This window comes from Coffea arabica, chromosome 2c (genome assembly GCF_036785885.1).
Source record: "Coffea arabica cultivar ET-39 chromosome 2c, Coffea Arabica ET-39 HiFi, whole genome shotgun sequence".
NCBI classification, from domain to species: domain Eukaryota; kingdom Viridiplantae; phylum Streptophyta; class Magnoliopsida; order Gentianales; family Rubiaceae; genus Coffea; species Coffea arabica.
This window is the reverse complement of record NC_092312.1, coordinates 71,565,133-71,695,930: the sequence shown is the minus strand read 5'-3', so window position 1 is coordinate 71,695,930 and position 130,798 is coordinate 71,565,133. Positions and strand designations below refer to the sequence as shown.

General features: G+C 35.0%; 10 protein-coding genes, 1 long non-coding RNA gene, 2 other non-coding genes and 1 pseudogene across 20 annotated transcripts; 9 read left to right on the top strand and 5 right to left on the bottom strand.

Annotated features, from left to right (window-relative positions):
- The first annotated feature begins 20,654 nt into the window (after nucleotides 1-20,654).
- LOC113727748 (probable protein phosphatase 2C 34) lies at nucleotides 20,655-24,119 on the top strand. 2 transcript variants are annotated; one of them, XM_027252072.2, is made up of 6 exons: nucleotides 20,655-20,773; nucleotides 21,784-22,057; nucleotides 22,240-22,548; nucleotides 23,153-23,270; nucleotides 23,359-23,582; nucleotides 23,863-24,119. In XM_027252072.2, the coding sequence occupies exons 2-6, from the start codon at nucleotides 21,812-21,814 to the stop codon at nucleotides 24,073-24,075; spliced, it is 1,110 nt and encodes a 369-aa protein (XP_027107873.1). In that variant the 5' UTR covers nucleotides 20,655-20,773; nucleotides 21,784-21,811; the 3' UTR covers nucleotides 24,076-24,119. The 2 variants fall into 2 exon arrangements, with proteins under 2 accessions (XP_027107873.1, XP_027107871.1); XM_027252070.2 differs by having other exon boundaries at nucleotides 20,700-21,043.
- A 9,916-nt stretch (nucleotides 24,120-34,035) lies between these two features.
- Nucleotides 34,036-48,206, bottom strand: LOC113727747 (phospholipase D zeta 1-like; annotated as a pseudogene).
- A 2,966-nt stretch (nucleotides 48,207-51,172) lies between these two features.
- Nucleotides 51,173-55,342, bottom strand: LOC113727745 (uncharacterized). Of its 5 annotated transcripts, XM_072076335.1 has the most exons (10): nucleotides 54,243-55,342; nucleotides 54,074-54,140; nucleotides 53,623-53,662; nucleotides 53,403-53,535; nucleotides 53,173-53,259; nucleotides 52,937-53,008; nucleotides 52,583-52,663; nucleotides 51,894-51,970; nucleotides 51,702-51,790; nucleotides 51,173-51,622 (listed from the first exon to the last, which is right to left on the bottom strand). In XM_072076335.1, exons 1-9 carry the CDS (start codon nucleotides 54,522-54,524, stop codon nucleotides 51,724-51,726), a joined length of 906 nt encoding a protein of 301 aa, XP_071932436.1. In that variant the 5' UTR covers nucleotides 54,525-55,342; the 3' UTR covers nucleotides 51,173-51,622; nucleotides 51,702-51,723. The 5 variants fall into 5 exon arrangements, with proteins under 5 accessions (XP_071932436.1, XP_071932435.1, XP_027107868.2 ...); XM_072076334.1 differs by having other exon boundaries at nucleotides 51,173-51,790; XM_027252067.2 differs by having other exon boundaries at nucleotides 51,173-51,790; nucleotides 51,894-51,955.
- A 126-nt stretch (nucleotides 55,343-55,468) lies between these two features.
- LOC113727744 (large ribosomal subunit protein eL19z) lies at nucleotides 55,469-58,231 on the bottom strand. The gene is made up of 5 exons (XM_027252066.2): nucleotides 58,049-58,231; nucleotides 56,663-56,785; nucleotides 56,159-56,472; nucleotides 55,800-55,846; nucleotides 55,469-55,714 (listed from the first exon to the last, which is right to left on the bottom strand). The coding sequence occupies exons 1-5, from the start codon at nucleotides 58,158-58,160 to the stop codon at nucleotides 55,690-55,692; spliced, it is 621 nt and encodes a 206-aa protein (XP_027107867.2). The 5' UTR covers nucleotides 58,161-58,231; the 3' UTR covers nucleotides 55,469-55,689.
- Nucleotides 58,232-59,576: 1,345 nt separating this feature from the next.
- On the top strand, nucleotides 59,577-63,201 carry LOC113727743 (protein PALE CRESS, chloroplastic-like). Its single transcript, XM_027252065.2, has 8 exons — nucleotides 59,577-59,937; nucleotides 60,098-60,253; nucleotides 60,366-60,433; nucleotides 60,690-60,884; nucleotides 61,099-61,185; nucleotides 61,597-61,647; nucleotides 62,226-62,405; nucleotides 62,828-63,201. Exons 2-8 carry the CDS (start codon nucleotides 60,109-60,111, stop codon nucleotides 63,065-63,067), a joined length of 966 nt encoding a protein of 321 aa, XP_027107866.1. The 5' UTR covers nucleotides 59,577-59,937; nucleotides 60,098-60,108; the 3' UTR covers nucleotides 63,068-63,201.
- Nucleotides 63,202-70,936: 7,735 nt separating this feature from the next.
- Nucleotides 70,937-72,696, top strand: LOC113727740 (F-box protein VBF-like). Its single transcript, XM_027252063.2, has 3 exons — nucleotides 70,937-71,310; nucleotides 71,763-71,881; nucleotides 72,027-72,696. Exons 1-3 carry the CDS (start codon nucleotides 71,047-71,049, stop codon nucleotides 72,484-72,486), a joined length of 843 nt encoding a protein of 280 aa, XP_027107864.1. The 5' UTR covers nucleotides 70,937-71,046; the 3' UTR covers nucleotides 72,487-72,696.
- A 3,870-nt stretch (nucleotides 72,697-76,566) lies between these two features.
- On the top strand, nucleotides 76,567-78,423 carry LOC113727741 (F-box protein PP2-B15). Its single transcript, XM_027252064.2, has 3 exons — nucleotides 76,567-76,996; nucleotides 77,614-77,732; nucleotides 77,844-78,423. Exons 1-3 carry the CDS (start codon nucleotides 76,733-76,735, stop codon nucleotides 78,286-78,288), a joined length of 828 nt encoding a protein of 275 aa, XP_027107865.1. The 5' UTR covers nucleotides 76,567-76,732; the 3' UTR covers nucleotides 78,289-78,423.
- Nucleotides 78,424-85,970: 7,547 nt separating this feature from the next.
- Nucleotides 85,971-89,970, bottom strand: LOC113727742 (uncharacterized). 2 transcript variants are annotated; one of them, XR_003457883.2, is made up of 7 exons: nucleotides 89,670-89,970; nucleotides 89,426-89,450; nucleotides 89,068-89,208; nucleotides 88,468-88,543; nucleotides 87,877-88,007; nucleotides 86,973-87,104; nucleotides 85,971-86,358 (listed from the first exon to the last, which is right to left on the bottom strand). It is a non-coding gene; the product is annotated as an uncharacterized lncRNA (long non-coding RNA). The 2 variants fall into 2 exon arrangements; XR_011839610.1 differs by having other exon boundaries at nucleotides 89,426-89,951.
- Nucleotides 89,971-90,073: 103 nt separating this feature from the next.
- LOC113727737 (uncharacterized) lies at nucleotides 90,074-92,533 on the top strand. The gene is made up of 2 exons (XM_027252060.2): nucleotides 90,074-92,188; nucleotides 92,303-92,533. Exon 1 carries the CDS (start codon nucleotides 90,074-90,076, stop codon nucleotides 92,177-92,179), a length of 2,106 nt encoding a protein of 701 aa, XP_027107861.1. The 3' UTR covers nucleotides 92,180-92,188; nucleotides 92,303-92,533.
- Nucleotides 92,534-95,423: 2,890 nt separating this feature from the next.
- LOC113727739 (uncharacterized) lies at nucleotides 95,424-98,908 on the top strand. The gene has a single exon (XM_072076332.1). The coding sequence runs from the start codon at nucleotides 95,717-95,719 to the stop codon at nucleotides 97,418-97,420; it is 1,704 nt and encodes a 567-aa protein (XP_071932433.1). The 5' UTR covers nucleotides 95,424-95,716; the 3' UTR covers nucleotides 97,421-98,908.
- Nucleotides 98,909-108,577: 9,669 nt separating this feature from the next.
- Nucleotides 108,578-110,401, bottom strand: LOC113724631 (uncharacterized). Its single transcript, XM_027247513.1, has one exon. It carries the CDS (start codon nucleotides 110,399-110,401, stop codon nucleotides 108,578-108,580), a length of 1,824 nt encoding a protein of 607 aa, XP_027103314.1.
- A 1,305-nt stretch (nucleotides 110,402-111,706) lies between these two features.
- LOC113728314 (small nucleolar RNA snoR69Y) lies at nucleotides 111,707-111,816 on the top strand. Its single transcript, XR_003458042.1, has one exon. It is a non-coding gene; the product is annotated as a small nucleolar RNA snoR69Y (small nucleolar RNA).
- A 100-nt stretch (nucleotides 111,817-111,916) lies between these two features.
- LOC113728317 (small nucleolar RNA snoR53Y) lies at nucleotides 111,917-112,003 on the top strand. Its single transcript, XR_003458045.1, has one exon. It is a non-coding gene; the product is annotated as a small nucleolar RNA snoR53Y (small nucleolar RNA).
- Nucleotides 112,004-115,856: 3,853 nt separating this feature from the next.
- On the top strand, nucleotides 115,857-122,136 carry LOC113727736 (uncharacterized). 2 transcript variants are annotated; one of them, XM_027252058.2, is made up of 8 exons: nucleotides 115,857-116,517; nucleotides 116,629-116,743; nucleotides 117,024-117,404; nucleotides 118,388-118,600; nucleotides 120,382-120,902; nucleotides 120,985-121,109; nucleotides 121,225-121,385; nucleotides 121,486-122,136. In XM_027252058.2, the coding sequence occupies exons 1-8, from the start codon at nucleotides 116,339-116,341 to the stop codon at nucleotides 122,059-122,061; spliced, it is 2,271 nt and encodes a 756-aa protein (XP_027107859.1). In that variant the 5' UTR covers nucleotides 115,857-116,338; the 3' UTR covers nucleotides 122,062-122,136. The 2 variants fall into 2 exon arrangements, with proteins under 2 accessions (XP_027107859.1, XP_027107858.1); XM_027252057.2 differs by having other exon boundaries at nucleotides 115,862-116,517; nucleotides 118,331-118,600.
- Nucleotides 122,137-130,798: the final 8,662 nt, after the last annotated feature.

The following is a 130,798-nucleotide window of genomic DNA, read 5'->3' as shown; positions in this document are numbered from 1 at the left end:
ATCCAGGTCACCATGGCTTGAACTTTCAAGTCTCAAACTCTAAAGTGAAACTAAGATTATTAAGTTCACGGACAAATGATTTTTCTAATGGACGCTTTATGATGGATACGCGTTAATACATCTAATATTCACCTAACTCCTATCATCTATATACACGTACTAACAATTATTATTATCCCTTGAATTTATATGTTTTTCTTATTTAATTTTACCTATTCTTCCTGAAATTTATTTACTTTTTCTAATTAATTCGATATTATTAAAAATATGACATATGCAATATATTTTAACGTTAGATAGACCCATAATCAAACGGTAAAAGATACTATCGAAGCATTAATATTCATGCATGTAAAGGTCATAAGTTTTTTAATCTTTGGCCAAGTCAGCCATTACACACGTTTCTGAGTTTCGCAAACTCAAGTACTTCGATAAGCGGAGGGATGAATTAAATGGTACAAGGAGAGAGCGAGTTTAAGCGAGAGATTCGGAATCGAGACCTGCAACATGCACTCTCTCTATATATATATATATAAAGAAGCACTTCGATGAGAGCTGGCGGAGTGGTGCCCTTTATTTGAATGGTTCTAGTAATTCGGAGCTTGAATCGGAGAAATGCTGTGAAAGAAAGAAAACTCAAAAAAGTTTGGAGTGACTTTTTGGTTGAAGTTAGTTGATTTTGTGTTGTCATACAATTGCCGTCCCCAGCTTTGTTCAAAAGTCACCATTTTTTGATAATGATACCACGTCAATGGAGAACCTATCATGGCTCAAGTAGAATGAATTAAAGCATACCATTTGCCAAGTTGTTGTGGCTGAATTGGTAAGGACTTGACCTTTGTGTTGGGATCGCCAGACTTGAACTTCACCGCTGTTGATAAAAACAATTCTTAGTCCTTGTTTGATAATTCAATTCAATATTTAAATTTAATATATTTTAAATTTTAACATGTTCAGATGCGTTTGATAATTATAAATTGAACATTTGAACTAATCAAGTGATACTGAATTTTTTAGATAAAAATTGTTCCTAATAATAAGTGATATACTATTCACTCATTATTTAATGTGATATATATTTAAATGTGTTAGATTTAATACTTAACAATGTAATAACTTAATGAATTCAAATTTCAAATTTCACATTTCATACTTCAATTTTATCGAACTCACCCTAAGTCATAATAGTCATCATGTGCGTTGATAGTATTATATTTGGACCTTATAATGAAGTGAGTCATCCCCTTTTTAACATTTTCTTATGAAAATATATAGTACTATGTATATGTAGTATTCTATATGTGACTCTATTTGAATAGCCGGTGCATGACAAATCAAGCATGCATTGCACCCCAACTTTGACTATTTGCATTTATCAAAAAGTAATTGCATTTTAATAAAACTTTCCAATATCCTGTCACCATTTGTGGAAATTCATTCACTGAAGTCGGTTTTCGGTACCTTCACATAAATGGGACGGAATCGAAAATGCCAAAAGCTTATTTTGGTCATATTGAGATATTAAACGTGACAAGTGGGTACAACGACATAACTCTATATGAATATGAATAAGGATAATAACTAGATTATCCTAGGTATGACGTACCAAATGAAACGTTCTAATTAGAAATATAGAATATTTACACACTAAAAATGAAAAAGACCACATACATATATATATATATATATATATATATATATATATATATATGTATGTGGTCTTTTTCATTTTTAGTGTGTAAATATTATATCTCTTTTAAAAATCAAATTAACTAATAGAATTGCTTTGACATGTTTTTGAACATTTTCTTTAATTTGTTTTACTTTTTCTTGATACCCTCTTGAACGTCAACCTCTCACTACAAGACAGAAAAAGTGATTAGCAATAGACTTTGCACCCCAGTATAAAATTTTGCATCAAGCTTGACAAAGATATTTTGGAAAAGGTCTCATTGGCAAATGAATTTGTTGGATATTCGTGTAAAATTTTATCATAGCATTCTTTAAATTTTGTAGAAAAAAATTTTGAGGTATGTAAAAACTTTCTTTTTCTTTCTTTTTTCTCCTCATCTTCTTCTTCCGCCCTCTCCACTGCCAATCATCGTCGCTAGCACCTTTTTTCTCTCTCTCTCCCTCCCTCTCCTCTCCTCTCCTTCCCTTCTCTATCTTCCTCCCCCCTTCTCATCCCTCCTCCCTTCCTCTCCCCTTCCCCTCCCTTCTCCCTCTCTCCCCGCCACTTTCTCCCTCTCCCTAATGCACGACTTGGTTTTTGCACGACCAAATCACGCTTGGGGGAAGGGGAGGGTGGCAGGGAAGAGTGGGGAGAAGGGGAGAGGAGAGGGAGGAAAGGAGGAAGGTGGAGAGGGAGAGTGAGGAGAGAAAGAAAAGAAAAAAAAAAGATGACTGGTGGTCGGCAATGACAAAGTTGCTGGTCGACATTAGCTGGTGGTTAAGATTGTTGTGGGTTATGGTGCAGGAGGAAAAAGAAAAATAGAAACAATGAATTATTTTTGTCTTTTTGGCTATTGTAAAGTGTGTATTTTAAAAATTTTGGAGAGTTTTTTAAGATTATTGTAATTAAAGTTGTTAAAAAAATTTGTAAGAAAAAAATTTAGTAATAAATTCATTTGCCAAACAGGGCCTTTACAATATGATGAACAGCTTCTGAAAGTTTCAAATTTAGGCCTTGTTCAACAGATATGGGCCTTTTGGTCACTTTTTTTTTTTGGTGATTTTGTTTCAATAGTAATTTTTAGGATTGTTGTTCCAACCATTCATCTAGTTTTAATGAAGTCTAGGTGTTTTCTCAAAGTAAGTTAATTGTCGAATGCATATAAATTTATCCAATTTGCAACTTGTTATTGCTTTTCAGGTAATTTCCAATTCCAGCTTTGCTTTTATGGTGTCCTGGATACATTAGAGATGATTTTGTAAATTTTGCCAAACACTTAGATTTCCTGAAATATGCTTTTATGATAAGATTGCAATCTTCAGCACTATATATGAAGTTTCAATTATCTCATCGAGACCTTACAACTTGACAATCTGGATTACACAATTCAGGTCAATTTCAATGCCAAATTTCATGTATTTCTTTTAAGAATGGGTTAAATCTGCATCCCTATGGTCTAAATTCACACATAGTATAACTTCTAATACTAATAGTATAAGTTATCAATTAATGCATTAGGGTGTATAACTTTCAATACTAATGGTACAAATTATCAATGTTCGTAGTACAAGTTATTAATGCGTTAGAAGTGTGGATTTAGTATCACCATTTTTTTAAATCACTTTGTAGACATTTCCCAATATTTTAAAACTTAATGCATTAGGGGTGTGAACTTAGTATCACCCTTTTTTAATCACTTTGTAGACATTTCCCAATATTTCAAAACTTTTTTTTATCGAGTCCGTTTGATAAAATTAAACTTTAAAATATGAAAACTGAAGTCAAATCCATTAAGTTGTTGAATTGTTAAGTATTAAATCTCTACATATCACATTCAGTGATATGTGAATAGTTTATCACTTAATTTTGGGAGCAAGTTTTGCCTAGGAAATTCAGTGTTACTTAATTAATTCAGATGTTCAATTTTTGGTTATCAAACGATCTGAATATGTTGAAATTTAAATCCATTAAGTTTAAGTACTGAATTAAATTATCAAATAGGGTCTCAGTGACTTTTTTTTTTTTTGAAAGCCGCACGACTTAACAACCAGTTTTATTCGAATTCCAGATTATTTTAGCTGTCGAAAGGGCTCTCACCCTTTGATTGTGATGCTGCATCTATCTATAGTTGTCTAATCCCTGAAATTGCATGTCTGATGGACCCATTTTTAAAGCTTACCAGAGCAATTTTGAATTCCAGCTATGCTCACCAAACACTTGAGAATTCTTAGTGATTTATGTCCCAACTGATTTAGTTCGCCAGATTGCAGAAGTGGTACGGAAAGGATCAAAGGAATTAAGTTAATGTATGATAATTCAATTCAACATTTAAATTCAACGAGTTCAAATATTAATATATTCAGGCGTGTTTGATAAGCATGAATAGAACATCTGAATTAATTACGTAGTACTCAATTTTTTAGACAAAACTTAGCTCCTAAAAACAAGTAATAAATTATTCACTTATCACTGATTTATCATTTAATATGGCATACACTGAAATTTATCAGATTTAGTACTTAACAGTTGAATAATTTAATAAATTCAGATTTCAAATTTCAGTTTTCTCAAATGTATTCTAAATCATTAGATTGTTGCTATATATTGGAATAGAAGAGGGGGCTACATTCCATCTGCCTCAATTATAGAAACAAACAATGACAGGCTGCCAAACCTTTCTATCTTATCATACTGAGCTCTTAATTGTATAAATTTTTTTTTTTAAGAATTACTTCAAACTTTGCAAAAGGGAAGAGAAAATGGAAGGACTTGAGAGAACATATAATTTTTTTTTGCCCCCCAAAAATTGTTCTAGAAACATTAGGCTAAAGATAATTCTAGCTTCCAACTCTTTATAGATTACTACACACAATTTGATGATTAAAAGTTCTTTGTCAACACATATTTTATATATCTTTTTCATGGGCCTTGTCAAGCTTGTTTTCCACAAAATGTACAATTTCTTGCACCATTACTCGATTTGACTCGATCGTAGAACTGGTTTAATAGATGTGCACCTTTGACTATGTGCCTTGAGGGGCAAGGAATTCTATTTGTTTGCTTCAAAGGATAAATGAAGGAAGTGAGAAAATTTTTCGTTTCGATTGTGTTTTTTCTTTTTCCTGGAAGAGAATTCGAAAAAAATATAACTTTAGCATTTTTTTGAAAAGAGTATATGTATGAGTAAAAGGTCAAAGATAAATGTTTGAAAAGAATCTTTTGAAAAAAAATCAAACCAGAAAAAATGTAAATCAAGAAGAAAAGTCACGAAAATGCACATCAAAAGCTTCCACAATTTTGTACTACTATTTTTCAACAATGGTCTGACAGTTTCTTCCTCAATAATCAGCTGGGCCTATATCTCATGATTTGATTTAACTCATTGTTGATAAGTTGGGCCTATGCTCTTTTGACTATATAGAACTAATTGTCAATATGGGTTGGGCTTCAGCGTTACTCGTAACGTTTCATTTCTCGCTTAGATCTTTTGAATTTTATTAATTCAGTTGGATTGGATTGGGTTAGCCCCCAAGATATTGAGGGCTTCCAAAAATTGACGGGCAAGTCCACCAAAGTAGGGCGGACTCACTCGCCTCTAGGTAAGAGTGTGTTCATTACTGGGTTGTCGGCACGACCCGCCGTCACTAAACGATCATTGACGGGTCGATCCTCAACCCCGACAGGACGGGTTAACGTGGTTTTTTGGCCCGACTTATCCATAAATAGAAGAACCAAGCGGCCAAGGTCTGGAGAAGTTTCCGATGTGGGATATCAGCATTGGAAAACAAATACTCAAACCTGCAACTTCTTGGCAGTCTGCTAGTCAAGTCACTTCCGGGTTGTAAAGATATCCTACAGATTACCTGTATGAACTACAGACATCTTCTCACTTGACCAAAATAAAATTAATGTTAAAAATCGTTTTATATATTCAAGTTTAGATCTTAATTTTTTTTTTCCAAAGTTTAGATCTTAATTCTGAGTAAATCAAGAATAGAAATAATCACACAGTGCACATATACTATTAAGCACTACATACTCAAGCTAGAGCTGTTTCGAATTGTTTCTACAACTCCTTATTTAGGAGTGTAAATGATACTAATCAAATTAAATATTAATGTTCAAAATTTATTTGATTATTTTAATAAACTTGAAATTTTATTCAAATATGGATTGTTTATTTGTCGAATTATGTTTGAATGAACTTATAATCAAGTTTCAATGTTATTGAATATAAAACGTTGTTGAAGGTTGACTTAACTAATCAACAAATTAAGTTTGAACGAATTCTTATCCACTTGAATCTAATTCAAGTATCGAATAATTTGGTTCATCTTTCAATCCTAATCTCATTTGTAGGTCGATTCATGGCAACAATGAATTGAGTAAATGTTAGGGTAGTAATCCAAAAATTGGCCCTTCAATTTCTCCCTCATTCCTTGTAAATTAGAACCTGCTGGTAACCATTTTGTCATCCGGTGCTCAATTGAAATTAAAAAGGATTGATTATATTTAGACGTCCCAATAGTGGCCCAAGGCTAGGAGCCAGCATGCCAGGTGCAGAAGCAAAGGTCCTACAAACTTGGCAATTCGCATAAACAAAAATGAACTACTTGGAGTTTTTTTTTTTTTTAAAATCCAGATTAATACTTTAGACCAACAACTAATCACTCAACAGTCTGGTCTTTGCACGTGTCGAAACTTGATTTTATCCTAATCCAGAAACAGATTAAATTTATTCCTACTGATTTGATTGTCTCTGTTTATATCTCCAATACATATTAAGATAATCAATTATGCTCCTCTTCTATTATCTAATCTCCCATCTGGAAGAACTCCATCAACAATGAATCAAATAATTGAGTACTGGTATATTTACAAGTTTAATGCCGTGATATAGTTGTCTATATTTAGCCAACAAAGGCTGGCTTGACCTGGAAAATATCTTGGCCCGTGCAATCGTAGAAATTTTTATCATCAAAGCATGAGGCACCATAAGATATTCCGTTGTTGCATTCATTGTTTTTCTTCCAAAGGGTTGTTGCATTTATTGATCTAGTGCATTTTTTTGCACATAATGTTAGAAACTTAGAACATCAAGGTTTAATGAAGAACATCAAGGTTTCTCACATATCTGCTCTTTTTTTTTTTTTTTTTTTTTTTTTAATTTTTGGTTCTCTAAACTAGACTTTTTTGCGAAGATGCATGTACATTTCCATTATAATACTTGCAGATCAACAAACGCATCGATATATTGCTTTGGATGCAATGCAATATTTGAATGCATGCTATGCTTTCTTGAGCTTAATTTTACTTCTCTCTGCCATATTCATCAGCCAAAGAGGTTAGCGTTATCTTATCACCTTTTCTTTCTTATTCTATAGAGTACAAAATTTCCCCGAAACTATAGAGATTAATTTCTCCTCCTCATCTTGACTACATGATTTAGACATGTTATATATCATTCTCTTCTTGGTTGTCTTTCAGGAAAACTATCAAGAATATAAAGCATATATCACTGTGCTATAAGGCAACTTTCAGAAGCCAATCAAGCAAAAGAAGAAGAACAATTGCAGAACCCTTCATTTTTTGGTTGTGAGAATAGAGAGCTGATCAGCAGAACCTGAAAAGACAACGAGGTTAGTAGCCTTCAACAATCAAATTACCAATTGTTTAGGAACAGATTTCATTCATTGCAATTGTGATAATGCTAACAATGATAAGGATGGATAAGAATCTTGTGTTCTGGCAACATCTGTTCAATGCCTGCTAAATACCATTCCGTTTATACCTTTGTGCTTCGATCTTTGTTCATCTCCTTAGTATTATGCCGTCTCCATAAATGGGTTTTTGTGCATTTACGATTCTATGTTTTGTTTTTGAACACTTGGCATTAAATCTTTGATCACCATTGTCGTTGTCTCTGAATTATTGTGTTTTACTGTTTGTTTCGTGTCATTGCTGCCATTGCTTTCTTTCTTGAATTTAAGTCTTTCATGTCTGTTAGGATTTCTTTGTCTCGATAATTAACTTTTTGACTAATTATATATATATATATATATACACACACACACACTAGGGAGGGACAGCCCGCGCGACGCACAAGAATTTGGTGGTTGTAATTCAAGATAATTAATAATTATTGTTTAATACTTTGTAATATAGGAACTGAAGTATGATGATTTTATCATGTGATTTTAATAAAAAAAACATAAGTTACATAGTGAGTCAATAAAATAATGTGCAATGAAACATCCTTATCGTTATACTATGTAAGAATCCATTGTAATCAAAGGTTATGTTTGAATTTCAACTGCAAAGATAAGGATAGTTTGAAAAGGTAAAAATGTTTAAAGTGCAATTGAAAATTATCCAAAAGTCTCTTCTAAAATTTATCCAAGATGATAAAACATTTTAAAGTATCAATTGGACCCCTCATCTCTCGAATCTATATATGTTCGTGAAAGATCCCTTAAGCAATGCTTCTGATTTCTCCCTCGACTTAAGTTCAATATGAATTATCAAGTCAAATTTATCCATCAATCAAATATAAAATAATTTTAATTTAGACTAACTATTTATATAATTTAGTGAACATAATACGACTTAATCACATGTTTCTTACAGAGATAATAATGCCCAAAAATGATAGATAGATAAGAAACTTAAATGATCTTTTTCAAAATTTTGTAGAAACTATTCAGGTTTGGTGTTTTTTGCTAGGGGCATTTCTTAATAATCTCATAAATAAGTTCAAATCTGCATAATTGTTAAAGATCTGAATTCAAACTATCTTGATTATAAAAAATTGGTGCAAATAATATTTTCTTAATTTGAAATCATAGAAAATGGTAACTAAAATCAGAAGAAATTTCTCATATGAATTCGAATTGCAAACTATAGGTAGAAACTGCTTAATGATATTTTCCAATATTTACTTGTATGAGTATCCAATATAGCAACTCTACTTAATTAACTTGTTTGAACTATGGATAATAGTTGCTTCAATCAAATCAAGAAACATTATTTATCATTGTACATCATACAATTATGAGTAAATGAATTCATATAATGCAATCAAAATGGTGCTATAGTTAAAGCATTTAAACTCATCAAGTTCCATTGCGAATTCTTTTAGATAGTATAAAAAGTAATTTTTTTTGTATTTGAAACTATATAAACAGTAGAATACAAGAACGAGATCATAACAAGGAAAGCAAATAGAGTGCATATGACATTTTAGTACTATGTAGCATGATTAATTTTCTTTTTTAGTTTCAATGAAGTACAAAATTCTAAGTTAATAAATTTTACAATCATAAAATTTTCAATTAAAATAAACACAAGTTGAATTCCAAATCATATTACATGAAAAAATAACTACTCGAACCATACTATATCCATAATATACAATGTCATAATAATTCTGTTCAACCATCAAAAAATTTGTCAAGAATTAAACTATTAGCAGAATCATCAGGTCTCAACTCCATCCCTTCTTGCTATGCTTATTGCAACACCCACACCCATATGCCTATTGCCTCAAACCCTCAAGTTTCAATCGCTTTCATCGATTTTTCATACCTTAGTTTAACAATATTGATTAGCGTTTTCAAGCAATCTGAGACCTTAGAAGAAGATGTCAAGATTGGAGCTTCTTCATGGTAATTGTCGGATCATACCCTTTTCTTTTTTCTTTTTTTTTTCACTTGGAAATTTGGATTCCGAGCTACTTGGTAGCAACAAGACATCGGGAATTTTGGAAATTCAAACTCCTTTTTTTCGAGAATTGTCGTATGTGACGGTATGTGTAGGTGGTGAATCACGACATATAAGAAAATCTTTTTTTTTTTTTGGCAAAATAAAGATGCATTACAATAACGTCAAAGTCTATAGAGTAATAGTTAAAGTAAAGCCATCCGTGTGTTGATGACACCCTTTGAGGTCTTGCAAAAGTAAGGGAATGACAAAATCATGATAGGATTAAAAAAAAGGTGGAGTCTTCATTGATGCTTCTTCCTCAATTCGCTAGCATGTCTGCACATTTGTTTGCTTTGCGGTAGTTATGGTAAAAACATAACTGTTGGAATGTAGTCAACAGATCCCTGGAGTCAAGAACAATAGGAGAAAGTTCATGAGAAATAAGGTTATTTGACTTAAATAAAGAGATAATACCTTGATTGAGGAGGAGAAGATGATAAAATTACTTTTTTGATTATTTTAGAAAGTGACAACATTATCTCAAATCAGAGACAAAATATTTAGGATCTACTAAGGAAAATAATACAGTTAGTCAGTTTTTGGAATTAGAAGTATCAAAAAGCAAACTATATGGAGTTCTTGAATAAACCACTCATCAGAAAAAAAAAACTACATTCAAAGAAGACAAACCCAAAGAACTCACATCAATTTAAAAGCAAAGCTACGCCTTCCACCAAATATTTAATAACTATAATAAAATCAAAGAGGTGAAACCGAAAAAAGAAGAAAGGGTATCGGCTTAACATGGGGGCATAAATATGATAATGATTGTTCAAATAATAATTAAGTTAATTAATTGTAATTAAAATCCAATTACGTAAACATCCAATTAATTTCTTAACGGATGAGAAAGGTTTGCAGGAAATTGGAAGGCTTGGATGTTAGTATAATAAATGATTAAAAGGGTTTTTATGTAATTCTATCAAAACACAAGCTTAATTCAGTTGTACTTGATACTCAATTTGGCACCAAACATTGTAACATACCAAACCTGCTCTTAACCTTAAATGTCTGAAAGGTTATATAAGTAATTATAGCGAAATTAAAGTTGTAATGACTTGTACTCAATGCTCCAATTACACTTCAAACACTCTAACATTTCCAAAATAGCCCTACACTTGCGGTTGAAATCTAAAAACCGTCTTTGTTCTAAACTCATTCTTATATAGTATAAGGATACATATATATATATATATATATATATATATATATATATATATATATATATATATTAGTACACCAAGCAAATTTACCCTATTTTGGATTTTGGAGACTGAAAAATGGCCAAACAAGCGATGAATACTCCTTAAAGGGGAAAAAATGCCTCTAATTAATATGTTTATTAAGTCAATTTAATGCAGATATTTAACTGTATAGTATCAACTCATGTGGTGGAAAAATTGATGTGATGTAAAGTTATTAGATGAGGTGTTTTGACATTTTCTTTTGGAGTAGTTTTCAATTTGGTACTTTAACAAGTACTAGATATGTACAAAAAAAATTATAACAAAATCATTTAAATCAGATAGAAAAAAAATGCACAATAAATTAATATAAAATGCAGGCTTCCACGAGGGAAAGCTGACGTGCCTAGAAAATCTCTTGAACTTAAAAACTTTCTTTCCAAATCTTTCGTTTTCTTCCACTTTCCCTCCATTATAGAAACAGCTGGAATTCTTGAACAAAGAGCCCTTCGAGTCGATTAATGATAGGTTGAAGATGAAAGTTTTGACTCTGAAGTTCACTTTATGCACGAGCAATGAAAATGATTCTAGCTTCCATTTCCCGTTATGAAATCTTTGGTCTTGCATTGGTTGGTAAATGTGGGGAACATTTGATGTCCCATCGAAATGATTTTCTTTTATCACAGCCAAGAATTTAATCAAAAAGGTAAACAACTCCAATATACTTAAAAAAGAAGATGCAGATTCCGTCAAGCATTCTTTTCATCAAGTTAATTTGATCGAATGGACTGCCATGTAATTTTCACTTAGTCTTTTCCCCAGCTTCACCATTACCTGGTGGAAACAATTTGAGGTGGACAACAAAGATGAAATTTAACTCTGATACGGTCTTTGATGATCAAATGAGACACGGTACAATGATCAATTGGGACGGGAGTAATTCTACTTTGCCAAAACCTATTTTTTTGCTTTACACTTTAAATTTTAGGGATCATTTAAGAAATCTCCCTCGAGATTTTTGACAATTTCATCTAATACCCTTAAGGTTTTTAATATTATACCTACTTCTCTTGGCCCCAAAAATGATCATAATAGTCTTAACATGTTAATATTTTTCATCCAATTAAATAATCTACACCAAATCTTGTTCATATGAATGCATCACACAATTAGATATTTATTTAAAACAAAAATAAAATTCACTCGTTGAATAATCGATTATGTTCTAAACACAATTATAACATATTACAAATTAATTTTAGCTTTGCTTAGAGCATCTGGAGATGAATAAAAGAAGATATATATTAGGTTTAAAAAGGATAGAGTTGATATTGGTACTTCAATTTTTTAGAAATACGATGGTGGATTAATGCAGAATAGAGGATCATGCAGTAAATTGACGTACACATTGCGTGCATAATGTGTACATGATCCTTTGTTCCGTGAATTTTGCTAACGCTGTTATGCGCACTAGTTAAACGGGACGAATATGAAAAGTTAAGGTATAAAATGTCTGAAATTAAAATCGAAAGTGGAACGTCCATGGAGGTCTAAGGCTTCTCGAAATCTAAAGCACTTTTTTTTTATCAATAATTGGAGGTTCCTAAGGGGTAGACTTTGTAAGCCGACTTCCTGCTCCTGCCGGGTCCAATCCACTTATATATAGTGCTGCTTTTCAGTTTTTCTGAAACTCAATTGAGCAAATGAGTGAACCAGCTGGTGGCCACTAGCCACCACTAAGGTTTTGATGGGATGGGAGGTAAGGTTTAAGCAAAATGCTATTAAAATGCCATTTTTGTGACTTTGCTTCAAATTCAGACGGATGCGTAGTGTACCTGTCTGGTCCAGTAGTGATTCTATCCTCATCGATTTTCAGTAGGTTCAGTTGAGTCTCTCCGTAATTAAAGTAGGAATAGGAGTAGGGATGATAATTGACAAAAAAAAATAAAAAAATAAAAAAATTGAGCAATTGAGTGCCATGTTTCAGTACAGTAGTCTATTCCTAGCCCCATCTTCATCATTACTGGCCGACTAATTTGAGTTGGATAATGAATGCTACTACCATAAAACACCATGCCAACAATAAAAAACATAACCCCCTGTGGGGTTTTCTATCCCACATCGGTATTGGGGGGTTGGGGTTTAGGTTTATAAGTCCCTCACAGGACTCCACAAGTTACCGGCTTTTGGAGTTTCTGTGGGGAGTTAGGTTTATTAACCAAAAATTCTTACTTTCGTAAGAAAATGTCAGAAAAAAAAAAAAAACAATAAAAAACATAACAGGAATCCATTTAGGGTATGGTCTTTGATCGGATGAAGACCAAGTATTTTGTGAGTCATATCTTAGTTATTGCATGTCGGAAACTTGGAGGTATACTTCTCCAAATCCACCTAAGAGCATTTTGCATCAACAATTTTGGAGCATCCTGATGGCTTTTTCTAATTTGGCCGACTGATTTAAGTAATTCTACTACATGTTTCGTTGAACCCACTTTTGGTATTACTCCAGAAAAAAATTATTTAACAATAATGTTTCCAAGATATTGATAGTTTTTTTTTTTTTAAAAAATTGATTCTGTTTGATAATCCAATTTAGCACTTAAACTTAAAAAATTCAGATCTTAATATTTTCAGACACGTTTGATAACCAAAATTAAACATTTGAATTAATTAAGTGACACTAAATTTCTTAAGTAAAGCTTGCTCTCAAACATAAGTGATAAGTTATTCACTTATCATTGAATGTGATATATACTCAAATATATTTGATTTAATATTTAGCAATTCAATAACTTAATGGTTTTAGACTTTAGATTTCATATTTCAGTTTTCAAACTTCAGTTTTATCAAACGCGTGCTTAGATTTAAGTCTGGCTATTACTCGACATCTACCGCTAGATTAATTTTGCATGAACTGGATGGTCTGGTAATTAAAATCGCGATATAAAATCGATTTTTTACTATTCATTTATGGTATACATTTGCACCCTTCATAAAACCTCGTACTAGGTGAATCGGAAAATATTTGTCCATTTTCAAGCTAACAAAATGAATGAAGGTATTCAGAAAAATATTAGATGATTGTCCACTTTTAGGATAAACTAGTCAATAAACACATACAAAGGAAAAAAGAAAAGAGAAAAAGAGAAAAAGGTTTGTCTGCTATTAATTCCTTTTGGGATAAAAGTAATTGATTTGAAATTAGATTGATTGCATCCACATGTAAGATTACTTCTACCATTGTTACAAGAAACAAGTCTAGACCTAATTTTAGACCAGACACCTCCATCCTTTGACGTACATAATTTACAAGTGTTAATTAAGAAGATTTCATCGGCAAGATGAAGGATAAAAATTGACAGGTTATTCCACTTTTGTTGCTCACCTGTATACCCAGGATTGGCCTGGAATAAGAGTTTTAGGTCAACCCACCTTATTTCAGTGTACATGCACAGAACAGTGCTATACTGTACACAAATTCATACACGTTTTGCCCTAGTTCACACATCCCTGAATTTCACAACCACATGAATAGAGAATATCAAAAGTATGGCAAGATGGTAGTCATTTTCTATCAGAGGAGAAATGTTTTTGGCTCAAGTAACTCCCACATCACATGCATCTCTAGAGTTGATTATTGACTCAAAACTCTTGAGTATTAATGCCACTTCAAAGGAGAGAAATCCCACATGCTCAATGGAAATGTGAGCATGATGATGACTTTCAATTTCCACTTTCTCTGAACAGAATAATAGTCGTAGAAGTCACTCTTTACCTAACCCGGCACGATTAAGCACCAACATTGACTAATGAGCCCAAAAAATCTATCACTAATAGTAAATCATGGAATTAATTCACGTCCTGAATTGAGAGAACTGAGGCTAGGGGTGCAATCGAATCGAGTCGAATTCGAGTAATGTACTACTTGAGTCTTGAGCTCGACTTACGTTAAAAAAACTTGAACTCGAATTCAAACTCGTCGAATTTTTGAAAATCAATCTCGAATTCGAGATTGATTTTATTTTACATTACTCGATCTCATGCTCATCAAGACCAATCGATCTTATTTCGAGTTCAATCAAGCCTAATGAAACTTAAAAAAAAATACAAATATATATAATTTGGTACGTTTCGTAACTAGAAACATCCCAAATCGAGTCATCTTCATTTAGCTCTGTGCTTGTCCCTGCAACCCTAGTTCAAGCCCCATATTTATATATTGTTAGCAGAGGCCCCAAATTTATAGTAGTATTACTGTTAGTAGAAGTTATTTCCGGAGAGTCTCGATAGAGGGCAGCGGTGCAATGCATCAAAATTCACGATTCAAACCCTACCAAATTGGAAATGAGAAAAGAAACTCCTCTCGTGGAAAAGTGCTCGCCGGAGAATGGAGAAACTCCCAAGAAGTGATGTCGTTTTCCAATTTCTCAGTACTGCAGCTGCAGCCGCCCCACATGCGATTGTTTGGTGATACGTGTCACCTATTAGAGAAATGTGAATTGTGGACCAGAGGATCCCCAGGCAAAATGGGTCCGCACCGTTTTTATTGATTCTTCTCCCGACCGACGTCTTTAGAATTAGCAGCTCATTATGGGTCGGATCTAATGTATTTCACGAGTATATCTTACCCTTCCTGCATAGGGTCCTACCTCCCCTTTTCATTCGAGTCAAATGATTTGACCCTTATTAGTTGGACCCTTTTGACCAATTATTCTAAGTGTCTTACCCTTAATCTAGGTAAGGGTACATTCCTTTCATTGCACCATTTTTTTTTTTTTTGCCTTTTCTTTTACTATCAAGATAGATGGCATGGTCATAAATTAGTTGGCAGCCTTTTCTTTTTAGGTAAGGGATTTGATTGAGCTAAATTTCGAATGTTGAAAATTATGCTATTGAAACAATTATCTGACATAGTTATTTGGAATATTGATAACACTTTTTGTGATGTCATATATGTAAGATAAAAGAATAGTTGAAAAAGTAAGCAAAATGATGTTTACAAGTAATGACTATTGAAGTACGTCCAATGTTGTGCGAATTATCGTCATATTATTCCTATAAAGTTCACAAATTTTATGTATTTTCTCTTTTGAATACCTCTTTTTTTTTTATGGGGCAAAATAGTCAAGTGTTCTAGGATAGATTCTAAACCTTGATCCTAGGATAGATTATTGAGGTCTTTCTTTGAATTGATGTTGAGGTTGGGAGAGAGTTTGAATACCGTTACGGTAACCTTCACATTGTTAACGGAGTAAAGATATTGAAGAAATGTATTTATAAACAACTAATAATACTCGTTAACATAAAAAGCAAATCTTTACCGGATTGTTTGTTTGTATGGTCTGTATTAGAATAGATTTTGTTTTTTTCATAATTTACAAACACAAATGAATGTGATTTGGTACATAATCATTCGTCAGACCACTTCCAAGTTCCTGTAACTCGATCTACTAATTGCAATACTAGAATAGAAAACATAGGAATAAGGAAACTACAACAAACATCTATATGCCAAAGACAAATTCATGTTTGTCCTCATTGGAAACATCGAAGGAGTTGTGTTATATGACAATCATCATTCTCCTTCTGCGCATTGCCATAATAGTTGAAACACATGCCCATTAGGAAATCTCCATGGAAAATATGAGTGTGTATTATTACTATCAAAAGGGCTTTTATAGTACATAGTTTTGGAAAGCACTATGTGGTAAACCTTTTACTTTCATTATTAATTACTTATTGCATTAGATGATATTTTAGGGAGATGTTATTGACTGACACCTCTTAAAAAAACTTCTGACGTCCATCTTTTTTCCTCTATGCTTTTAAAGGAAGAATGGAGTGTTAGAGACATTTTAAGACGTGCCAATATTATTCTTCTTATTTTAAACACTAAAAATCACAAAAATCCTGAAGTCGGTTAAATGAATTTGAGATGAAATCATACAATTAATATGCCAACTTGTCCTTAAGTTTTCCCACAGTATTAAACCATATAATGATTAAACTAATGTCTGTCATGTCACCTAATTTTGACATTAATAGGTTCGTCACTCTTTTTTTTTAACTAATAAAGCAATGGATGACTTGTGAATGAGTTAATTTTGCCCCGTGACTAGTCGTACATTTTGTTTGAGTGCCTCTTTAAATTGATTTGATCAACTAAACAACTCTCTAATTAAGCTCCTTGTTTTATGCATGGACGAATACAAGGATCAATACTGTAATTTATTTTTGTTTTTCAAAAAAAAAATTGTAATTTTTATTGGCACCGCCTGTAATCACCAATATAGCTGTAGGGTCAATAAACTGACTTTTGATAGGTTTCCACCTTCCATAAAATGAAAACAAGTTTTTGACAGGACCAATTGCTGTCTTGTCTTGCCTTTCTTTTCATAATCATTGTCTATATTTTTGTTGGAATGACTTTACCATATATAAGTATTCACTAATCATCACAGTTTCTAAGAGCAAATTTGTTGTGCTGAGCTGTGATCATGGAATCAAAAAACTACAATGGTCACTGTTATATATCATCACCGACCATATAAATGTAGGACCAATTAATTAAGATGGTGTAAAGTCCACTAAGGGAATAAATCTATGACTGGTAATTAATGTTGTATAGGTGAGAAATGAGAAGAGCAGCAATGATTTTAATGGTGGTGGTGGTCAAGGGCATAATGTCACTTTTCTGGCCATTGCTGGGATGTATCTGCCGGCCTTTCTATTTGCTCCACACAAATCTTCATCAAGACATGGTAAGAATTACTAGTCTACAACAATTGTCTATTTCTTTATTGTCTCTCTTCTTCCTACATTTTGTATCCATTTCTTCCTTGGTCATCTGTGAGTCAATTACACTTAAAACTTCTACGCATAGAATTAGGATAAAAAGTGGTGCTTGCCTAGTGCGTCGTCTTACCTTTCGTGTGGTTGGCGGACTATTGCACGAGACGGGATTATTCAGTGCACACTTTTGAATAGTGGCTGCAGGTTCTCTTGTCAAAAAAAAAAAAAAAAAAACGCTTAGTACGACTGTTTCATGGATAAAAATCATAATATATATATATTTGCAGATTGATTCTGTTTCGTTTTTCATTTTTTTGGTTGGAAAGTTTTAATATAAACCTTATCAGGTTATGTGTCAAATATTTCTTTATAAAATGTTATAATGTGTTTATTTCGCATTTCAGGGTTGGTGTTTGATTATTTATTTTTTTTAAAGATAGTTGGGAGTTTGATTTATAATTTTAATAAATGCTTGACACAATTTTTAGTTGATTAGGACTTGCAGTTTAATGGATATCAAATTTCTTGATCATCACTTAACTTGAAAACAATTAGTCTATATATAGGTTAACATAATTCCATCGGGGCCTGTCAAATGTAGGTGACAAATTCATCCTTTTGTGACATCTTCATCATACACTATTATCATGTCTTTGCTTGTGGTCCTAACCACACCTTGCTTATAAACGACGAATTCCAAATGATGATATTCATGGGATTCTCCTTTTAATCAATAATGTGTTGGAAGTTAGAACCACCCAAAGTTATTGCAGAAAATGAAGTGTCACTTTCTTTTCACATACGAGAAAAGATAGAGCAAAAGAAAATAATTAAAATACAACTGATATTTTATTTTATTGCATGATTAAGCCTCGGCGCGTATTTTGATTTTTTTCCTTTGCTAAAAAAAAATACAGGTAAACTCTTAATTAATACAAATTTAAAAAGAGTTGAGTCTTGAATCTGCTGTATTTATATAATGTTATATTTTAGTCATTTTACTCGCAGAATATGTTAATTTTGATTCAAGATAAAAAAAAAAAAAAAGTTAGGATGGTCAAATATAATATATGAAAGAATATATAGAATAATATTGCTAGGGGAAGCAGGAGACTACCCTAGTTGTTTAATATAAAGGAGATGTTGAAAGTGGCTTTCTATATATAAGATTATAGAAGTAGTTGGCTTGAATTAACTTAAAACTAATATTCTAACCAAATGGTGGTGTTACTGAATTCTACTGATGTAAACATATAAAAAAAATTATAGCATCCATAAGTAGGAATCTTTTACCAAGCAAGAGGGTGAGTGCAACAGGAAAGCTCTGTATAACCTTTTAAATTCAAGATTCAACCCTTCTGATTCACATAATTTGTTATATGTCAATATTTTGACACTTTCGGTCTTCTTTTAATTGGTTCCTAACCACCACCCAAAATAAATAAATAAATAAATAAATCAAGAATAGATTTTGTATAAAAGCAGGGTGCCTAATTGATATGGATTAATATACTTAATTTAAAATCAATGTATTATTTGAATACACATCCTCACATTTATTATGCCCTTCATCAAAATACTTTTCTTGAACTAAATTGATTTTCTGAAATTTTTAGACCTGAAACTCCTTTTAATGAGTGTCCATCGGGTACCCCGTGAATCCTTTCTTTTTTCACTGTTAAGGTTTAAAATGAAATGCTGCTTTTGGTCTATTGGACAAAAATTGCAAATTTTCAAACAGATAATAAGATATTCAATTCCAAGAAAACAGGGAAGATGCAAAAATAATCGTTTATTTATGTTTGTGACTTTGTGCTGTGAAAGAGACCATGTATTCAGTTTATATCTCCTTATCTCTATCAACCCCGAATTTTTTTTTATACTAATATTTAGGTAATTAAGCGAATGGTGCAAGCTTATTAGCGTAATAATTATATCTCTCATTATAAAACAAAGTAAATTATAGACTAAACAAAGAAATTCATGTTTGACCAACCAAGTTTATCTCTTTAATTTAAAAAATCTTCTCAATCATTTGATAATCGAGTTTTTTGAAACTCATTTGATAATCCCTTTTCCTTTGTGTTCATCTTCTTTTCTTATTAAGGAGAAAACAAAACTCTCACAAATTAAATAAACCAAAATTTAGAAAGATGAATTGCTTACCATAATAGAAATTTTAACATGTAGACCTCAAACAAACAAATTTTTTTTTTCACTTAGAAGTATTCCAACCTTTCGGCCAGACTAATCCTTTAAAATTGTATAGAGTCTTGCCCTAAAGGTACACAGCAGTAGCACACGAAGGACAATTACAAGACCTGCTGGTAACTACCAAATTACGGAACCAGTCGAATTACCAGCGAGGAGCATTCCCAAACAAGTGATAAAAGCCATTTTAATTGCAAAAAGTATTTTGAATTAAAACACTAATTCTATAATGCTTAGAGAATATGATTGGTCAGTAATACAAAATTAATACCATGAATAGCCGTACCTATCGGAGAAAGAAGGTACTCCCTAGATTAACTATTCTAAATATGCAAGTCTGTCTGATTAAGCATCTGATGACAGTGCTTGAATTTATAATAAAGAAATCACAATGATATGTAAGCATTATATACAAAAAATCTTCATTTCCAGTTGTTAGTCTGGCATTTGGGTCAAAACCTCAACTCAAGAGCCAAATTAAGGTCTTTATTTGCCCTCTCGTTAAACTAGAAGGCCTGTCCATTTATACTTTTCATTAATCATTTATTGCCAACCTTTAATGCAAAAACATTTTTCTTGACTATTTTTCTACAAGAAACAATTATAGCTACTCAAACTACATTAATAAAGGCATTAGCAGCTCATATAATGAAACTTTTGAAGTTTCCACCAATTTGACAATCTATTTGTTTTGGCAACCCAAGTCCTAAAGCATTTCTTCTCGTTTCCTTGAACAATACAAATCAAACTCTTTATCTTTCCAAATTCTTTTTAATATACAAAAATAAACTTCTAATTTTCACCAACGAATTTTATACTAATTTAGACTCAAGATGCTGAAAAGTCATCTCATCTTATGTTGCAAAAATCAAAAGTGTGTTCCTCAATTATTGTACATAGGATGATCAACGATGAGAACCATATATTTGGTCAAGTTGCAATAGAGCACAAACACTATTTCAAAGTACCCCAGCAACAAAAATCCAAAAAATTTGAAGGGCAAAAATGTACTAACATAAACGATTAAGCATACTTTGTGAATCGCAACGGTTATAAAACAACTAGTGGTAGGCAGTGGCTGGATTTGCATTCCTCACCACAAAGCATTATTACACGTATTAGTAGTAGTTATTACTACTATTATTCTCTCAAGGTAATGCGACTTTTGTATTACGAGTACTACACAGCTCCATACAAATTCTTCTTTGTTAACTTCTCCTTACCATAAAACCATCTTTTAGCTAAGCTCCAAATTATGGAACTCGATCCTCATCTAACTCAAGTCTCTCGATATCTCGGATCATCCTGTCGGAATCTCACCCCATTCCGGCAACAGGGTTCATCTTTCAGGCTTGTTTTTCACTTTATTCCAGCCTAGCTACTCTCCATTTCCACCCCACCAACTCTTACTTGAAATTTACAGGTTCTTATAGCTCTGTTTCCGCTTTGTTTGCTCTTATGATTTCTGGGGTTCTCTGGTTTGGTCTTGTTTTGTTGTCCTGGATCATGTTCGGCCATTGAAATTTCTGGGATTCTTGGTTTGGATGGCCTTTTTTTTTTTTTTTTGTCTTTGATCAGATTTCATTCGAGCTTTCTGTGCTTTGTTGAGAAAAGATTTAGATTCTTCAGCGTATGTCATCGGACTTTGGTTTTCATCGCAACTAGAGCGTTGCTTAGGTTGTGCGTTTATGAGGAAATGAAAGTAATCTAAGAAGTGAAGAAAAGGTTACTTTATTTTTAAACTGTTTTAATGTTGTCTTAGCATGGTTGGTTGGATTGAGAAAGAATTTTCTAGAGTGAATGTTGTGGTGCATCTTCTTTCCATCTGACATTTCCTGAAGAAACAAATTCAGTAATAATAGTGGACATCTATTGTTGGAAATCCAAGTGAGATTTTGAATATTCACTGCTTTTCTCGTACGGTCAAGAATTTCTTTAATCTCTATCCAGATGCATCCTTTTTGTATAGTATCTGCAATTTTTTTAAACTTGATTCATAACTTTCTGAGTCAGATTACATCTTTATTCTCTGACAACCACCTCCCAGTTCTAGTACATGCTTGATGTGGAAATTTGCATGCGTAAACAATATTTATCTATATATGGTAGCTTTGCGATGTTAGATCCATGTAGATCAAGAATTCCGCTTTGTATATATTTCAGAAAATTCGAACTGTGAAGTCAGGGTTCTATGGGGCAGTTGTCAACCATGTTCAACGGATTGGCAAGGTCCTTATCTATCAAGCAAAGGAGGAGTTATTTTGGCAGTTGTCGTGGAAGAGAGGCTATGGAAGCCATGACTGAGGAAGCAAAGAAGGAGGGCTTGATATTAAGGACCTCGGGTACTGTTAACGTTGATGTATCCAAGAATTTTGCAGCTGTTTTCTCCAAGAGAGGAGAAAAAGGTGTGAATCAAGATTGTTGCATTGTTTGGGAGGTATGGTTTTGTTAGTAACATGCATTTTTCTTTGTAATTTACTTAGGACTCGATCCTACAGAATTGACCTTTTCCTGGCCGTTTACCCACTCGTTAATTAATGTATGTGGCAGCGAAGATAAATCTTGATTCCACTTCTATACTCTTAAGACTGATGGATGTTTGTTGCACTTGTTTTCTAGGAGTTTGGAGGCCAAAAAGACATGGTGTTCTGTGGCGTATTTGATGGACATGGTCAATGGGGTCATTTTGTTGCAAAGAGTGTTAGGGAATCAATGCCGTCTTCTCTACTCTGCAATTGGCAGGAGACATTGGCTGAAGCCTCGCTTGACCCAAGTTTTGATTTGGCATCAGAGAAAAAGCTTAACACATTTAATAAATGGAAGCAATCCTATATAAAAACTTGTGCGGCTGTGGACCAGCAGCTCAAGCGTCAGCGTAAATTTGATACATTCAACAGCGGCACTACTGCTTTGACCATCGTTAGGCAGGTAACCAGACTGATATAACTGCTGCTGCTGTACTATCACCAATGTTTGCTTTATTCTGGATTGGCCACACTGTAATGGGAATGGACAAACAGGAATGTCTTTTCCACTTGATCATCAGCCCTTAATTTGTAGAATGATTTACTTTTGTCTAAATGAGGAGGCCTGTTGCAGGCTCCATGTACTAAAAAGTCATTGTTTGTCATGAAGAATTTGGCAGCTAAATCTTCTTGTTGCATTAATGCAACTCCACACTATAGTACATTGGTTGTGTTTTAAAATGGCCTATGGAAATTCTTCAGCCTAATATGTATTGGCAAATAACTCTTAATCTGTTTCAAATTAAGGTCAGTAGAATGATACATAAAAGATCTTATCTCAACCTCAATCTTTATATTAACCCCAGTGATGGATATCTAGGAGAGAGCAAAAACGGTAATTACTCAGTATGAGCTTCATATGCTTATTTCCCTTCTTTTCTTTTCCCAGCTCTCTCCTTTAGCGCAGCATCTTAGGGCATATTTTCTAGTGTAATAAGCCCATGCTACTTTATATATATAAGATCATAGCTATCTGCTTATTTTCCTCAATCTTGTGGTATCTCCAGGGTGACCTTATTTACGTAGCAAATGTGGGCGACTCACGTGCAGTATTGGCTACAACTTCTGATGATGGCAACTTAGTACCAGTGCAGCTGACGATTGATTTCAAGCCCAACCTACCCGGCAAGTCTCTTTTCTTCTGCTTTCTCTTATTCTACACCATATCGGACGTCTTTGTAACTCATTATGGCCTTCCTAACCATTTGAACAGAGGAGGCTGAGAGAATCTCGAAATGCAGAGGTCGTGTGATCTGTCTAGAGGATGAGCCTGGGGTACACCGATTGTGGCTTCCGGATGAAGAGTCACCTGGACTGGCAATGTCTAGAGCCTTTGGGGACTACTGTGTTAAGGATTTTGGATTGATATCCGTTCCTGAAGTTACACAGAGGCACATAAGTGGCAATGACCAATTTGTTGTGCTAGCAACGGATGGGGTATGCATAATCCTGCCCTTTATTTTTTTCTCTTCAAAATGTCTCTGCTGGAAGAACCAAACTATAAAACCAAGACTGGTTTAAACTACTGATGATAATTGGGCTGACAGAATTGATGTCTAATGACAATGAACAAAATTCACCTGCAGATACGTATATGCATATATGAATGCACTCCATACCCTTTTTTTTAAGTCCTTGTACTCGTTTTTCATCTTCAATCTTTGATATGAAAGACTTTGAATAGATACTAACAAGTAAAGTTTGCATTTGTGTGAAGGTATGGGATGTGGTTTCCAACCAAGAAGCAGTGCAAATTGTAGCATCAACTCCAGACAGGGCAAAATCAGCCAAACGTCTAGTTGAATGTGCTGCCCATGCATGGAGACGCAAGAGAAGGGGTATTGCCATGGATGATATTTCTGCTATAGTTCTCTACTTCCATAATTCTGATCTTTGTCAGCAAATCTATCCTGTATATTCATCCAAATAGCATTCGAGAAGAGTGAAAATATTGCTCGTTTATCTTTCTTTGTACTTTTGGCCTCTCTCACTCTCTCTGGCTGAAAATCCATAGATGATTAATGATGCAGCAGCCTAATTAAACAAGAAAGAAGAAGGAGAAAAGGGAGAACTTTAGAACTAAATTGAGATCTGCTGATTTGATTTCAGACCTATCTTTATTGGTCGACATGAACCACACGCAGGCAAATATTAATCTCTCTTTTGGACAAGATGTGTTTACAAGTGGAGAGAGGATGAACTAGGTTGATTATCTTAATTATTTGGCACCTCAATTACAAGTTATGACAAAGGTAAAAGAAATCATTTCAGTTTTTGTTACCATTTTCACAGATTATACCCAAGAATATGGCATCTCTGAAATTGGCAAAAGCTTTCCTTTCTTGTAGGCTTTTTAAAACTCAATTCGAGTAAGGGCCGTAAATTGAATCAAACAATTTGGTACTTGACTTGAACTCGGTTCGAACCAAGTTCATTCAAGCTTGTTTATTTAGGTATCAATCCAAGTTTGAACATGATTTCAAGTTCGAAAATATTAACAAACTAATCACGATCTTCATATTATTTGGCTCGATATTTTTAAGAATGTGTAAGGCTGGTAAATTTCATAAAAATATACCTATAGTTTCCTTCCTTAATTTCACTTCTTTCCTTCCCATATATTGCTTATCTTCTACAATAGCAAGCATATAATACTCTTGTCTCTTGAATAGGCATAATTGACTTTAATTACATCTCTAATTCATCATAATAGATTTCTTGAATATCACAGAGCAAAAATTAAGGGGAAAAAACCATAAATTAGGGTGAAAATTTCTATATTATACAATATGAAATTTCAAGTCAAGCCAAACTTTGATTGTATGTACTTGAATTCGATATTTTGACAAGTCAAACCAAATTTTCTATGAATATACGTCTGAAATTTCAAACCAAACTCGATCAGTTTCTTTCAAAAAATTTTCAAACAAAAGCCAAGTTCAAACATTTCTTTTAATCTTCAAGCCAATCTTGAACATACTTCTGTCTGACTCATTGAGCCTTGTTTTTTGCCCTAATTCGAGTAGAAAAATTTGGGAAAAAAAAAGCATAAAGTAGTCACGTGATTAGCTAATGAAACAAAAGTGCAATTCCACTCTCACTCTGCCAAAGGACACAGTTACGTACTTGTGCTTGCCGACAATTTTACGACTGATTTAACGTTCAGACTTCAGATGCTAATAAGCAGGAAATTCTGTATTTTAACATTCCACCATAGGACCTCTCCGTCCATATTGCTAGTATACTTTCTGATAATTAATACTTCATTTTATCTCGCAGGGATGCATTACTCAATTATCAGATAAAGATCCCTGGATAATCACATAAAGACGTATGGGTTCAGTGAGGAAATAAATATTTCAAAGGGAAGATGTATGATGGTTAGGGCAATCATGGGCCTGTTTGGAAGTGAGTTTTTTGGCCAAGTTTTTTAGCTACAAGTTTTTTAACAACTTTACTACCCAAAAAAACTTATCAAATTTTTTAACCTGCACACTTCAAAATATCTAATACACAAAAAACTTCTATCTTTCTTCTTCTTTTTCCCCCACCCCATCCACCATACCTTCATCGCCGGCCACCACCTCCGCTGCCGTTTCTGGCGCCGGCGTTCCCAAATTTTTTTTCCTTCCTTTCTCCCTCCCTCTCTCCTTCCCTCACCTCTCCCCCTCCCCCTCCTGGCCAAACTCCTACGACCTATGCAGCAACAGCAGTTACTTTATTCTTGCTCTGATTTTTCTTTCTCCCTCCAGTCACGCCAATGCTACGGCTGACGGGGGAACAGGGGAACAGGGAATGGGGGTGGCGGAGTAGAGGGGGTGGCAGGAAACGGAAAACAGGGGAGGGGGGGAAACAGGAGGGGGTGGCGGGACAGCGGGAGAAGGGGAAGGGGCAGGGCAGAGGGGCTAGCGGGGTAGCGGGGGAAGGGCTGGCGAGGGGAGGGAGTGGCAGGGCAGAGGGGGGTGGCATGCAGAGGGGAGGAGGAAGGGGCAGAGGGGCTGGCGGAAGAAGGGGGTGGCGGGGGAAATGCAGAGGGGAGGAGAAGGGGAAAGGGAGGAGAGGGATGGCGGGAAGGGGAAGGAAGAAGAAGAAGAAGAAAGAGAGGAAAGAAAAGAAAAAGAAAAAAAACAGAAAGAAAAAAAGAAAGAAAGAAAAAAAAAGAAAAGGAAAAAAAATTCACTTTACAAAAACTTCTCCAAAAAAATTTTTCACCTTACAAAAACTTCTACAATGCACTGCAGTAAAGTTTTAGACAAACTCCCAAAAAACTCAGGTTCCAAACAGGTAACATAGTATTCTCACAAAAAGACAAAATGTTTCATTGCAGATATGTTGAATGGTTTTACAAACGGAAAAAAATTGTCTTCCTTTCCCACTAGTAAGTGAATCCTCCGTTTGGCTCCTTAGAGACCTCGCTCCGGTGCAAGTTTTAGGTTCGAATCTTGAGTCTAGTAGTTAGAGGTAAGAATGATGAGGATGGAAAAGAAAACATGGTAAAAGCAAAAGTGAATCCTTGAGTCCTTCGCTGTGTGGCCTTAGTTTTGGTCGACCTAATCCATAGCTGAACTAACTTAGCAGCTAGCAGTGGTGGAGTCAAACTAGGGTCAGGGAGTTCAATTTTCGACACTGCATCAAATATAATCATAGGAAATTTGCAATCAAAAGACAATTATGTTAAGCATACTTTTTTCCATTTCGACAATTGTATTTTGACATCTTGTGTTATAATATAGTAATAGCTTAGAAAATTTAAAAGAGTTTCTTCTTGGATTTACATCAATAACTAATCTTAATTAGATGCAACACTATTGCGAAGTGTAAGGATTAAGAATTTTTAATTTATTAAGGAGGTCGATGTAAATAAAAAAAAAGAGATTAAAAAACTTTTAGAGTGGACAATATAGATAAGAAAGAGAATTTCAAAAACATTAAGGCAAAATTGATGAGAATGAGAAATTTAAATATCCTCAGGGCAAATATATGAGTAACTTAAAATTTTCAAGCTATATGCCTAAAATAAAACTTTCTTAAATTTGAGGTGGAAGGAGATAATTGCCTACCCTCACCTGCATTTGACTTCGCACGTGGCAACTGGGGATGGTAAATATAAGTTGCTCCGCACTGTATAACTTTTTCATCGATTCACTGAATCTTCGAGATTTCACTAGAAAACACAAAACATTTACTTCCCACTTATCTCATTTTCATCAAGAGGAAGTACACGGGAGTAGTTCAATGGAAATACCAAGTATCTCAAATGGCTGCTTAATTTCGTAGCTAATTTAGAGGCATTATGCACTGAGGGTGTTCGATCATATTCATGCTTTCTGTAATACAACTACAAGCACAATATCCAAGTGCGAAGTAAATCGCACATCCTAATAGATTATAACTCAATTCTAAATGATGATTATCTGAAATATGGATGCATTCGGTCATTCGGCCGGAGCATATCCTCATCTGACAAATCAGAGGATTTGTGTGTCACTGCACTTGTCAGGGAACATAGGGGAATACAATTAGGGTTATCAATGTATGGGCCACTTATACTCAAGCCTAACATATTCTTAATTTCTTGATCAGATGGATCAATTAAATGTTAACTGGACCTCGCATTAGACCCAATCGATTATTCTCTGAAATATTCTCAATTTATTGATTAAATGAGTCATTTCAAACGTAACTGGACCTCGCATCAGGTTCAATCAATTATTATAAAAAATGTTATAATTTCTATTTCGTGATTTTTCATTTTAAGTACATGACAATTGGGCTAATTAGTACGCATCAGACCCAATCCATTATCGTCTAAAATATTATCAACTTATTAATCCAATGGGTCATTTAAATTGTAATTGGGTCTCACACTAGACCCAATATCATAATAACAAATAGACCAACTACATTGGTCCTCAATTCTAAATATCCTTAATTTTTTCAATTGTGCTCTACAATTCTTGTCCCAATTCCTCCTATCGTGAATATTTAAATGCACCACATTGTAATGATCTCCTCATCTAGACAAATTAGAATGTCGCATTCTCCTTTATCCAAGGGCCCCTCTTCGTCCCCAGTAATCAAGATCAGGTATTACCTGTCCAAGAAGAAGCGAACTACCAGAATTAGATTTGCATGTGGTTGTTGCCTACTACACAGCAATGGATGCAATAAGAGACACCACGTTCTCAGCATTGATGCAACAAGAAAGTTATTCTTAGGAGTTCAGGATGGATCCCCTCCATTTCACCACATTCTAGGTCAGTCTGATAATTTGGTCGGTGTCAATTCGAACAAACTACAACCTCTGTAGGAGGTTCCGTATCACCAAAATGTGGGTAAGCCTCCTCATTAGGATTTCCTGAACATTGAAGGACGTAGATTTCAATAGGATCAATAGCAGGGTCGGGGTTCTTATCATGAGCCAATTATCTAATTACGGTGTAATAAGTTCAATTAATCTAGAATTAGCGTGTAATTCCTTGCCACGTGTCTGGATTAACTGCAAGGAGACAGATTTCAAATATATACGCATTTTATTCCAAGATGAAATGAATTAACGTATTTTTATTTCACTTCTACATATAAATTACACGTGGCACTGCTACATTAAATTCCTATATACATACGCATACATGACTACTATACTGTATCCTATATTGTATGTCTACATATGTGTGGGGTCCACTTCTTGTAGGGGTGGCAATTCCTGACACGATCCGAAAACACGACACGAACCTAACACGAAATTAATGGATTTGGGTTGAGGTTTCGGAAGTTCGGGTCAGAATCGGGTCGAACCCGATGAACCCGAAAAGAAAACAGGTCAATTTCGGGTCAACCCGTGGTAACCTGATATGATCCGATGTGACCCGTTTACGAATTAAAACTAATTTAATAAACATTAAAATTATTTTATCTAACTAAACTAAATCATTCTTTTTTTCCAAAGGCATTAATTACTTAATCCTAAATGAATTTATTTAACTTGTGTGAAGTTAAAATTATTATATTTGGACAAATAATATATTATGTTATTTTTTACTTTTATGCTGTTTTAATTTATTTTATATTTGGTTTGGGATAAAACACTTTTATGGTGTTTAATTTATTTTAGATTTGGTTTGAAATTATTTATTTAAATTTTTATTACTTGATGATGTAATTAATTTTGTGAAAAATTGATTTTATTAGAAATTACAGTGATAAATTAATAAATTAAAATTAAGTTTCGGGTCATTTCGGGTCGACCCGCCAACCCGAAATTTTCGGGTTCGTGTCAGGTACCTTGACCCGTTTCGGGTTGGCGGGTCGGGTTCGGGTCAGCAGGTTCCTTGTTATACTTAAGCCTCAACCCGACCCGCCAACCCGAACTTGACTCGACTGCCACCCCTAACTTCTTGTACCGAATCACGTCCACGTGTCACCAACAGGTTCAATTGTTATCAGAAGAGTTGCCATCATTCGAGCATCCCCTGACTCCGTCAGGGTCCCATTCATCTCCTCCACTACCCTGAACATTCAGTCCAATTCGTGGATGAATCGAAAACTCTCCATGCGAAGTGCAAAGTACATTCTCAGGAACACAACGTGCTCCATATCACAATCCCTTACGATCCTGACGAATCCTGCATGTCTCTCATGTTTGTCATTTCTTTTATGTTCAAAATACAACATATCGAGCAATCTTCTACAAAACGGGCGAGTTCATCAAGTTAGGCTCAAAGTCTCTGATCTTAGTTGAATTTATCGACCCTTTTGTCATGCATCATGATCCTCGCCATTCAAAATGGAAACACGTGTCAGCAATTCGAAACCCAGGCGGGATAATTTTCGATTTGAATTTCGAATTCAAATATCAACAGTGATCTGTCAACAGTGTTCTCTAGACACTGTTGAACTCTACCCAATTGAACTGTTCATCATCGTGGGATCGTTTCAATATGAACGGTCAGTGGCCTTCGGCCGCGCGGCAAAAAATAGGCACATGGAGAACAGGGAGGGCCCGTCAAGCAATTTGAAGTGAATTCAAATTCTAGGGTTTACCACTGTTAATCCTCTACAGATCCAATCCAGATTGTCTATTTTTTGGATGGAGAACACGTGGAGGTCTTTCGACCATTCACATGTCGTCCCGAACGTCTTTAGTGATATTATAAGATGTTCGGGAGGACAAGGGGCCAATACGGGCCAATGTAGTAGTGCCCTATGTACTCAATCTAGTTTACCCAATACAGCAGATACTTTACAATAGGGTAAGTGACGTCATTAGATTGGGTTGGGTGACGTCATCTAGGTTGGTTACTAAACAGGTCCAACACGACATCATTCTATATATACGGCACTGTTTCATCAATTACACACAAACACTTCCTTCCTCATCATCTCGTCTTCTTCAAGTACAAGAACACAGTAGTACTTCAATGGAAATACCAACAGACCAATCCATCGCCGGTTACTACAAGTCAAATGTATCCAAAGCACGTGCATCATCTGATGCTTAGACTATAAGGATATCATTCTCTGGATTTACATCGCAGATTGTCCAAAGGGTACGCAGGCTATCTTTGCTCATCGACCACTGCGAAATTCGATATACTCTCCAAATTTCGATCAGCAGTACCGGAAAGGTGCGAGTGCTTATTTTCGACACAAGACTCGAAGGGCAAGATCAGTTGCAGGCCGAATACATCTTTCCGATGATCTATCCAATCATCCTTCATTATTACGACACCTCCTATTCATTACTGAATGATGAGAAGTATCTGTGGATAGCCAAGTACGAATTTGAAGATTCCAACATCAAGACTGTAATCAATTTTTGTAAGATAAGGGCACACATGAAACTGGCCATCGCTAAAGTACCAGACAAGATCCAATTTCGATCACCGAGAGTGTAGATACTCTCAGATCAGTTCACTGAACAAAACGTGGACATGTGGTACTGCAACTATACTCCGAAGCAGCCTGCACTTTATCAATCCACATCCGCACTTGTTAGGTCTAATACCAATCAACTACTAATTGGGCCAGAAACATCTCTGGCCCAAGCCCGAGTATCAAAATCTGAAACTGAATTTGACCATCAGGATGACGGGTCAGATCGTGGATCCTATCCAGGTCCATTGGCATCTCAAATGAGTTATAATATTTTTGCGGAGCAATTAGGCCATGTTGTGGTCTAATCCATATCAACAGTTATGTCAACCTTTAAAACTCAAAATCAGTCCAGTTTTAAATTTGTGGTCAAGCCCCTAATTTAATTAAATCAATGGGCTTCACAACAGCCCAATCATGTATCTCTTTACGTTCCGTTGCGCTTGCCAATATAGTATGGGGTTCCCTTTTCGTGTAATAAAATAATTGTGTTCCATTATATTGAATATTTCTTATTTTACAACACAATCAAACAATTTCCTTTCATAATAAATAAGCACGCTTATTTAAATAACAAGTCATACTTTATTAATGATTGTACATCATCCAACTGTTAACATTAACAGCCATAGGATAATTGCACAGACTCTTCCATATTATGTACAACATTAGTGCATATTTCTTTACATTACTATAACGCCCATCAGTCTAGCTTCCGTAATTCTTAAATTTAGTGATGAATATATTCTTTTCGAAGAATGCAATGTATCCATCAACGGATATCCTGCTCCCATCATTACAACTCTTCATAATGATCTTCTCCCTCATTAACAAACGAAATGGCTTAGCATGTCATTGTGAACGTGAAGGTCCACTTTCGATCCATGATTTTTCGTAACCTCACCGAACACGTCTTGGAAGGTGGGCTTTTTTTATCACTAGGCTCACGGTTCAAAACAATAAATAGGCCCAATATGCCATCTATGGGTCCACTTTTATGAGCCTTATGTCCGTTATCCATCAAAGCCGTATCACTGTCAATCAACACGCTTCCGTCAATGTTAATGGAAGAAACCCTGCACTTATTTTCATATCTATGCCCAGGTCCGTAACCTAGTTTCAGAAGTTTCATGTAATCATACTATACGGTCGTGAGGGACTACGGCATGGAGCACGTCGTATTCCTGGAAATGTACTTTGAATTTTGCATGGAGAGTTTTCGATTCATCCGTGAACTGCACCGACTGTTCAGGGCAGTAGAGGAGATGAAGGAGATCCTAACGGAGTCAGGAAATGCTGCGAATGATAGCAACTCTTTTGGTAGCAATTGAATCTAGTGGTAACACGTAGATGTGATTCGGTAGAAGAAATGGACCCTACACAGATATGAAATACGGAGACGTGCAATGTAGGATATGGCATAGTAGTCACGTATTCGTATGTATGTATGAATTTAATGTAGGAGTGTCACGTGTAATTTATACGTAGAAGTGAAATAAAAATATGTCAATTCATTTCATCTTGAAATAAAATGCGTACATATTCGAAATCTGTTTCCTTGCAATTAATCCAGACATGTGACAAGAAATTACACGTTAATTCTAGATTAATTGAACTTATTACACCGTAATTAGATAATTGGCCCATGATAAGAGTTCTGACCCTGCTATTGATCCTATTGGAATCCATGTTCTTCAATGTCCAGGGAGTCATGATGAGCAGACTTGCCCACATTTTAGTGATGCGGAGCCTCCTACGGAGATTATAGTTTGTCCGAATTAATATCGACCAAGTGGTCGGATTGACCTAGAATGTAGTAAAGTGGAGGGGATCCTTCTTGATAACTTTCTTGTTGTATCAATGTTGAAAACGTGGTGTCTCTTATTGCATTTATTGCTATACAACAGGCAACAGCCACACACAAACCCAATTTTGATGGTTCGCTTCTTTTTCTTAGACAAATGATGCCTGATCTTGATTACTGGGGGCGAAGAGGGGCTCTTGGATGAAGGAGAATGCAGTATTCTGATTTGTCTAGATGAGGAGATCATTGGGATGCGGTATATTTAAGTATTCATAATAGGAGGAATTGAAACAAGAATTGCAGAGCATGATTGAAAAAATTAAGAATATTTAGAATTGAGAACCAATGTAGTTGGTCTATTTGTTATTATGGTATTGGGCCTAGTACGAGGCCCAATTACAATTTAAATGGCCCATTCGATTAATAAGTTGATAATATTTTAGACGATAATGGATTCGGTCTGGTGCGCACTAATTAGCCCAATTGTCATGTGCTTAAAATGAAAAATCATGAAGTAGAAATTATAACATTTTCGATAATAATTGATTGGGCCTGATGCAAGACCCAATTACGTTTGAAATGACTCATTTAATCAATAAATTGAGAATATTTCTGAGAATAATTGATTGGGTCTGATGCGAGACCCAGTCAACATTTGATTAACCATATTTCTCCTATTTACATACGAGTTGTTTAAGAAACACACAAAGATGAGTTTCCTCATCTGCATTGTCTCATTCAATTCACAGGTAAATTTCATACTGAATCTGCAAGATTCTTCGATATCAAATCACCCAATTCAAGTTCAAGATGATAATCGAAGAGAGGAGGGAGGGATGTAGGTGGAATAATTGGGTGGTGGATTGAGGGTCCAAACCAAGGAAATTCTCTTTCCATTGTAGAGAAGGCAAGGGAAGGGAGGATGCCCCCTCCCTTAGTCCCCCACCACTAAAATAAATTCAAAAATGTAAATATTTATATTTAATTATATATATATGTACACACATTATAATTACATGTCAATATTATATGCATCTATACTATAGTTTGACAACTAAAGATATCATTTGTATAATAAAATGATAATTTGGTCATTTTAAGTTTACTTGAATTTTTTATTCACATATTCTAAGTTGTTTACCCAAAAAATAAAAAACCTTATCAATTTAGATTTGCCATTAAATGTGAAGAAATGAATTAGAAAGATCAAAATGATTTTAACCTTGATTTCACATCGAATATTTATTTAAAAGTGTCAAAGAATGATTTACAATGTTGCTATTGATGTTACATATGTAGACAAATAATATCAAAATAAAAAAAATCATAATCAACCAGCCGCAGGCAGCCGTAGGGCCAAGGGGCGGGAGTAAAGGAAGCAGGGGACGGGGAAGATTTTAGAATCCCTCCTCCCCTACCCCAAATCCCCCCAGGTGCCTTGGTGCCAGCAGCCCCCATCCCAGAGAAAATCCAACCCTGACTTGAACAAAATCACACATCTAACTGTCCTCATTTCTGCATAATATACACTTCCTGCACAATGCGTTTTTCTTCTTTTATGATGCTATCTCAATAAAAGACCTGAGGGGATGTATAAAACTCGCTCTCAATAAACATTGGTCTCAAATCTTTTTCTTGACACATGAACTCCAAGGGAAACGAAACCAGAAATCCTCTTACTGACCCCAACTTTCTAGTTGGATCCACAAGAATTACTTCCCCATTCTCAAAATGTTCTACCTTCTCAGGGGCTACTCCTAAATCTATGGTAGTATGCCCAACTTTCTCCCTTGAGTTACTCATAGCTTGTCTAAAAGCAGACCTGCAATTTGGACCATGTCACTTGTATATGTGAGAAACCATCCAAGCGAGTGAAGACAACAAAACAAAGGAAAAAGAGAAAAGCAAGAATATAGACACGGAACCCTATTTTACCTTGAGTGGATAACGTCATTTGGGATGCAAGCGAATACATCTTGGTAGATCCTGGCATTTGACTGTTAAAAAGAACATCATTAGTTGCTTCTTTGGAAGGTGAAGAGAAATCAAGTTTCTATTTAAAAGGGAAAGGCATAACTTAAGAATTCTGTGGCTTAAAATATCAAAAGTTATCAAGCTTCTACAATCTGCTTCTGTACCCAAGGATCTTTTCATTTTTTTCCCCTAAACTTTGTGGAATAAAATTCTGAAGGATCACCACACCTTACATTTTTTGTGTGATGCTCAATCTGTTGAATCCTCTCCCTAGTTGGTCTGGGACATCAACATTTTTTGGCAAATAGATTTAGGCATTGAAATTTAACTCAATGTTTGTGATTCATATTTGAGATATGATCTTGTCAAAGATTTCAAAGCTCCAAGATCACGTAGTGGATAGGATGATTATTGGCCAGTTGAGAAAACTAAACCGTGTGACATGCAGATTATAACCTCTTCCATGACCATATAGCTATATGAAGCTTTGTGGACTGCTTTTCCTCTCAATGCTAAGGAAAAAGCAGGATATTGACACAAAATTTTGATACTAGTGTGTAGAATTATGTTACCATGCTTTCAATTGTTCTAAACCCCATATTCAGCAGGGACTCAAAAGTTTGTAAGACAGAGAATCATTATACTGTAGGTTCAACTGTTCAGCACCACATATTCAGAAGGGACAAAAACACTTTTACTATCAAGTAGACAATGTACGAGCAATTGACACCAAAAAGTAATCATTTAATGGCAAAATATTCTCACCCTTGCAGTTGCCCTCCACAAATCCTTGTATGTACTGTCAAGTATAGGATCTCTGATTTTATCAATCTGGCAAACATCAAAAGATGGATGATGCATGTAAATATCTTTTGGTAAACTTGATTTAAGTTTATGGAACAGCCGTAAGAATTATCGCAAGGTTTTTAAAAAGAAAAATTCTAAAATCTGAACTAGTGTGCAAAGTTTAATTATCAACAGTCGATAGCACTAACCTCCCCAGAGCACAGGCCTAGATGCTCCGCCCACAAAGAGATCCGTAGGTTGAAAGAAAATTCTCCCGCCTTCCATGAATTCCCATTCATTGATGATTCCACAAAAGTTTTATCTTCAATGAGCATGCCAATCTAAGAAAAGAATGTCAGTGTGAAAATTATCTTTTTTACTTGCACTAAGTATAGGCAAAGGAGTTCAGCAAGTGGACTTGTAGAGATGATTGGGTTCAGGAGAATCCTGATAGATAAGCTGCAGTTTCTTTATCCAGTGAAACTTATGGACAACCTAGACCAAAGAAAATATCATACATTTTGCATTTTTGAGTTCTGGCAGAGATAGGGAGTCTACAGGGTAAGGTGAAAATCCAACCACACAAGATACATTCAAATTGAAAAAATTAAGCACTGGTTTGATATCATAGAAGATTGTTTGGTGCTAAAGCAATTTCTTAAACATGCATAAACGTTATCTATCACCAGCACAATCACTTATTTGGAATCTTTATCTGTAATATTATCTTAGAGACATATTACCAAACCAATGAACTGATCAAATCAACTGATTTCATGTCTCAAGGCAACTGAATATAAAACTAAAATTAGTATGCAGTAGCATGTCAAAACTAGCTGTTTAGCTTTCAATCTTAACAGCATTTACAGAAGAACTTTGTTGTTGTGAGTATTCATGTCCAACTGTCAGAAACTTGCCAAAAGTAATTTCACATTATCTTGCACATGCCCATATAAATTTCATTAATGCAGGAAGAATAATTTCATTCATAAGAAGTAGCAGAATTTTATGGTATCTATGACACATGAAATGATAGAACTTTCATTCTGCAAGTCTGTCCAAAACAGAATGTGCTCACCTCAGAGTCTCTTGACCCAAGTAGACTTCTGTCATTAATGTTTGCTGATCCAATCAGGGCTATGCAATCATCTATAATCATCAATTTACTGTGGACATACACCTAGAAGGAAAATGATATAGAGTTGATTAAAGAGAATAAATTAATAGCCAACAATCCAGTGTTAAACCATTAATTTCATCTGGGAATAATCTGGACAAGCAATTTTTGACACAAACAATTTTTCACTCCTAGTGTAATATTTCATCCCTTATGAAGACTTCACCAGTGGAGTACCGGAAGTAATTTGTGCTAGAGTATGTTGCAAGTCTGAATGTGTTGATGGACTAACTTCCTAGATTAGTTGTTTTGTTAAGTACTAGATCAAGGACTGACGTTATTAAAGTAAGAGAACCAGAAGAGTACTGTGCTAGGATTATCTAGGGCACTCCTAAACTGTGGATCAAGGCAGTTTACTTAATGTCCTGGGAGTGTGCAAGACACCGAGAAAGGAAAAAGATACCACTAACATAGAGAATTACTAAGAAGACAGACAGGAATACCAATAGTTGAGTGTATTTGCTTGGCATGGTGTGGCTGTGGTGCTGAAGGATCAAAAGCAAGGTATTCCGTCAGGATGTGATGAAATGCTAAAGTATGTAGATCTTTAAGCATGCAATCCCACTCAAGGAAGCAAAATACATTAATCAGTTGAAAATCTGTATGCAAGATATTACCTGACTTGTGACCACTGGACCACCTTCAGAAAGCTTGCCATGGTTCCTTAAACCATAAAAAGATAGATAGTTATCTGTTTCATCACCCAGCAAAGAATAAAGGTTGTCTAATATCGAGTTTTTTGGTCTGGAAATTGTTCGATACTGCCAATGAATGATGGCTCGTACGGTTGCAGCACCACCATCATCCAGACCCCCCTGATACATGACAAATAGCTGTAAGAGGCAACAGTACAGAGTTATGTTATCTTGTGGAATGAAAATCGGCCCTACCTGGAAGCCCGGTAAGAGAGGAATAACAACTATAACCCTGAAACACTGACGTTCTTTGTGTGCTTGGAGTATACGCTTGTACAGAGCATCCAATACACGGTTCTGAATGGTATCATCACCCGAAAGACCTGATATGAAAAACTGATTCTAAAAGCAGAATCCCACAAATGAAAGACATAATTAGATACGTTTACATTTTTTCTTTCCACCACTCGTGTAAATGATAAGAAATTAAAAAATTAATGACCAATCTAGGCAAGGAAACTAGCACAAGCCAAGCTACATGCTTATGAATTAACTAACAAGATTATATTACTTTCTTGGGTCCTCTGGTTAGTTTGTCTTCTTTCTCAAGGACCAATATGCTTGTTTTACTGACTCAATACAAATTTCTCTCTACTGATTTAAAGAACTGGTCCTTTAGAGATTTTGGCCACTGAAGGTTTTCACTTCTGGAGAGTTTTAGCCATAAAAACATTTAACTGCCTGCACTCACTTTCTTACTGTCACGACATGCTATATTTTCTTAAACAAATAAAGCAAAAATATCTGCAGAGATGCACCTGTTTCTGACACCACCTTTAAGTACTTGTGCTGAATGAGAATTTGAAAAGATCTAATTCATTAAAAAACTCTAAAGGTGCATTTTCAGGATAGATTTCAAGTTGAAAGTTCCCTTGACATTCTCAGAAAACATATACAATTAGCCTTCTTTAAGAAGCCTCAGAAATCTGAATGGGATGAACGGACCCTGTATCAGCTAACAACATACAAACTTTGCACACTGCAAGTATTTCCATAATCTCACTTATCTATGCACCTTCTTGACAAGTATACATGGTTTCTAATTGCCAGAAGCTTTTATGAAGAAAGAGTTAACCATAAAGAGAAGACATCACATCTGAGTTCAAAAATATTTCATTACAAATCAGTGTGCTAATTTCCGAACCTAAGATGAATCCCTGTGCTAGATCAATCTAAATTTATCCAGTGTCCCAGAGGATTTCTTGATCACAAAGGTCATATTACTGATCTCTGCATTTGACACAATGAGGATTTTGCCTCATGAAGTTAATCAATATTTAGTTGCTTTTGGACAGTTCATTAACTCCAATGCCCAATATTTAAAACATCAAACTTTTTTTCTGTAACTCCTAATCCAAGAAAACTGTGTAATAGGAAGACATGGAAGGCGCTTTTGCAAAGAATTAAAAAACTTAAAAGTGGATATTGCTGCTATTTTTGCCATTGATATGTTAATGATTGAAGCCAGACCAAGACATGTTGGTCATTTCTCCAAAACTGATTCAGATACAGCAGCATATAACCACTTTTATAGTAATTCAGATAGTTGATTTCACCTCTATGTAAATGAAGTGTTCTGCCTTCTCTATCATAGAACAATAAGCTCTGTGAATGCTGTCTTCAGTTCTACTTATTCCAGCAGACCAATTGCTTACGCTTCTAATGATCTACAATTTATCAGACATGAAAACCAAGAGTGAGCTCAAATTCAGCACATAACATACCAGAAAGCAAAAGTGTAACAAGACTAGAAACAGTTATAGGACAAGATGTTAAACTTTTTGATATAGGAGCCATTTCCTGAAGTTGGAAAGAAACAGCATTGTGTTAGGTGAAACCAGAAGAGATGTCATGCCCAATTTCTCATTCTGTAAAATATTCCTCTACCCTGTAGTTTACTTTCTCTTCTCACAAGGCTTTCAGATCTGAAATGGTGGTTCAATTCAGAATCTGAACACAAAAATGGTTAAACAGTTGAAATTTGAAAATTAAGAGCAACTTGTTTCTGATACAGAACCTTATTCTTAGTCAAGAACTCTGTTTCTGAAACCACTAATTCTTTTACATATTTTATAAAGAGTTTCTTTTCTTACATATTGTAAGTTTAAAAATAATTAATTCAAACTATACTATACAAATCTGGAAGATAAAAGGAAAAGGAGATCAATTTTGCGGTTAATACAGTAAAAGAAACATGTAATTGAATTTTAATGGGGACTACATCTAACCTGACAGTAACATGAAGTACGAGGACCCACTTGAGTTGCTTCATCAGGTGAAACAACCTGACAAACTCGCTCTTGTCTTTCCCACCAGTCATCTGAATTTTCCAAGTCAGATGCTCCAGCTTCATCCTTTTCTGTTTCAGGTTAAAAGTATGTGATCAAAATTCGTCTCAAACAACTTTCAATTTAAGGTCTGATACAGAAGATCCAACTGTGAATTTATGGAAGGCGAATATAAAACCTTCATTGGCCTCATGCTGATTCAGTTGGTATTGATCGGAAGCTGGTACACTTAATCTGTCATCTAAGCTGGAAAAGTCAGGGCCATTAGCTTCCTGGGGCAATAGCAATGGGACATCTTCTAAAGGGGACTGTGAAGAAAATGAATCCTGTCTGTCTAAGTAATTATTATTCACTGGAGTAGCCTTATCTTTTATCTCTATCTCCTCACTCCTTCCCATGTAATGTGGAAGAACCATATGTTGCTGAGGCATAAGAAGTGGTATTTGTTGTTCATCTGGAGCTGTGTTCCTCTGGATGGATAATCAATGCATGAGCAATTGAAATTTTTTACATAGAATGCATAGTAGATGTAGATGTAAACCTTAGCATGGTTCCAACGCTGAACAAAGTGCCTGGCTACATCTCGACATGGTGGTCCCCATAGAGCACAATGGACATCATGCCAAGGCATTCGAGGGTACTTTCTTCTCTCAAGCTCGTCTTTCATGGTGTCTTCCCAAGAATTTGGTTCAGATTCCCTGAATGAATAGTAATTGTTAAAAAGGAAGCTGATAGCAAACCTTAGAACTGATAGACAAGGTTCATATGAAATTTGTGAAGAATTAAGAGGTCAAAAGTACACTTGAATGCATAAATACTGAAAACAGCACACTAGCTTTCAAGAGTTTGTGACAATGGAATCTAAGTTAGTGACGAGTAATATTGCACACTTCTACAACATATTTTGAAAAAGTGGCCATTCCAAGAAGAAGTCATTGTTTTTGTTTTTTAACTAAATTAAATTAAGTCATCCTAGGTAATATTATGAACAAACTGATGTAACGTGAGAGTACACAATTCCATTCCTGACACATTTTGGCATCAAGAGATCAAGGTAAGTATGTTGCCAAGTGCTTTGCTATAATAAGTAATATCATAGTTCAACCATTTCTAGACATTTCGCTAGGTTGACTCAATCATATATATATATATATATATATATATGCATCAATATGATTCCTGATTCCTGATAATCAGTCAACCATATGCCATAAATGCATAACTATTGCTCAAATGCATCCATTCAGCTGATAATAAATCATCTATGAGCTACTGATCAACGTCCAGCTCTACGTCAATCTCTTCTAAAATAGAAGTCCACATGAATCTCATCTGTCACTAACTACCATCAATTGACAAGTTAAAAGGTTCGCATGCTCACAGAAATTCTAGAGTACCAGTTGGCTGAGTAAAGAAGTACAAGATTTTTACCTGGGATTGTAGTAGTCCTTTCCAGGCCATACAAAAGGGGGGTAGTCTCCCACTTTATGTTCATTCGTATCATAACGCCCAAAGCATAAATCCAGTCCTCCAAGAAAACAAATATAGTGATCTACAATAACCAGCTTTTCATGGTGTGACCTGATTATTTACGAGGCATTGAATGAGTTCACATGAAAAAGGGGAAAAGGATAATACTGGAAAGCTTTAATGACAAAAAAAAAATCTGCAACAGCTGCAATATGGACATTTGAAGTCAAATCACATGAAAATTTTCAGTTTACTGCTCAAGTAGTTGCATACCATAAGTAAACACCAGTTGGAAAACGGTTAGGGTAGCGGAGAACTTTGATATTCTCATGGATACTGAGAAGCTTCCTTTTACTATACGAGCTGTTAATTTTTAAAGCTACAGAAACCTCCTTGTAGAGAAGAATGTAAATCTGCAAAAGCACAAAATATGCAAATTCATGAATACCAAGTCCTTGTGGCCATTGATGGTATATGTGTTAAAAATACAAAAAAATAAAAAGATACATCTTTCATATCTCCTCACCCAAGGAGAAAGGCTTCTAGATAATTTCATTTTAATGCAGCTCTCAAACTTGAGGATGACATCATTACAAGTATCAAAAGTTGAGCTGCTTGACATGTTGATGGATGAGCTATAGAGTAGTAAGAAGGTGAAAGACTAAATAGTCATTGAGAAGAAAAAGGTGCTCCTGACTTAAGACAAGAGCATGGCTGTTGCTAAATTTGATTGTTTAAAAGGATCCACATAGCATATCTCATGGAGGCTCGGATGAATGCTATGTTACATTTATCTGACTTATTCAAAGTCAAGAGAATACAAAATAACATGCAAATATAGTCCAATTGGTAAATTTCCTTTGTTTAGTGTAGCTATCAAGATACACATTTAGTTGAACTTAGGAGTAATGGGTCCACAATCATTGTTATTAGATTTCAATCCCTAAAGGAAAAAAGGACTTTTAATTCTCTGAATCACAGATGCATGACCATATATATTGAGGAGGGCTACCTATTCTGCAACTACAGAGAACTAAGGCAAGTAGTGAAACTAGATACTGAAAACTCTTACTTCATCAACTTCTTCTCTAAGTATTTTTCATAAGAATACTAAAGATTATTTACCCAGATAGTTTACAATTAGGTCTGCAGGATGATGTCATCAGTATTTAAAAGAACCTGCAGTTGTATAAGCTCGTACCACAGCACTCAGATACTTCTTATGCTCTAACAAAAACCTCACGCCTCTAAACTACAAAGCTACCCTTCATATGAAGAACTTCCTTTAGTTGCAATCTTAAATTTTTCAAATGCATAGTTCATCATGTAAATAGAGAAAGTAAAAGCATGCAGTGGTAAAAGTTGGTCTTCTATTTTCACCTGAACCCCTTCCTTTGCTTTGACTTCAAGCAGCTTGTCAAGGCGAGAAGAGCAGTGTTTGTGGAAGGGACGTCTCAAGTACAGTTCAGGGCAAAGCCACCATCCAGTAATATATATCTGTAGGCAACTTCACGTCACTTTAGGTCTTAGCGGTTAAAATTGGCACAAATTGAAGCCAGAATGTCATATAGCAAGATGAATATTAAACCTCAGATTTTGCTTTCTCTATGGATGAAGCAATTGCTTCAAATGCAGCTTTTCCATCTATAAACCATTGAGCTTGAGTCCCATCCTCAGTCAAGCCCCTTTGAGGAGCAAACGAATCAAAACGGTGATAATGGCACCAACCTTCAGGAGGACTAAGACCAGCATTATTTATTGCTGAAACCCAATTTCTGACTTTAGCATAACTCGTGCTTCTTAAGTCAACTCTACGACTTCCACAGGAAACCTTTGTCCATTACAATGATGATAAAAAGTTAAAAGCCTGTAAGTAAAGTTGACATAGCCATGAAAACTATTTGCAAAACCTTAAGGAGGCCCTTTCTAATGTCATGATTTACACAATAAAATTGACGCATAAGAGATCCAAAAAAAAAAAATCTAAGTTAGTGTATATTGTGTGGCAAAGAATAATAAATAGTTTCTTATTATATAATTGCAATTAAAAAATGCATGATTATCTTATACCAAGCACATCAAGAGCATAGCAAGAGCAATCGATTCTAACATACTTCGAATATAAAGAAGGCTAGTTAGCATGATGACAGAACAAGCTAGAGTATAAGTTCACAGAATATTTCATGTCTTGAAACTAAACCATCATTTGTACCTTAAATGTGTAATGCAGTGGGTTTCGTTTCTTTATCTCTTCAGCCAAACATGATCCATCCTTTCCATCTAAGCTTGAAGCTGGAAGTACATCAAAGACAACTATATCCAATGGGCTCGTGTCAAAGGGATCCTTCAGTAAAGCCAAGAATCCAGGCTTTAAGACAGCCCAAACCTGTAAGTAGATTGTCTTTTGTCATGCAATAAAATAAACAATCTGAAAATTAAAGCCCAGGAAGTAGGAGACATTATTGAAACAAAATTCATAGGCACTTAATTGAAGATTCGTTGATCCATTCAGCCAACAGTAAATTCAATAATGACATGATCAAATCCAAAACCTGAAAATTACCTTCAAATGCCTATGTTTTCAAACCCAATCCTGCTCATATGTATATCCATCCACCACAGAGTGAAATAAAAAAGAATCATGACAGAACACAAAAATCTGAATTTTAGCGAGATACTATCAGCTTTACAAATAATAGTGAGCATAGAATAATGGCAGCATAAGTAACTGTGACCAACAGATGAATAAGATGAAAAAGTTATGAGCACGGACAAATATTTCCATCATAAAAATCTAAAGTCACAAATTAACATATTCTGTCTTTGTTTATCAACCATAAGAAAAATATCTCCATATGGTATTTCCTTTTAGAGAAGAGCATAGTTAATACACTATCTGAATATCAGCTACAGGTCATTGAATCTGAAATGAGAGGACATCACTCAAGTATATTAGTCTTTGAACATAAACCAGTAGCCGCAACAAGAATTACAAATAAAAACATCCATACCCTTGGAAACAATGTAATTCGACAATACTATTTGGCTTTCCAAAACAAATTTTCAAATTTTGTTTTGTTGAGGAAACCACGTGATTCAGCAAATATCTCATAGCCTGAATTGATTTGAACCTCCAGTTTTGATAACCACTAGGTAAAAACTGGGAAAAGATTCTTTCTTTGGAAAAATATCACAGACAGAGGACTACTAGCAGCAGAAAGGGTCACAGCAACAGATGAATGTTTCACCAAGATTATATAACACTAACTGAATCAATTTAACTTAAAAAAGATCCACTGTTAGCTCATTAACTTTGTAGAAGACTAATTGAGTACTCTTTGAACCTCCACTGCTACAAAAACTATGCCTAACCAGTTTACACATATTCATGCTTATACCAATACTAGCAAGAGCATTTACCTTCTGCCACTTGCTATTACAGCAGCCAGTCCAATGACACAAGCAACACCTCGCATATGCTTCCTCCTTTGGCGTCCTTGACAAATGCTTAGCCATTACATAATCTTCTCTTAGCTTAGGACCAAATTCTTGTGAAAATGATAATTTAGAAACTTCCAAAAACTTGCAAACCTAGAATTAAGAAGATAAGTTGAATGATTATCAAAATATATCAGTAATAAAACACAAAGAACTGCTAAAATGAAAATGAAATAAGAATATCTTCAAAATATATCCTTGGGGAAAAAGAGATTAAAATACCATAAAATCTCTGTCACTATGATGTATAAGTGGAAATTTCAGGTACGTTCAGGTTTACTATTGGAGCACAAACTATTTATCTTAGTTTTGGATCTTCTTTATTTTATTCAGATATTTGAAAAACTGCAAAAAGAGAAGCTTTCATGATTTGTAGCTTGAATATATCGCAGATAAAGAAATGGGCAAGATAACATACAAAGTTTAATTTCCTACTCCTGGTAACGTTAGTGAGAACAGCCATACTTTAACCAAAAGCTTTCAGTCCTAAAGTGAAATTTCACACTACGTCTTGTACATATAATTGTGAAGAGAAAGTTTAACAAAAACTATACATATAGCTGAATCTATCTCATAAATAAAGAGGAAATAACAAATAATTCAGAGATTAAGAACTTCAACTGTTTACTTCATATATAGACCAAAACAAGGACATTCTCTATGCACCTCTCTAGTATTGACAATGTCCAAGTTACCGAAAAAATGGTCTAGATAGCCTTGCATTGCAACTTTTGCTTTTTCTGAGACAGTCTGCTGTCTGCTCAATGCAGGACGAATGATTGACAAAGCAGCTCTGGATGGAACATTTCTGCAGGAAACCAAGTCTAGGAGTTAAAACATCCCAAATTACTCAGGTGTAACATTCTACTTGAAAAGCTAAAGGATTATACCCTTGCAATCACCTGTTTTTCACACTTTCATCGGAGAACATAGGCACAGCTCCATCATCAGCTTCATCATCATCATGCATTACAGCTGTATGATCTCCAATTCCAAAGTATTGAAGCCATTCCTTAACCTTTTTGTGCAAAATTTATATACAAACCTTAGCATATTTTAGGCATCATCCACAAAGGGAAATTATATAATACGTACCATCACTGTAAGAGATTAAGAACAATAAATAGTTATCTGTTTGCAACTGTGCTTAGATTTAATAAATACGTACCATCACTGTAAGAGATTAAGAACAATAAATAGTTATCTGTTTGCAACTGTGCTTAGATTTAATGCAGAGAGAGAGAGAGAGAACCTGCTCTTGCTTCTCATGAAACTCTTCAATAATGGCACGCTTCTTCAGTGCAAAGTGTAGATAAAAAACTTCTGAGGCCTTCTTCAATAGTGACCACTTAAACTGTCAATTGAAGTACATTTAATCAGCATGCAATTTGAACTCTATTGAAATCAGTAAAACCCAAACAGACAGACTTTAAAGTCTTCCTTCCGCCAAAACAAACAGACAACAGAGATGGACACACAGTACACATACAGAGAGAGAGAGAGAGAGAGAGAGAGAGAGAGAGAAGGCAAGGAAAGAAGGAAATGAGAGAAGTTCATTGCTAAAGCAACTAAGGTTAAGAAGCATATGAAAAACATCCTTCAAATAAAAGCTATCACAGGATAGAAGCATATACTGAGTAAAGAAATTTGACGATAACATGTTTAACACCAAAAGCATTATTCAGAAATTATACCAAGTGGTTAAAAGCAGTAAAACATTCTTCAGCAAGGAGTGTGTTGTTAAATGTTAACTCATGAAAGACAAAGATCTGACATTAGCATGATCAGTTTCTGGTTCTTCTAAACTATAACATACACTAGCAAAACACTAACCAATCAGCTTAGTTTGGAACATCTGAAGTGGGGATAGCCCAGCTCAAAAGCTCCAGTAAGGATTAAAGAATGAGTTATCTAGCCTCTACAGGCAGATAAGCCTCTACAGGCAGATAACAGTTTAAGATTCAATGGTCTGGAGAAGAGAGACTGTGCTAGTGTTTTCTATCACATGAGTTGCAGTCATGATTTCCTTTACTTGCTCAAAAAAGGAAAAAGAAAGAAAATATAAATTCCTGTTCCTGCTTGTACATTTTTTTTTTCTGGTCCTGAATCTTCTCATACATTTCCGAACACTCATGCTTCCACCTGCCTTTCTGTCTCTAATATTCAATTCCAGGCATTCACCATGACCTTAATGCATTAATGGAATTTTTTAAAAAAAAATTATCAATTCCTTCTCAAAACAAAGCTATTTTTCCATTAAATCCTAAAAATCTACAAACTGAAGTTCCCTCACAAGCATGATGTGCTGACGGGATTGAAAAAGCCCACCTTGTCACTGTTAACCAACTCATTTGAAAGATTCATTTTTTATCTCAAAAAACTTAAAACATCTTCAGGTTTAAAAGGAACTCTATCACAATTTCCAAAAGTACCTTCAGCATCATTTAAATTCAGAATGTACCTTCTGCATCGTGACAAAAGCTCCACAATCAAAAGAACTTGAGAATTTTCATATTGCTATGATTTATTATACTAATCATATCCTCCATGTATACCTCCCCCAATAATAACAGCAACAACCGAAGAATGCATGGAATATCCATATTCATAATTGTACATGAACATTAAGTAATTATCGAAAAATTTTGGAATGCATCAAACAAGCAATTAGCAGCGCAATTTCCGATAAATAATTATTAGTGTATAAGAAATAAATATAGATTCAATTCAAGTATAAATTCCACCAAGCTGCTTATACATAACCAAGTAAAGTATCGACCAACCAAATATTTGCATTTGAACAAAGGTGTAAAAAAAGAAGAAGAGAAAAAACTCAAATTCTCTCCATTAACAACACAAAAAAAAAAAAGATAAAGATAAAACAGCATTTCTTCTTATATCCTTTGCAAACTTATTCAATACCAACAAGAAGAGCAATAAAAAAAATTGCCCCTCGCATAAATATAGTAAAAATAGCCCAAAAGAAAAAAAAGAGACCCCGCCACATGCGTATTAAATTCTAAAAAAAAATGAAATGCTGTTCGCGCCAAGCGTACATAGCTACTTCCTCAAATACATATGCCACATACAAACATGCACATAAATGCATCACATTTATTATATTCTGATTGAAGAAAACGTAAAAACCAAAAAAAAAAAAAGAAAAAACAGGAAGAGAAACGAAAAAAGAGTCTGGACCTGTTTGTACTGGACTTCAATGGTGTATGATAAAAGCAATGGGCTAATTTCCCCTGCCTCCGGTCTCGACAACGAGACAATTGTCGCCATCGGCAGCTCTTCAAAAATTCTCGTCGTCGTTTCCCCGTGGCACCGGAGCGAGTGACTCGATGACATCGCCGACGACGACGGAAGCTTCTCGGGGATAAGTTTCTCCTTCAACATTTCTCTTTTTCTGAATTATCCAGCAAAAATAAATAAGTAAACGGACAAATAAATTCAGAGGAAAACCAAAAGAGCTCCAAGAGCAAAAAGGAAAAAAAGATGAAGCGTAATATTAGTTGGAGAAGAAAGACAGAAAAGGTGACGTAAGGTTTTAGCCTTTGGGCGACCTGCGGGTGCACGGGATTTCTGGGAAGACAGGTTTAGATGGTGCCACGTATGATCGAAAAGTCTTGATCAGGTTGTTTTATACACGTGGCGCAAGGAGGATGGCGGTCATGGAAAGCTAAAGGTTTGGTGGGGGGGGCTTTAGTGGTTGGCGAGCATTTGAATTGGGGAGATTAAGGAGTAATCCTGTGATTAAATGGGAAATGAGTTGTTTTAAATCCCTTCTTTGAATGGAACAGTGAGAGTTTGATGGAAAACTGTCTTAACTGATATAGGTGAAATGACGATTATGTCCTTGTGTTCTTTTCGCATATTCTTTTAGGGTACTGATTCGCTTGGGAGGAAATTATTAATGAGTTTGGCAAGTTGCTTTTTCAATTTTCTTTTGATAAAATTGAGATTTTTCTGTATTCATTTGGCTTTTGTAGCATATATGATTTATTGCCAAATCAGGTCTTAGCTCAAAAAAAAAAAAAAGCAAAAAGAAGAAGAAAAAAAGGTTAACCAAGTTTGACACGAATTAACATATAGATAGTAGAAAGCAAGATATAAAATTCACAAGGAAAATCGAAAAGATTTTTATCATTCGATTTTGTTGAACTAACTAGGTTGCAGATTATCCATTCCTTTAGTATGGCACAAATTTGCATGATATATTATCACTCATACGATATTTGGGGCCATATTTGCGCTTGATATTGTACGTCTTTTATATAATTTAATTTAATATTTTGAGTTAGCTATATATATATATATACATATATATGAAAAAAGTGATTATATAAAAGAAATGACAACAATACAGAAAGGTTACTAGTTTTTTATTGCAACGATAACATTTATATAATCTATTCCTGTCTAACATAAGGAAAGTGGGAGTCTAATCCACGTCCAACAAAATCACTTAAAAGTAACCGTCATGATTAAATGACAAGCATAATCTTGACCTCCTACCCCATCATGACAAACAGCATGGCATAGAAGGTCACTTAGAGTTAAGTAATGGCATTGGAATTGTGATTTGGAATATTCTCATATGTTGAAGGGATCTAGCATGTCTGCTGAATCAGATTTCGGCTAGTTCCAATCACTCAAAAAAAGAAAAGGTCAAATTTCTTGAAAGTGGGGGCTGGGACTGAAAGTCTAAACTCTCAAGGCTACAATGAATCAATTGTAGTATTGGCAGGCTAACTTTGTCATTTCAAGAACGAATTGTCGAATACGGAACGTGCCGAGTAGAATCCAGTACAGAATATCCAATATTTTTGTGCTTACAAGCGAGAATATGCTGTAAAGGTTATATATTGCTTATCATGGTAAGATACCCTTTTATGCCTTTAGTATTTTAGTAATAATCTTTGGATCCAATCATTAGCTAACTGATTCCTGTGTTTTCCACCCGCAAGTAACAGCATCTCCCACCAAACACTAAAGGGATTCTATAATATTGCGTGCTGAGAGGGAAATTTGGTGTATATATGTTAATGGAGATGGGCAGGATAATCATCAGAATGGATATGATACACAAACTTTTCTATTGCCATCAACTATTTAGATTGGTGTTGTGTGTACACAGCAAGAATTCCTAGGATAATGTAACAAAAGTTTATAGGCTAGTTTGTGTGAAGATAACTTTAGAGTACAGTGATTAACGTCGAGATTTAAAAAATTATAGGCATCGAGGGATTAGCTTTCAGAACGACTCCAACTACTGTTTCTTTTCCAGTGTTTTAAAATCCATCCCCCTCTCCTATTAGAGAAAAATTAACTAAAAAAAAAAAATTTATAGTGATATTTGTACGAATCATACGGGGCATTAGAAAATTTTAAGCTAACATGCTTTAATACAACATTCAAACAAAAAGGATACTAGCATGTCACATTCTAATTATGGGGACCTAGGCAGTGCTTATTAATGTTTTGAGGTAATTTATAGCTCATGTTTCGCATTTAAGATCATTAGGACTAGAAACATAAATGATGAGAATAAATAGTAGTATATAGTGTTTGATGTACATAATGGCAAAGACGTCCTAACCTAAACTATCTTTTCTTTGTTTCCTACCTTTAGAATAGCTTGAAGAGCCAAATCAATAAGAAGCAAAATTCATTATTGTATGATGAAGAGCATATTCCAGATTCCTAGTCATATTATTATAATTGAAGTGCTTGATTGTTGGCCTTTCCTTTCCCATTAGGGAAGACCCTTTTCACTTTTCACTCCAGCCAATATCTATGGAGTACTTTCTTGTGAGATGCTCATTTATCCAACCCTCAAAGAAATAATTTTGGTTTGAGTGAAATGACGGCAAATTGAAGAGTAGAAAGAACAGATAGAGATGGACAAAGCCTTGGTATAGAGATGGACTCGTTCATCCATTCTAGATAGAGTCCATAATGAGCAAGATTTTATATCATCATAACCTTAAAGGGAACAATTAAGAATTGACTAGAAAGCATCCATTAAGTGTAGAATCGTGGTTCAATTACACGAATTAGACCATAGTAAAGGAAAAAGAGCTGTTGCATTAGAATGATTTGTGTTTTCTTTGATATGCTTATGGTTTTGGGTGGCAGAATACAAAAGCCCTCTAAACGATGATAATGAGATTGTTACAGTTCCCTCCGAATCACTGCTTAAACTGTCATGTTTTTCTCAAACAAGACAGGAGAAAAGGAGGAGGAGATCAAAGAAGCTCGGGCAGATGAATACACAAAATTCTCACGACAGCTCCTGCTTATTTGTTTTGGTCTTACAAACTGCTGGTGTCAAATGTCCAACGGAAAAGCAAAAGAAAAAGAAGCCCTGCAATCACAATCACAATTCACAAGAAGCCAGTTTCGTCAGTTACCTTCCTATTTAGTTGCTAGTTGCTGCACTGCAAGTATCCTGCTTTCCGAAAGGTGCAAAATTGTAATGCATGATATTTATCGAAATCAAAATATTTACATGATACATTCACACGTCTGCGTGTATGAAGCCACTAGATATGCAGAATTGAGCTAGTTAACCACCAACTGATAGAGCATGTACTAGGCATATTACACAATACAGAAATTCCTAACAGGGTGTTCTTTGAACTTGCGTGAAACAACTTCATCTATGGTACTTTCTGCAACAACTGAGTGATGCAGCATACGCAATGGTTTTTATATCCCCTCCTCACAGAAGATTTTGATAGTCAGCAAGAAGTCACGAGTAAAATTCCACGATGAGGTCTATGGACCCTTCTTAACAACAGATTGCAGAGCTCAGGTTTCTATGATGAGGTGCCTGAAGATCATACGTGATGTACGCTAAGGAGATCCTTTAGATTCATTTCCAATAGTATCCTGATTGCATCCTGCTAATCAAGCCAAGCAATACATAGGGAACCTAGAATCAGAATCTGTTGAAAGCACTCAGGAAAATATTGATCAAACCTTGCCGGGTCATGGTTGTATTCTAAGCGGAGCCCCAATTTCTACACAGGCAATGCACTTTGGCAAGAGAAGCCATGTAGTCATCGGACCTGAGGGATACCAAAGAACAAAAAAATTTTGGTATTTTACCATTTAAATGAAGCTTGAAGTTGAGCAAATTATAGACTATGGGCAGATATTCTGTTAGCAGACCTGAGTCCATAAGGAGATTGACAAGCAGCAACAATGTGACGTTTTGCTTCATCCTGTTTGTCCTGCGTAAGAGAAAACTGCATGCTAATGACCTTCCAAACATAGTAACGAGGCAAGTAATTGACCTTCACAATTACAGCATAACACTTCCATGTAGAACATCCAGCATAGAAATAAACTTGTTCAGTCTCTATTGGTAAATCTTAGTTCAACAAAGGGGTGCTCCAAGTGTCACCCAAGTAGGATAGCCAACAACTGAGTGACAGAATGTGCACCGAATATGATGGTTCAAAGTGTCAATGTTGAAGAGTACTTGGACGACATCCTCCTTTGTGATCAGTGGACCACCTTATTTGTCCGTTCCCTTAAACCACTAAGTGATTAAGTGATTAGATACAGCAAACATTGTATAAGCAATTGATTAAATGTGTGTCATTTTCCTTCAATGTTTATACATTATATGACCACGAAAGTTTCATTAACGGGCTACTTTTGGAAACATTTCATTGCAGAAATATATCAAGGCTGCAAAGGTCAACATGACGTAAAGTTATTTCATCAGCCCTCAATATATCTTGGAATCAACATCTACACTACTCAAAAGTTCTTGTTCTAAACTTATTGCAGAAGGCTCTGATGATACCTAAATCACAAATTGGAAGAATGTTTTAGGACCGCAACTGTAATACCTGGGATTCATAATAAAGTCCAGCATATAGAGAAGCATAGAAATACTCATTCTCCCGTCCGCCAGAAAATGCAGCCACAAGCTATGCAAAGAAATCGGTTAATTAGCTAAAGCATTGCCCTGAATAGCTTAGACACATAGACTAAGAGTATCCCCATATCAATTAGGTGATAAAGTAACCATGTACAAAACACACTGTTTGTATGGAAGAATCTACTCCCAAGTAACAATTTAATTAGCACTTAACTTCAGGAAAAATAGAACTTTTTTTTATGTATTCCCAAGGAAAATCAAGGTCTTAGACGAGCTACAGATTGATTAGTTATCCTAAACTGGAACCAACATCAGTCCAGACCTTTTCTGGATCACCACCATCCTTGAACATGCTGTATGCCTCTCTCATGACAGGACGAGGGTCTCTACCAACCTGCATGTATTAACTAAACTGTTCAAATGCAGTACTTATCAGTTCAAGTGAAAAGATGGAAGCCAAAATGTCTTATGAAGGGCTCAGAAAATCGGAAACAGAATTAAACCCAGAAATGTCTTTAAAAACTTGAATCTTCTTTCGTTTTTCAAAGACAAAATTACCTCAAGCAATAGACTAAAGTATTTTACACGTAGTAGTTCCAGGCTGCGGCTGCAACATGTCCAAGAGAGCATAGTGCATATTGAAATCTAAATATTTAGCAGCCCTTTAGGTTCTCTTAATCTAGATGACGTGTCTAAAATGACTCTAACGAGCACACACGGTCATCTAAAATCTTCCTTCTTGGAAAGGATACGACGGTTCTGAATCGAGCTGCTAATTGTTGATTTACCTCAAGATACCTTCTTCTTGCTTCATCTACTCCATATAATTGAGCTTCACAAAGGAAACACCATATTGATTCCTCTGTATCATTTGGGTTTTGAGCAACATCCAACCGAAACTGCTCTGCACCTTCCTCAAACCTAGGGAGAATGAAGTAAATATCTTATCTAGAGAGCAAAGAGAAAAGAATCAAAATGCAAAGCGCAGGTAATAAATCAATCCAATACCTGTCAAGGTAGTATAACGACAGTCCCCTCTGCCAAAGATCTGATTAGTCATAAAAAGCACCTAAATTACTATATAACCAAAAGCTTTTCCACAAATCTTAACATTCATCAAAACTCGGGAAATCAACCCTGCGCAACCTCTAGCATAAAACTTTGAAAATTATACAAAGTAAGACAGAGAAGTTGGACGCTTGATGCATGACGGTGTTGGATATTCGCCATAAATTCCGGACAACAACATATTTAGTTAAAACCCACAACGTCAGCGGCTGGTTATATACTTCTCCGAAATCCTAGTGAAACGATGGCGGACATAAAAACAAAAAAAAAAAAAAAAAAAAACCATTCACTTCGAACTTCCCATTAGTTTGATTGCCGTTGTAAACTGATCATTTTGGTGTTAAATTGTACACATTTATGTTTTTGCTATCCCATATTACGGTTGACTCACGGGCTTTCTGTCGAGGATCAAGTTCAATTGCCCTGTCAAATTCCACCAACGACCCCAGCACATCACCCTTCAACCAAACAAACATTGCAACTGACAGAGATAAGATTATCAACCAAGATAAATAAGAATTCAATTAGCATAAAAAATTAAAGAAAGTACCAAAAACTACCTGTCTGAAGAGAAGCATTCCACGTCTAATTGCCATCACAGCTTCACGAGCTGAGCTACCGCCGGTCAAGGCCTCCCACATTCCAGAAACTGAAGGCAGAACCAATCGTCTCCTTGACAGAAGCAGCATTGATGGCAGCAGCTTTTGTGGGCGGCTAATTTTGGAAAGGTCAGTACCAAAGAATCTAGAGAGATGGGGAGTTGTACTAGTAAATGAAGAGTATTGGGGAAAAGGGATGCTGGAGACTACAATTGCAGGCTTCAAATTGTGGGCTGTTGCCATTAACCTATGAAAGCAGAAACCTTTACAGAGAGAGATGATAAGGCGCGTATGACAGTTGCCTAATGGCTAACGGTGGGTAAAAGGCGCCACAATCCACGAACTTTGGAATAACGATTTCACGCGCTCTTCACCGGATTCGATGCTTTATTCTGTTTTAAGGTGGCTAACTGAAAAGAGTTTACTTTTGAAGAAAAGTCAAAAAAAAATTCCCATGAAGCATCTGGTCTCATAGATTATTGAAATCACTTCGAGGGACCTCATTTCAGCAACTAAAAGATTTTAATCCCACAAGGAGAGCCAACAACTCTTTCAGCATAAAAGAGTTCTTGTTCGATTAGTATGTTAGCGGAAAGGTAGTTGCAGAATGAAGCTAGACTTTTCCGGCCGCCCCAGCAGAGTTTTTTGATCGATGGATTTGATCATTTATAGTATCTTTAGGAGATGCAGCGCCAACATTCATATGCTTACCAAGCAGGGCAAGACTCGTGCAGTAGTAAATAAAGTATTGGACTTGGGCATGCAACATAATCATGGCTCTTCAATGGCGAATTACTGTCCAAATCTTACTTTGGATGATGGAAGCTTAATTCACCAGAATTAAGCTTCCATAAAAGTCATAAACTTCCGTCTCTCCATGCGTATTCCGTCATCTCAAGGCCAGTCAAAATGTACAAATGTCTTGGGAAGTTCAAGACCAACAGAGGTTCCCTCTTCTCAATATTTACGCGACAAAAAACTTACTCGTCACTATGCCTCAATTAGCAGAGTTAAAACTCATCTTGACGCCATATTATCAGACGAGAAGTCTTTGGTTACAGAAGCTAAGGCCTTTAAGACTTGGGATGAGGGGAGGAAAAAAGGAAGAAAACGGGTTGGTGGGTACCCATAGCACAAATGAAAATAAGGAAAGCGCATTCAGTAAAAATCTCAACAGTCTCGCAGAATAAACTCACACCTAATACGAGTTCAATTAGTAAACAGAAATAAGTTTTCACCATTCAGCACCATTCACCAACAAAAACAATCTGAACTTACAAACAAACTTCCAAGTTTATAGAGAGGCCCTTGACCATAATTTAGGAATAAAAGTAACATGAAACTAGACAAAACTTGACTAGCCAAATAGGTGGCTTCAGCACGGCCATATATAATTAATTCCAACAGATCACTTCTTCGACTTCTTTGTTCCCCTGCAAGAAGAAAATTAGTATTTCTTAGTAAAATCGCATACAAGAATGATTACTTTATACCATGTTTGAAGGACAAATTGCTCACTCTGTTGGCTGAGAAGCAGGTGCTGGTGGTGCTTTTGCCCCAGGTCCCTGCACAGAGTCACCAATTAAAGAGCATATCCAGTTAACAAGTTCAAGACAAAATGCATTGACAAATCCGCATGACATTATGTAACATAATGAATTAACTTGCTTTTAGACTTGGAAAGAGCATGATTAAATAGCCAGCATCATTTAAACTAAATATCAAATGTGTCATGATATTCAACAATCGAATTTCTAAACAAATACTAATAGAACGCAAAGGCATGAAAAGCACTGTGGATACAGAGAATAACCTGGGAAAGAATAGATTTTGTGGCTTTAGATTGAAAGAATTTTGGTTTCAAATGCCAAACATACCTGGGCCAAACGCTCTTCTCTCCTGGCTATTTTCCTTTCCCTGCTTGCCTTGTTCTTGGCTCGCTTGGCCTCAAACTGATCAGACAATGTCTTTTCTCTTGCCTTCTCAGCCTTTGTCTTGTGGATACTTTCCATTAGCACTCGCTTGTTCTTAAAGACATTACCCTTCACTTTCATGTACATGTCATGATACATATGTTTATCAATCTTCTTGGCCTCCCTGTACTTCCGAAGCAAACGCCTGAGGACACGCATTCTCCTCATCCAGAGGATTTTTGTAGGAAGCCTTGCTTCCCTTGTACCCTTGCGTTTACCTAGAACATTGATAATCAGTCATCCACAAAAACTGCTTTAAAAGTGAGGGAGACATTTCCAGTTTAAGAAGTTATAATGCAGCATATCCACTGGATACACGTGCATAAACATGCCAGCAACTGCTCGACAATGGTAATGAAAAGAGGAGGACAGAGCAAAATGCTCCACAATATTATCAACAGCAATTACCATATCCAGAATGGCGTCCCTTTCTCTTCGCCTCCTTCATTCTGCGTGCACGAGAGCGAGAATGAATCTTTGTCGGTTTTCTAATAATAAACCCATCCTTGACCAATTTCCTAATGTTTTGCCCTGCACCCAAAGGATGAAAGTGTCACTCAATCCATGAGCACAACCAATTAGCAAGAAACAAAAGCTCAGTTTCCATTTAATGTTAGTCCAATAAATGCTATTTAAGAATGAAACTGCCACGATATAGAAGAACACTTAGTATGAAGAAACTTTATGAAACACGAGAACTGAAATCAACTCATTCAAAGGTGCTTGCAAGAAGAGCACAATAGCAAGTACGAGAACACGTTCAACATCATCTATCAAGTATATGATGGAGATATTTTAAGTTTTTAATTCTATAGCCATCCTGTACTAAAGGTAATATCATACGTAGCCATTGTCCAAAGAAACATGGACTGCATAGATAATTCAACCTGGGAAAACAACAAGCTTTTAGGCAGCAATTTCTCCTTCTTTATCATCCATATTCCTCATTCTTTCTCTTCAGTTTGAATTTTACCTACAACAGAAAACCACACCAGGTCATCCCACCAAGTTCTCCTTGTTCAAGTCTTACACTCTAAATGGAAATGCTTCAAAACCAATTTGATTGCATGAGCACTACCACCTCAACTCCATGTTAAAACCAATCTTCACAAATCTCATGCCAAACTGTACCTCTTGACAAGCTAAACCAAAAAGAAAAGAGAAAAAGGCTACAAATTGTAATTGCATATCAAAACCTCAGTTGCAATTCCAACCCCAAACATTTTATCCTTGTCCAGAAGAAGATTAATAAACTCTAAACTCCCAAATGAATAAGTCAAACTCCATAAAGCAACAGAATGTACCCAGAGGCTTTAGCTTGCCATTGATGACACCTCTGAAAGAAAATCCAAGCAGAAAGTCGTCCAAACTCAAGGGCTACACTGATCAAATAGTTTGACAAGATATTTCACACCAAAAAGATAATCTTTGAATTAGTAATTTATTCCAAAGCAGAAATCATCCTCCTTGGGGTCAGCAGCAGACGATGTACTAGGCTGGCCAGGTAGATGAGTATCGCAGAGCGATTCATGTGCCCAGAACCAATCAATTATGGTCAAGCCCCTCCTAGACTACACCTAATTTTCCCCCGAAAAAGGGAATCCTGGAACTAAACCATCCAATTTTTCACAAATTCAAATCCATATTCTGAAAACAAAACCTAGGAAATCCGGATAAAAATAGGAAAATTTGTCGAATGAACACTAATTAGGAAGAAAATAAGAGAAAATCATAAAAATATAGAAAAAAAAAAGTTCCATATTTCGGCAAAATTAGTAGAGGATGATGCTTAACTGGAATTGGCCATGGAGATTTCGCTGACTTCATTCGGGTCAAGCCACACCTTTCCCTTCCCGCACTTGAGTACGCTTGCTGCTAAGCGCTTCTGAAGCTTCAGCGACACCATTTTTCCTCCTCTCTGTATCTCTCCAGCCGCGAGAACTAGGGTTTCGCTGCCTACAAATACACGCTGGTTGAAGAATATCTAAACCCTAGATGCAGAGGTGAAATTTGATGAAATTGTAAGGGCATTTTGGTCCGAACATAAATTAAATTATGTCGATGGATCAAGGCCCATCATCCCCGACCCAGAATTCTTAGCCCTATCCCTTTTCTTTTTCTTTTTCTTTTTCTTTGGCATTCAATCTATCTTAATTTTCTCCACAATTTGTTGGAAAAGGATTGAGATTTCATGCTATTGTTGATAATATTGATTTTTTTTTTGAAAAATTGATAGAAAAAAGGCTTTCTACATTTTAGTCATTATTGTTTTTGTGGCAAAGCCAAGGTAATATTAAGATTTAAGACAATGAAATGGATGACAATAATTCATTTTGCTTCAAAAACAAATCGAAAGTTTGATTAGAAATTTATTACGATGGTATTTGTATTTAGTAATTTGGTACATAACTAAAAAAACATTTAGGAAGGTCCTGTTTAGAATTGCGATATCTACAAAAGAAGTATTTTTAAGTGATAGAAACACTTTTAAGTGTTTAGCAGATATAAATGTCTAAATTTATGGACTAGAATTGATTTTCGTTGATTATAGATTCTAATTATAAATAATTAATTTTTTAAATGTTGTCTTTTACTTTTGTATTTATAGGATCTGATTTTATTTTGTATTTTTAAATGTTGTCTTTTACTTTTGTATTTAAATTATAGATTTTTAATGGTCCAAAAAAGTTAGAATTCATAATGCATCAAAAAGTAACTTTTGTTTATTTTTACCAGTCTCCATAATCATTTTTCATAATCAGATATTACAAAATTTAAAACAAACGAGAATAAGGTCTCAAGAGCACTTTTAGCAAGAGCAAACAATTGGTGCTTTTCTTGAATAAATTTTATTTTTTTCAAAACATAAAATATCAACTTTGGTAATTCAAAACATTTTAAAGTTTTAAAGTTACCTATTAGTCAATGAAATAAGTTGTACGCACCAATGATATACTTGTACACATATCCAAACAATAGTATTATATTAATAAGCACTTTATCCAGTGCAATAAAAAAAATGGACTGTTTGGTTCAAATTCTACCATTATTAACACTATGGGTATAAATAAATTGGAGAATAATATTGAGTTTAATTATAACCCATAGAGTGATTTTAGAATGAATTTATGTAATGAAACAATAGATAAATTAAACCCTACCATATAGTAATTAATAATAAAATCAATAGAAGGGATTTATGAAACTATTAATTGACCTTTCAAGAAAAAAAAAATGATTGAAACATTCCTCATCTTGAAACTCACTCTTTTTTTTAGGTATAACTGACATGCGACTAATCCTGTTCGAGCTGGGTCGGATCCCTTGCAGGGAAGCCCTCCCAACGTTATTTTTTCCATTTCCATGATTTTGAGCCCAAAATTTCATGGTTAAAGGATTCAAACACCTTCCATTTGCACCAACATCACTTACCAAACACCTCTCAATCTACCAAAAGCCAAGCGGCCCAACACAATTCTAGAAAAGCTTCCTTCGCCATCAAGGCCTCGCCTCAGCTGACTCCCGCCTTCCCTGAGTTTTGCTTGGCGCAAGTCTAGCTGCGTTGTGTTCCTAGTGTCGCCTTCTTCATCATCTCTGAGCCATTGTAAATATTTCATTCAGCAGCGAAATAGCTCCATTTCCTCAAGAATTTGAAGCCAGATTTCCACAAAATCTATTTCACTGTAAGCATGTCACCTGAATTTCAGCTGAAATTCATTTTCTGGAAGTCGAGTTCCTAGCTTTAGAGTGTCAGTGTTTTCTTTAAATTACGATTGGAAATGGAAAGATTTAGTGATATAACTCTAGAACCGCAGCAATAATACTCTTTAATTTCTTCCCTAGGCGACTCCCAAATGGAAGCAGCAGTTTTGCGGCTAGGTGGCGCTCCTACTCCCATCTTCTCGGCTTTGCCGCCATCCACTCCTGCCCTTTGCACAACTCTAACTCCTGTTTTATGCCCAACTTCTTTGGAAAGGATCAGGCTCCCCCCTACCCCAGGTTTGTGTCCCCCTATTTGCTTTGCTTTGGCAATTTACCCCGATCCTCATTTTTCCTTTCTAATTATTTTTACTCTTCTTTTTTTCCTTTTTTGGGTTGGTTCGCCAAGCAGCGGTCTGTAGGAGCAAGAACGTAGAAGAGCAAGACCTTTATGGGCTTCCCAAAGAGTTTTATGATGATGTATGTGCATTGCCCTCTCTCTCTCTCTCTCTCTCTCTCTCTCTCTCTCTTTGTTCTTGAGTATCTGATTTCAGGTTTCTATTTTGTTATCTTTGGTTAACAGTGCAATTTGCATACTGGGTTAAATTTTGTTTTTTGAAAAGAAAAACAAAACAAAAATAAAAGCTTTAGTTGGTGAATAGTGCGTGTACCTGCATAAAAATATAGTCATTTTAGGTGTTGTTTGAGAGCTGGGGTCTAACTTTTATCAGGTTAGGAATGGCAAGCCCGGCAACGTCAGAAAACTAAGGAATTTCATCAAAAGCGTAGAGAGGAGGAAGAGGAAGAAGAAAGAAAGGTTGAAGAATACAGGGAGATTGGATTGAGGATGAAAGACTATCCCCAGGAAGAGCTTCTCAAGGCCAAGAAACTGGTTGCCAGCTTTATTAAATCAGCCGAGGAAGTGGAAGAGGTATATCACTATGTATTGTATAATCAGTTGATAACAGGATGGACCTCCTTGGTCTCCAATCTGTGATAATCTGGCAAGAGCGAGTTTGAGCAAGTGTCTTACAAGTTTATAGACTTACCTAAAAAGTTGGAGGTTTTTCCGTAGCAAGTAATCTCTTCCTTTCTTCCTGTGTTTTGAAAACATATTGATACTACTTGTTGGTCTTTGCAAGTAGAAAATTGAGGAAGCTGCTGAGAAAGGGGAGCTTAATGAAATTGTTCTGATGGTCATATGGAATCGGCTTGATCTTGCTCGGCGTGATGTACGTTTTTCACTTATTGCAACTTTTCCTGGTTATCTATGGTTTTCCTTTAAGGTGGCATATGCTGTACTGGACAAAATATTCCGCTACTGCCCTCTGGAATTTTTAACAGGGATCTCATCATGACACTTCTTCTGATGGAATCTAAGTAGTAGTTAATTATTGAAAGATATCTGAACAATTCAGTGCAAGAGCACCTATTTATTACATCCTACTGCCTCGAAGCAATATTCTTTAACGAGCAAACATATTGCAGTGGCACAAAATGTTGTTAAAGGACTTAAAATTACATCTGTGAAGCATTTTCTGATATATATATATATATATATATATATAGCTGTCTCTCCTATTTTGTTCTTCTTATCTGATCAGCTGTGAAACTAGTGATTGATTACTCATACATCTTCCCAGGATGAAAAAGATGCAGTTCGAAGTCTTGATCTCTTGTACAGGCGGGTTGAGGTATTAAAATTGTACTAACTGGCTGCATTAGACACAAAGTACAGGATTTTTGTGATATTTCTATTGAGTTTCCTCTCTTGGTCTTGCTTGGATGAATGGAACTTAATCAGTGACTGTGACATGAATTGTGGGGTTATAACTTGATTCAGCTCATGTCCTATAACTCTTGTATAGAACATGAGCAAGGTTGAACTCTAGAACTTGTTGGTTTTTGTTGACCTAATTCTATGCCTTTCACTATCCGAAATGATTCTTCACATATAAGAAAAACCCAAATACCAGGATGAAATGCACTTTAACTTTAAGCGGGTACAATCTTGTTGCAGTTGTAGGCATAATGTTTGGATAAGAACAACACATTAAAACAAATTTGTTCCAATTTGTATCTCTGCTCTTGATTATCATGAATTTAGAGTCATTGTTTACCAGCAGTTTACTCCACATTCGTTAAAAGATGTGCCCTAGCTTCATGTTTGGATGTCTCTTTCGTTTTTCTTTAGGTACTCTTTTTTAGCGGTTTTTTCCTCCTTTTTGTCTATCTTTGGTATCTGATTAACTGAGTTTTGCATACATCCTAGACTGAGATTTTGAAACGGGAGGCTACACCTGCCATGAGGCTGCTTAATGATCTTTTAAATATGCATGATGGATTTGATGATCAAGATTGGCTAAAGGCATGCAAAAAGCGAATGTTTGATACCTTTCCACGGGAGGACCCATTTACTATCCTTGCACCAGCTGGTTTTGACATTGATAAGGTATAGCATTGACAGCTGCTTAATATATTCCAAATGAATCGTAATTTTAGAGATTAGAACGTGATGGGAAACTTCAGAAGTTCTTGTAGTGAATCACTCTGTGTACTCGATCTCTTACATAGAATGTTGTTATACTCATGGTTGGATCTCTGTTCCACATCTTATCCTTTCAGGATTTGATGCGGAGTTGGTATGTGCTTTGCTATCAATATTATAACTGTTATTGCTATTATTCTTGTTATAGGAGTTCCAATATGGCTTCATTTATTTTTCTTTAATCATGTAGCGTGAGCATTGGACATTATAATTTGCTAATTAATTTGGTAATGAGATGTGTTTGTATATCCCAGACCTTAAACCTTGCCCATGACATCTTTCCTTTGATTGGATGTTCCTTTTGCTTGAATTGTGTGTTCTGTCAGCATGAAGGACCGTTGGCGCCAGCTATGCCTGTCGAAGCCGATAATGTTCTCTTAAGGGTAGATTTTGTCAGGGAGGTTGCTGCATTGCTCCAAGAAGTTCGTTCTCAGCAGACTGAAGCACAACATGAAGAAGGGCTTGATCCTGAATCTGTTGCCAGTATGTTGAAGCAGCATGAGAAGCAGAGAGCAATACGCCAAGTAGAATCTTTGTTGGATCTGGCAATTAATTTGAATTGGTAGTTTACCATAAAAAACTTTTCGTGCTTCAGTAGGTAAGTCATAGAGGCCAGGCTTATTATTCTATAAGAACTGACGGGGTATGTAATAAGATACGTTAATCTGCATGGGGAAATACATAACCAACAATGAGCATATTCGAAGAGTTGTGAAAACAAAATTTGGCAAAGTATCTAATAAGATACATATGTTTGCATGGAAGTACATGACCAAGAATGAGCAAGTTGGAAATTATAGAGTCACGAACAGCAAAAAGGATAAGATTAAAAATGGTATATAAGCAACAAGGTTTCATCATTCTATACCTAATCTGTTTGGATGGAGTCTTATTTGAAATATTAATCTGGAATAATTACTGTAGCATTTTCTGTGATGTGATGTATGTGAGATAAAAAGGGTGATTGAAAATATAAAAAGATGAATTGGAAAATGTGTTTATGATGTAAGCGAAATATTATTTAGAAAAATGAGGTATCCAAGCAAAAGATATGTTTAGTATATATTAGTTTGCATGGGACAGATAACCAACAACGAGCATATTCAACGAGCAGGGAAAACATCGTACGAGTGTGTTTGGATGGTATATTAATTGAGATAATTTTTTGAAACAAAAATTAATATAGCGCTTTTTTAATATATTCTGTAAGGGATAAAAGGGTGATAAGAAAATATATCGATGATACAAGCAAATAAATTGCGGCAAATAATTCACTATCCAACCTGCAATGGAAGTTATACAAATGCCAACTCAAACTGTAGTTTGCAAAAGAAATGGAGAACCAAATCTTCAAGACTGGAACTACAATCAGGAATGGAGTTGAAGTGGCAGCTTTCGTGGAAGCCGCAAATGGAGAGTTTGTTTAGATTACTCATTATTATTCACACCTTATTTACACACACTGCCTTGCTTGCATCGTCAACATATTTTTCAATATCATATTTGCAGCCGATAAGGCTAAAAGAAGCAGCAAATGGACAGCCAGCATCGCGCGAGTCGGATGCAGATATTGCAAGCTGATGGCAAATGCAGGGGCAAGGAAAGTCGAGACGCTTTGGAAAATCAAGGTCCTTTATTATTTAATTTCGTGAGTAACATTCGCGAAACACTTGTAAAAGTGAAAAATGACAGCGCGAAAATATTTAATATGAGCAGTCAACAAAGCATTTGAAAAATTACAAAGAAAAATTCGAATCTTGAATTGACCCGACTTGACTGGGTCAACTCGATTTGATCCATCATTCTTGTGCCAATACTTTATCTTAGCAAACCAGGATAATTTTAGAAACCCCTCCTCAGGTATCTGATAATTTCACAGGCCTACCTCTAAGTTTTGAAAATTACACTAATCTTTCTTGAGGTTAATTATTTTGTAACATTTAGACCCAATCAATAATTAAAGTGTGATATTAGTAGAGAGAAAATAATATGATTTCATCATTACCCCTCATCTACCATGTTATTCAATTAATTATACCACCACACACATTAAAGAAAAATATACTAAAACTTGCCTTTTATCATTAGGGATCAAATCACATATAATATCAAAAAATAGTATATTATTCAAATTATGCTTTTCAGTTACATATTCATCATCAACATGATCAACAATAAATAATCAAAAAATTTGCAACCAAAATATTACAAAGAACAAACTTTAACATCATAAATATTTTTGTTAACATATTAAGGTTAGTTGCTAAGATTTTTTTGGTATTAAAGTTCGGTCTATATAATTTTTTGGTTATAGATTTTTTGACTATTTGTTGTTGATCATGTTTGATGAAGGGTTTGTAATTGAAAAGAGTAATTTGGATCTTATATTAAGTGAAATATATATAATGATATGCTATTTTTTATGCCATATGTGATTTAATCTCTGATGATAAACAACAAATTATAATATTTTTTTAATGTTTGGGTTGGTATTAGATTAATTAAACAATTTAGTAGATGAGGAGTAATGGTGAATTATATTATCTTCTGCCTTCTAATATCACTTTTTAATTATTGGCTGAATCTAGATGTTATAAAATAATAAATTTCAAGGGAAGTTAATGTAATTTTCAAAATTTAGAGAGAAGCCAATCAGAAACCTCAGGGGAGGTTTCTGAAATTATGCCTAGCAAATTGATGGACAGTGATACTTTACTTTAATCAATTGTCTAATGAACAAAAAAAAAATGTCACATAGAAACGATTAAACCAAGTATCTTCAAATTACTCCAAAATTCTTTTCAAGTGAAATATTCATATTTGTAAATTGAACTTTTTGTTGTTTGTGCGTTTATATGTCATATGATTGCAAGCTTACTTCGAAAACTTTGATGTAAGGAGAGATTAAGAATGGAGCACTGCAATTACTTTATTTAGTTCATAATTTGACATGGGCAATCGACTCATGAGAAAATAGGTTTGTGACAATAAAATATGCTGTTTCAAAATATTCTTCATGAAAAAAATTTTGATGACTTGTATATTCGCCGCTTTCTCAAGATTAAATTCATCTTTCCTTTCTCTTCGTTCTCGGATGATTCTTCTATTTTATATTTAAGCTGAAAGATCCACCTTAATTATCTTGAAAATGAAAGCAATTTATGTAGATAACAGAAAATTTCAGACGAATTGAAAAGGCCACTTTGGAGTTAAAAACCTCTTACAAATTTGCCTATTTGGATCTGCAACTTACAAGTGCACATTGCCTCATGCAGTCTAAGCACTATTGCAATAAATGTCCATTAAGGCACCAACGTGGAAAGGTACATTAAAATTTGGATTTTTCGAACGGGTGCATGTGCAACATGCATTAACACACTTAGAGCATCTCCAATGGGGGTGTAATGGGGCCATTGGAGCCGTGTCATGCGGATTACACGCATCATACATATGATGCGTGTAATCCGTTGAATTTTCTTTCCATGGCAACGGTAATATAACATTCCAACGACATAATTTTCACTGATATTTGGGAACGATTCGAAGGCAATGACAATGAAAACTAGTATTCATTTTGTTATTATTTGTATTTTATTTGATTTAACTTATGTAATATTATGTTATGGAATTCAACTAATTACATTCCGAATTATTAATTAAGTATGGATTATTATGATATCTTCGCATTTGAAGTATCAAATATTTGTTTAATTTCCTACATAATTATTTTTTAAAAAATAACAATATATTATTTTTGAAACATAGAAAAAGATATATTATTCAAACTTAAAAATTAATAATATCATTTTTAGAAAATAAAAAAATTCAAAATGTACAAAATTTAACGAAAGTTAGTACTTTATTTTTTAAAAATAACAAAATTAGTTTTAAAAATTACTTTATTTATTTATGGGATATGAGTTATGCATTATTAAAATAAATATTTGATTAATTGTGGACCTATGCTATTGCACCTTGTGGAGTGTAATCCATTGTGAGTGAAAGTGTAATAAAAGAGGAGAAAGTGGAATGCTGACGTGGCATGTGGATTACACTCCACAAAGTGTAATAGTATTGTGGATGCCCTTAGCATTCAGCTGGCTTGACGGATATATATAGGCATACTAATAATTATTATATATATATATTTTCTATTTAATCTCGTCTATCCTCCCTTATATTTATTTATTTTTTTTAATTAATCTTATATTTTTAAAAATATAATACTTGAAATATGTCTTAACGAGCGCCTGCCCCGTTAGACAAACTGTCAAAATTTTTACACTCATAAAAATTGTGTTTTACTATCAATCTCGTGCATTTAATTTCAAATTCATAATATGAACCATCAAATTTATAGTGGCAACATAGAAAGTCCCTCTGTCTTGATGATTCAACAAGTTATCGTAATTGTTGATTTAATAAATTGACTAACAGAGTGTTCAATGAATACTAGTCAAAAGGGATTTTAAGTGTAAGTCTTTCGAAAAATGTAATTAATTCGAAAAAATTTTAAAATGCAGGGGTATAATAATTGTGATTGTATGTATTCACATCATAAATTAGATAACATTTACATGCTAAGATAGGTACGATTTAGTTACATTTTTAGAAAAATCTTTAAGTTAATTAGCAAATGAAATGTCACACTCTCATTTAAATGAAAAGCTACTAATAATAAAATAGTGTACCTTAACAACGTGGTAAATAAATTACGAATAAATCTTTATCACTGACAATATATATACTATCATCATTTGATTCATGATATTTGTGTAATAGTTAAATTTCAAATTTAAATTTTACGTAATTATCATTCATCTAACATATGCACTGTTAGTACAGGAAAGATTAATCCGTGAAATGCTGCCCGTTTTAGTATACAAGAATGTTTGTCACTACTCAAGATTTCCAGTCGAATGAAACTCAAATCTTATCGCGATTGGCGAGACAACCTTTCACCCCTTTACAAAGAAGGCTCTGATGGGAAGATTTCACATGCAATGACAGAGAGTTTTCTTCTTCTTTTTCTCTCTTTTTGGGAACTATAATTATTAGAGTTAATGCGACAACGATTGGTGGCAGAAATCTGACCCGTGAAACATACGTAAATGCAGTCAAGATGTTCGAATGAATCAACAATATATATATATATATATATTATAGTTTTGTCAAAACAAAAGCAGTAATATATCTTGTTTAGGCGGTGTTATAATATCGTTATAGAACGATTGACCTGACAACGATTTATGCTCTTAATTCGAGTTTTTTGTCAAAATAACATTCTTACTAAAAAAACATTTCCAATGTAGTTCACTTTCAAATTTTATTACCATAATGATATTTTATTATTCCCATCTAGTTATCCTGATTGCTATGTAGGATAACAAGAAAGGAAAGTTCTAATCCAATTTATAGTTTCCAACATTAACTAAAATTTTAATTTTTTTTTATTATAGAGGCACAAGAAGATTGCATAACTTTTATAATTTCCTTATAATTATCTAAAATAAATTTTACCATTATTGACCTTACTATTATTGGTCTCCGAAATTTTTTAAATGTATCAAACCTATTGCATATATTTTTTCAAAAAAATAATTTTAAAAATACGAAAATTGCAACGAAAAGTGTAAGCAATTACAAAAATTTCAAGGTTATCATATTTGTTTATGTTATCCTTCAAACTCTTTCAAAAGATGAGAATAATCTTCATCTACCTTAAGATTATCGACTTGCGAAACATATTTTTTAGATGCTGTTAATATAAAGATTGGCTTCTTAGATTATGTTTGACAAGGGAAAGATAACGAAAGAAAAAAATGCGGGAAGGTTTATAGAGAAAATTGGAGAAAATATTAGATGAGAAAGAGAAATTGAGGACGTTTTTATCTCTATCCTGACACATATGCAGCCTAAGTGATAAAAAAGGATCACAAAGATAATAAGTTTTAAAATTAAGTTACTTTGATCATATATTTTGGAGGAAGATTATTTTGACAATAAACTCCTCTTAATTCCGTATACGGGTCAATTGATGATCAAGAATGACACAAGCCTAAACTTTATGAATACGCGGTCTTTTAATTTTCTTCTTCTTCTTTATACATATGTTGGCTGCTCTTGATAAAAGACCATTGTTTTATTTGTTTGGAATTACGGATAAAGTTTGGCTCTTTGACCAATGAATCAATAATATATTTACAATACTCCATTCTGAATTAGTCGAGACCCAATGTGATCACAAGATATTAGGACTCCTAACCCAAAAAAAAGAATGTATTTGCATTTCTTACTTGTCAGGAGAGAATCTCAAATTGAGGATACGACAATAAAAATTGATGAACAAGTAGTAGGAGGCGTTTTGGCCCTTCTCATTTTCACATCTTCGTCTTTTTCCTTTCTAATTCTTCTTTTGCATGGAATGATGAATCAATTAAATTCTCTCACGAAATTAAATAATCACTTTTTTTGGTGAGGATTAATGATTTTTAAACAGATTAGGCCAAATTACAAAATATAAACTGGGGTAATACCTTAATAAAGACAAAAAACTATTAACAACATAAAAAAGATTATTCGAGTCCTGTACTATCTTCTTTTTGTTCCTTTGAATTTTCTTTGGATGGAAATTCTTTGTTTATTTCTACTTTACTATTTTTTGCTCCATTTTAATATCATGTGTCATTAGCTTTGCGACAATGACAAAAGCTTTTTCGTATAAAACGCTGGACATAATGTTGAGGAGTAAAGGAATTTTATCAAGAATGCTGGAGTTATGGGCTTTATTTGGCTTAATTACAGCTGACCATCTGATGCTTTGTGTTCCCTGATGCCAATCACCTTATAAGATCAGAATGGCCGTATTATTACTAGATGCATGACACATGAGCAAATTTTAATTTTAATTTTAAATTCAGATGAGTTGTCATGCATTTAATGATAATGATGTATATACTATCAGTATATAAAAGATTAATCCTTCTTTTATACTTCAAAATGGGGCATCTTGGAATACCTGTAATATACGTATGGAAGAGAAAGTACCTAGTGAGGTGAATATGGTGGGGCTAGATTAGCCAAGTTAAGTATTATGAATTTCTGTTATTCTAGTTCACTTCTCCATGTTTAAAAGAGTAGGAGTTCCTAATGAGATTTTGTGTTATTTTTCTTTACTTTGTTGTTTAATTTTGAATTTATTTCAGATTTAGATTTATGTCGGCAGATCTCACCATCTTTATTGGAGCTTATGACTGTTGATTAGCAGATCTGACAATTGCAGCATGCACAGAGTGAGCTGCAACGATTTATTCTACGAGGAGATAGTTTTAAAATTGATAGTACTTTTTCAATCTGTTCTTAATTTTTCAGGTCTTTTGTATATGTTAAATTGCAGATCTACAATTTTAGTGCATGTTGAAATCTACGATTTTAGTGCATGTTTTATCGTTCATTAGGGCGACAATGTATATCAATCGTACTGGACGATTTCCAGCAATCCGTTAAATGAAATATGTTTTGTTACATACAAAAAAAAAAATAGGCGCACATAATTATTTTTTACCAAAAACCAACAAACACAGATAGACAAATTTACATTGAAATTGTTTCTCAAACAGTTCTTACACTATGCAAAGTTATACATGAAATGAAGTCATAATGCAAACATAATTGTAGTGCCTGTCGGTCTATAAAATACTACGCAAAATTATACATGAAATGAAGTCATAATGCAAACATGATTGCAGTGTTTGTCGTCCTATAAAATACTACTTCAGTGGCTATTAAAAGTTGGCTTTTCCTTCAAAAAAAAAAAAAAAAGAAAAGAAAAAATCTCAATTCATGCCTTCGACAAGTACTAGCCACCCTGCAAATTTTCACAGACACTTTCATCGAATTATCAAGAGAGGTACTTCTAGAAATCGTTAAGTTTTAATTCTTCTATTTGAAGGCATTTTATAATGTTTCAGTAACCTTTGCAACCTTTTTTATGGTAAATCACCAAATCAATATGTAATTATTTCAAATGCAAGGGGAGCTGAGTGAAATTTGCATAAACACTAGTGGAGGTTTGTGAAATTATTCCTATAAAGCGATAAGAACAAAAATCTTGCAGTCCACGTGTTTTGAATGCTGTAGATGGCAGAAAATCAAATGAATCTTTGTTCTCCAATCCAATGCTTGAACATGCCAATTGACAGAAAACAGAGGATCATGACCTTATGGGCGTGTTTTTCCATTTCAAGCAGATTTCACACAAACGGTGGGAAATTACAAGCGAAGACCACCGAGTGGGGCTGAGAAATCCAGCCAATCCTGTTCCAGTCAACATTGTGTAGCCAAATTGTTAACGTGGCCAAGGCAAGGCCATGGGGCCTATTTTGGAAGCTTCTTTTCACTGACACGGCACATATATAAGGAGAAGAGAAGACCATCCAAGGTGCAAATCCATTTGCCTTTTCTATACAGAACAATCTGAACATATTTACTTCAGTTTTGTAATTGGATTCGATCATTTCTGTTTCTTGATTTTCGTGAGTCAGAAATGTCGCAGTTGGATTTTAACATGTTGCCAGAAGACTGCGCATCCACAATTTGCTCCCTCACATCTCCTGAAGATGCATGCAGGTTGTCCATGGTTTCTTCCAGTTTCCGATCAGCTGCAGGATCAGATTTGGTCTGGGAGAGATTCTTGCCATCTGATTACCGAGATATCCTAGCAAGAACCCTCAAACCCCTCAAGTTCTCTTCCAAGAAAGAGCTCTTTTTTCTGTTTTCTGAATCTATCCTATTAGATGGTGGTAAACAGGTTAGTCCTTTATCAGTCATGCTCAATCTTTCTGGAAAAGTTTTAACATATATAACATCCGCTTGGGGCAGCAGGAGAAATGAATTCATGGGATATCTTGAAATTATTAAACGTAAATTTGTAAAAGAGTTTATGCAATCAAACAGGTTCGAGTCATCCTAATTTAGTTGATGATAAAATGAAACTTATGAACAAATGCAAACTGATTGGTTCTTGATTTCAGTCCCCTCCCCACTGTTTTTCCTGCATATTGAAAGTAATGTTTGCCTCTCAATGGTGATGTATTTTGTTGCATTGACTTCCAGGAACACATATGGTCCACTTGTGGGGTTAGACCCCGGAAGATATTTCCTTTCCTAAGAAATGTCCATAGGATATTTTATTTGTCTAAATCAGAACTGGGATGATCTTGCTTCTGGAGCTGACTTTTTTATTGTTATAAACTATTGCAGAGCTTTGCATTAGAAAAATCAAGCGGTCGAAAATCATTCACACTATCTGCAAGAGAGCTTTCCATTTTGCATGGCAATGAATCAAACCATTGGTGCTGGAAATCCTTGACAGAATCAAGGTAAACTTTGCCCAATTTGATACGCTTTTACATGTATAGAATTTGAATGGACTTTACGCTTGAGTGCTTGACTAAGCTAGGAAAATCAAATATGACCGAGTCTAGTTATCTTAAATAATTGCAGTTTTATGACTTGATTCTGCAGGTTTGCCGAGGCGGCTGAGCTGAAAACAACAAATAGGATAGAAATCGAAGGCAAGATAAGAACACAGATGTTGTCTCCTAACACAACTTACGGTGCTCATCTCATCATGAAAATTTCCAGTCAATCATTTGGGCTTGACTCTATTCCATCAGAAATTTCTGTCAACGTAGGTGATAATGTGGTAACAAATACAGCGTGTTTGCGCCCAAAGGATGAAACGAAGCAGCAAATGCAGAGCCTGTTTTGCGCGAATCGCATGCAGATGTTAAAGATGAGGGTGAATGAAGGTGATGAAAGACTGCCAGTTGAAAGAAAGGATGGATGGATGGAAATTCATCTGGGGGAGTTCTTTAGTGGTGAGGTTGATGAAGAGATCACAATGAGTTTGATGGAAATTAAGGGTCATCAGTTTAAGGGAGGACTGATCATAGAAGGCATTGAAGTTAGGCCTAAAAACTAGCACATTTGTTCTGGTGTAATTTGGTTCTCTTTTCAAGTGTTAAATTTTGGGCATTGGTCTGTTTTTCTAGGTAAGGATTTGAGAGACACAAAAAGCAGAGGGAGCTTGTTTTATAATATGTACAGGGCATCCTTTTTCCGGCTTTCATATCGAGCTGCTTGTGCACGGAAGTTAAATCAATCAGATGAAATTTAAGGAACCATTTGAAAACCTAGTTGTTCTTTTTTTTTTTTTTTTTTTTTTGCCACTTTTAATTTTGGATAGTTTATCCCTCATTGGGATTGTATTTTTCTGGATTTTTTTTTATAGAAAAATTACTATAGCGATTGATATATGTGAAGTAAAAAGGTGATTGGAAAATGTGTTCACAGAAACAAAAAATGAAAAAAAAATTGAGAAATGCGAAATTGAGATTAACCAATCAAGGAGAAACGTGCACAACCGCAACCCGACTTTCGAAAGAGACCCTGGGAAATTATTCACTTTCTTAAATATTTTGTAAGATTCTTAATTTAATTGAAGTAATTATTGTTGTCAAGAAATTAGCACCTTCTTTCCTCTCCCACAATAAAATCTTCAAATTAACCAGTAACGCAATGATGGAGGAAGAATGACGTTATCAAACTATACTAGTCTCTAGTCAATATTCCAATCGTTTTGTTTACTAAGGGCCAATATATATAAATATATATATACACGGTAATTTACGATGTAACATTGTAATTTTTCCAAATTGGATGTATCTGTAATCAAATATGTTGTTTCTGTAACATAATTGATGATAATGTATTTTTTGCTATTAGATTTTATGAATAAAACAATGATTTCTACATAAAAAAAAATGTACAAATGTTGTCTTATGAATGTCGATTTTTTTTTTTTTCAAATAAGATCACAATTATCTAATGATAGTATACAATGACGGAGTCATGTGCCAATATTTACTTAGGGTGCCAATTCATAACTTGATGTCTGAAGTTTGAATACATCAAGTTATGAATTGTTAAATACTAAATCTGATACATTAGAGTGTATGTTAAATTAAGTGATAAGTGAATAACTTATCACTTAATTTTGGGATCAAGTTTTATCTAAAAAAATCAATGCTACTTAATTAATTCAGATGTTCTATTTTTTATTGTCAAACACATCTAAATATGTTAAAATTTGAACTGATTAAATTTAACTGTTCAATAGGGTTATCGAACAGGGTTTTAGATTAATAACATATTGTTCGAGTTTTCAATATCGCTACACAAAAGAGATGTTAGACAGAGATTATATTAACTTTAAATTGTGCTTTGTTTCAAAATATTTGAATTTTTTTATTCAAAGCAGTATTCTTTTTAACTTTTCATATAGGATAATGAAAAATTGTTATATTGTTAGTGGGAGCAATGTGAGAGTAATAAGAAATTTTGTAAAATTTAGGGATGTAAAAATGAGATAAAAGTAAGAAGTTTATAAAAATTTGCAAGCTTAATATTTAATTTTTGAAAGTTGAAGGAGCAATTGTCCACTTTTTCCCCTGAGAATTTATATCAACATATTACCACTCAGTAATTCAACCACATTGAATCTAACCCAAGAGATGGCTAAATTACGACTTATATTCAAAGAGATATCCTTCTAAATGTGGAGACATATTACCTTAGACAGCCTTTTTTTTTTTTTTTTCTTTCAACTTAGACAGCTGAAAATACTTTGAAAAATAAACAACCATTTCGTGAAAAAGATGACAACGTTCTACGTGTAACGTTAAAAATAATTATGCTAAATTTAGATAGTATTGTCTATCAAGACAAAAACCAAGACTTAGCAATAGCTTGTTTTGGGTTGTTATTTTCTGGAGTTTAAAAAAAAATGTGCTGTAATATGTGAGGTTAAAATGTGTTCACAAAAAATGTAAATATTTTCTTGTATTCATTGGATGTACTATTTAGAAGATTAAATTCTATTCTTCCAAAGTTTTCTCCTCAAAATTTATCTTAGTGACACTTTAGTTCATCAGTTTTTGCCTAATATATATATATATATATATATATATATATATATATATATATATATATATATATAAAAGTAACGGTTTAATTCATGCCAACACAAGTTAGTTCAGTTGGTAATGATGAAATACTTTTTAACAAAAAAAATATGTGTTTGACTTATAATCTCGAAAGCATGCCCTAATTTGCGGTGATAATCAAAGTTCAACCATTCAAACTTAATTTGGTGCGAACACAACACTCTTTCTATAATTTTTTGTCAAAGAAACATGGGTGTTGAATTGATGTCCTTATTGCGACTCTCAATATTATAACGTGTAGTAAGAATACGATACATATTAGATCGCGGTGGGTTAGGGCATTCTATCCTACATCGAAAGATCATGGGGCTTTTACTCTGAATTTAAGATTCACAGAAATCCTGTTTAATTATCAATTGACTGAACAGTGATTCTTTGTGGGTCTCCTTTAGATTGCTTTTAGGTCGTTCTTCTATTAACTCCTGCGTTTGTTTAAATTAGGTGGATGTGTGTGGGTTATTTATCAATTTCGATAAAAAAGAATCGATACATATTACCTTATCGTAGACAGTACCATTTTTGCCCTGGATGACACATCTTTTCATGAAAAGATGACAACATCCTACGTGTAACATTTAAAATAACTATACTAAAATAATTATGCTAAATCTAGATGGCCTTGTCTATCAAGACAAATACATCGTATTCATTGCATACATCATTCAAAAAGATCAAGGCACGGTTTGTTTTTTTGGGAATGGGAGGGAAAGAAAAGAAAAGAAAAAAAAAATGGAGGGATAAAGTTTTTTATATTTGGATTGGTTTTTGAGGAGGGGAAAGAAAGAAATGGGAGGAAAAGAGAGGGATAAGGTTTAATTATTTTTTGGCAACCTATTTTTCATTTAAAAGCTGGGCAAAAACGAAGGATAAGTATATAAAAATTAATGAAAATTTAAAATTTCCTATTAAACTTATCATATGTTTATAGATTAAACTTTAAATTATGGATAAAAAATAACTAACGTGTTGTGTTCCGTTCGTAATCCAAATAAAATGGACGAACTCAAGTTTCCTTTATTATTGTTTCTTTTCTTTTTCATTAGAATCCTCTCCTTTCCTTCTCTTCCCTTTCCTCCAATCCAAACGCTGTCTAAATTTTGTCCTTTCAAAGTTTTTCCCTCCAAATTTATCTGATGCCACATCAGTTACATCAGTTTTTGCCTAATTGTTCATCTACATATAGAAGACACATAAGATCTATATGTAGAAATATGCCTTTAATGCATTATTGGTTGGTGTGGGCACAAGATTACATCTCTTTTATCTTAATGATACTTAAACTATATAATTAATCAACTTTTAACCCTACAATTATTAAATGCATATTTTTACCTTTCAAATTTCTAAAAGGATATACTTTCAACCCTATTGACTAGAGATACTTTCAAAAACCTCTCTTGAAATTTATGAAACTGCCACTTGGCACCTTTGAATTTGAAGATGGGACCATTAATCACTATCATAACATACGAATTGACAAAATTATCTTTACTACGTTAGCAGCTTTTAGGCAAAAAAGGTGGAATTGACAATTTTGTAGAAAATTCAATATATGACAACAAAAAAAGGTGGAATTGAGAGAAAAATATATATCTCTCTCTCTCTTTAAATGACTATTATATGAATATTAAAATAATACAAGGTTGAGATCAATATAAAAAGTATGATTTTAGGAGATCTTAGCAGTATTTTTGAAACTTTAGAAATGTCAAGTAATATTAACAAAAGTCTCAGGAGAAGATTTTAAAATTATCTTTAGTCAAAAAGATGACAAAAATACACTTAATAGTCTTTTATCAACAATTGCAACCTTAAACGTCCGTGGGCCATCCAGATTTCTTGACCCACTCTTTTTATAGTGTACAACAAATGCGGTGTTGACGTGATGTCTTTCTAATGTCGTCATTTGTGGACCCATTTTCCCCACACAACAAAACTCCCTATTGTGTCCAGTGTCCTCCTAATGTCGTCATTTTCTCGACACAACAAAACCCCCAAACAACAACCGACTCCAGTCTCGGCTTTACTGTATAAAGGGCCTGACGATTTCCTCCCATATTCACAAGTTTCTAGCTTCATCATCATCTCTTCACGGACCTCCGTGTTTCCAATTTTACATTTTTTTTTGTTTTTTTTGCAAATATCTCTCTGGCTGGCAAAATTATGTCAGAAATGAACCTTGAACTTCTGCCGGAAGAATGTATAGTTCAAGTGTTCTCTCGCACATCTCCGCGAGCTGCATGTCAGGCGTCTCTGGTCTCCAATGGGATCCGTGATGCAGCTGAATCTGAAGTTTTGTGGGAGAAATTCTTGCCATCCGATTACCTGGATATTCTTTCAAGATTGGTTTCTCCATTGGAGTTCAAATCAAAAAAGGATCTGTTTCTTAAGCTCTCTCACCCTCTCCTCATTGATGGTGGCAACAAGGTATCATCACCGTTCATCAGTCAAAGCATTAGTGCATATTCAAACCCTCCATTTTTTGTTTTTGTTTTTTGACGTTCACGATTGCTTCTTGCTTTTGTTTTCAATCAACTACATCATGTGGGCCAACAATTTTAATACAATTATTAAGCCATAATCGATCATCCACTGCTTCTTTCATGTAATTAACAAATGCTTTAATCTTGCTCTTGCATTCATTTTCCGTTTCTTGTTTTCTTTGATCCAAGCTTCTAGTGAGTGTTCGATGAACACGTGTAAAATTAAAATAGGCGTTAATTTTTTGGAAAAGCAAAATAAAATGAATCCAAAAAAGTGTATAAATACAAGGGACAGACAGAAATTTTGATGCGTGAAATTCATATAGTAATAGATTAGATGAGATTTAGGTATATTAACAAGTGCTTAGCAGGTACTCTTGTTTATCAGAAGTAATTGAGCAAGTGTTTAGTATGTGTGTGTGTGTGTTTATCCCTTTATCATGGCCGTTTTCTTTTACCAAAATCTGCACCGTTTACTTGGAAAGAGTCCGCATTCACAGAGAGTGGTGATGCTGTTGGATGGTCATTGATACTGATTTCCTTATCTTGTGACAAATGCAGACGTTTTGGATAGACAAATTTGCGAACAAAAAATGTTACATGTTGAGTGCAAGGGAGCTGTCAATAACGTGGTCCAGTAATCATCTTTACTGGTGCTGGAAACCCTTTCTTCCGTCAAGGTAAATACTTCTTCAGATTCCTAATCAAAGTAGAAAACTCTACACCACACCACTCATTGAAAGCTTCCCCCTTTGTGTGTATTGTCCTATTTGCATATATGCCAACAACAGATTCCCTGAAGTGGCTGAGCTGATAATGGTAACATGGCTGGATATCACCGGGAAGATCAACACTCGAATGCTGTCACCCAAGACAACATATGCAGCCTACTTGGTGGTTAAACTTGCAAATCGTGCGTATGGGCTACACTCATATCCCTTGGAGGTTATCATTGATGCCGGGGACCAGAAATCTTGGGGCATAACTCTTCTCAGGCACAAGAAGTGTAGCATTTGCTTGTTGCGGACACTTGACGAGGTAGTGACACCAGGGTTCTGTGAAAGGAATGAAAGAATCCTGCACGAGAGGGAAGATGGATGGATGGAGGTTGAATTGGGTGAGTTTTACAATGATGGAAGTGAAAAGGAGGTGAAAATGTGCCTGAGAGAGGTTGATGGTCAGCACATTAAAGGTGGCCTTATTGTTGAGGGCATAGAGCTCAGACCCAAATCATGATATGATATGATATTCTTGGTGATGGCTGTTTCTTAATCATATGGCCAATAATCCCCTTTTCTTCTTCTACACTCTAATGCAGTAAGTAGTTCAATTGTACCCAAAAATGAATAGCAGCTCCTCCTCCAACAACAATTTCAATCGTGGCCAATTACTAGAAGAAAAAGCTTTTCTGCATAGGTGCAGCGATTCATTGGGATGAAAGATATTTTGGAGAGAAAGAGGGCCATAACATTCTCTAAAAATTCACTTTTAATTTTTTAAACCAGCATTACAATCCTATCTGTCCTAAAATAAAATGAAGGTTAAGAACAAATGAATCTGAAATTCAACACTTCAATTAAGACGATTCACTCATACGTATTTTACGATTAATTTAATTTAAGAATTAATCTTTAGTATCAAAGCATATATTCAATTTAATTTAAAAATTAATCTTTCATGCGAAAATATATACATTATTCGGTCGACAATAAATCTCAATTTCAATTTTGCATTTGTTTACATGCACTTCACTGCTCCTAATGTTTTCTGTCAAAACATTAATTCTTAATTCAAACAAAAGGAATACAATAACTTATCGCTTGCTAAAAACTCCAAACTAAAAATGATATGATTATTCTTGAGCATTTTCCAAAATGATAAATGTCAATTCAACCAATGTTATCAAAATGAAATTTAAAAAAAAAAAAAATCAGATTAGAAGGCTCTCACCCCAATATCTTTACTTTGGGCTATTGGGCTTTTCCTAACCAAAAGAGGTTGTGTAAGTAGTTAACAAGTATACAGGCCTGATTAGATTAAAAAGTTGTTCTGACACAGCTATCTTTGAATTTTTTTTTTTTTAACTGTAGGTGAGAATTAAACCCACTACTTACGGCCCAAAGACGAATTTCAACCCACTATTTCGGTGGACTTTGCCACTTGGAAAGACTCAACCCTCCTTAGTCCTTTCCTCTTTACTCCGCTCTCTTTTAAAGGAGTTGCCGGAAATCACAGGTCTCGACGGCGGCGATGATGAGACGAAGAGGTTTTGCTGCTGCTGCTGCTGCTGTTTATATTTCTCAATTTCAGAAAGCATCAGGCACTATTGCTGCTGCTACTGGTGAATTAGCTTTTCATTCTGCTGCTGATGCTACGAAATACCCATTTGAGGGTTTCACAAATGTGATTAATAACGACGTAAACAATCTGGAGGATGCTGTGGGATTGTACAATGATATGGTCCGCATCAGGCCTCTGCCTTCTGTTATTCAGTTCACTCAACTCCTTGGCCGCATGGTTAAGATGAAGCACTATTCTTCTGCGATTTCCATTTTCAAAGATATGTGGTTTTCGGGCATTCCAGTTGATGAGTACACCCTGACTATCTTGATTAATTCTTACTGCCTCTTGGAACGAGCGGATTTGGGATTTTGTGCGCTGGGGCTTTTCTACAAGAATGGCATTGTCCCCAATGCGGCTACCTTTAGCACTTTAGTCAGGGGACTTTTTCGACAGCATATGATACCCCAGGGGCAAGAATTGTTCATCAAGATCATTCGCGAAAGGTTGTGTGAACCCAATGGGGTCATGTTTGGAGCCGTGATTAATGGACTCTGCAACGTGGGGAACACTGGCAAAGCCGTTGAACTTCTCAGAGTTATGGTTAAAGAAGGAAGAGTTAAACCGAACGTCATAATTTACAGCACTGTCATTGACAGCTTGTGCAAGAATAAAATGGTAGATGAAGCTCTTGACGTTTTACATGAGATGGTGGAGCAGGGAATTGCCCCAGATGTTGTTACCTACAATTGTTTGATCCAGGGTCTTTGCAAATTTGGTAGATGGAGAGAAGCTAAAGTATTACTGACAGAGATGAATAATTTTCACGTTGTACGAGATGTTTATACATTTAATATTGTGATTGATGCACTATGTAAGGAAGGAGAGGTAGAAGCTGCAGAAGATGTATTTAAAACCATGATTGAGCAAGGTGAGCGACCAGATTGCGTGACATATGGTGCTTTGATGAATGGATACTGTTTGCAGGGCCGAATGGATGAAGCAAGGAGAGTTTTTGACACCATGGTTGCTAATGGAGTTGTTCCGAGTAGTGTCAACTATAATATATTGATCAACGGATATTTTAAGAAGACGAGAGCAGATGATGCTCTACATCTTTTTGAAGAAATGCAGTGTAAAGGTTTAACACCTAGCACTGTTACATGCAATACAGTCTTGCAGGGATTGTTTAGGGTGGGAAGGTCTGCTGCTGCAAGAAAATTGTTCGACCAAATGCTAACGATTCCCATAACATCTGACTTCTACACTTACTGTGTGATGTTGGATGGATTATGCAATGTTGGACACATCGAGGAAGCACTGGATTTGTTGCATAAGATGGAAGTTGAAAGAGTGGATCTCAGACATGTATGCATGTACAACATCATTCTTCATGGACTGTGTAAAATTGGGAGGCTTGATAGTGCTCGAGATCTTTTCGAAAGCCTATCTCTTAAAGGACTGGATCCAGATGTTTCAACATATACTACCATGATACAAGGGCTCTGCTCCAAAGGTTTGCTAAAGGAAGCTAAGGAGTTTCTCGTAAAGATGGAAGAGAATGGTTGCTTGGCAAATAGGATATCATACAATGTTATTGTCCAAGGACTTCTTTTGGGAGGTAAATATGATGACGCACTGGTGCATCTTGAAGAAATGGATAAGAGAGGATTCCCTCTTCATTCACATACCTTTTCCATTTTATTAAATTCAGTTAAAGAGAGTGAAAACGATCCTTCTCTTCTCAAGATACTTCAGAAGTTTGTTCCCAATATGAGGGAATACAGTCATGAATAAAAGGCACAGGTGTCTTTTAGTATATTGCAATGATTCTTCGGATGTTACTCATATTGCCTGTGAGTATCATTTTCTGGTAAAGTATATGTTTGAAATATGGAAGTCTGACGTTGTTATATGCAGTGCAATGAGTCAAGGCCTATGCACAAAAGAATTAGCTAAAGGAAGCTAAGGACTTTTGCTAAAGGTGGAAGAGAATGGTTGCTTGGCAGACAGGATCATGTAAAATGTAATTGTCTAAGGACTGCTTTTGGGTGGTAAATATGATGCTACACTGGTGTATCTTGAAGAAATGGAATAGAGAAAATTCCCTCTGCATTCACCTACCATTTCCATTTTATTAAATTCATTAAAAGATAGTGAAAGTGATCCTTCTCTTCTGAAGATAATTCAGAAGTTTGTTGCCAATATCAAGGAATGAAGTCATGAATAAAAGGCACAGGGTATCTTTTACTTGATTGCAACCATTTGCGATCCCTGGATGTCACACTCATAAGTGCAGGTCTTCTGCGCAAGAAAATTGTTCCACCTGTTGCAAAGGGCTTCCATAACATCTGACTTCTAGACTCACTCCGTGATGTTGGATGGATTATGCAAGGGTGGACACATCGAGGAAGCAGTGGATTTGTTGCACAAGATGGAAATTCAGAGATTGGATCTCAAACATATAAGTATGTACGTCGTCATTCTTGATGGATCATGTAAAATTGGGAGGCTTGATGGTGCTCAAGATCTTTGCAATAGTCATTTTCTCAAGGGATTGGATCCTGATGTCGTAACATACAGCACCATGATTCTAGGCCTCTGCTCAAAAGGTTTGCTTAAGGAAGCTAAAGACTTTCTTATAAAGATGGAAGAGAATGGTTGTTCGGCAGATAGGATCACAGACAATAATGTTATTGTCCAAGGACTTCTTTTGGGTGGTAAATATGATGACGCACTGGGTATCCTGAAGAAATGGATAAGAGAGGATTCCCTCTGCATTCACATAAATTTTCCATTTTATTGAATTCTTTAAAAGAGAGTGAAAATGATCCATATCTTCTTAAGATAATTCAGAAGTTTGTACCCAATATGAAGTAATAAAGTCCTGAATAAATTGTATAATTTTCTGTGAAATTATATGTTTCAAATTGGGTTGTCTGATCCATTTTTTCAATGATTCTGTCTTTCCGTTGAAAAATATTCCAACCAGCCTTTCAAAAGCACTCCTGGGCACTTCAGCGGAAGTTTGATGTCATTGATTTCTGGTTAATGCTTTGAAGGTTCATTCAGACTCTCTCAGTTTGAGTGGATACATATTTTTGCCATTTGCTTGTCATATCAAAGCTTTTCTTCGTTTGTCCAAAATGCTACTTCTGGTAGGTGGTCACTTTTTCATTGCTGTGGCACACTGGACTTGCGGTTAAGAGGAATGAGTCAGACAGACTCGAAGAATGGGAATGAGCCTTCATTTTCCTGGCATAGGTTTTGGAGACAGGCGTTCATCAGGTAAATGTTGGAAACATTATATAAAAATAAAAAAATGGAGAATCCCCAACCTCAATATTATGCTCCTGAGATCTTTTTGTTGGCCGCTAAGCTCTCAGTACTATTCTGCGGTTATCCTGCAGTGAATTTATTTTTGTTATTATTACAATATATATATATATATATATATATATATATATATATATATATTTTACCTTGGAATGGAGAATTTTCTGTCTCATGGCCTTTTGTACCACTCTTTGCTCCGCTTGGAGTGTTTGAGTTAAAATTTTCATGGTCCGTTTCCAACTGTTGGTTAGATAATGAGTTATATATATATATATATATATAACTTTTAACTAAAGGTTTTATTCCCACTCTTCTAAAAAAAGAGAAATTTTTTTATTAATCTAACTTTGACAAATAGGTCGATGGGGAAATAAACCTCCCTGTCTTGGAAATGAGAAAAAGAAAGGTAACTCTTTTACGAAGAAAAGAAAACCTTTTATCTTGTATTATTCGTTTGTCAATAAAATTTTTATTTACTTCTCAACGAATAATGACAGACCGAGAGACTCGACTAGAAGGAATCGGTGGAGCGTGTTATATATGGTAATCTTTTTAATATACAAATTAGATTTGAAAATTAGACCCTATTTGATAATCTTATTCAGCACTTAAACTTAATGGATTCAGATCTTAACATATTCATTCCGTTTAATAAACAAAAATCGAACATCTGAATTAATTAAGTGACATTAAATTTTCTAAGCAAAACTTGTTTCCAAAATTAAATGATAAGCTAACGTGATATGCACTCAAATGTATTAGATTTAATACTTAATAATTCAATAACTTAATAGATTCAAGATTTCAGACTTCAGTTTTCAAATTTCAATTTTATCAAACTTACCCTTACTATTTGTAATTGTTTGCTAGAATTTAAAAGTAAAAAATACTTACTTATCAATTTAACCTAAGGATATAATCTTCAAGAGAGCGGTAAAATTTCCCCATTCATTTGAACCACACCAATCTATGACTTTTCCTTGAGTCTTTTTTTTTTTTATAAAGAACTTTCCAAACTTACTACCATCAAACAAGAATATGGTAAAAAGGCATTGGGTACACCATGTGAGTAAGAGGATATCAGATATGATGCATATATCACATGCATCATGCATGCAACTGAAAAGTCATGCGATACGCTGATATTAGTCATCTATCACTAACCAATAATACTAATCTTTTTTTTTTTTTTTTGGGAAACGTTAAGATTATAGTGATTAAACAGAGTAATCTTTACAAAAGTTTGGGCAACGGCCCAAATTAGCTATACAATTGTACAATGACACTAAGGAAACCATTGTTCCTCATCCAAGGGAATGCATTCAGCATACAAATTAATGTGGCATTTGATTAACACTTTGGAATCAGATTTGGATTTGAGATTATTTATCCTGGGTTTAGAATGAAGTCAGTCATTTAAATACATCTGTTTGGTTCAGTTCTAGACATGTATATCATTACTACAGTTGATGTTTGATTCGTTAGCTCTTTCGAAATGGGATATAAGAAATTTTCACCAACTAAATGTATTAGTATAAATGCATTAGTAAATTTAGTATAACTAATTAATAATTTCTAGTAGTAATCATGTATAATTATTAGTATAATTGATAATATCAATTATATTATATATACTAATATACATTATATAATACATATAACTAATAATATCATTATTATAAGTCTGTAACTAATTAAATTAAATATTATATATATATAATTAAATGTAATTTTACAAATGCTTTAATATAAATATATAATATATATAATATTAATTATACTAATATATTATACAATTATAATGTATATTATATATTAAATATAATTATTATTATATTTATAATAATAAATATAAATATAATTATATAATATATTATTATTATATACACATATATATTATAATTATATGCACATATAATATTCATTTATAAATATATTTATAAATAATATATATTATATAATACTAATAAATTTATAATATATATTATTATATTTAATTAAATAATTATAAAATATATTTATATAATTATAGATGTGTATATAATAATTATATTAATATTATAATAAAATATAATTATATATGTATATAATTATATATTAATTTTTTAACGGGTGGAGGGAAGGGCCCGTTTCTAAACAGGAATCAATGGGTTTTGTTCAAAACCCTCCAGATTACTAGGGAATTGGGGAATTCCAAATTTTTAGATACGATTCCAAAATTTCAATTTCTATAGTAGTAATCAAAACAACAGTTATGGGATTTATTCCAATTCTCCATTCCGAAATCCTCTTACCAAACACCGCCTAATTTGTCTACTTCTATCTGTTTGGTCATTCTAGAGCAAATAAAATAAGCATTGCACAAACATAGAGCGTAGGCTATTGATCTCTTCCACCTGAGCGAACAGCCTGATATCTTTAGCTCTTTTTGATTTTAGTTGTCTTAGCAAACCTCCTCCTTCTTGCCATTGTTCATATTCTTACTAAAGAACACAGATGACTTCATATTTTTACTAAAAAACACAGACGACTTTTGGAGAGAAAGAGGACCATAATATTTTCTAAAAATTCACTTATTTTTTAAACCAGCATTACAATCCTGTCTGCTGTGAAATAAAATGAAGTTAAAAAACAAATGGATCCGAAATTCAATTAAGACGATTCACTCATACGTATTTTACGATTAATTTAATTTAGAAATTAATTTTTCGTACGAAAGTATATATCCGTTGAATTTGAAAATTAATCTTTTGTGCAAAAATATATACATTATTTGGTCGACAATAAATCTTAATTTCAATTTGAACTTTAAATTTTGCATTTATTTACATACGCTTCGCTCCTCCTAATGTCTTCCATCAAAAGATTAATTCTTAATTTAAACAAAAGGAATACTATAACTTATCACTTGCTACCAACTCCAAATTAAAAATGATATGATTATTCTTGAGCATTTTGCAAATTACTACGGTATTTTCATGCTGGTAAATATATCAAAATGATAAATGTTAATTCAACAAATGTTATCAAAATGAAATTTGAAAATTTAAACCCAAAAAAAAAAAATCAGACGAGAAGGCTCTCACCCGGATGCCTTTACTTTGGGCGATTGGGCTTTCCTGGTTGTGGCTTTGATCGACCCACCCGCCAAGACTCAACCATCCTTAGTTCTTTCCTCTTTAGTCTTTCCTCCTCTCTCTTAAACTAGGAGGTATAAACCGCGCGCTGCGCGGTAGAGATAAAAATGTGTATGCCCAGTTTAGTATAAATAATTGTGAAATACTACATTAAGGAAATACGTATATAGTCAAGGACATTAATATTATTCGAAAGATGAAGAAACTGGAGTAAAAAAAAATGTAACACAACATCAGAAGAATCAAGAGATTACTGCTAGCGCACTTAGCTAACAATCTACCAGTAATTAAAGTTTACAAAAGAAAAGAACCAATGTCTTGAAGGACAGGTTTAATTAAAATTCCAAAAAAAAAAAGCTCATGAAAGTGGTTGCCCTCTCCAGCAGGCAACTACGAATCCCATCCAACAACCCTTAAACATAAGCAACAAAAATTGAAGAATCCGTTGATATCCCGAAATCTTTTCCTTCTTTTCTAGGAATATCTCTTCTGAAAATGACCACAGTCCCAGTAGACACATCACGAGGTCCAATCTCTATTCTTAAAGTACTCCCTGCAGAAAAGGTAGGTAAACTTCAAAGCACAATTGTATTACATTCAACTGTAAAATAGTATTTCTTGAGATCCATACACATGACTTCCAAATATGAAATTGTTAACAGCAACAGTAGACGTTTCAAAATTGAAACTTCATACCCTTTCAGAAAACAAAGCCAACAATCACTGAAATAGCTCTAGTTGAGCTGGCCTTCAATAGATATCACTTGACTTGTTAATTATTCAAGCCAGTCTTCAAAACGTTTTGGTTGAGCAAATCACAATTGGAACCTAGCCACTCAAGTTGATTTTTTTTTAAAACTAATTTTAAACAATACCTCTAGATGCTCAAGTGAAGTAAGCTGACAAGTCTTAAAAGTAACCAAGCTTGGTGAGATATATTACAATTAACCTTCAGGAATCTTAAAGCTCCAAGTTAGTTAGTTTAGATGTAGTCCCGCATGCATTAACATTCCCAGGAAAAAAATCATTTGCAATGTTTGTGGCCATGCATTTGGAATTTTCCTCTCCCTAAATTTCTCTTATTGTCACTCATCCTTTGGTGGGAGAAGTCCAATGGCAAGCTAGATATTGGGCAAGATACAGAACATCTACAGAAGCAGGGCAAACCTTCATCTCCCAAAAGTTATATTTCCATCCAGGTGTTCTCTGATCAGAGTCATCAACCTTGATCTTTATTCCAGCTACTTGCAGAGTTTTCTTTCACTGATGATGTAGCATTAAGAACTATAGTTCTGTCACCTGTTTTTTTCCATATTGGGACAATCACACAACCCGAAAGCAGTCAATAATAGGAGCTATTCCATCTCAAGAAAGACAATTTTTTATGCACATAGCTAGGAAGCAGAAAGCTGTTACTTTACTGCACTGATGAGTCCAATTTCTTGACCAAAATCAAAACAAAAGTTGCAGAACTAATGTAATGCTAGAAATACAAAACCTGTCGGACCAAATAAGGATTAAAAAAATCATCTTTGAGAAAATTAATTAGCCCATTGAGTTCAAAACACAGCATCCATCCCGAGCCCCTATTCACTCTATCTTTGGGCGCACACATTAGCAAATGTAGTCGGTAAAACAACCAAAAACGTGCAATAGGCTCAGAAACAATTAATCAGTCTCTGTCAGAACACTGCATCCATCCCCAGCCCCCATTCACTCTATCTTTCGAGCACAAACATTAGCAAACATGGCCAGTAAATCAACCAAAAACGTGCAATATGCTCAGAAACAATTAATTAGTCTCTGTCAGAAGAAGATTCTCCTCTCCAAGCATGTAATGAATATGAAAAATTAATAAAAATAGAAGCTCTTGTGCAACAAAGATTTGAAAAAAGTTCAAGGCCAACTTAGGCATTTGTAAATCACAGTTAGCACTCAAGACCAGTACGAAGTCACATAAACTACTAACGCTAAAAGCAAAACAAGCAAAGGCTAACGTAAAGTAGATTACAGGCAAACATTAGTATCAGAGAAATAAAATGAACAACCAGTAGAAGACATTTTTGAATACCTGTACAGGTGCTAGCCTAGGTGGAAGCATTAAGCCAGTGCCATCCCCATGAATCATGATAGTATCTCCAACAAATCGCATGATAATAGCCCATGATGTCTGCCACACATGTTGCCTTGGTCTTTTTTCACCTGTAAGTTAAACAAACAGAAAGACTGTTTAGGGAATTGCACCTTTCATATTTCAAATACCACAAATAGAAAAGCAAAAAAATTGATGCAAAACAACTATATATAGTAGGATATTTTGCAAACGTCTTTAGCAATGAAAAAAGCTCAATAAATTTTAGCATCATCGTCAATTACACCAATTGAACAGCCTATAGAAAATCACAGAAAAGGGAAAGTGGTAAGACAAAAATTTTCTCAATACACAGTACAAAATGATGACAGACAACTTTTTAACTTGCATACAAGCAATCCTCTAGAGAAATGATAGCACAGTTCAGAAAAACACAGATCCAGAACATAACTTGATCAACAACTACACCTTTTTTACAACTTTTAGGGATCTCCTAATTCCTAAAGAATAGCATAAAAATTCAATCTTAACTCATGATTAACTGCAATAACAAGTGGTCGTTGAACTTACCATGTAATCAGTGGTGATAAATGGATCATTGATAGCAAGATGACTCTAGCAACCAAACATCCAGTTCTTCCAAAGCCTGTTAGACAAAGACCCATAGTAATAAAATTACAAAAAAAGATATCACAGATCTCAACTTTGACAAAAAAAAAAAAAAGCAGAACTCATCGTCACAAAAATACACTGAGACAGAATAGCTAATCAAGAAAAGCCCCTGCGAAAAGAGGAAAAATAGAACTGTGTCCGGTGTAACTGCAGGTGGTAGTTCAAGTGGGGGATATAGGAGGTGTAGTTTTTGGCCATTTATTCATTCACTTGTGTCCACCATATAAGAAAACTCGTGTCCACCATATAAGAAAGGTACCGATGAAATTCTATGATTCTTGCAGGTAAAGAAATTCTTTGAACAACGACTTGATAATAATAATAATTAGTCATAAAGAAGGACAACAATTCATGAAATTCTATGATTCTTGCGGATGTTTATATATGAGATTAAATACTCTAGAAAAGATGGGAAACGGATAGGTTAAATAAAAAGAGGGAAAAAAAAAGGAAAAGCAAAAGAAGAGGATAAAGACTAAGAGTAAACAAAGTACGTACCTTTTGGAAAACAAACCTTTGTATAAGAACCCAAATTGCCACCATCGTCTTCTTTTTTAATTTTTTTCCTTTTCTGTTTTTCACAGACAGAGCTAACTGCTGAAGCATTTATCCCTCTTCGTTCTCCGGCCACTCCCCTTCCTGCCAGCCGGTGGAGCGGATGATTCCGATAGCCGAAAATAACAAGAGAAAAGATGAGAACCTTCGCATTTACAATAGCAGTCGAGTACTTTTATCAGTATATAAATTAATTAACAAGCAACGGAGCTATTGGATATGGATGAAAATAAGAGATGCCTCCCAAGTAGCAATCACAAGACATTTGGTCTCAAAAAAAAAAAAAAGAACAAGTCAATACCTCAAGCAAGCCGTCTAGCCGAAACCTGACCCCAGCCGGTGGAGCAGATAATTCCGATAGCCGAAAATAACAAGAGAAAAGATGAGAACCTTCCCATTTACAATAGCAGTCGAGTACTTTTATCAGTATAAATTAATTAACAAGCAGCGGAGCTATTGGATTTGGATGAAAATAAGAGATGCCTCCCAAGTAGCAATCACAAAACCTTTGGTCTCAAAAAAAAAAAAAAAGAACAAGTCAATACCTCAAGCAAGCCGTCTAGCCGAAACCTGACCCCTCCCAAAATCAACGCCAAGAAAGAATTGAAGTGGTGGTGGTGGTAGTTGTTGTTGGGGCTTGGGGGAATTGGGGGATTTGAGAAGTGGTGGCCGAGAAGAAGCAAAGGATCAAGTTTTCTATTCTGTAGATAGATAGATGAAGATGAAGAACAAAAGAACAAAAAAGAGAATAAAGAAGGAAGAAGATGATTGGAAGCAGAAGCGGCGGAGGTCTAAAGTAGGCAAAAGAAGCAGAGGAAACCCTAATATGTGGAACAACTTTTTATTTTGGTGGCGCCTTGCATGAAGAGTTTAACATTTTAACGAGCTCATAAAAGATAGGGCGACCCACGTGCCGCGCACATGGGAGGACGACGAAACTTTTGGCTGAATGCCATTCGCACGTTATCTACTTATGTTGAGAAGTTGCCGGAAATCACAGGTCTCGACGGCGGCGATGATGAGACGAAGAGGTTTTGATGCTGCTGCTGCTGCTGTTTATATTTCTCAATTTCAGAAAGCATCAGTTACTATCGCTGCTGCTGCTACTGGTGAATTAGCTTTTCATTCTGCTGCCGATGCTACGAAATACCCATTTGAGGGTTTCACAAATGTGATTAATAACGACATAAACAATCTGGAGGATGCTGTGGGATTGTACAATGACATGGTCCGGATGAGGCCTCTGCCTTGTGTTATTCTCTTCAATCAACTCCTTGGCCGCATCGTTAAGATGAAGCACTATTCTTCTGCGATTTCCATTTTCAAAGATATGTGGTTTTTGGGCATTCCAGTTGATGAGTACACCCTGACTATCTTGATTAATTCTTACTGCCTCTTGGAACGAACGGATTTGGGATTTTGTGCGCCGGGGCTTTTCTTCAAGAATGGCATTGCCCCCACTGTGGCCACCTTTGGCACTTTACTCAAGGGACTCTTTCGACAGCACATGATTTCTCAGGCGCAAGAATTGTTCATCAAAATCATTCAAGAAAAGCTGTGTGAATCCAATGTGGTTATATTTGGAACTATAATCAGTGGACTCTGCAAGGCAGGCAGCACTAGTAAAGCCATTGAATTTCTCAGAGTAATGGGTAAAGAAGGAAGAGTTAAACCGGACGTCATAATTTACAACACTATCATTGACAGCTTGTGCAAGAATAAAATGGTAGATGAAGCTCTTGACCTTTTACATGAGATGGTGGAGCAGGGAATTGCCCCAAATGTTGTTACCTACAATTGTTTGATCCAGGGTCTTTGCAATTTTGGTAGATGGAGAGAAGCTAAAGTATTACTGACAGAGATGAATAATTTTCACGTTGTACGAGATGTTTTTACATTTAATATTGTGATTGATGCACTATGTAAGGAAGGAGAGGTAGAAGCTGCAGAAGATGTATTTAAAACCATGATTGAGCAAGGTGAGCGACCGGATTGCGTGACATATGGTGCTTTGATGAATGGATACTGTTCGCAGGGCCGAATGGATGAAGCAAGGAGAGTTTTTGACACCATGGTTGCTAATGGAGTTGTTCCAAGTAGTGTCAACTATAATATATTGATCAACGGATATTTTAAGAAGACGAGAGTAGAAGCTGCAGAAGATGTATTTCAAACCATGATTAAGCAAGGTGAGAGACCAAGTTGCGTGACATATGGTGCTTTGATGGATGGATACTGTTTGCAGGGCCGAGTGGACGAAGCAAGAAGAGTTTTTGACACCATGGTTGCTAATGGAGTTGTTCCGAGTGGTGTCAACTATAATATATTGATCAATGGATATTTTAAGAAAATGAGAGCAGATGATGCTGTACATCTTTTTGAAGAAATGCAGTGTAAAGGTTTAACACCTAGCACTGTTACATGCAATATAGTCTTGCAGGGATTGTTTAGGGTGGGAAGGTCTGGTGCTGCAAGAAAAGTGTTTGACAAGATGCTAATGACTCCCGTAATATCTGACTGGTATACTTACTGCGTGATGTTGGATGGATTATGCAAGGGTGGACACATCGAGGAAGCATTGAATTTGTTGCATAAGATGGAAATTCAGAGATTGGATCTCAAACATATAACTATGTACAACATCATTCTTGATGGATTGTGTAAAAGTGGGAGGCTTGATGGTGCTCGAGATCTTTTCAATAGTCTTTTTCTCAAAGGATTGGATCCTGATGTTATAACATACAACACCATGATTCTAGGCCTCTGCTCAAAAGGTTTGCTAAAGGAAGCTAAGGAGTTTCTCGCAAAGATGGAAGAGAATGGTTGCTTGGCAAATAGGATATCATACAATGTTATTGTCCAAGGACTTCTTTTGGGAGGTAAATATGATGATGCACTGGTGTATCTTGAAGAAATGGATAAGAGAGGATTCCCACTTCATTCACATACCTTTTCCATTTTATTAAATTCAGTTAAAGAGAGTGAAAACGATCCTTCTCTTCTCAAGATCATTCAGAAGTTTGTTCCCAGTATGAGGGAATACAGTCATGAATAAAAGGCACAGGTATCTTTTAGTATATTGCAATGATTCTTCGGATGTTACTCATATTGCCTGTGAATATCATTTTATGGTAAAGTATATGTTTGAAATATGGAAGTCTGATGTTGTTATATGCAGTGCAATGAGTCAAGGCCTGTGCACAAAAGATTAGCTAAAGGAAGCTAAGGACTTTTGCTAAAGGTGGAAGAGAATGGTGGCTTGGCAGACAGGATCATGTAAAATGTAATTGTCTAAGGACTGCTTTTGGGTGGTAAATATGATGCTACACTGGTGTATCTTGAAGAAATGGAATAGAGAAAATTCCCTCTGCATTCACCTACCATTTCCATTTTATTAAATTCATTAAAAGAGAGTGAAAGTGATCCTTCTCTTCCGAAGATAATTCAGAAGTTTGTTGCAAATATTAAGGAATGAAGTCATGAATATAAGGAACTGGGTATCTTTTAGTTGATTGCAACCATTTGCGACCCTGGATGTCATTGATTTCAGGTTAATGCTTTGAAGGTTTAAATCTCTAAGTTTGGGTGGATACATATTTTTGCCATTTGCTTGTCATATCAAAGCTTTTCTTAGTTTGTCCAAAATGCTACTTCTGGTAGGTGGTCACTTTTTCATTGCTGTGGCATTGAGCGTTACACTGGACTTGCGGTTAAGAGGAATGAGTCAGACAAACTCAAAGAATGGAAATGAGCCTTCATTTTCCCGGAGTAGGCTTTGTAGATAGGCATTCATCAGGTAAATGTTGGAAACATTACATAAAAATAAAAAAAAAATGGAGAATCCCCAACCTCAATATTATGCTCCTAAGATCTTTTTGTTTGCCGCTAAACTCTCAGTACTCTTCTGCGGTTATCCTGCAGTGAATTTATTTTTGTTATTATTACCATATAAATATATATTTTGCCTTGGAATGGAGAATTTTCTGTCTCATGGCCTTTTGTACTACTCTTTGGCTCTTTGCTCTGCTTGGAGTGTTTGAGTTAAAATTTTCAATAAATGTTAACTCAGCTTAAAATTGTCTTGAAGAACTAGGAATGTTTTAAGTTCTACAACTTTTAGATGTCTTAGCTGCTGGAGCATGCTATACTGGTGCATTTTACTTGTTTATGAAGTTGTTTTTTAAGGATTAGCTAACCTACTTTGTTTAGACGTCATTAAGACAAAACAACCTTTCTGGCATTTTTTTTTTTTTCGGTTTATTCTTGTCAGAGACTGCTGACTGCTATTGCAAGATGCCTCACTACATTTTATGAGTAACTAAGGTTTGCACTTTGCAGCCTGCAGGTTCTACTTCCCAAGTTTTAAATTAACATTTTGGAACAAAAAATAGGTCCTGCTGCAAGAGTGTGCATGGAGTGGTGAGAAGATCTTTTCAGTTCCTTGAAACTGAACTTTCAACATGAGCAATTCACAGGTGAATTAGGGAGACATGCAAACAGCAATCTAATTGCATATAATTTTTTTTAAAATTAGTTTTAATAGAAAATTGGATGGCAACCTGAAGTGAATTGGATCATTTCGTGATCGTAAGTGGAAAAAAAAAATGAAAAGAAAAACACACATTTCTTTTTTGGCTCTAAAAGGCTGATCGTGAGGTTGTTTTGTACTTTGAGATTTCTTTCCATGTCCTTTTGTATGGCAAAGCTTCTTCATCTGGAATTTACTTGTTATATAGCTTCATTTTAATTGCACCTTCATTCTAGACCCTGCCTTGACAAGATCAAGTCAACTTCATCAGAAATTTAGTGCTCCATCCATCTGAATGGTCCAGGGATCTGATCCTGCAGGTGTACTAACTGATTGAGATTATTTTTTTTCCTGCTTAATCATCGAACTCCACCATTATCCTTACAGTTTTTGGGTTTAGTTATAATTGTTAGTTGATTTTTGCTTGATGAATTGGTGTTACAGATCCACTCTGGAAGGATGAATGTTCACCAGGTGTGAACTTTTGCAGAGCTGGCACAATGGGGCACTAGGGTCTGATCTCTCTATATCTTCGCACGTCTTTATTCTTGGTGTGTTGGTCTGTTTCTAACTGTTGGTTAGATAATGAGAGCTTGTTAGGGTTGTGAGCGTTCGGAAAATTTTTTTTTTTTTTTTTTTTTTTGGGAACATATTCCTTTGATATGTTGTTTGAATTACCTTTTATGTCACGTACATTCCATCTATTCCATCTATCTAAAAGACGGCTGTAACATTATTTTTCAAATAGAGAACATTTGGATACCAAAATATTAGGAGTGAGGAGTTCTATGGTTCTTTCAAGGAATTATTCATTCAGTTTGTATCCCTCAAAAATGAATATATATAACTTTTAACTAAAGGTCTTATTCCTGCTCTTTTGAAAAAAGAGAAAATCTTTTATTAATCTAACTTTGACATTAGGTCGATGGCAAAATAAACTTCCCCATCTAGGAAATGAGAAAAAAAAAAAAGAAAAGTAAACCTTTCATCTCGTATTTATTCGATTGTCAGCGAAATTTTATTTAATAATGACATGTTGAGAGACTCGACTACAAGGAATCGATGGAGTTTGTTATACATGGTAATCTTTTTAATATACAAAAAATTAGATTTGAAACTTACTATTTGTTATCGTTGACTGGAATTTAGAAGTAAAAAATACTCCCTCCGTCCCACTTTGTTAGTCTTGTTTTCCTTTTTTGTCCGTCCCAAATTGTAGTCTACTTTCCCATTAAGAAATATAGTAATCTTTCAAATTGTCTAAAATACCCTTATTAAATATCTTGTTATTAATACATTGTTATTAAATACTAATCCACTACATTGAATACATTGAGTTTTTCCAATACATTGAATACATTGACTACATTGATTAGCATAAGGGTATTTTAGGAAATTATTAATCTAAATTTATGTTTTCAACCAAATTAATTATACTTTCTTAATCTGTGTGAAAAAAAATCAAGACTAAGAAAACAGGACGGAGGGAGTAATTGCTTATCAATTTAACTTCAGCATATAATCTTCGAGAGAGCGGTAAAATCTCCCCGTTCATTTGAACCACACTAACCTATGATTTTTCCTCAAGTTTTTTTTTTTTTTTTTGTTCTTTTTTAATAGAACTTTCCAAACTTACTATTATCAAACAAGAATACAGTAAAAAGGTATTGGGCACACCATGCGAGAGCAAGAGTGTATTAGATTAATCATCTATTACTAATCACTTGTCACCGATTTTACCAAGTAATATCGGTCACTTATCAGTCAATTACCAAGATGAGCATAGTATTATTGGCTTTTGAATTAACCTACTGACCCGCCACTCCTTTCCCATTCACATTTTCATCTTGCAGAGAAGCAGCTGTTTTATCTGATTAGCAAATTTGAAGACGAAGACGTAGACGACGGCGACGATGATGAAACGGAGAGCTTTTGCTGCTGTTATTTCTGCTTTTCAATTTGGGAAAGCATCGGGTACTACTGTTGGCGTTTCGCTTGTCTCTCAAAACCGATACAGGAAATCCAAATTAGTTTTTCTATTCTTCTGCTGCTCTTACTGATCCTATGAAATACCCACCTGGATATTTGACAAATATGAGTAATAATGAGATCAATAATCTGGAAGATGCTGTGGGATTGTACGATGACATGGTCCGGATGAGGCCTCTGCCTTGTGTTGTTCTCTTCAATCTACTCCTTGACCGCATTGTTAAGATGAACCACTATTCTTCTGCGATTTCAGTTTTCAAAGATATGTGGTTTTTGGGCATTCCAGTTGATGAGTACACCCTGACTATCTTGATTAATTCTTACTGCCTCTTGGAACGAACGGATTTGGGATTTTGTGCGCTGGGGCTTTTCTTCAAGAATGGCATTGCCCCCACTGTGGCCACCTTTGGCACTTTACTCAGGGGACTCTTTCGACAGCACATGATTTCTCAGGCGCAAGAATTGTTCATCAAAATCATTCAAGAAAAGCTGTGTGAATCCAATGTGGTTATGTTTGGAACTATAATCAGTGGACTCTGCAAGGCAGGCAGCACTAGTAAAGCCATTGAATTTCTCAGAGTAATGGGTAAAGAAGGAAGAGTTAAACCGAATGCCATAATTTACAGCACTATCATTGACAGCTTGTGCAAGGATAAAATGGTAGATAAAGCTTTTGACCTTCTACATGAGATGGTGGAGAAGGGAATTGCCCCAGATGTTGTTACCTACAATTGTTTGATCCAGGGTCTTTGCAATCTTGGTAGATGGAGAGAAGCTAAGGTATTACTGACTCAAATGAAGGATTTTCACATTCATCTAAATGTTATCACCTATAGTATTGTCATTGATGCGCTATGTAAGGAAGGAGAGGTAGAAGCTGCGGAAGATGTATTTCAAACCATGATTGAGCAAGGTGAGCGACCAAATTGCGTGACATATGGAGCTTTGATGGATGGATACTGTTTGCAGGGCCGAATGGATGAAGCAAGGGGAGTTTTTGACACCATGGTTGCTAATGGAGTTGTTCCGAGTAGTGTCAACTATAATATATTGATCAACGGATATTTTAAGAAGACGAGAGCAGATGATGCTCTACATCTTTTTGAAGAAATGCAGTGTAAAGGTTTAACACCTAGCACTGATACATGCAATACAGTCTTGCAGGGATTGTTTAGGGTGGGATGGTCTGGTGCTGCAAGAAAAGTGTTTGACAAGATGCAAACGACTAACATAATATCTAACTTCTACACTTACTGTGCGATGTTGGATGGATTATGCAAGGGTGGACACATCGAGGAAGCACTGGATTTGTTGCACAAGATGGAAGTTGAAAGAGTGGATCTCAGACATGTATGTATGTACAACATCATTCTTCATGGACTGTGTAAAATTGGGAGGCTTGATAGTGCTCGAGATCTTTTCGAGAGCCTATCTCTTAAAGGACTGGATCCAGATGTTTCAACATATACTACCATGATACAAGGCCTCTGCTCAAAAGGTTTGCTAAAGGAAGCTAAAGAGTTTCTCGCAAAGATGGAAGAGAATGGTTGCTTGGCAAATAGGATATCATACAATGTTATCGTCCAAGGACTTCTTTTGGGAGGTAAATATGATGATGCACTGGTGTATCTTGAAGAAATGGATAAGGGAGGATTCCCTCTTCATTCACATACCTTTTCCATTTTATTAAATTCAGTTAAAGAGAGTGAAAACGATCCTTCTCTTCTCAAGATAATTCAGAAGTTTGTTCCCAATATGAGGGAATACAGTCATGAATAAAAGGCACAGGTATCTTTTAGTATATTGCAATGATTTATGATCTTCGGATGTCACTCATATTGCCTCTGAATATGATTTTCTGGTAAAGTATATGTTTGAAATATGGAAGTCTGATGTTGTTATATGCAGTGCAATGAGTTAAGGCCTGTGCACAAAAGATTAGCTAAAGGAAGCTAAGGACTTTTGCTAAAGGAGGAAGAGAATGGTGGCTTGGCAGACAGGATCATGTAAAATGTAATTGTCTGAGGACTGCTTTTGGGTGGTAAATATGATGCTACACTGGTGTATCTTGAAGAAATGGAATAGAGAAAATTCCCTCCGCATTCACCTACCATTTCCATTTTATTAAATTCGTTAAAAGAGAGTGAAAGTGATCCTTCTCTTCTGAAGATAATTCAGAAGTTAGTTGCCAATATGGAGGAATGAAGTCATGAATAAAAGGCACAGGGTATCTTTTAGTTGATTGCAACCGTTTGTGATCCCTGGATGTCACACTTATATTGCCCCTGAAACATCATTTTCTGGGATGTAGGTGTTTCAGATAGGGAAGTCTGGTCTTCTTTTCTTGTTGAAGATTGTTCGCAACAAGCCTTTCAAAAGCTCTCCTGGACACTTCAGCGAAAGCTTGATGTCATTGCTTTTAGGTTAATGCTTTGAAGGTTCATTTAAACTCTCTTAGTCAGAGGGGATACATGTCTTTGCCGTTTGCTTCTTGTATCAAGAGTATGCTGGGTTTGTCCGAAATGCTACTTCTGGTGTCGTACTCATATTGCCTGTCCTGAGTTTTGAAGTGTGATCTTGTGTCTTGTAATTGCGTCATCCACAGTCAAGAATATCAGCAATCAAGCCTTGTAGTAGCACTTTTGGGCACTTTGTTGGAATCTTAATGTCTGCTGTTTGTAGGTCAATCCTTTCAAGGTCTAATGAGTCTCTCAGTAGCAGTGGATGCATGCTTTTGCTGTCTTCTTATCATATTGTAATTATTCTTGGTTTTGTTCAAAAATGCTACTTCTGGTAGGGTACCATTCTTTCATTTCTGTGGCAGCATGCATCACACTGAACTTGCAGCAAGGGGAATGAATAAGACTCCTTAAAAGGGATAGCATATGAGCCTTCACATTGTGGAACGAGTTTTAGTGGGAAGGCCTTCATCTCGGGTATATGTACGAAAAAGTGCAATGGAGAATCCCCAGGGTCCATGTTTTACTCCGAAGCTCTTCTTGTTGACAAATATACTGATAAGTGTTCTTCTGTGGGTGTCGTGCAGTCAACACGTTGCTACTGCTCTAATTGCCTTTTCAGTAATTCCCTGCTCTTCTCAGACTCTTGTGAGTTGCAACTTTCAGTTAGTAATGGTTCAGCATTAAGTTGTTTTCAAGAATTAGGATTGTTGAACTTGTGCTTATTAGGAGACTCAGCTGCTGGTGTAAAACTACTATACTCATGTTTTTCACTTGTTTGTTGACTTGTTCTTTAAGAATCATCTAAGCTGCTCTGTGTTATCATCCAACCTATGCAGCAATGTAAAAAAAAGAATTGGCGGTCAAGTCCAGTGACTTGGCGGTTCTCCTATTCAAATCCATCTTTCTTATCCCTTTCCCTGGGAAAAGAAAAAGTAATGAAAGAGAGTTCAAGAACAAAACCAGATGAAAAAAAAAAAGTGTCATGGGAAAGATTAAATTTCAGTACCATGTTATAAATTATCAATTTGATTTGTTTGAAGAGATTTGATCTAATGGCTAAATTTGAAGCCCGACGAATTAGAGATTTTGGATTTAAATTGTACTGCACTCTCCCTGCTTTTTGAGTCCTACTCCTCCCTTGCCGGAGATTTTTTTTTTTTTTTTTCCAAAAAAGGTTATCAATTTGATTTGTATGTACTTACTTTTAAAGACACAAAGCATTGGACTAATCGGACCATAGATGTGTCTATTTCTGGACACACATAGCAGTGAAAGTGAATTCTACTGAGTACAATTCATCAGGAGGCTTTGGCCATTTTCACCAAAGCCCAAGTTTCTTCAATGAAACTTCTGAAAATTGTATGTATGAAGCAGGAGAAAGAGATCCTTTCAACGATGAAAGTGCTTGTGAAAAGATAAATGAATCCCACCGGGTATACTCATCCTATTTTCAAGTGGATCCTCATTTCTATACAGGCAAAATGCACTTTGGCAAGAAAAGCCATGTAGTCAGAGGACCTGATGTATGACTAAGAAGTGGGAAATTTTGGCATTCACCAACGAAATGCAGCTTTAACAGGCAGCATGTTATGTATTATAAACAATAATACATTCTGTAATTGAACCTAAATTGTTGCTTTTGGATTGCAATTTTCTGGAGTTTCGTAGGAAATGTACTGTAACGATTTGATATATATGAGATAAAAGTTGATTGGGAAATATATTCACGAAAAAAGTAGAGATTTTTTTGATAGAAAATCCCTTTCCAAACAAGAAATAGATTTTGAGCCTGAGGTTATAAGGAGATTGACAAACAGCAGTTATGTGAGTGACTATCTGCTTCCTCCTGTTTCCTTCTGTGACCATTTGACAAGGACCGAAAGCCTTTGGTCTTTTCCCATTCTAAGCTAGCTTGGCCCTTTTTGTTTAGTTTATATTTCCCAGAGAGACCATAAAACAAAAGGCAATAATAAGCATCAAGTAATATAAGGGTCCCCCGTACCCGACATGATGCATTCCTTTAGGTCACGTCTAATTATTTTTATTTTTCTTTTCTTTTCTTAGAGTCTCATATTTTTCATTATTCGTGACCTTTCCAAAGAGTCCGCATTAAGCATCACAATTAATGTGATTGGCACCAATTGAGCTTTGAAGAGAAATTTTGACCCCTTTGTATGAATAAAAAAAAAAGTAATATAAGGGAATTGATATTTTGTCCTGGAACCAAACAACAGGTAACCTAACACAACACAAGATAACTGAGTGCCTATTATTAGACAAATGAAAAACTTAAAATTTTCTTAAGAGCTTCATCAGATTTGTGAATATCTATGGATAATTCCTGTAAGTGAAGATCATTAAGGTAATTTTTTTCTTATGACTTTTTATATATGAAACACTCCAAAGCTTTTACAATCAAGTTTTGATGAATCCGTTATTAGGACTATAAACGAATGAAAAGCTTTAAAATTAAGTAAATTTCATTTATGGTGACAATTGTAATTAGACAGATTTAGTGCATTCAAATAATTGATAATAATGATAGCGGTTATGAATTAAAAGTTGGCAATTAAAAAATAAAACACTGCAATATATAAAAAGTTAATATTAAAATTATTAATTAGCCACAATTCTCATTCTAGTTCCATGATCATCAAAAAAACTAATACTAAAATCAAAAATATTATACTCATATGAAAAAAATAAACTTGTTTGCTTTTGCTTTGCACAGGATTGTGCTAAAAACATGAATAAAAGAAAACGAAAATATAAAAACTCCAACTATCTTTATTTATAAAATTTCAATTGTTAGAATGTACAAGCCAAAAAAACCTTACGTGATGGATCATCTATTATCAATATTTGATATGTTAGAATTCAAGCTATAAATCAAAAAGTATTTGGTTCATGATTTCACATTTAATCCTAAGGGATATGTCAACTACATTGGAATGTTTTCTGTCTCTTTTCATTTAATAAAAATTTTAAAAGTAACTAGGTTACAAAAATAAATAACATAAAAATACTATATTATAATGTTGATGATCAAATTTCATAAAAATTTTTTAGTAAAGAATAATATATTTTAAGATATTACAATCACATGCAAAGTACGTGAACTATTACTAGTGTATATATATAATGTGAAGTGAGTCGTATGCACATTTTTTAACTAATTTTATTTTAAATACCTTTTTATTTCGCATACGTTACGCATCTCATATTACAAAAATCGCTATAGGATTTTTACAAATAATTATTCTAAATAATCTCGTATCCAAACTTAACAATTGATTTTTATTCTAGCTAGAACTCAAACCTATCAGAATTTGAAAATGGGATAATTTTCCAAACCCCCCCTGTGGTTTATGATAATTTCATTCAGCTCCTCTCAAGTTTTTCAAATTACACTAACCTCCCTTATCACAATAAAATGATTACAATGACCTTCACTTAATAAATAATTCATAGTATAATGAAATGAGATTGAAAAAAAGCAAAAGAAACCTAACCTCTTCGACTATCTTATTTACAAGTTACAATTAATGACGATTCTCTCTTACTTATTATCACTCCGTTCTCATCCATCAACCGCTGCATCCTATGACTCGCTCTCAAATTATTACTAACCATTGTATAACTGTAACCAATCACACCACAAATGAACCCTCAAACTCTACTATATATTCCTATTCCTTCTTTTTTCTATTTAGAATTGCCAAATTACAAGTTTAGTTGAGGGATTAGATTTGATGATTGAAGTAAAATTTGATTTTATAGTCAAACTAAAAGAAGATGAAAAAGCACACAATAATAATGGAACAAATAATGCAATCATTGCCCAAAAGAGGAAGAGGAATTGAAATTGGTAAATCTGCTAATTTGTCTATCATCCATCCAAAAAACTTTTTAAGATGTTAATAAGTACATTTTTATATATTTTTTATGCTTGACAATTGTTGGTTATGGTTTTCGCTACGGAGATGGAGTTTTTTCTCTGTATTTAAGACGTTAACATATTTGAAGATTTTATAGTAGGTTAGATTATTTTGTTTTGAGAAGATGTGGGCATTGGGGTTTAAAGTTTGGGGTGTGATTAGTTGTAAATAAAATTTTAATTTTTGGCAAAATGAATTTTTTGAAAATCTTTATAGTCATGATGATGCATTTCCTTCTCTTGAACTTGATTAATTCAATCCATGCCTATGATAATGGAATTGCTTGGGTTTAGAATTTGAAATTAAACTATTTGTTAAGCTAGTTTGTTAGTCTAATAGGTTTGGTTGAAATATAGAAGAAAACAATTGGCAAAATAATTTTTATTATATTTTTGTACAAAAAAGGTAGTTTAAGATTTTTGAGAGAAAAAAAAGCCTTTTGGACCTATATTGTTTTATAAACAGTAAAAGCAAGGAAGGCAGGCGTAATTTAATAAAGTTGAGGAAAGGTCTTTGCAATTATCAGAAACCTCAGGGGAGGTTTCTGAAATTATCCCTTTGAAAATTTATTCTAAACAATCTCCTGTCCAAATTTAACAATCCGTTCTTGCTCCAGCCAAGACTCAAACTTGTCTGAAATTGGGTTTAAATCGATCCCGAACTGTTAAGTTAAAGAGCCTTGTTTGTTTGGAACCCTACAATTTGAAATGCACGTTAGGCAGTAAAAATTTGCACAGCTCCAGATCCAATAATCTGAAAAAAGGTTTCCTTCTTGTATATTTAAATGACCCTCCTCAGACTTCTTGTTGTGTTTTTTTCAAGATTCTGGCTTTCTTCTCCCTGATTAACAATCTTATGGTGAGGAAGACAACCATGATGTTAAAAAGAAGAGCTTTTGGTTCTATTGTCTCTATTTCTATGTTTCAGAAAGAATCAGCTGAAATAGGTACTGCTACTAGCACTTGTACTGCCGCTACATTTCTCCTTCCAAACCCCTATTCAAAACCCATATTATCCTTTCATTCTGCTGCTGATGCTATGGACTCCCCACCTGTTGTTTTGACAAATCTGATTAATAACGATATCAATAATCTGGAAGAAGCTCTGTTTTTATACAATGATATGGTTCGAAGCAGGCCTGTGCCTTACGTTTTTCACTTCAATCAACTCCTCAGCCGTATTGTTAAGATGAAGCATTATTCTCCTGCTATTTGCGTTTTCAAAGATATGTACTTCTTGAGCATTCAGGTTGATGATTACACCCTGAATACTGTGATCAATTGTTACTGCCTTTTGAATCGAGTGGATTTGGGATTTTGTATATTGGGGGTTTTCTTCAAGTATGGTATTGTCCCTGATGTGACCACCTTTAACACTTTGCTCAGGGGACTCTTTCGACAGCACATGGTTCCCCGGGCGCAAGAATTGTTTGGGAAGATCATCTGTGAAAAATTATGTGAACCCAATGGGGTCATGTTTGGAACCGTGATTAATGGACTCTGCAAGGCAGGGAACACAGGCAAAGCCGTTGAATTTCTCAGAGTTATGGGTAAAGAAGAAAGAGTTAAACCGACTACCATAATTTACAGCACTATCATTGACAGCTTGTGCAAGGATAAAATGGTAGATAAAACTCTTGACCTTTTACATGAGATGGTTGAGAAAGGCATTGCCCCAGATGTTGTTACCTACAATTGTTTGATCCAGGGTCTTTGCAAATTTGGTAGATGGAAAGAGGTTACTAAGCTGCTGATTGAGATGAATGATTTTCACATCGTACGAGATGTCTTTACATTTGGTATTGTGATTGATGCACTATGTAAGGAAGGAGAGGTAGAAGCTGCAGAGGATGTATTTCAAACCATGCTTAAGCAAGGTGAGAGACCAAGTTGCATGACATATGGTGCTTTGATGGATGGATACTGTTTGTAGGGCCGAGTGGACAAAGCAAGAAGAGTTTTTGACACCATGGTTGCTAATGGAGTTGTTCCGAGTGGTGTCAACTATAATATATTGATCAATGGATATTTTAAGAAAATGAGAGCAGATGATACTGTACATCTTTTTGAAGAAATGCAATGTAAAGGTTTAACACCTAGCACTGTTACATGCAATATAGTCTTGCAGGGATTGTTTAGGGTGGGAAGGTCTCGTGCTGCAAGAAAAGTGTTTGATAAGATGCTAATGACTCCCATAATATCTGACTGGTATACTTACTGTGTGATGTTGGATGGATTATGCAAGGGTGGACACATCGAGGAAGCATTGAATTTGTTGCATAAGATGGAAATTCAGAGATTGGATCTCAAACATATAACTATGTACAACATCATTCTTGATGGATTGTGTAAAAGTGGGAGGCTTGATGGTGCTCGAGATCTTTTCAATAGTCTTTTTCTCAAAGGATTGGATCCTGATGTTATAACATACAACACCATGATTCTAGGCCTCTGCTCAAAAGGTTTGCTTAAGGAAGCTAAGGGCTTTTTCATAAAGATGGAAGAGAATGGTTGCTTGGCAAATGGGATCACATACAATGTTATTGTCCAAGGACTTCTGTTGGGTGGCAAATATGATGATGCACTGGTGCATCTTGAAGAAATGGATAATAGGGGATTCCCATTGCATTCACATACTTTTTCCAAATTATTGAATTCATTAAAAAAGAGTGAAAATGATCCTTATCTTCTTAAGAAAATTCAGAAGTTTGTTCCCAATATGAAGGAATAAAGTGGTGAATAAAGGGCACAAGGTATCTTTTAGTAGATTGCAACTGTTTGCAATCCTTGGACTCATGTTGCCTCTGAAGCATCATTTTCTGTGAAATTATATGTTTCAAGTAACGAAGTCTGCTCCTTTTTTCCAATGATTATCTCTTTCCTGTTGAAGAATGTTAACAACCAGCCTTTCAAACCAGCCTTTCAAAAGCACTCCTGGGCACTTCAGTAGAAGTTTGATGTCATTGATTTCAGGTTAATGCTTTGAAGGTTTATTTAGACTCTCTTAGTTGGAGTGGATACATGTTTTTGCCATTTGCTTGGCATATCAACGCTATTCTTGGTTTGTCCAAAATGCTACTTCTGATAGGTGGTCACTTTTTCGTTGTCGTGGCATTGAGCATTACACTGGACTTGCGGTTAAGGGGAATGAATTAGATGCCCTAAAAGGATAGGAAATGAGCCTTCATTCTCCTGGAATAGGTTTTGTAAATAGGCGTTCATCAGGTAAATGTTGGAAATATTATATATACATATATATATATATATATATATATATATAATTCAGGAACCCCAACCTTAATATTGTGATCCTTGGCTCCTTTTGTTGGCCAATAAACTGAAAGTACTCTTCTGTGGTTATCCTGCAGTGAATTTATTTTTATTATAATTAGTGTTTTTTTTCCTTGAGTTTTACCTTGGAAAGGATAATTTTCTGTCTCATGGCCTTTTGTATTACTCTTCGCTCTTCTTGGAGTCTTTGAGTTAAAACTTTCAGTAAATGTTAACTCAGCTTAAAGTTGTTTTGAAGAATTAAGAATGTTTATGTTCTACAATTTTTGAGCAACTTAGCGGCTGGAGCATGCTATACTCACACTGGTGCATTAAACTTGTTGATTAAGTTGTTTTTTAAGGATTAGATAACCGACTTTGCGTAGAAGTTATTAAGACAAATAACCTTTTTGGCATTACTTTTAGTTTATTCTTGTCATAGACTGCTGACTGCCATTGCAAAATATCTCCATAGACTGCTGACTGCCATTGCAAGATATCTCGCCACATTTTATGAGACTTTAACATCTGAAACAAAGGTTTTGCAGCCTGCAGGTTCTACTTATCAGGTTTTAAATTAACATTTTGAAACAAAAAATAGGTCCTGTTGCTAGAGTTTGCATACAGTGGTGCACAGATCTTTTCAGTTCCTTGAAACTGACTTTCAACATGAGCAATTCACAGGGGAATTAGGGAGAGACGTGCGAAAAGTAATCTAATTGCAATTGAATTTTTTTAATCACCTTTTACTAGGAAACAGGATGGCAACCTGAAGTGAATTGTATCATTTTGTGATTGAAACAAAAAAAAAAGGAAAAAAACACATTTTTTTGGCTCTAAAATGCTGATCATGAGGTTGATTTTTATTTAGAGATTTCTTTCCGTGTCCTTTTGTATGGCAAAGCTTCTTGAGCTGGAACTTGCTTGTCAAATAGCTTCATTTTAATTACACTTCATTCTAGACCCTGCCTTGATAAGATCAAGTCAACTTGATCAGCAATTTAGTCCCCCATCCATCTGAAGGAACCAGGGATCCCGATCCTGCTGGTGTACTCGCTAATTGAGATTATTTTTTTGTTCCTGCTTAATCATCAAACTCCACCATTATGCTTACAATTTTTGGGTTTAGTAATAATTGTTAATTGATTTTTCCTTGATGAATTGATATTACAAGTCCACTCTGGAAGGATGAATGTTCTTCAGATGTGAACTTTTGGGGAGCTGGCTCGTTAAACTGATGATTTCAATGGGGCACTAGGGTGTGATGTCCCTATCTCTCTATATCTTTGCATGCCTTTATTCTTGATGTTTTCTTCCGTTTCCAACTGTTGGCTAGGTTGAGTATCTTTGGATTGCGAGTCTTCAGAAAAAAATTTTCGGGAATAGATTCCCTTGATATGTTTTTGAGCTATCTTTCATCTCACATACATCCCATCTCAAAAGGGGCTGTTGTATTATTTTTCAAAAAGAGAACATTTGGATGCCAAAACATTATGAGCGTGGAACTAGTTATGCACCCAAAATGGAATGGATAAAGAGAGGATTCCCCCTGCATTTAGAGTGAAAATGATCCATCTCTTCTCCAAGATGATTCTGAAACTTGTTCCAAATTGGAAGGGATAAAAGTCATGCATATATGTTCCAAATTGCTGATGGAGGCTCTTCTCTGTCTCTGTGTATTGTTAGTTTTGGAAAATATTCTATGTTATACACAGATATGTCGATGTTTAGCCCGTCAAACTAAATTCTCTTTGCAGGTTGAACCATGAGGACTTGGATGAAGGAAAAGAAGACAGCCAACTTAAGTAACCATGCATAGATTTCCATCCGGATTCAGGTAAGTTGAAGAAAGCCTAAAGCACATGCTCTCATCCGAACCCATTCCTTTTTAATCATTTTCCCTGCGAAAAGAAAGAAGGAGTTCAAGAATCAAATCAGGAGACAGGTTATTTTCTTCTACCAACTCTAAGCCTTGCAAGTTAACAATATGATTTGTGTGTATTCATTTGTAATTCACAAAGCAGTGGAGTATTTGGGCTACAAATGTACTTGAGTAGTATTTTTTCAATACACAAAGCGGTCAATTCATAATTCTTTTTAATACTGAAATTAAGCAGCAGATTGAGATCCGAGAACCAGATGATGTTGAGGCTCCTTGGGGAAAAAAAGTAAATGAATCCCACCATTTTTTTTTAATATCTGGAAGATAATGCATGAATCTTTTTGATGCCTGCTGAACCCATGAGTAGGGTTATAAACAAATCCAAGTAAACCTACTAGTTTTTAAACCGTCTGACTCGATCTGAAAGTTTGGACTTGAGTTTAAATCTTTTGTGGGTTTAAAATGTAAGTTCTGAGATTGATTCATTTGTATATTTTTTCTATTTCTAATACTATTTTATCAATAATGCATAGCTATTCTTGTATAATGAAAAGAACATATGTTAAGATATATTGACTGAAACTGTTATTTGAGCCTCCTCTTAAGCTTTAATGCGTCAATTATCTACAAGTTCAAACACGATTTGATAATTTAATTAATTCAAGGGTTATAATATCTCAGACTTCCCTGAATATGCCCAAAAGTGCTCCCCGAGGGATTAGTTGTATTCAATCTTAAACCCATATTCTGATCAAAAGTAATTATTGTGAATCTGCATCATGTACCTTCCAGCAAAATTAAATCTTAGGAGCAAAAGAGCACTTTGATATCCAGCAATCCAATATGGTCCTGCATTTATGACTCTGAAATCTTGTAGTTAAGAAAATCAGACTCCCCAAGCATCCAAAACAAGAGAAAGATCACTTTCATCCTCTTTAATTGAACGAAGCAAAGCTTACAAAGTAGACAAAAGCAGTCAGAATCCTCTCCCATGCATTTCATCACAACATACCCCTGCACCATCATATTTATCCTGCATTTATATGACTCTGAAATCTCGTAGTTGAGAAAAATCAGACTTCTCAATTATCCAAAGCAAAATGTACAAAGTTGACAAAGCAATCAGAATCCTCTTCTATGCATTTTCATCATAACATACCCCTGCATCATCATATTTACTAACCTCAAAGAGTTGGTGGACTATACCTTTGGTGCACAACCATTCTCTCCCAATCTCTAAACAAACTTTTTAGCATCTTCAGCAAACCCTCAAACAAGAGCCATTTGTTGCCGTGCTATATGTTGCACGATCATGATTCAATTGTTTAGGAGAAAGACTAGGGAAAACATGCTGTCCATGGTCAAGCCTTCTCTATATTTATGACTTAAACCTTCCTATTTGGAACAAACTTCTGGATTATCTTGAGAAGAGAAGGATCAGTTTCACTCTCTCTTAATGAATTTAATAGAATGGAAAAAGTATAAGAATGCACCGGGAATCCCCTCTTATCCATTTCTTCAAGATACACCAGTGCATCATCATATTTACCTCCCAAAAGAAATCCTCGGACGATAACATTGTACGTGATCCCATTTGCCGAGCAACCATTCTCTTCCATGTTTACAACCAACTCCTTAGCTTCCTTTAGCAAACCTTTTGAGCAGAGCCCTTGTATCATGGTACTATATGTTGAAACATCTGGATCCAGTCCTTTAAGAGACAGGCTCTCGAAAAGATCTCGAGCACTATCTAGCCTCCCAATCTTACACAGTCCATGAAGAATGATGTTGTACATACATACATGTCTGAGATCCGCTCTTTCAACTTCCACTTTGTGCAACAAATCCAGTGCTTCCTCAATGTGTCCACCCTTGCATAATCCATCCAACATCACACAGTACGTGTAGAAGTCAGACATTATGTTAGTCGTTTGCATCTCATCAAACACTTTTCTTGCAACATCAGACCTTCCCACCCTAAACAATCCTTGCAAGATTGTATTGTACGTAGGAGTGTCAGGTGTTAAACCTTTACACTGCATGTCTTTAAGGAGATGTAGCGCATCATCTGCTCTCATCTTCTTGAAATATCCATTCATCAGTATATTATATATGAAGTTATCGGGAACAACTCCGTTGGCAACCATGGTGTTAAAAACTCTCATTGCTTCATCCATTTGGCCCTGCAAACAGTATCCGTCCATCAGAGCAGCATGTGTTACGTTGTTAGGTTTTTCACCTCGCTGAATCATGGTCTGAAATACATCTTCTGCAGCTTCTATCTCTCCATCCTTGCAAAGAGCATCAATCACAGCACTAAAAGTAAAAACATCCAATGAAATGTGAAAATCCTGCATCTCAGTCAGTAACCTAGCAACCTCTTTCCATCGACCTAAATTGCAAAGACCATGGATCAAGCAGTTGTAAGTAACGATATTCGGGGCAATGCCTTTCTCCACCATCTCATGTAAAAGGTCAAAAGCTTTATCTACCATGTTATCCTTGCACAAGCTGTGAATGATGGAGCTGTAAATAACAGCGTTCGGCTTAACTTTTCGTTTTTGCATAACTTCAAGAAACTCAATAGCCATGCTGGTGTTCCCCGCCTTGCAGAGCCCATCGATTATAACTCCATACATTTTCTCATCCGGTTCACACAATTTTCGATAGATGATCTTCTTGAACAATTCTTGTGCTTGGGAAACTCTATCCCATCGAAACAGTCCATTGAGTAAAATGGAAAATGTGGCGACATTAGGGACAACACCACGCTTGAAGAAAGCACCTAATGTACAAAACCCTAAATCCACTCGACCCACGAGGCAGTAACAAGTGACTACTGTGGTAAGGATGTATTCGTTGACCGGAATGCCCAGAGCCCACATATCTCTGAAAAGGGAAATAGCAGAGGAATAATGCTTCAGCTTAATTAAACGGCTTAGCAGTTGATTCAAGGGAATAACATTATTCAGAGGCCTCGTTCGAACCATATCATCGTACAATCTCAGTGCATCTTCCAGATTATTGATGTCATTATTAATCTGATTCCTCAAACCCCAAGATGGGTATTTTTCCTTAACAGCAGCAGCAGAACCTGAACGAAAAGCTAATTCAACAGCAGTAGCAGAGGTACCTGATTCTGATGGAGCTGATGCTTTCTCGTATGGAGAAATAGAAAAAGCAGCGCCCAAACCTCTTCGTTTCAACATCGTCGTCGTCGTGGTCACCTTAAAAATTGCTAATCGCCTATTTTATATGTGTCTTTCTTTTCAGTTTGGGATGCGGAAGGAGTTTGAATCAAGCCCTGTTTGGCTGCTGGGCTTTGATTGCACTACATTCCCTTTTCTGATGCTTTGATAAGGAGACGCTAAAAAGATGCAACTGCTTTCTAGTACTACCATGTTTCATGTTCCTTTTTAGCTATTTTATCTTTTGTGTTAATTCTTGTTTGAAATATTTTGCCTAAGCTCTAAAGAAATAATAGTGAATGACGTTAAATTTGCTTCATCAACCTTTTATGTTTGATCAAATTCCCGGGTAAAATTTCCGCCTTTATTTAGCTCGAGCTCAAATTTATTTGAAGTAGAGTTCAAATTGTGCTCAAGCTCTATAACACCATCATCATATTGAGCTTGTTTTGAACTAGGGCTGCAAACGAATCGAGCTGCTCTCGAGTCAAACTCGAGTTCGAGTTCGAACTCAGAATATTAAGCTCTGGCTTGGGTATATATATATATATATTTTTTTTTATTTAATAATAAAATTACATATATTATATATATATATTTTTTTTTTATTTTTTATTTTCATAATAAAATTACGTATATATCCTTAATATTTTATTATTTATTAAGAAAAAAATATTATTTTATTTATTTTTTAAAAAATAAAATAATTTTTTTTTTTTCGAGCTCGGGCGCGAAATTTGCCCGCTCGTCGAGCTCGAGTTTGGTAAAATTTAATCGAGACTCGACTCGATTAGCTCAAAACTCGACTCGACTCGACTCGTTTGCAGCCCTATTTTGAACACGATCGTTGAAAGCTTAACAACTTTAGTAGAATTATCAAAATTCAACTCAAATAGTTTACATTTTCTTCTCTCTTTCTTTTTAGTGCAAACAGACACTCCAAATCTTACAAAGGAAAAAAATGGGCTCGGATTACTTCCTAGCCACCAATATAGCGGGTAGTACTGAGATTGAGCCCAGAACACATGGAGACGTATTTGGGCCCAGAGGATTTTCAGTACTTCTGTTGAAGGTTAGCAGGCGGCAACCACGCACAAGCCCACACCAAAACCCTAAAATATAAAATCCTTCGCCATCCCCTTCCAGCTCTCCACTCCTGCCCTCCGCTTTCTTCTCCAGCTTCTGTTTATAGAGCCACCAACGAATGCATCTGTGCTTCACCTGAAGCCTTTTCTTCTTTCTTTTTTCTGTTTCTGCCTTTGTTCTATGTTCCTCCACTGAGGCTTTGCTTTTTTTTTTTTTTTTTTTTTTATATATATGTACATGGAAGAATGCTATGATGATAAATGTTAATCCCAGCTCATTATGAGGCCTTCTGGCTTCCAACTAGAAGGTCCAGGAATGGACTTTTTTCCAACATCTGTCTGAGCTTGAGCTTCTTCAATCCTTTGTTTTAACTTCTTTTTATTTTCCAGGTTGCCCTAGGATCTGGGATTTTCCGTTTTGATGAATTGCAATCTAAACAACTGGGCTTTTGTTCCCTGTGATGTTCTTATCCAAACCATGCTAATTCTGAATCATTTTTTGATTGAAATTTGTAAATTATCATTTTCTGAGGGAACAGGAATAGCCCTTTTGTTTACTTTCTGTTTCACTTTTTTTTTTTTCCTTTGGGGTCCAATTTTGCTTGAAACATAGATAAGATGATGGGTTTGACACTTGATTTTCTTGAATGCATGATAATTGATCAGAGGGAAATAAGGAAAATTGGTGTACAATGAGATATCTTCCAGTACCAATTCTGTTCTTTTACCTGCGCATTGACTTGGTATTCTCCATGGCATTTAGTGTAAAGTTGTATAAAGTTGAGTTAACCTTTGATGGGGCAAAGGATCAAAAGATGCTCTGGAAATCTCTCTGTCAATATCAACCTTCTAGAGTGACAAGCTTTAGAGTTCCATAAGAGAGAATAATTCCTTTGATTGCTAGGGCGTCTGGTTGAACCTGGTTTCTATCTTGTTTAATTGATGAAATTAGCATTCTTAAATTGATCAGCAAAGAAAGAGCAAGAGTGGGGAAAAACAACATAAATGAAGTCCATGGGCCTCAAGGCACTTTGATTTTGACTTTTTTCTTTCAATCGACACTTTCTACGCCACTGATGAAATCCATGGGTCTCAAGGCTGATTTTTTGTTTTTCAACTACATTATTACTACTGTTACTCCTATACTAGTCTACCTAAGGGAGGGCTCAATGCTACTCTTGTGTTACTCTTACACTAACCTGTCTAAGGGAGGTCTTAATTGGGTCAAATGCAACCGACCGGAAGGGAGCGATGAATAGAACCACTGAGGTCGGGGGTCGGGGATCGAGGGGATAGAATTATTATTGGATCAATTGGATTAGAAGGAATCGATGGAAATAGAACTAACTTAGGTCACGAGGATAGAATTATTATTGGATGTCAAGGATTCAATCCCTCGATCTATACTCAAAGAGAGTTTGGCCAACTACTTTTGGAATTCAATCCCTCGACCTAAAAAGTTTTAATTTTGTCCAGGTCCTTAATGCTGTCTCCTTCAAGTTCAATGAATTATTACTTCTTCATCATTGAATTCCCATTTTGGTATACGCAAAATCAATCTTAAACAGGCATTGTCTGAAAAAAAAAAATGTTTTAAATTGTGGCAACGTCCTTGACGTTTTCTCCTTGTGTAGTTCAATGAATTATTACTTCTCAATCATTGAATATCTATTTTGGTATATGCAAACTCAAGCTCGGATTACATTACTTAATGCAATATTAATTGAAAAATGTTGGTTATCAAGATCAATACGTAATGAGCTTTACCTATCTACTTGTTAGATAAGAAATTGTAACAATCACCTTCAAGGTGTATCATCCAGCTTAAAACGTGCTTAGAGTATCTCTCTTTTTTTTTTTTCTTTAGGGGGATACTTTATTATTATTATTTTTTATAAGTAGGAGATTTTCTGTCATAAGGCAGGAGGGAATCAGTTCCAAAATTTTCACTTTTGTTTTTTTTTTCGACAGAGGGTGTCCGGGCCTTCAACCCAACGAATCTCCAGCGATCCGAGAGAGGACGTCCCAATCCACTCCGAACGCGTTAATAGCGGGACTCGAACTCTAATGGACATGTCTAAAGGGGAACAATTACACCGGTTGAGCTACTCCGCTGGGGGCTTCCAAAATTTTCACTTGAACTTGGACAATAATGAATGTTCTCATCTGAATTGATGAAATACTGATTGATTGATTATGTGTATTTTATCATCTCCAAATATTAATAATGTGGATTCATACAACAACATGGAATTATTAAAGTAATCACTACATTTACTGCTATATAATACAGTACTCCTATTAGCTGTAAACAATTCTGGATTTCTGACGTTTGATGAAAGAGATTAGGTATAAGCTTCTTCTGCCTATGAGAAGATGTTGGCAAATTCTTGAACACGATGAGGTTGCCTTACTGCATGTGAAATTATTGTTATCACTAAAGAAAGTGCTTGTAATTTGTGATGACTGACAAGTACTTACGTGACAAATAACAATTAATTTTCTACACTGTCGAATTTGACATTATAATATGCCTTTTTTCTATTATGATTCAGTTAATAAAGTGCCCAATTGCCCCAAACATACCAACTCAAAATTTCTGTCCAAATAATCCCTCTTCAAAAAAAAAAAAATTTTGTGCCAACAGGATATAAAAAGGTGTGCTGCTGCATTCGATTTCACAAAAGAAGGATTGATGGAAGTTGTAGACCTTTCGGGAACATTTGTTTTCTATGATAATGAACTTAACTATATCATGAGTTTTCTTTCTTCAAATGTAACTCTCACTTACACTCCCTCCTCCTTCTATACTATTCAACCCACCTCTACGCTCAATTGCATCATAAGTTAAGTATTTAAACTTTATTTTTGTTTCAATTCCTCCCATCTTATCATTTAATTCAACCCTTTCCTGAAATAGGTATTTACGTTTTGTTTTTGACTGACAGAAAATAACGGGTTTTCAAACGGCTGCTTAATCCAACCTAAGCTCAAAACATTGCAAAATCTATATGGTGCGGAATGTTTTTATATTCTGTAAAGTCAATCTATATGCTTTTCAAAAAAATTTTATATGGAAAATCTAAATTAGGTTGCTGGTTTGCTAACCTAACATTTCTAATGATATGATGCAATGAAAGATGGACACTTTCAACCAAAAGCCAAGCGGAAGGAAGCGAAGAACCACATAATGAGGTAGAGATTTGGACGCAAAAATCATGATCAGACATCACCCCAAATCCATCACTATAGATTTGCCAGTAGTGCTTTGATACCTTGTGCCTAGTGGTGCAATAGCGAAATGAAAAGGATGGGACCAATCAATCGATTCATTTTAGAACTCTGTGTATTCTTCTTGTATCAGTTTTTTGCTGCATCGTCCCACATGTACTCATGCGCCTAATTTCTACATTCTTCATCCAGTCTTGCTTAACTTCCGGTGAATAATTCATTTGGCCTGGTTTGAAGAAGGGACTTACTAAATAGTATCAAATTAGCCTAGTACATTCTTAAGAAGTGTTCATTTACCAAAAAGACAGTTTTTTTTTTTGGTCCATTTACAAAAAGATATTGAAAATCACAACATTTCTAAACGACAGAAACAAATATCAAAAACCCTAAAAATCAAGGAAATTGGTAATTATTTAATTTGTTTCTGTCATTTAAGTCGCATGGCGCTTAATATAAGATTTTTATTTTTTTTATAATATTACAAGAAACCCATAATAATAGACTCACAAATAGTGAACATTACAACTATTACAATTCAATAGCACTAAAACTCTAATTAACAAATGTTAGGATAAGCCAACCATTAGGATCAGTTCAGTGGTGGTCAGGGAGCGAGTCTTCCTCATTGTCAAGTTCCAAAACTCCAATCCTATATTCTATGCCTGGCATTTGGGGTGGAAGGTTTAAACAAAATGCTAAAATACCCATTTTTCATTATTTTTATTAAGTTATAATGCCCCCTTTTCATCATTTTTTTTTGGTAAGTACACATTAAGAGTACACTAATTAATGTAGAGTGAGAATATTGCCTTTATTGTATGTGTTGCCTCGTCAATTATTCCATTTAACGTGATTTGCAACTAGGAGTTTTAACATCTAATTTTTGATGCCACGTTGAATGGGAGATTCAATTGAAAGGGAACACCTCACCTTAGAGTAGGTCAAGAAAAGCAACTATACTTTACCTACAAAAATACATTTATCATCTCATAACGTTGATGGAGGATGCAACACTTGTTACTTCTTTGTTGAATCGTATGAACATTCCACCGAAATTATGCATCATATAATGCTACATGTACAACACACAAGAATGGGGATAATGTTAATTTAACAGATTTGTTGCAATTTTAACATGATTCAATCAATTCTAACGTTAATGTCCATAGCAACTTCTCAACTGCTACTAGATAATTTAATTAAAACATTGCATCATCCAATCATATAATATAATGGGATAATTTTCATTGATACATGCCTCCACTATTTTCATCATCTTTTTTTTTTACGCATACCAAAAGAAAAAAGAAGAAGAAGAAGGAAAGAACAGTGTTACAAAGAATAAGCTTATACTATTATGAAATTTGCACTCCACATTGCACGTTACTAGGAACAGATTGAAATTTACAACCTTTGATGACCCAATTGACTACATCTTGGAACCAATGAATGGTCTTGTCTTTTCTGGTCCCATCAGTAGTACAATCTATAGTTGAATCAAATGTAAATGTACCACGTGCCGAGTTCTTTTACTACTTTTGTGTGCGCTCATGCAGCATGCTTTTCAAGAGGTTGTCATGGATTTGTTGAGTTGAACAAATAGGGTGCTGTGTCCGAAGGCATGTGAAGAATTTGGTAAGCAATGTCAGTTTCAGACGATGTTGGATCAATCAGGAGCCTAAGTCAGATATCGGAGGAGGAAACTGTGAAACTAAGTGTGGATCTTGTAGCTGCTGCAAGGCATAATCTTGGGTTCTTGAGACTGGTGGATGACTCTGACTGGCTTCACCAGAAACCCAGCATTCTTGAATCCATCAGAAGGTACTGATTTCTTGATTTGGGATGATTTATTAGCAGCTAAACTCATCTGGGTGTGGTTTAGTTTAGCAAAAATTATCGTCTGATGGAAATTTTGATGGTTTAAATGTTTAGATATGATCAGCTTTGGATGCCTCTCATCTCTGATCTCACAGTCGGTTCAACTCCTCCTATGGTCCTTCCTCCACTTGATGTTGAATGGATTTGGTTCTGTCACACCTTGAATGCGGTAAGTTTTTATTTAATGGCTTTAGCTGCACCACAAAGATTCAGAATTTTCCCCTTGTGATTGTGAAATTCAAGTTAAGACTAAATGAATGATATTGCTCTTAACAGTCGAGAAAAAAATGCACTAGACAGAGAAGTTCTGAAGCTAAAACCATCAAATTTATGTACTCGATCCAAGTTAAATTTTTTGGGGTTAAATAAAGTTCGATTCTTGATCAAATTGAAGTAAGGTTGCATCGAAGATTATACTGATAATGCTTATTTTCTGAATTCCGTTCCAGGTCAGTTACAGAGAATATTGCAAGTCAAGGTTCTCGAAGTTAATTGGGAAAGCAGCGATCTTTGATGAAGAAAATGAAGAGTATGCACTGAACAGATGCAAAGAAATTTGGGAATACAGATATCCATCCGAGCCTTTTGAGAGTGAATTTGAGTTAAATTTGGAGAAGCCTTGTGTAATAAATGAAGATCTTCTGGATCAAGTGTCGAAGCAGAGATATTTATACACCATATTTAATGAGCCATACAGGTCAGAGGTTGTCTATCTGATTGCAGCAAGACAAAGCTATAAAGGCTTTCTGTACAGTTTGAACAGAATTTCCGAGAGGTGCTCTCTATTGGTGCCCCCTTCAGATGTTCTACTTATGTGGCTGACTCATCAGGTAGGTGACCACATTTATTTTTCATTCTTTGTTTTCCCAGCTTTCTGGTGTACCTACATCTACATGGTTTGCCTGGCAAATGGAAATGGAGCTATTCTGAAATTCATGGTGGTCTTTTGGTTCTAGCAAATATACATTCTTTCTTTTCTTCAGTCTGACTCATACTTCCTCCACAGAAAATCCCTACTTTTTAGGTTTTTGCACTATCAAGCAACAAGTGGTGCTGCAGCCTTTTTCTTTTCCATCCTCCTGCCCTTTTCTAAGTATGTTTTTTTTTTCTTGTTTGGGGTCTGTGGTGGGGCATCACATGAGGGCAAATGAAGCATACTTCTTGATGACTGGGTCAGAAACAGTAGAAGATGGCTTAATATACTGGTTTATGATAATTGTCTAAAAGTTAGTAGACATTACTTTAATATTGTGCTTAAGAGTACTCAAGATAGGCCAATTATGTTGCCTCAGAGTTGGAAGTAATGTTCTGATCACTAAAGTAAATCTCGACATCCAGTACCACAAGTGGAAGATTGACAGTATAGTAAGGATTGGAGCTCCCACCAATCTACCTGTCAATAAGCCTTACTAATTTTTGACGGGTGAATCCATGGCTGGAAAATGTAGCCACACAATTTGAACTGCAGTCTAGATTCATAATGTAGTGAAAACAAGAACATTTTGTACAACCATATACGTCAATGTTTGCATCTGCTGCAAAACACCAAACGTTTCAATCAGCAGTTTGTTGAGCCCCAAACCTGCTATATTGTCTTTAAGCTTACAAGAATGGGTGTCCTAAGATAAGAAGAGAATGTATGCCCTAAACGCTAAACAATAATCTCTCTAGATACGTGAACTCGTGCAAATTTTGATATGTGCTTCACATAATCTATCATATTTTGTTTATTTATTTTTGCCATTCAATTTGTTAGAGCTATCCTACAGTATATGCTCAAGACACTAAGGAGTTGGAAGGGCATATTGAAAAGGTACATGGAGCATGGGATGATGTGAATGTGAAGGAAGGAGCGATAGAAGAAGCGAAAAACATGTGGGAGGAAATATTTGATCGACCATATGAGAAAGCTGGTGGTTCAGCCATTGGGAGGGCTGTTCATGTCAAACCACCTTTTTATTGGGATGCCTCAGATACGGATGTTAATACAAAGTACAGGTCTTTGGCGCCAAGGTTCTTGCTTGAGGTTAGTTCCTTTAGCTTTAGCACTTTGTAACATGGAAAAAGAAAAAGGAAAGATCAAGGAAACTGTGAGTCATGATTTAACATTAACCAAGTTGTTTGAGTGCTTTGTCTAGGATTGGCCCTTTCCATATCACCTTTTCTATTTATTAGTTGGCAGTGTCCATATTAGGTGGTTGATTCTTTCAGTTGGTACTTCTTTAATTAGCAAGTTGGTCTAATAGTGTTGAACATGTAATTAGATTAATATAGCTCCTATAATTAATTATTCCTTCACATGTACATGAAACAAATTTGTACAAGTCAGGTCTAAAGAACATGTGAGTGGTGACATATGATCCACCACGCTCCAGCTTGATCGAACTTTCATTAAGTCTTTAATCACGGTCAAGATATCTGTTCAAGAATTCAATATTTTAAAAGCTAAAAGATTTTATGTGTCATGTGAGACCAACTTGGGATTCAAGAAGGCTTGGGAGTTGGAACCACTCGCTTTTTTTGGGCAGATGCTGCACAGCAGAATTCACTGCATTTGCTCTTGTCTGGTGCAAGGGCAGTTGTCCATTTACCTAGATTTTTCTTCTTGATCCCAAATTTTTCCAGCTTTGACAAATTAAACATATTTTTGGTTTAGGGACAGAAAAGATCCTAGTTCAGTGCCTGGACTAAACCCAGCAACTGAATTTGCATGGGTAACTTGGTTGTTGAAGACTAGCAAATTGTCTGCTTATCAAGTGGTAAAACGTCTAGAAGTTTTAGATGAAATGATTTGATACAACATGTCTACAATAAATGCAACAAATGGTAACTGTAGTCAACTCCTTGACATATATTGACTCTGATAAGTAGGAATTTACAGACATCTAAAAGGAAGTTAGACAACAAAGGTATCTTTGGACTCTTCTTGACCTGATGAAATTCCATTCAAATGAGTCTCACGTACATCTAGCCTTCAAGGTGTATTCACTTGTGGTAGTTCTTCTAGCAACTTGTACATCTTGAGAGAGAATAGGTTTACAGTTACTCTCTGCCTAAGAAAGTACAGTGGCCCTTGTCATTAAGCCTTTCTTTGCCTTACAGAGAATTACCAAGTAGTTTATCATTGGTGTTAGTTGGTGGTTCTTTCCAAATTAGAGATTTGAAATAAATACAAAGGAACACTTTTAGGAAAACCATGTTTTCTTATTTAACTTAGGATCAGCTTGCTAGCTGGACATCATATCCCCTCTTCGAAGTATCTAATTAGGGTGACATCCCAAAATTGGATCTTTTTAATGCAGAAAAAAGCTTGTGATTCTCTAATTGCATTAGGCTTCGAGGATCTCAATGGCACAATTTTGATGTTTGAGATTAATTGCCACTCTAATATATGTAACATCTATAAAGGAACTAATTTTAGCTTCTTCTAGCTTGCTTTTCAGAAACCATTGATGCTGAATGCTCAATTCACTCAAATCTTTTCATTCATCAGCTATTAAGAATCCAAAAGATTTTTATATTTTGCCGTTGATGATTCACTCAATTCACTCAATAGGAAGATGCTGAATGCTCGGTTCACTTAAATCTTGTTCTGATTTGATTCAATGCTTAAAACATAAACAACTGCATGACTGCATAGGAATAGGATGTAATGAGATATGTTAGAGACTGTAAGTGCAATTAATTTTTACAGAAAATATCGTAGAACTTTGTGTTCCGATTTTCTTTCTTGGGTTGGAGGAAGCCCAATGGGGAGTATTGGAAGTTGTGAAAGTCACCTTACTGCTCCAATACCCTGCTGTGCAGTTCTGCATATCCGTGAAGCTAAGTAGAGAGACAAGAGCAATGAAGAGACAGATGTCAAATGAATTTCTACGTCTCCGGATGGCTAGATGCCATAAGGAACTCAAATTAGATAAACCATTGTTAGACTTTAGATCAGAATCATGGCGTAAAGCTTGGCATCTGTACTGTGAGTTTGGCACAAAGGGAGTGATACTTGAACTTCGTCAGAGAGGTGGCCGTTGCTTTAAAGGAAGTAACCTGCAATGTAGCATTACATTTCTTTGGAATGATTTATTGCGTGCACGCTCTCTAACTTGGTCAAAAGAAATTGTTCAAGTAGTTAAAGCAGATGCTTCAATCACTCCACCTGTTCAAGCACCCTACTTGTTGAAATGCGTCCCAGACCGGGTCACAGATGATTCAGGAGCAATGATATCAGATGTAATACTTAGAATGAATGAGTATCGGCCTCAGGCTGGTCGGTGGCTGTCTCGCACTGTCCTTGACCATGCAGGAAGAGAGTGTTTTGTCATCCGAATGAGGTAATTGCTATCGGAAAGAAGTCATTTATTAGTGTCTGCTTTATTCAATATGCTGAGTTTCAAATGATTAAGAATGATCCAGGATGGGAGGAGGATTTTGGAGGAGAGGAGGCGAAACACCTTCAGCTGTTAAATGGGAGGACAGGATCATAGAGATTCGTGAAGGTTCTTGGTCCTACGTTGCTAGTTCGATCGGCAAAGCCCCTGGTATGTGCTTTAATGTAGCTCTTTCTCACTGCTTCCACCTGTTTTGGTTCTTCAGTGATGCTGTTTCCTTCTCAACCTCCGTGCTTATTTTACATGCAATTGTCATCTAGTGCAGAGAAAGTTGTAGGCACTGCAACACCTCAAGAACCACCTGAGGAGTGGCAAGCTTCATGGAACATCTCAACAGGAAATGAACTATTAATACGTTGGGCGTCTCCAACATCCAGTTCAGGCTTGAATTTTGTCATAAGAAACAAGGAACCTACTGACAGGATGGTACAGCCCACAGTTTCATTCCCTATTTTTGAAGATCAATTTTCTGAAACATGCATTTATCAAACGATGCAAAATAACAAATCACAACTGTGTATTCTAGGTAAGGTTGCTGAAAGGGAGGAAGATGCAGTATCAAGTCAAGAAGTCATCATCAGCCTCAGACTCTTCTATCTGCAAAAAACCAAACGATACGGATGACGAAGAAGTAGAAGAAGAAGAAGAAGAAGAAGAAGAAGATGGATTTATAACACTGGTCCGGTTCTCAGAGGAGTTGCCAACCGGAAAAGCAACTGCTCTTCTAAATTGGAAGCTACTGGCAGTGGAGGTACTGCCTGAAGAAGATGCAGTTTTTGTACTTCTTATCTGCTTATCACTATCGAGAAGCATATCGGAAATGAAAAAAGAAGACGTGGGAAGCTTGTTAATCAGGAGGAGGATAAAGGAACCAAAGCCTGGAGAAAGAGACTGGGGATCAATAATGCTGCATCCCTCTTCATATTCTCCATCTATTTCTTCACCTTACCTTCAACCCTGGTATTGGAATGCCAAGGCAGTAATGGCTTCCAAAGCGATGGATGATATGACAAGGCCCCCAGCTATGAATCTCAACTATTCACCCGCAGAAGGTGGGGATAAGCTGTACAAGAGAGGCGTCTTTGCCTTGAAAAAACTGTAACAGTTGACATGGAAAATTCATGCCAGGATTTGAAAGGTGATTCAAAGGATTTGAGGACCTTTTTTTCTTTTCTAACTCCTAGTTTTCCCTTAACCAGTACTTCGTTGAGATTTTAGAAATGTTGCCATCACCTTCAGATGGACATTACATAAAACAGTAACCTCGTACGAAGTTCTATTCTGAGAACTCTTCATTGCACCTAATCATGAGATAAATAAATAGAATTTTCCTATTGATGATGCGATTTCTTAATGATAAAAAAATTCTCTAAGAATTTTATCACAGTCAAATCAATAACTTGGCAAGCCTAGTAGACAAATAAAAGGGTTCTCGAGCTCACTAGTTTTATATCAAATACAATTAAGATTTTGGGGTCCTTATTTGTTCAATTAGCAGTACTCCATTGGATAAAGACAAAATTTTTTCTTTTTTGGCGAGTGGATAGTCTTGTATTCAGGATAATTTCTCCCACCTTACCACGCGAATCCAAACCTCCCCGCCTATTAGGTTTGTTAGGCTTAATTCCACTTTTTACTCCCAACTTGTACACTTTTCTCACTTTGCACCCCTAATTCTAATTTTGAACACAATACGCTCTTAACTATTGGATCTATCTCATTTCGGTCCAATTGATAACCCCATCATCAAAATTAACAGAATAAAAGACATTGCACATGACGAGCGAGTATGACTTTTATATCCGTACAAGAATTTGAAAATTTTGTGGAGGGGAAGGCTGGCCCACTTTGACCAAAATGATATGCGCATTGTGACCAAGATGTCGTTTATTTTGTTAATTTTGGTGATGGAGTTATCAATTCGATTGAAATAGGGTAGACTCAAATTCAATAGTTGAGGATGCAATGTGTCCAAAATTAAAATGGGGTGCAAAGTGAAAAAATATACAAGTTAAAGGGTGCAAAGTGGAATTTTAAGCCGGTTTGTCAAGCGGTTAGTCCAAATCTAGATAAAGTTTTTCTAATAGAAACTGGAATTTTTTTTTTTTTTTATCTTTAGCGTTACGGAAATGGATCTGACCTTACCCCGAAATCTTCCTCCTACGACGCCTCGATAAAGCCTAATCTCCAAGCAGCCTTCAAAAATCCAATCCATATAGCTTATGGATGTTATTGGTTTTATGGGCTTTGACCGTTAATTGGACCACAGTCCAAAAACGAGGAGGCATAGATAGAAGTGAGCCTACGCGAAATTAATATATCTAATTGTATTTGGAGTGAAGATTATTTCCAAAAAATCTTTTTTCAATTTTTTTGAACTGTCTTTCTTCATTTCTTAATAATACTTTTTGTGATATGATGTATGATAGATAAAAATATGTATGAAAAAAAATGAAAAGGTAGCTAAAAAATGTATTTAAAAAATAAATTAATTTTTTATGCACTGACGGTGTGGTGATTTTATTACACTAACAGTTTTGAATGTATGTCACATGTGCATGATTTGAAATTCAAATTTGAATTCTTTACGGAAGCAAATTTAGTTCACTTACATATACAATAAGACATATTTCAAGTTTGAACATATATTTGTGTAGAAAAGAAAATTTTCTTCACCATTGGTGTAGGAGGGACTAGTAGGAAAAAGCAAGAATAACTGAGTTAGACTATAAGAGGACCGAACCAAACCTAGGTCCATTTCAAGTGCTTACCCCAGTTATCCATCAACCAAGCTGGACCACTAGAGCCACCAGCTTTTGGCTGGTTGTCACTGCCAATGCATTGAAGGTTAGTGGGGTGTGAGGCAAGGTTTAATTTGCCACTTTAAGAGTGGCTCTGCTTTAAAAAATTCAGTGCACCCGTCTGATCCAATGGTGGTTCAGTCTCATTCGGATTATTCTTGGATCTTTTCAGGTGCTTCCCCTCCCTTTTGTGTAGGAAGCTATTGTATCGATTAAAAAAAAAAAAACAAGCTGGAACACTAGCAACATTTACAGGCAAGAAAAATCGAAATGGGAATTAGATTTGCTAAAACAATAACAACATGAAGGATATTGTAGTATATGTGAAAATTCCAAGGTAGTGCCTTACAAAGTATCCAAGTCCAAAGTGGGCACCTGGATGCTCTCCTTGAAGAACAAGTTGACAAGGTTGGTCACAAATGTTGGACATGATTCCCTTAAATTAGAATAAAGAATCCAAATGTACGGTCCATCGTTACGTATATCATATAAGTTCTATGAATTTGACAAAGTCGAGGCCTCAATATGTGTTCATATCATCACACATCTAGAAATTTCAGCTGAGTTGGCCACTGGGAGGGACATCCTTGAGTTCAGGTCGAGGATTGAATAGGAACGGCAATGGGGCGAGGATGGATCCCATCCCCCACCGCCCACTACATCCCCTCCCTGTCTCGCCCTCCACCCCATCCTTATTCCTTGTCGTTTTCTCGGCAAGGCTAATAAAAATTTATCATATAATTTTATTATAATTAAATTTTAGTAAAAAAATCAAAGACTTAAATATTAATACATCATCAAGTTATTATTTATTGTAATTTTACAATTAAAATATATAAAAATAATTAAATAAAAATTATTTGAATACAATCCAACATTATGAAACAAATACAACTAAAGTAATCGGGTTTTTACTTTTGAGACACAAGTCATTATTGGTTTTTTTTTTGAGAAAAAATGTTATTGTATTAAGTGTAATTAAGAATTTAGTATAAATATATTAGTAAATTTAGTATACCTAATTAATAATTTCTATTAGTAGACATGTATAATTATTAGTATAATTGATAATATCAATTATATTATATATAATAATATAAATTATATAATAAATTATATAATACTTATAACTAATAATATCATTATTATGAATTTGTAATTAATTTTATACACACACATATATATTTAATTTTTTTTAACAGGTACAACAGGGAATGGGGTGGGGGCATACTCTCCCATTCCCCACCCCATTTTTTAATAGGGGAAAAAATTTCCCGTGCCCTAACCCATTAGCCCCCTTGGGGAGCGGATGTCGACCAATTGCCATCCCTAGGAATGAAATCTTTTGTATTTGTATTTTTATTCAAACTTTTTGAAAGACACCTATCGAGTTTAGTGATGGTTTAGTCCTTTCTGATTCTCATAGACTCTTTTGGGTCCACTCCTTTCCTCTTAAAGTAGAAGAGGGGTTGGAGTAAAGAATTCCAATGCATCATTTTTCAAATTTGTTGTGGTGCATTGTTTAATTAGGGCATCTGGAAAATGTTTTTTGGTCTTTGGATTGATGAATATGCGCATTGACTGTTTGTGTTCACCACCATCCATGTGCTGATATACTTTTTTTTTTTTTTTTGTCGCAATGATAGAATTTTTATAATGTAATTTAACCTAGTTTAGAGGAGAGGGAAGGAGACTCGATGTGAGTACAAATTCCATCAAAGATGGCCAATGAATACAATCACATATTGTAATTTTTTGTGAGAGACAAGATTTGAACCCTTGACCTCCCGCATCATCATGTGCTGATATACAAACCACAAGAGAACATCTGTTAGGAGTTTCGTAATGAATGACAAAACATTTGGTTTGGGGGGGGGAGCTTTGGGTAATTTTTAAGTCTCCTCAGGAACCACAAGAGTTGCCGGCTTTTGTGGTTTCCTATGAAATTAGGTTTGTAAAATGCCAAAAAGTCAATTCTGGCTTTGGAAAAAAAGACAACAGCCTGTACCGGGTTGAATGATGTCTCTTTAGGTCTTAGCAGCAGCTCGCCTGCTTAGGTTATTATCCCACGTCGAAGGTTTTGGGGGGGGGGGGCTTTGGGTAGTTTACAAGTCTCCTCAGGAACCACAAGAGTTGCCGGCTTTTGTGATTTCCTGTGGAATTAGGTTTGTAAAATACCAAAAAGTCAATTATGGCTTTGGAAAAAAAGACAAGTCGAAAGCTTCTCTGGATCACTCAATGTTATACTTACCTTATGCGGGTCAAAGATCATTGTCGAATTGTATTGTATCATTTCCCCCACCACAACTTTTTTTTTAAAAAAAAAGATGTCTAAATTAGAATTAGATAGGTTCAAAAATCGTGGCCACTATATAAGATTTTGATGTATCATTATCAAAAAAAAAAAAAAAAAGATTTTGATGTAGGGCTATGAATATTAAGTTCAAGGAATATGGTCACCAGTTTACATCGATGCTTCAAAATTGTCGTCCATTAAAAAGAATGATTGTATTTTTTTAATAAAAAGCAAAATTTATTAATCAATTGTTGAAAATCGTCTAACACAATTTGATTTACATTGTTACAACAAACATGTACTGGAAATAATTGATCATATTTGCAATTTAACTGATATACAACAAATTTTAAAATTTTTTGAATAGATCTAAAATATACAGAAAATTTTCAAGTTGTCTACTAACAAAATAAATCACTGCAATTCCCTTCCGTCCATATCACAATCACTAGATCTTCTAATCAATGATTTTAGATTTCAATAATGATGATGAGATTTGTTGAGAAAGATCCAGTATTTAAAAAAATAAAATAAAATCTGGCAACAAGATCCAAAATAAACCATTAAGATAAACATAAAATTCTCGCTAGAAATCCTTAGGAGAAACAGAGAGCTCTCACAAAGAAAATTTAGGAGAGGTTTATTAAAAATTAAAATAAAACGAAATCTATGGAAGAGAGACCATGGTAATCTCCTTCCGAATGAGGATGACCTTCCGAAAAAAGGGAAGAGAAGGAGAATGTTTCCAAAAATACTTATTAGTTCTCATTCATGAGTTAAGAAAGAATGGCAGTAAGTTGAATTCATGAGTTTAATGTACAGAGGCTTTTGAAGGACATATAGCAAGATAATGAGGCAGCCAAAGGGCCGCAAAAAAACTTGTCATTGGAGAACTACAAAACCAATAAATAGTTCATTATGATTAGCAGGTTTGTATTGTATTAGTCCAAGATTACATAATTGGTCTCTCACCCATTTCAAATGCTTGGCGAATTTGGGTTTGCTTTGAAAAGTGAAATCAATTAGTGGAAAATGATGTTAGATTTTGAAATTCGTAATTTGCATAGCTATTTATCACTAATAGTTGTGTTAATATATTTTGAAATTCGCTAATTACTTTTTAAGTCCCAGATTTGAGCAAAGTACCCCATAGCAATTAACGATAAGGACACTGGACATTCATGAAGCAGTGACTCGATTATCATTTGTTGGTTAGTTTAATTTAAAGCCTTAAAAGACAACATTCCACAAAGTATTCAGCAACTAGAAAGTTCTTTAATGTTGTAGGTCAGATTGTCCTAAACCACTTCCTGTACAATAATTGTGGGATTCCCAGTCCCATTTGAGTAGCCCCAAAACCCCACAAACAAAGGCTATTACTTTTGTCCTTGCCCCCTTAAAAAACAAGAAAGAAAGTAAGAGAAAATTAAAAAGAACCCAGTTTGCCACTTATAGTTTTGATTAATTAATTAAGAGTAAATCTTATATATATTGAAAATATATACACTGTTATAGTTGGATGTATGACACATATACAAATTTTGAGTTTCAAATTTAAACTCGAATTATGTATCATACATCCAATGATAAAAGCGTACACTGTTAGTGTATAAAAAATTAATCCATTAATTAATCCGTACTCAATCAAAGATGATTTTTATTCATAAAAGAACCTTTCTAGAAAGTAGAAACCTATCCAAATAATTGATACCCACACTTGCAGTTTTGTGAAGTGATTTTTTTAGCGGAGATCAATGAAAATCATTAACATACTTAAATTACACCTAATTTAGTGTATGAATATATATAATTACAATTATTGCAACTCTGACATTTTGTTACTTTTCCAACTTAATTACATTTTTTAAATAAACTAAAACCTGAAACGCCCTTAACGAGTGTCAAATTGTTAATGCATTAACACCACCTAGTAACCTACTATTAAACTCATTGACATAATGTAGTAACTTTCAGTTCAGACACTTATAAGTTCCATAATAACTTGATACATGATTTCCAAAGCCATGTTGCAATCTAGCTAAAAGAATAGTACTTCATCTTCTTTCAACAAAATAGTTGTCCTGCTGAGGGGCCAAAAAATCATGTCACTCTCTTGGCAATGCGTTACATGATTGTTCAATGTAAGCAAACCCTTTATAGGGAAGGAAAAAAAACTGAAATTAATGACTGAACTTTTTCTGTATCCTTATACTATATAATAATGAGTTGTGGTTAAAGAGGGTTTGAATTTCAACCGCATAGATAGGGGTTTTTTGGGAATGCGGAATATTGTATAGTTTTTTTTTTAAGTTTTTGATACAACTGAGAGCAGTATATGTTTAGGTATATTTACTAAAATGCCCTCATTTTGGTACATTTAAAGTTTTGATTTATGTAGACATCTAGGTATTTCTAAAATATGGAATTATTTTGCAAGCGTTTTTGTATAGAGTACAACTCATATAAACTTATGTGTTCGTATAATTATTGAAATGGTGTTATAGACATATTTAATTGAAATGTGGCTTTTACTGTGCAATTAATACAAAAATGTATTAACACGTTGCTATAATTAGCCGTTGGAGGGTATTCCTTTGTCTGAAATAACTTGTGTCTTCTTTTGAGCGATTTTCAACTCATATCTGTAAGATTCTTTTGGAAATGGTAAAATTATAAAAGTATTGATAAAATAAAGTGTACAAGTGTGTGCTATAATTAGAATGTACTATTATTAGTTTTGTCATATTTGATGACTATTTTTTTCCAAAATGTACTATTATTTTCCAGTGAAAAGTTCTCTTTAACTATAGGCACCAAATACCTGCGCGATGCGCATGCACTCCTCCTCTAGTAGCTGCAAGTGATTGGATAGACATTTTTGTTCAAATTAAATCCAAAGTAATTATAAGGTCGAGAAAACACATATGATCTCTTGGCCTAAACATGCCTGCCAAATTAATGTTTGTATTTCTAGTTATAATATTTGTTTGCATCACAGATACATTTTCTAATCACTTTATTTTATTGCTCAAATCTGACCCCAGTTCTCCATCAACCAAACTAGACCACTACCACCATTTACAGATAACGAAAATGAGAGATACTTTTGGCAAAACAATACAACACGAAGGCTATCGTAGCATATAAAATTCCTTGGTAGTGCATTACAAGGTACCCAAGGTCCAAAGTGGGCACTTTGATGCTCTCCTTGAAGAACAAGTTGATAAGGTTGGTCACAAATATTGGACATGATTCCCTCAAATTCGAATAAAGAATTCAAGCCTTTGGCAATAGTCTCAGTGTTTCCCCTCCCCCATTCCCTCTCTCCCACATTGATTATGAGTGGTGTGTGTGTACTACTTAAGATTCTCAGTGTAATCTGAAAGTCGGCATGTCTTTTGGGTTAGGCTATGAGTTTCTCTTAAGTAGTGTGTAGGTGTGTGTTATTTATGATTGTTGGTGAATAAAGAATTCAAGTGTACGGTCGATCATACAGGTTCCATGAATTTGACAAAGTTGAGACATCAAATATGTGCTCATATCATCACACATTTACAGCTTATTTTTCAACGTTGCAGTGCATATTTAATTATTAGGGCGTCTGGCAACTGTTTCTTCTTTCTTTGGGTCGATGAATCTGCCTGCGCATTGAATTTCTTTGTTCACCGCCAACCCTGTGCTGAAACAGGCCACAGGAAAACATATATTATTATTATTAGTTTACAAAGTCTTGAAAAGATGATGAATGGCAAAACATTTGACTGCGAAAAAGTCGAAAACTTCTCAAAAACCCTCGTGTTATACCTTATACGTGTCAAGGATCATTGTAGAATTGTATAACACCATTTTCGCCACCATAAATCTTTTGATTATTAAGATATCTACATTATTAGATAGGTTCAAAAAAATATTTTGTGTGACTAAGATATAAAGTTTTGATGTTTAGTTGCAAGGAATATGGCCAGCAGTTTATGTGGGTGTTTCAAGACTGTCGTCGATCAAGAAAGAATTTTTGTTGAATTTAAATTCTTGATGAGTACAATGGACATGGACTCGAGCTTTTCAAGTACTTAGCTGCATTAGTATAGGCAAGATAATGAGGGAACCAAAGGGAAAAGACCTTATTATTGAAAAACTACCAAAACGAATGAACAGTTTATTGTGATCACCGCAGGTTTGTATTGTATAAGTTTAAGATTACATTATTGGTCTCTCGCCCATTTCAAATGCCTGGCCAATTTTGGTATGCTTTGAAAAATGAAATCAATCAATGGAAAATGGTAAAGAAGAAGGAAAAAAGATTGTGAAAACTTGTTCTGTATTTCACGCATGTTGCAATGGTATTTTTTTAATAAATTAGAAGTCAAAATATTATTAATAAAGTAGTTGTAAATAGTCCAGCACGATTTGCTTGACAAACTATTTGTTTGACAGAAAAAAAAAACTACGCCAGTGGCAGAAAATATATAAAACATATCACAGGTATATCTGATCTGAAAAATTATACTAAGATTTAATAGAGTTACGAAATAAGAAGGATTGCATTGTAAATCACAAACCATGAGATCTGACCAATTGTGCGAGTTGTTCTATAAATATCTGTATATATTTATTTCGTCAGATTTGCTATCCAACCGATTCAAGTTCAAAAATGATACTAAGATTTGACGAGAATTTCATTTTTTCAAAAATAAGTTTTTCAAATACAATACTACAGTAATACACAATAACTCAAAAAACAT

What these genes read in the sequence shown, in the direction of transcription:
- LOC113727741 (XM_027252064.2), top strand. Translation starts at nt 76,733, where the DNA reads ATGTCAGAAATGAACCTTGAACTTCTGCCGGAAGAATGTATAGTTCAA. An exon ending in TCATTGATGGTGGCAACAAG is followed by an intron (nt 76,997 to 77,613) that starts GTATCATCACCG and finishes TGACAAATGCAG; the next exon opens with ACGTTTTGGATAGACAAATT. An exon ending in AAACCCTTTCTTCCGTCAAG is followed by an intron (nt 77,733 to 77,843) that starts GTAAATACTTCT and finishes TGCCAACAACAG; the next exon opens with ATTCCCTGAAGTGGCTGAGC.
- LOC113727740 (XM_027252063.2), top strand. Translation starts at nt 71,047, where the DNA reads ATGTCGCAGTTGGATTTTAACATGTTGCCAGAAGACTGCGCATCCACA. An exon ending in TATTAGATGGTGGTAAACAG is followed by an intron (nt 71,311 to 71,762) that starts GTTAGTCCTTTA and finishes AAACTATTGCAG; the next exon opens with AGCTTTGCATTAGAAAAATC. An exon ending in AAATCCTTGACAGAATCAAG is followed by an intron (nt 71,882 to 72,026) that starts GTAAACTTTGCC and finishes TTGATTCTGCAG; the next exon opens with GTTTGCCGAGGCGGCTGAGC.
- LOC113727736 (XM_027252057.2), top strand. Translation starts at nt 116,339, where the DNA reads ATGTCAGTTTCAGACGATGTTGGATCAATCAGGAGCCTAAGTCAGATA. An exon ending in CGCCAAGGTTCTTGCTTGAG is followed by an intron (nt 118,601 to 120,381) that starts GTTAGTTCCTTT and finishes CCTGCTGTGCAG; the next exon opens with TTCTGCATATCCGTGAAGCT. An exon ending in TTCGATCGGCAAAGCCCCTG is followed by an intron (nt 121,110 to 121,224) that starts GTATGTGCTTTA and finishes CATCTAGTGCAG; the next exon opens with AGAAAGTTGTAGGCACTGCA.
- LOC113727744 (XM_027252066.2), bottom strand. Translation starts at nt 58,160, where the DNA reads ATGGTGTCGCTGAAGCTTCAGAAGCGCTTAGCAGCAAGCGTACTCAAG. An exon ending in AATCTCCATGGCCAATTCCA is followed by an intron (nt 56,786 to 58,048) that starts GTTAAGCATCAT and finishes CTTTGGGTGCAG; the next exon opens with GGCAAAACATTAGGAAATTG. An exon ending in CCTGCTTCTCAGCCAACAGA is followed by an intron (nt 55,715 to 55,799) that starts GTGAGCAATTTG and finishes TTCTTCTTGCAG; the next exon opens with GGGAACAAAGAAGTCGAAGA.
- LOC113727739 (XM_072076332.1), top strand. Translation starts at nt 95,717, where the DNA reads ATGAAATACCCACCTGGATATTTGACAAATATGAGTAATAATGAGATC.
- LOC113727737 (XM_027252060.2), top strand. Translation starts at nt 90,074, where the DNA reads ATGCCATTCGCACGTTATCTACTTATGTTGAGAAGTTGCCGGAAATCA.
- LOC113727745 (XM_072076334.1), bottom strand. Translation starts at nt 54,524, where the DNA reads ATGGCAACAGCCCACAATTTGAAGCCTGCAATTGTAGTCTCCAGCATC. An exon ending in TGATCCTCGACAGAAAGCCC is followed by an intron (nt 53,663 to 54,073) that starts GTGAGTCAACCG and finishes ATGACTAATCAG; the next exon opens with ATCTTTGGCAGAGGGGACTG. An exon ending in ATGGTGGTGATCCAGAAAAG is followed by an intron (nt 52,664 to 52,936) that starts GTCTGGACTGAT and finishes TTCTTTGCATAG; the next exon opens with CTTGTGGCTGCATTTTCTGG.
- LOC113727743 (XM_027252065.2), top strand. Translation starts at nt 60,109, where the DNA reads ATGGAAGCAGCAGTTTTGCGGCTAGGTGGCGCTCCTACTCCCATCTTC. An exon ending in CAGCCGAGGAAGTGGAAGAG is followed by an intron (nt 60,885 to 61,098) that starts GTATATCACTAT and finishes CTTTGCAAGTAG; the next exon opens with AAAATTGAGGAAGCTGCTGA. An exon ending in CTGGTTTTGACATTGATAAG is followed by an intron (nt 62,406 to 62,827) that starts GTATAGCATTGA and finishes GTGTTCTGTCAG; the next exon opens with CATGAAGGACCGTTGGCGCC.
- LOC113727748 (XM_027252072.2), top strand. Translation starts at nt 21,812, where the DNA reads ATGGGGCAGTTGTCAACCATGTTCAACGGATTGGCAAGGTCCTTATCT. An exon ending in CTTTGACCATCGTTAGGCAG is followed by an intron (nt 22,549 to 23,152) that starts GTAACCAGACTG and finishes TGGTATCTCCAG; the next exon opens with GGTGACCTTATTTACGTAGC. An exon ending in TTGTGCTAGCAACGGATGGG is followed by an intron (nt 23,583 to 23,862) that starts GTATGCATAATC and finishes ATTTGTGTGAAG; the next exon opens with GTATGGGATGTGGTTTCCAA.
- LOC113724631 (XM_027247513.1), bottom strand. Translation starts at nt 110,401, where the DNA reads ATGTTGAAACGAAGAGGTTTGGGCGCTGCTTTTTCTATTTCTCCATAC.